At 36.2% G+C, this 144,179-nt stretch overlaps 2 protein-coding genes across 5 annotated transcripts; one reads left to right on the top strand and one right to left on the bottom strand.

Moving 5' to 3' along the window:
- The first annotated feature begins 28,914 nt into the window (after positions 1–28,914).
- On the top strand, positions 28,915–91,171 carry SRFBP1 (serum response factor binding protein 1). Of its 4 annotated transcripts, none has more exons than XM_010369160.2 (8): positions 28,915–29,017; positions 41,033–41,121; positions 42,156–42,228; positions 62,262–62,333; positions 82,677–82,758; positions 83,504–84,218; positions 85,747–85,784; positions 90,170–91,171. In XM_010369160.2, exons 1-8 carry the CDS (start codon positions 28,982–28,984, stop codon positions 90,352–90,354), a joined length of 1,290 nt encoding a protein of 429 aa, XP_010367462.1. In that variant the 5' UTR covers positions 28,915–28,981; the 3' UTR covers positions 90,355–91,171. The 4 variants fall into 4 exon arrangements, with proteins under 4 accessions (XP_010367462.1, XP_030783183.1, XP_010367463.1 ...); XM_010369161.2 differs by lacking the exon at positions 28,915–29,017 and adding an exon at positions 29,029–29,170; XM_030927324.1 differs by lacking the exon at positions 28,915–29,017 and adding an exon at positions 56,409–56,475 and having other exon boundaries at positions 41,064–41,121.
- A 33,066-nt stretch (positions 91,172–124,237) lies between these two features.
- Positions 124,238–139,593, bottom strand: LOX (lysyl oxidase). The gene is made up of 7 exons (XM_010369159.2): positions 138,518–139,593; positions 138,055–138,163; positions 136,536–136,673; positions 135,123–135,279; positions 131,551–131,646; positions 131,073–131,188; positions 124,238–127,781 (listed from the first exon to the last, which is right to left on the bottom strand). The coding sequence occupies exons 1-7, from the start codon at positions 139,146–139,148 to the stop codon at positions 127,775–127,777; spliced, it is 1,254 nt and encodes a 417-aa protein (XP_010367461.1). The 5' UTR covers positions 139,149–139,593; the 3' UTR covers positions 124,238–127,774.
- Between the last annotated feature and the right edge of the window lie 4,586 nt (positions 139,594–144,179).

Here is a 144,179-nt window from a genome sequence, read left to right as displayed (position 1 = left end):
GATAGTTAATGTTCTTTACAGAAATGCTTATTAAAACAAGTCTGTTGTTCAAAAACCCTGGATTTCTAGGGCATATATTTATTGAGACTGTGTCATATGAGTTTTCAAAAATTTCCTTAGAAATAGTATTAAGTTCCTTTTCAAAAATATAATAGCAAATACAGCATTTAGCTGGGCATGGTGGCACGCACCTGTGGTCCCAGCTACTCAGGAGGCTAAGGAGGCTCACCTGAGCCTGGGAAGTCGCGGTTGCAGAGAGTCATGATCATACAACTGCACTCCAGCATGAGCGACAGAGTGAGACTCTGTCTCAAAAAAAATTTTTTCAGTTATATGTATATAATATATATTATATATTTATAATAGCAGTTAACAATGATTCCAGCCAAATACAAGAGTGCTCATGTAATCATACTTGTCAAATTTGAGTAAGTGCAATAAAGAAATTATTAACCAAAATCTTACTTTCTCCTACCCATAAATATGACACTATTTTACAGTTTGAAAGAATGTTTAAAACAGAATTATATATTCATAAATGTGGAAATGAAATTCAATGCTAAGTAGCCTAAATGATGCAGTACTTTGAAACTATTAATATATTTGTTGTCTCAGCAAAAACATATATCAACAATAACTAGTTAATACATTGCCAATTGCATTTAATATTCAGTAACCTGGCTCTCTCCCTCTAACTCTGCATAATCTGAGTTTTGGCCCTTTTTTAAATAGCTATTCTCTTTCACTTGTGTCTTTACCAGTACTGTTTATATTTTCAGTTGTTCAATACCTAACTTTTGGCTGTATTTATCATCTGTACTTCTTGTTTGCTTCCTGTTACATTAGTTTCTGCATTTCTCTTTAACATTTTCTTCCTTCTACTTATTTTGGCTTTATTACATGAGTCTTTTTTCACTTTTTAAGATACTGAGCTATGAATGTTAAATCTTTTACCCCAATGTGGGTATTTAAGACTGTAGACACTCTCCTAAATATGACATTAATAGCAACCTACAAAATTTTAATGATAAATACTACTAAAAACACACTGTATTACATTATAGACTGGGGGCTATTAATGCTCAGAAATTTAATGAGGTTTATTTTATACTCTATATGAAACATGAGCTATTTTAATAAATTTTCTGCATAGGCTTGAAAATAGTACATTCTCTAATTCTTAAATTTAATATTATGCATGTCAGTTTGAACAAGTTTAGCAAGTATGCTGTTCAAATAATCTGCAGTTTTATTGGTTTTATTATACACCTAGTTGAGCAGTTACTGAGTTGTTTTAAAATATTATAATAGGATCGTAGATAGTCCTTGTGAGTTTACAAATATCGGCTTTATGTATTATTAGACTAAGTTATTTAGTGTACACCAGGTTAGGACTGTTGCATCTTCCTGGATTATGTAACTTTTTACTATTTTCTAATGATTTTTGTCATATATACATATACATGTATATATTATCTGTGTCTGTGTGTGTGTATAAATAGAGAGAAAAACGTAGATCCCTCTTAGAAAAAAATATAATTGTATTCTTAATCCTACTTGACAAACCTTGTATGTTACTTTCATCCTTTCACATTTATTGTAACTAACAACATATTTTAGCGTAGTGTTGCCATTCATATTGCACTGTTTGCCTTCCTATTTCAATTTATTTTTCTATGTTTCTGACTACTTATAGATTGATAGAGAGGTTATATCCTTTCTTTTATTCCACTCCTACAAATTAATAACATCTACTCTCTAAACTTTTTTTGTGTTCACCTTAGATATCTTAAAAGGCACACTTGGCCAGGCGCGGTGGCTCAAGCCTGTAATCCCAGCACTTTGGGAGGCCGAGACGGGCGGATCACGAGGTCAGGAGATCAAGACCATCCTGGCTAACCCGGTGAAACCCCGTCTCTACTAAAAAATACAAAAAACTAGCCGGGCGAGGTGGCGGCGCCTGTAGTCCCAGCTACTTGGGAGGCTGAGGCAGGAGAATGGCCTGAACCCGGGAGGCGGAGCTTGCAGTGAGCTGAGATCCGGCCACTGCACTCCAACCTGCGGGACAGAGCTAGACTCCGTCTAAAAAAAAAAAAAAAAAAAAAAAAAGGCACACTTAATATATAAATTTAATGATCTTTACCTTTCCTTCAAGCAACAGATGGATCTTTAATGATTTAACTCTGTTCATTCTTTGCCAATTTATGTTATTTTTTCCAGTATTTTAGTTTCATCTTTTACTTAAACTCCATAAGTCAGATATTATTTTATGATTTCATAAGGTCATTGCTAATTTAGGTGTACCTATATATTTTTCAACATCTTTGCTCATCATTTTTTCCCTTATTTTTAGCATCTTTAGATTACTTTCTTTTGTATCAGGCCAGTGATGTATTTTTAAAACTTATTTTTATGTTTTATCTAGCATTTTTTAATTAATGGATCTCCCAGAGTAATTAGACTCTTGTTTTATCTGAAATTATTTATATTCTTTACTTTTTTACATTATTCAGATAAGTTTTACTTGAAAACCAGACACTAATTTTTAAATACACTATTTGATTCAATTAGCTAATATATTATTGAAGACTATTGCATCTATGTTCATAAGTGAAATTGGCCTATAATTTTGTACAACCATATCTAGTTTTGCTACCAAATTCTACTATCCTGAAAAAACACTTCCTGCTTGTTTTTCGCTGAGCCTGTTATTTAATTGAACTGTGAGGAAACATGCAAACCTAAAATATGAAGCCAAGTGAGGGATAGATAGGAATTCAAGGGGCTTTAGAAGTTTAAACAATGCTTGACCAAAAAAATAAAATGAGCCAACATTTGCAAAAACAAATTTTACTGACATTCCCAATATACTATTCTTCATTATGAAATGTGACTCTACTATACACCAACCTTTTAGGATTATCAAATACTCAATAGGAGACAAACTTGTCTGAAACTTGTACTGTTTTATAACCTAGGAAAGATTAGCAAAATGTATATGTTCATATAAATATAAACATAAATGTATACATTTAGTATGTTAAATATTAATAAAATGTTTTGTATTATAAGCATAAATTATAAGATGTATATATTTAGATGAATGCTTGACCACATTCATCTAAATAGAATTATAAATTTGGGAAAATAGATACTGCAGAGTATGGCTTTTTCAGTTCTTAAAAACAAAGTATTGAACTCACTCTTAGAAGAGTTTTACAATTTCCAGCTGATATTCACAAAGGCATGATTTAGCACAGTATTCTCTTTTCCTGTGTTGGCATAGTATCTGGCATATGGAAGTTACTATGTATTCATATACTTTTATTGTGATAACATCCCTCACTTTTTCCCTAGCCTTAGAATAACGGTCACGAAACTATCGTATTTTTCCTATCATTGAACTATTCCAGAGATACCGGTACTTGTTCAATCTCTATCTCTTTCACTCACAAAGCATGAAAATGTCTTCTTAACCTCAGTTTTTCTTCTTGACAATAAAAAAGCTATTTACAGTATGACATAATATACTGACTCACTAATTAGCCTTAATTGATCACAATTGGTTAGTTTGACAAGCAAGTGACTTAATAGAAACAATTCTATAAGCAGTGATAAATAGAACTAAAAGTACAAAATTATGAATGTGATTAAAAATACTTTCACCATGATCAAAAAAAAATCAAATGAGAATACAGTAGGTGTTTCATTTTAAGCTCTCTATGTAATAAGTGGATTTAAAATATTTTATTTCTTTCTTCGTTTTGTTTCTGATGCCAGGCCTGGAGTGCAATGGCGGAATCACAGCTTATTGCATCCTCAAATTCCTGGGCTCAAGTGTTCTTCTTCTCAAGCCTTCTTCCTCAGCCTCCTGAGTAGCTGGGACTACAAATGTGCACCACCATGCCCAGCTGATTTTTAAAATTTTTGGTAGATACCAGGTCTCACTATAGTGCCCAGGCTGGTCTCAATTTCCTGGACCCAAGCAATTCTCTCTCTCCACTTCCCAAAGTGCTAGGATTACAAGCATGAGCCACCATGCCCAGTAAAATATATTTTATTATTGTTCTGCAACAGGTAGGTGGACCATTAAATTTTGTGATTAATTTTATGAGCAGCAAAGTAAAACTACAGCAAATAGTTATTTGCTGAAGTAGTAAATAGAAAACTCATACTCACTTGAAAGAGAATTCTGGAAACTAACTGATAGCTTTAACTCTGATTTCTTTCCCTAGATAACTTTTATTCAATACATGGAAAATAAAACAACTCAGGTGGAAATAGATCAAAACATTTGAAGAAAGTAATGTCATGGAATTTATGAGAAAGGAGCACTGACTAGTGAGAGGGAAAAGAAGAAGAAAACAGTCAAGAATTATGTGCCTAAATACTCCACCCTGAATACTATTCATGTTATACAATGAAAAACTGTGGATGAATCTTGACATTATTTATCTGGCTTGATATCTCTCTCAATACAACAGATTTTGAAAGCCAACTTCTATTTGAGGATATAAATACATATTCTTCCTTTTTGTCCAAATCAAGGAAGCATCCAGCACTTAAATAAGAGACACTAAAAATTGTCACTGAACATATCACACAATATAAGCAGCAACTCTGATAAACTAAATTGTCATTTTTTTAAATTTTTTTAAGTTACAGGTAGAAGCATGGATCCAAAGTAACACCAATGTATTACAGATGTCAGTTGTTCTAAGTATAGTATAAAGAATATCCCATCATTATCATCATCTTCTATTCTCTAGGTACCATAGAAAACCAGAATTAAGCAATCTTTTACATTCCATATGTATTTGTGTTGGAATTATTTTGATATGATAGAATTTGGTGGTTAAGGATATGGCTTGACCCAGATTATCCCTGTTCAAATACTGGCTTCGACATTTCCTCACTGTGTGACATGCTCTGGTGAATTAATTTGCTTACTGTGCTTTGGTTGTTGAAACTGTTGGGAAACTTTTTTTCTTAATAATGGTACCACCCTTAAAGGATGGTACCCTCATTTTGAGGGTAAAATAAAGCATATCAAGTACTTAAAGACATACGGCACTTAGAAAACAAATTTTGCCGTTTTATTATTGTGAATACTAGAATACATTATTTTTTTATTACTATTAACATTGTTCTTAATCCTTAACTTTTCCCCCTTTTTGTCCTTCCTGGGAGATAGAAATATTAACAATTTGAGGTTGTTATGACTGTGGTGTAACTATACAACTTGCTGATTGTGAAATAATTTATTCTTTTTCACTCTCTACCTACCCCTGGAGTCTATATCAAGTTGAAGTCTCTTGTTTCTGAAAATAAAAAAAAAAAGATATACATAATGAATAAATAAAGCATATAGTTAATATTTCACAACTAACCTTTAGCAGAAAAAGATTGTCAAATTATCTTCCATGTAATTCATCACTGTCCTTTATTTTCTGAAAAAGTAGAGAGATGTCCTTGATCCACACAGCTTCACAGGACATATTTGATTAGTTCCTAAGGATACACATGAAATGTCAAGGAAATATTACTACTAGGCATTTTAATACCTTAATGAGATCCTTTTATTCTCCCTTCCTCTGCTCTGTTACCTTTCCTTATGGATCCCAGTTGCTTATTACTTTGGCAACAATAGATGATGTTACTGATGTGACTACAGAGTCTCTAGACTAAAATTTAAGTTCTTTAGCTGATGATAAAATTGTCAGAAATTCATTGTAACAAAGATGTTCGTTTTTTCTCCCACTTATTTGCTCTTAGGACATTTACAAAGGCTTGCTCTACAACCTCAAAGTCCCAACCAGAAACTTGAATTCAGAATTTATGAGAAAAGAGTATGCACTTGGGAACCATATAGGCTGAGCAAACTTAATGCTGTGGTGGATAAACAAAACATATTTGAATAGTTCCCAGTATAATTTTCAGTTAAAAAAAAGTACTCAATTAACCTTAATTTCTTTTTCTGCTTCTTTTCTTTTGAAGTGCCACTTTTTTGCCCTTAATCGTGCTCTGTATTTTAGATGTCTTCCAGTTGTCAAAAGTCTTATCTATCCTTCTTACCCAACTCACCTTTCACCTTCTTAACTAAGCCTCCTAATATCACTATTAAAGAATTTGAATTTTTTAGTTCTTTGAGAGTATTAACAATATCTCCTGTCAGAGTTTCTAAAAGAGTGACTTGAACACAATGAAAAAGTAAATTCCTTTGAATGAACTATTTGAAACTGGAATGTGAGTTTGGGTGTGAGGTCAAGAATACTGGCATGCATAAGGATCCAACTTGTGCTGCGCAGAAATCAAATAGGCTGTATATCAAAAGTAAACCAAGATGCAGCTGGAAACCATTATCCTAAGCAAATTAACACAGGAATAGAAAATCAAATACCACATGCTCTCACTGATAAGCAGGAGCTAAGCATTGAGTACACATGGACATAAAGATGGGGATGATAGAAATTGGGACTACAGGGGAGAGATAAAAAGGGGAAATGGCTGGAAAACTACTTATTAGCTAATTGAGTACTATGCTCACTACCAGTGTACGGGGATCATCTGTATTCCAAATTTCAGCATCACAAAATATTCCCATGTAACAAACCTGCACATATGCCCTTAATCTAAAAGAAAAGTTGAAATTTTTTTTATTTTACTTTAAGTTGTGGAAGACATGTGTAGAATGTGCAGGCTTGTTACATAGGTATACGTGTGCCATGGTGGTTTGCTGCACCTATTGTTCTGTACTTTAAGTTCCCTCCCCTCGCCCCCCACCCCCACCCCGCAACAGGCCCTGGCGTTTGTTGTTCTCCTCCCTGTGTCCATGTGTTCTCATTGCTCAAATTCCACTTAAGCAAGCATGTAGTGTTTGCTTTTCTGTTCCCGTGTTAGTTTGCTGAGGATGATGGCTTCCAGCTTCATTCATATCCTGGCAAAGAGCATATTCTCACTCCTTTTAAGGCTTCATAGTATTCCATGGTATACTATGGCATGTACCACATTTTCTTTATCCAGTCTATCACTGATGGGCATTTGGGTTTTTCTTTTTTAAAGTAAACCAAGGTTCTAATATTGCGGGGCAAGCACATAATAAAAGCACAAACTTTTAACTATTAAGTGGGAGTCTCAACATGAACCTTTAGCCTTAGAGAGCAAAACCAGTGCAGGGAAATTTTCTTAAACATGAATAGCACATGGTTCATATACTATGACTCTGCTTTTTCTACTAAACCTTTCTATTGCTCTGCAGCTAGAAGGTACTTATTTAGACTTTATGTAAATAATATTATTTCTACCTACTGAACTCCTGCTAGAATGGCCTGCTAGCATTTGTAGTTCTATATTCACATAATTATGGTACTCATACATTCCAGTTTGCATGACAAATAAATTCTACACTTTTCTTAGCAGGGACTTCTATGATAAGGGGGGAAAAACGCCTAAGGATGTGACTGAAATAACTACATTGCAGAAATAACTAAAAACAAGACCACCAAAACTATGAACATTGATTCTATAAAGGAAATAAATTATTCTGGAACAAAAATAAATTTTCAGAAATATGTACAATGAATATCAGGGTAATAATAAATACCAGAAAAATCAAAATGCAATTATGTAAAATGTTATTTTGGGGCTGAAAAGATTAAGTAACAGCTATATTATGAGAAGGATTGGATTTGCAAAGAGTGAAATGTAGGGAAGATTTCAAAAGTAGTAGGATATTCAAAAGTTAACAATTGTTGGATGTAGGAGTAAGGGAGATGAATAAATTAAAATCATTTCATGTATCCATGCAACCACTGAATTGATTCATTTTATTATTCGTCAATTTACAAGAATGTTGGTTGTAGAATACATAAGCAAGCCAAAAATAAAAAAAAAATCAAATTTTTGAAAGCATATAGACCCATTGTTAACAGTGTTTTGAGATTTTCTGTGTTTGTTTTTCTTTGTTTTGTTTGGTTTTAGGCAGTTATAACCATTTGATAGTTTCAGGTTCCTTTCAACAAAAAAGATAAGCATAAATGGGACCTTTTTTCAACTTTTCTTTATGGTGCAATAATTATTTTATTTTCCATTTTTCACAATTTGCAAACAAGATTAGAGTACAATAAATAACTTGGAACATATATGACTATATATATATGTCTGTATACATTTGCAAAGTTTACCTGCAGTTTTAGAATTAAAATTACTGAAATAAAAGGTAAAAACATTTTACATATTAATATATTTTACAAAATTTCTCTAAAAATTATTAGAATATGAGAGTATTACACACCTACTAGAGCAGTGGCCTTCTGCTCATATTTTCAATAACCCAATCAATATTTTTTAAATGTTAATTTTAAGTGTTGTTAAATGGTCCTAGGCTACTCACTGGGAATGCAGATATATGTAGATCATGTTCCAATGGAAACACAAGTTCCAATGGAAGCACTTTTTCCTCTCTCCAGTACAGCAAAAGTGAAAGGATTATTTCTATAACAAGGTCAACAAGAGAGAAGACATACATGCAAATATAAATCCCAACTAAGAAAACAGCTCAAACTCTCACAGAAGGGTTATAGTGAAAAACGTAGTCCACATAATAATTAAAATAATATCCTTTTATGCATAAATTCTTTGTAGGTTTTCTCCAACTAGTCCAAAGATGAACTTTTCCTCACTTTAGAGAAAAATTGTGCTGAATCAGAAAATAATTTCCAACTCAAATATTAGTCTTATTAAAAATATAACAAATTAGCCGAGCGCGGTGGCTCAAGCCTGTAATCCCAGCACTTTGGGAGGCTGAGACGGGCGGATCACGAGGTCAGGAGATCGAAACCATCCTGGCTAACACAGTGAAACCCCGTCTCTACTAAAAAAATACAAAAAACTAGCCAGGCGAGGTGGCGGCGCCTATAGTCCCAGCTACTCGGGAGGCTGAGGCAGGAGAATGGCGTAAACCCGGGAGGCGGAGCTTGCAATGAGCTGAGATCCCGCCACTGCACTCCAGCCTGGGCGACAGAGCCAGACTACTCCGTCTCAAAAAAAATAAATAAATAAATAAATAACAAATTATCTGATGTTTGTGATAGTAAAAATTAAGACTGTCTTCTGAGTTAGACTAAGTTTTTGTGTGCCTTTCTTAATATGTTTAAATTTAGAATCCACTGACTACTGTACATTAATTTGCCAATTTAAACTTTCTAGTTTTTTCAAACAAAATATCAATTGTATGATATCAGGATTGAAGTAAGGACTCTAGGGATGTTGTATTTTCTTTAAATTTAATATAAAGGAGTGATTAACTAGAAATAAAATTATATTCAACTTACAAAATTAAATTTCCACCGCTTACCTGAGTCCTTCGAACACTCATTTAATCAATATGTGTTTTTAATGCTAACAGTTACATCCTTACTCAGAGAGTTTAATTAAGAAATACAATGGTGAAATTAGCAAAGGTACTAAAAGAGGCCATCTGGACATTTAGTCTTTCAGCCCATAGACTATCTGTATTTATTTTATGTTTTTAAAATTCATCTAGGAACAATTTAGAGAACCAATATAGCAATGCCAGATGTACTTTGCAAGATGATTAGGAAGCAGATGGTTTTATGATCACATTTGTGTTTTAAAAGGTGTTATTCTATTATATAAGGTTCACATTCATGACACATGCTTCTTGTTTAATATCGTGGATGGTGTCATCCCATCAGAGCTTCTCACACATTTCTCTTCCTTGCATCTGTTCAGTAGGTTGTATAAATTATCTTAGCAGGTTGTATAAATTATCTCATTACATTGTTGGAAGAATGGTATATTATGCAGTCCTAATTTTCTTATTAACATGATAACATTAGTAAAACTTATACTATAGGCAACCATGGAAAATCAACACAGATGCCTAAAAGCCAACTTGAGTTGTGTCCAGTTAGATTTGATGTGACACTTCACTTTTATTTAACTAAGCTCAAAGGTACAACATACTCTGAAAGTAAGTCTGTATTAAGAGACTATAACTGTGATTGTTCTTGGCATAGTCAATTAATAATAAAAATATTAGGCTTTAGTTAACCATGATAGAGAATAAATGTGATTATAGTAACAGAGATGCCCTAGAGAAGAAAGCAATTAAGCATTATGCCTTTTGCTCATGTAGTAAATTTTGATTTTCTCACTTTTTTAAGATATAGTTAAATGTAAGAAAAGCATTTCAGAAAAAGCTTGCATTGTCTATAAACTCAGTCTGTGTCCTGATATCCTGTCACTGTTTCCTGCCTGACTTGTGTAGGTAACCTAATTTTGGATCTGAATGATCCAGTGGGAATGATCCTATTACCTAAACTGACTAGATTAGTGCTACTGTGAGAAGATAACCTCATTCATTTAATTAGCATTTATTTACCACCTGCTAAATGGTCCTAGGCTACTCACTGGGAATGCAGATATACGTAGATCATTACACATGCCCTCAAGGGGATCATAGTCCAGTGGTAAAGTAGGCATGCAAGCAATCACATGTATATATATGTATTCAGAAACATGTATTTCAGAGAGGATAACATATTGCACATATATATTCTATAATTACACAAGTATTATATACAATAATTGTTTTAATATAATAATCATATTTAAAATATACAAATAATTATATATATATCAGAGAATTACTATTATTGTAATATTGCGTTATTGTAATTATATTACAATAATAGTAATTATATTATTATTTATAAAAACTTCAGTTAATGACATTCGTTCTGAAGTATTAAAGGGGAAGTTTATGGACATCTGAGATGTACTTTAAAATGTACCTAAAGTAAGATGGATTAATGGTGGAGAGATAAATAGATAGATGATAGATAGATAGATAGACAGATAGATAAATAGATAATGTTGTAAAGCAAATATAGTAAAATGTTAATGATAGAATCCAGGTGGTGGGTTACACGTATTTACTCTCAACTTTTCGGTATGTTTGAAAATTATTTTCATCATAAAATGCTAGAAAGGAAAAGAAAGTAGGATGGCTGATAGTGATCAGATGTTTGAGAGTTAAAAATATGGTAAATGGAATCAAGAAAAAGTTTGCTGAATGTATTAGTCCATTTTCACGCTGCTGATAAAGACATACCGAAGACTGGGAAGAAACAGAAGTTTAATGGACTTACAGTTCCACATGCGGGAGGCCTCACAATCATGGCAGAAGGCAAGGAGGATCAAGTCATGTCTTACATGGATGGCAGCAGGCAAAGAGAGAGAGCTTGTGCAAAGAAACTCCCATTTTTAAAACCATGAGATCTCATGAGACCCATTCACTGTTATGAGAATAGCATGGGAAAGACCCACCCCCATGATTCAAACATCTCCCAGTGTGTCCCTCCCACAACACATGGGAATTATGGGATTTACAAGATGAGATTTGGGTGGGGACACACAGCCAAATCATATCACTGAAGCTTTGGCAAAGTCTCTTAGTTTCTTTAGTGCATTTGCCCTTGCCTCATGGTACTCTAAATTCCTGTATCTGGTCCCTAAAATTCTTTTATCTGGTCCTGCACTCTATTTATACGGTTTGTCCAAGCAAGAAGATTAATATTTCCGTGTGTATTCTAGGACTTCTTAATTCTGCTTTGACCAGCGGCCTTTTTTTTTTTTTTTTCTTTCCGTGTGTGTGCATGTGTATGGGTGGGTGTGTGTTTAATACTTTCTGTAACCTTTATCCGTGTTCTTTGATTTTTGGCCTTTAGGCTAGGGAAAGGAAGACACTCTCAGCGTCCAGGTGTAAGTGCTACATAGGATGTGAAAAGGAGGCAGATATTCCTTTTATTTTTATGTAAATTTGATGCTTCATAATATTATCTCACCAAACTGCATTGAGTGCTTTTGAGTAGATAGGTAATTGTCTGGGAAGAAAAATGACAAGTTGGTAGGCAAATCAGCAGAAACTTTTTAAAAAGATGGTTACCATCATCATTATATCAGAGAAAATTAGGTTGACCCAACTGTTACAGAAAATCAAAATCAACAGTGGCTTAAACACATAATTTTTTTTTGTTTATTTGGTTGGTTGTTTATTGTTTTCTTCAAGGAAAAACCAAAACTTGGTATGATAGTTTGACAAAGTAATCAGGGTCCCAAGATCCTTCGAAACTTTACTTTGCAGTTTTTATAAGTGGCCTCATCTTTATGTTTGCAAATATTACTGAAGTTCATACTATTTTATCAACAGTCCTGTCAGCAGGAAGGAGGAAGACCTGGAGGCACATTCACTTCAAAGTAAGTTGTACCTACCAATTCACTTATATTCATCTAAAGGATTCAAAATGAGTAAGCATGCCAACCTTTCTGTACAGGAGGCTAACCTGTAGTCTATACTCTGGACAGGAGAATATATGTTTAGTTGTCCCAGTTTTTTAAAAAAATCAATAATTCTCTTAATATATCACATAAGGAGAACAGGTAGTAGAAAAAACTATCAATCACAGTTACAGAATTATCAGTCTAGAATAATATATAATAAAATAGAGAACTTGAGAGTCCTGCAATCAATATTTCAAAGGATTAAAAAAATGAAACCAACTAGAAGTAAAATATAGAAGGAGACAATAGAGTTTAGTGGCCCAGGAGAAAATTCAATGTGTGCTGAATCCTCAAGGACATATTGGTGTTTCATTGTACTAGATTTGGTCTCAAACAGAATAAGCAGAAATGGAAAGTAGGAAATATCTTGAATTAACCTTGACTAATATTTCTTTTTGATTAATTAGAAGATAATGATGGTAAGTAGTAATTTGCCATTTCCTCACATTGGGAATTGGACAGAGAAAGCATATCTTCAATTTGTCAAAAAAAAAAAAAATCAGAAGTAAATTTATGAAACCTTTGGGGCAGGGAGTGCTGCTATCCCTTTTGTCTTGTGGAATTAAGGTAGTCGATGTAGAGATCTATCTACTACCCTAGTTTTACAGGTGATGATCCTGAAGTTCAAGATGAAGTGACTCTCCCAGGGCCACAGCAGTAATAAATTTTCATATTGGCACTAGACACAGAAGCATTCTGATTCATAGTCCGTGGCTCTTAAATCTCTAAAAGTTTTCTTGGCAGCATCTAGCTATTCATCAAATTTTAGCCTCCTCAATCTTGGAAAGGTATCAGCACGTCCATGTAGAATTATTTTCAGATCTTTGTAACATTGAGTCAAAAAACCAGTTTAACTCAGAGTCCCTTTATAATAATCTAAATTCTGCATCTTTATGAGGATTCATTTAATCCATTGCTCAGCCTGCTTTTGTGTACATACTGACGTAGCTTTTTATTCATCTTAGTGACGATTAATAGTAGTTTTGTATATTAAGAAAATCTGACTTTGCTATTTTTTATTAATAATATTCTCAATTTAACCAAGTACTCAATGCCAGCATGCACAAAATACACGTTCCTGTTAATAGCATAAATATTCAGCTAGATGCTGGGAATAAGATGGTGAGCAAAATCAGACACGGTTCCAACTAATACTGGGCTTAGAGTTTAGTGGGGAAACAGACATTTAACAAGCACAGTAGTGGTCACATAATTTTAAAAATTACAGAAAACACATGCCCAATAAAAGCACATGATAAAGACCTTCAACAAATATTTATTGAATGAATTATGGACACTGACCATATATGGGAAATGGTAGACTGATTTGAAGTGAGATGGTAATGTTAAGATGCATCAAATTGTTAAGGGCTTTGAAAGGCAGGATAGGACTTTAGACCTTGTACATTAAAATGTATGGATAAAGAGAGTCATTGAAGGTTATAAATGAAGAAACAAAATGATCCTCTTATGTTTTGGGAAGAAAGGTTTTGATATTAGTGAGAGAATGGCATTGAGGGTGTAAAACAAGAAACAAGCAGATCAGTTTGCTGGCAAGTTTAACAGTTTCGGTAAGAGATAATGAGAGACTGAACAAAGGTAGTGAGATAGAGAATGAGGAATGAATTTAAAAGACATTTCATGGATACTTATGACAGAAATTGGTGACAAATAATCCTTTAAGATGTCAGGGATAAGATAAATGAGATATTAAAATTCATCCAATATTTCTGGTTTAAATGACTAAGATTACATCAATAAATAAGACAGAACAAAGAATAAGTTTTGTAAATAGAGCTGAGGAAGAAAAACAGCCACTCCTGGTATTGGAGAACTGATCTAAAACTCACAGCCAGGCTTCAGTGTCGTTACAAGTTGGTTTGATGCTCAAAACTAGGCCATAGTGTTCTGCTCTTGAACATAAACAGTCTCACAGAATATCAACATCAAATGAGGTTACTCTGAGACCATGACTAAGTGAAACTAAAAAATGATCATTGTTCAACCACAAAATACCAAATATTCCTTTCCCCAGCTAAAATGAGTGACTGTTTTTATAAACCAATTTCAACTTTATCTTCACTGTAGTCAGCCCTTCTCTATACATAAGATTTATTGAGATATTCATGGACTTTCCTTCTGCTTTCTGAAAGCACCCAATTCAGATCTAACCCCTGCTTCATCAGATCCTCTCCAAAATTACTCAAGCAAACCCATAATTCTATAAATGCTTTCAAACATCTTCTTACTGAGACCCTGTGTTTCCCTATAGTGTGCATTCTCCCTCATTGAAACAAGTAATAAATCTAACTCATTTAACTACAGCTGTGCTTCTGGTGGTCTTTGGCTGAAGGTCATTGCATGGCAATAGGCCTAATATTAGACAATGTCATCTTGAAGTGTTTCTTGGGATATAAGATACTACTGGAAATACAGTTGCTATATTGTGTCATTCATTTTCTTTTGGTTCATTAAGTTCTTAGAGATACACGTTTCTGAGGAAAATCATTCTGGAGGAACCTAAAAAGGGACCAAAAAATTCAGAATTGCTTAAGAATCTACTATCAGTGTCTTTTGACAAATTCTGTGTATCCAAAAAGAAAGCAATCATGTAAAAGTTTAACTTAGATAAAAGTAATGTAAATGTCTTTGTGTATTAACATGCTATAAAAGGTGCCACTCAAGGCAAAAAATAAATATGAGAAGAGGTAATTTTTATAAAAAATTGGAGCAGTGAGGTCTGCTTTTTGTTAAAAAGATTTTCTAAGGTTTGTCATAAATATTGCCATTTGTGCAACTACAGTATGACATTATATGGTAACTGGTCATACGTAACAATCTACTGCATAAATAGAATGACTTGGATTAATCCGGTATGTTTTGTAGCATATATACAGTTAAAACCCAGCATGAAAGTTTAAATAGGAAATGTTGCCCAATATTGCTTAAAAGTAAAATGCTCCATTGTGATGAGATTGTTTGGTTTAATATCACATTACTCTCTGATGCCTTTTAAACTTTTTGGGAACAGGTATAATTTGTAGAAAAATCTTGATTTAGTTTAAATGTAGGTTTTTAAAACTATTAATGTCTTTTTTATATTTTTATAAAAATGTACAAGGAAATTACTTTTGAAGAAATTAGCTTCTATTTAAATGTTGAAATATTTGTATGCTGTGAGTTTAAGAAGCCTTTAATTACCTGTCAGTTTTAGAGAACCATCTGCTTTCCATGATTGTAAAAAAGAAAAAAACTATGAAAACATCATTTTAAAGGCTCCCTACAGATTATGTTGGTTGTCAAGTATATTTAACAAAGTATTAATCAAACGCAAAAAGTAGAGACATTCCTACATATTGGTGTGTCACAGCATCCCCTAACAACATTATTGTCTTTCTTTATAAGCACAGACTTCTGCAGGTATTATCCTGTCCCACAGCCCAGCCCTTGCTATTTCATTGCACTATACAGTTGGTTGTTATACACATAAACATAGATCAGGGGTTTTCAACCTTAGTACTATTGACATTTGGGCTGGATAATTTTTTGTCGAATTAATAGTGTCCATGTGGCTAGGTCAGGTACAAAAAAGTCTGATGTGAAGCAACCACTACCTGATGAGGCTTACAGCTTAGACAGTGATACATGTTGGGAGGCAAGAGAGGAAGCGGTAACTGACTCAGCCAACGCAGTCAAGTCTTGTCAATCAATGGCAAAGGATTGGGATGATGATCTCATATTAAAGCGCTCTGAAACCCAGCTTAGTGCCTAAGAGGTCACTGGTGACATTAACAAGTAGACTTTCAGTAGAGTGGTAACAAGTAGTTACCAAAGTTCAGTGAGCACACTGAGGAATCTCTGTAAAATAATGAAGCAGAGATAACATGCTTGACTATGAATTGGGCAAAATAACAGAGCTTCTCTCTCTTACTCTTCTTCTTGAGAAACAGCATTTGATTTCTTCAAGCAGAGGCTAGGTGACCTGCTAATGTTACCTCTCCAGGCTATATATCTTGCCTCTCTCTTGGTCTTGATGGAGAAGTGGCCCAACAAATTTGTTACAAATCCTTTATTCCTTAATGGACAGATTAAAAATGTTTTCTCTGAACAGGCTTACGTTGTAAACCTTAAGTAAAACTATTTATAGTTGAATTTCCAAATAAACAAGTTATTTGGGAATAATATATGAGGATTAAAATTGCAATTCAATGCACACAATCCAGAGGAGCTCTTAGATGTGTCTGAAAAATGAAAAGAAAAGGCTGGAATTTTATTGAGGAAAAGAGAAAAGTTATGTACATTGTTTTGAAAGAAAGTTCATTGGCACTGGCAGTGTTGAGCTGAGTGAGCATAGGAACTTCTGAGCTCTGAGTAGTAAGTGGCAGCAGTTACTATGTAAGATGTAATCTTCAGGTGATGATGTTTTCTGTTGAATTGCAAAAATACTTCCTGGAACAGGGACTTGGGTGTCCTTCCCCATGGTTTCCCAATTCCATTTTAGTTGGGTATGACATGAACGTCTCCATTTTGAATAAACAACTTTCACAATATCATTCACTTTACTCTCGTTCAAACTTCTATCTTTATGTTTAAGTATAATGCAGCAAAATTTCCTTTAGAGACTACTCAATAATTTACAGATCCATAAATTTCCAGGTATTCTGAAACCTACTTCTATCAGTCTACTAAGATTCATGTATTTTGTTTTTTGCCTTAAAACACCTTACTTCAGTTTTTCAAATGTTTAATAACTTAAGGAAACTATCATTTTTTAGGAGGGATGTGTGTAGAAAATATATTTAAGAAATTAAAAAGGTTTTCATTTCTAGGCATAACAATGTTTTTGGAGACTTTAGGGGTTTATGAAAGATCATTTGGAAGCTTTATTCTATTTGTGAAATAGTGTGTCTTCTACTACCTTACTTTTATCTAATTCATTTCCTCCAGTGGAAACTTTTTCTTCCTATTCTTCAGCTTCCTATTAAAGTGCCTTCCTTCCTTGAAAATGAAACTCAAATTCCACCTCTTGTAGGAAGCATCTCGTCAAACTGCTTACTCACTGCCCTGTTATACTCCAATAGTGCCTCACACTCTTACTACAGTACTTAATGTAGTCTATCTTGGTATTAGAATACATTGAGTTACTACTCTAAGTCCACGGTGGACATGGACAATGTCTTCATCATTTTTGTATCTCCTACTGAACCTAGTACAATGCTTTGTAAAACAGATACTAAAAAATGCTTATTAAAATGAATCAAAGCCAATCACTATGTTGAAAAGAATGTGAACTGGGTTTTAATAAGGTTTTCTTAACTTTAAATTATTACAGGCTTTGTTACAATAATCTTGAGCCTATCTTGGGCTAATTGGCAAACAATTAAAAGAAGTAAATTGCACATGTGAAGGAAAGTATAGTTTATAAATTGTATTACCTCATAATTATTGATATTAATAAGTAATTAGATGAATGGGAATTAATGACATGGTGGCTACCAACTATTAATGTAATGTATACATTCATATCACAGAGCTGTTATAAAACCGCTACCAGTGATTTTATGTCAAAAGACTTGAACTGTCTCCTTATTACCTCTATGACCTCAGGTATATTTTTATTCATAAAATATGAATCTCTCATATGTACCATGCCTGTCTCACAAAGTTACTGTTAAGATCAAATGAAATAATAAAAATAACAGTAAGTTATTTAGAGGTAAATATTCATCAAGAACTCTATATTGTGCTTTCATTTAAATATCACAACAATCCTGTGAGATAGGTTTTCACTCCTATTTTCACAAATAAAGCCTTGGCACAGAGAGCTTACATAGTTTCCCCAAGATCATATGGTTATTAAGAGGTAGAATTAGAATTTAATATCAGATAGTCTGATTCCAGAGCCAAAGCTCTTAGCCCAAATGTTAAATTGCTAAGTAAGTATTAGCTCTATCACTTTGAATTTTATAAAACTTGGCTTCATGACATTAACGACCTACTGAAAATTTTTAAGATATAAAATTTCTAGAATAAAACTTTCTTAGATTTCCTAGAGACATAAAGTAACAAATCTAATCAAAATGCTCCTTAAAAATTAAAATGCAATTTATGCCAGAAATATGTTAGAAGATTGATTTAGTAAAGCTATTAACTTAGTGACTTGTCAATTATCTGCCTCTTATACAGTAGCTGGTTACACTCTTTAGTTTGTTCTATATTTTTTTAAAAACAGAATCTTAAATGAATCCATTAGTGTTTCACTTAGACACTTTATTGTTTAGTGACTTAAAATCAAAATTTGAAATCTTAAGGTGTTAATCCTAAGCATTAAATAAATATAAGACCTGGTATATCCATCTATTTTCTTTCTAATTCAGAAAATGCTATGCATATCATATTTAGATTGCTTTCCTCAACATCTGCAATTTGGATTACAATGTGCAATTTGGAGAACAACATTGCCACCCAGGGGATAGAGGATTGAAAGTGCAAAGTCAAAATAAAATTTGAGAGCAGTGGTAGTGGATTGTGGATGAAACACTCAGTTGTGTTGCAATCTGTTGTGAGGTGAATTACTAACAATAGTTCAAATACCAAAGATTGTAAACAACATGCTATAAAAAACATAAGATCCTAAATAATAACTTCTCTTTTTTCTATTCATTTAAGTAAAAGAGAAAAATATAGAGTTACATCTACTTTCTTAATAATGGCCCATAACTTTCTAACAGCTGCGATACAATTAGAACACATATGGGAAAAATGCCTTAAAAAGAAAAACAACATATCAAAGCAATTGAGGCATCTAGTAAAATAGAAAAAAAAAAAAACTGGATTTGACTAAATTATTCACCATGAAAAACATCAAATATCATTCTAAGTTGTGAAATTTTAAAGCTCTTCCTATTAAAGTCAGGAAAAAGTAAAGGATACTCATTATCACTGTTATTACTTACACTGTTATTACATTTGTTTGGAAATTCTAATAAATATAATCATTCAAAACAAAATAATTGCTATAAATACTGAAAGAGGTAATTATCTTTCTAATAATATGACTGCAAACTTAAAAATCCTTCTCACTTCCAAAAAAATACTTGAAAAAGTGACTGGAAAACATACACAAAAAAATTCATGATTTATAGTTTGTATCTATATTGGTAACCAGCTAAAGTATATGGAAATGAGAGAACATATTCCTTTCACAATTGCAACAACAACTATGAGACTACATTTTAAATTTTATTTGGTTTAAGAGTTAATAACACATGGTACAAAATTTATAAGGTACAAAAGGAAACATGGTAGAAAGATTTTACCTATGTTTATCCAGCTCCTTACTTCCCCTGTAAAGATACTATACAAACAAGTAATTGTGGTTTGTATGTGTATGTGTACACATATCTTTCCTTCTAAAACACACAAACAATAGCATACTATTGTGTAGTGATACTTGATTTATTCATTGCACAATATATCATGAAAAGCCTTTCATTCCAATAAAGAGCTGATTATTCTTTTTAATGGATTATTAATCAGTTACATGTTGGACAAGTTCCCTCCAATCTTCTATTATTACAAACACTTATATACTGAATAGCTTTTTACATGCATCAGTAATTTGTACCAGTGTAATGTTACCATATTTTTCTAGAAGTATAATTGCTAGTCCAAGGGTAAACATATTTATTTAACAGTTTTATTGAACTTTAATTGACACACAACTGCATATATATATATATATATATATAAAGTATACACTTTGATAACTTTTGACATATGTATCTACTGTGATACCATCACCAAAATCAAGATAATGAACATATCAATTACCCTCCAAAACTTCCTCATGACCATTTTAATTTTTTTTCTGGCATCCTTCTATCCCTCCTCTCTCACTTCTGTAGGCAACCATTGATCTATTTTTGTAACTATACATTAGTTTGCATTTCCTAGAATTTTATATAAAAGAAATAATATAGTATGTACTCTTTTTGTCTTGATTCTGCCACCCAGCATAATTATTTTGAAATTCATCCATGTTGTAGTGTGTGTCATTGCTTTCTTTTACTGAATGATGTTAGTGTGTGTGTGTGTGCGTGTGTGTGTGTGTGTGTGTGTGTGTGTGTGTGTGTATCAGAGTTTATTCATTTGCCTGTTGAAAAAAGTTTTGTATTGTTTTTATCATTTGGCTATTAAAAGTATAACTTCCTGAATATTCAAGCACAAGACTCTGTATAGACACATAGTGCCATTTCTCTATTAATCTAGATGAGAAGACCTAGATCATATACTAGAAACTTCTTTAAAAACTCTGTCTATAAATTGTACTACGTTACATTTCCACTAATGATGTTTGAGAGTTCCAGGTACTCCGCATCCTACTTGGTATAATCAGACTTTTTATTTTAGCCATTCTAGTAGGTAGGTAATGAAATCACATTGTGGTTTTAATTCGCATTTCCCTGATGTCTAATGATGCTGAACATATTTTCATGTGCTTATTTGCTATTCACATATCTTTTAAGAGTGAAATATCTGTTCAAATATTCTGCCTGTTTTCTTAACTTTTGTGTTTGGAGAGTTCTTTACATAGTCAAGGTTAAAGTCCTTTATAAAATACTTAATTTTCAAAACTTTTCTCTCCACGTGTGGCTTCTCTTTTGACTATCTTCCCAGGGTCTTTTGAAGAGTAGAAGTTCTATTGTTGATTCAGTCCAATTTTTAAATGTATTTTTATATGGATTCTGCTTTTTGTCTAATATCCTGGAAATTTTTGCCCAACCCAAGGTCACAATATTTTTTCAATTGAAAATATTTTTTTCTTAATTTTTTGTATTGTTAATTTTTATGGATACATAGTAGGTGTATATATTTATGGGTTACATGAGATATCTTGATGCAGGTATACAATGTGTAATAATCACATCAGGGTAAATGGGGTATTCATCACCTCCAGCATTTATTATTTCTCTGTTTTATGAATGTTCCAATTATACTCTTTTAGTTATTTTTAAATGCACAATAAATTATTCTTGACTGTAGTCATATACTAGATCATATTCATTCTATATATCTATATTTTTGTACCCATTAACCACCCCACATCCCCCATCCACTACATTTCTCAGCCTTTGGTAACCATCATTCTATTCTCTATCTTCATGAGTTCAAATGTTTTCATTTTTAGCTCCCACAAATAAGTGAGGACATGTGAAGTTTGTTTTTTCTATGCCTGGCTTATTTCACTTAACATCATGTCCTACAGTTCCTTCCATGTTACTGCAAATAACAGGATCTCATTTTTATGACTGAATGTATTTCATTGCATGTATGCATCACATTTTCTTTATCCATTTATCTGTTGATGAACATTAGGTTGATTCCAAATCTTGGCTATTGTGAATAGTGCTGCAATAAATATGGAAGTGCAGGCATCTCTCTGATAGTCTGATTTCCTTTATTTTGGGTATATACCTAGCAGTGGGATTGCTGTAACATATGGTAGTTCTATTGTTAGTTTTTTGAGGAATCTCCACACTATTCTCCATAGTGGATGTACTAATTTACATTCCCACCAATAGTGTAACAGGGGTTTCCTTTTCTTCACATTCTCACTAGCATTTGTTATTGTCTGTCTTCTGGATAAAAGTCATTGTAACTGGAATGAGAAGACATCTCATTGTAGTTTTCATTTGCTTTTCTCTGACGATCAAGATATTGAGCATCTTCTTATACCTGTTTGCCCTTTTTATGTCTTTGAGAAATATCTATTAGATATTTTGCTCATTTTTAAATCAGATTATTAGATTTTTTTCTACTAAGTTGTCGGGACTCCTTATATAGTCTGGTTATTAACCCTTTGTCAGATGAATAGTTCCCAAATATTTTCTCCCATTCTGTGAGTTTTCTCTTCACTGTGTTGATTGTTCCCTTTGTTGTGTGGAAGCGTTTTAACTTGATGTGATCCCATTTGTCCACTTTTGCTTTGGTTGACTGTGCTTGTAGCCTATTACTCAATAAATCTTTGTTCAGACCAACGTCCTGGAGAGCTTCCCCAAAGTTTTCTTTTAATAGCTTCATAGATTCAGGTCTTAGATTTAAGTCTTTAATCCATTTTTATTTGATTTTTATATATGGTGAGAGATGGGGGTCTAGTTTCATTCTTCTGCATATGAATATCCAGTTTCCTAGCAGCACTTATTCAAGAAAATGTCCTTTTCCCAATGCATGTGCTTGGCACCTTTGTAAAAATTGAGTTCACTGTAAATGTGTGGATTTATTTCTGGGTTCTCTACTCTGTTCCATTGGTCTGTGTGTCTGTTTCTGTGCCAGTACCATGTTATTTCGGTTTCTATCGCTCTGTAGAATAATTTGAAGCCAGATAATATGATTCCTCCAGTTTTAGTCTTTCTGCTTAGGCTAGCTATGGCTATTCTGGGTCTTTTGTGGTTCCGTATAAATTTTAGGATGTTTTGTCTATATCTGTGAAAAATGTCATTGATATTTTGGTAGGATTGCATTGGATCTGTAGGTTGCTTTGGGTAGTACGGACATTTAAAAAACATTGATACTTCCAATTCATAAACATGAAATATCTTTCCATTTGTGTGTGTGTCCTCTTCAATTTCTTGCATCATAGTTTTTCTTGCATTATAGTTTTCATTGTAGAGATCTTTCACTTCTTTAAGTTTATACCTAGGTATTTAATTTTATTTGTAAATATTATACGTGGGATTACTTTCTTGATTTTTCAAATGGTTCACTGAACACAGAAATGTTACTGATTTTTGTATGCTGATTTTGTATCCTGCAACTTTAGTCAATTTATCAGTTCTAATCGCTTTTTGGTGGAGATGTTGTTTTTCCAAATATAAAATCATATAATCTGCAAAACTAGGATAATTTTACTTTCTTTCCAATTTAGATGCTCTTTATTTCTTTCTCTTGTCTGATTGCTCTAGCTAAGACTTTCAGTACTATGTTTAATAACAGTGGGTAAAGTGAGCATTCTTGTCTTGTTCTAGATCTTAGCAGAAAAACTTTCAGGTTTTCACTAATCATTATGATATTGGCTGTTTCTGTCACGTGGCTTTTATTATGTTCAGATATGTTCTTTGTATACTCTGTTAAGTTTTTATTGTGAAGGAATGCTAAACTTATCAAATGTTTTCTCAGCATCGGTTAAAATTATCATACCTTTGTCATTTATTCTGTTGATATGATGTGTCATATCAATTGATTTGCATATGATGAACCATCCTTGCACCCCTGGCACAAATCTCGCTTTGTCATGATGAATGATTTTTTAATGTGTTGTTGAATTCCGTTTGCTAGTATTTTGTTGAGAATTTTTGCATCAATGTTCATAGAGATGTTCTGTAGTTTTCTTTTCTAGATGTGTCTTTAGCTTTGGTATTAGGGTAATACTGGCTTCACAGAATGATTTTGGAAGTATTATCTTCTTTGTTTTTCAGGATAGTTTGAGTAGGGCTGTTCTTAGTTCTTCTTTAAGTGCACAGTAAAATTCAGCAGTGAAGCCATCAAGCCCCAGGCTTTTCTTTGCTGGAAAACTTTTCATTAAGGCTTCTATCTTATCACTCGTTATTGGTTTATTCAGGTTTTGGATTTCTTCATGGTTCAATCTTAGTACATTGTATGTGTCTAGGAATTTATCCTTTCTTCTAAGTTTTCCAATTTGTTAGCATGTAGCTGCTTACAGTACAAAGTTTTTGTCCTATGATTTCTTGAAGTTCTATAGGTTTTACATTTAGACATAAACTCAACCATTTTCAGTTGTTTTTCTAGGTGGTGTTACATGTGGGTGAAAGTGGTGTGTGTGCACGTGTGTGTGTTCCATATAGATATCCAATTATTCAGGCACAATTTGTTGAGGAAACTAACTTTTCCTCACAGAATTGCCTTTGAAACTCTCAAATATCATGTGTTCATATATGTGTGAGTAAACTTTTTAATTTTATTCTGTTTAGTAAACATCCATGTTTAGTTGTAATCTATAATAGTATGACTAAAACTTTAAAAAAGTGCAAAATGAGAACAATGGTAGTAATCCAGCTTGTTAGATAAGAAAGAGATTACTTTGATGTAGTCATGGAAGAATTCTCAAGGAAAGTGGGTGTTGAGAACTGAATTGTTTCCCCCGCCCTTCAAATTCATATGTTGAAGACCTAACCCTGAGTATGATGCTATTCAGAGATCAAATTTTTAGGGATGTAATAAGTTTAAATAAGGTCATAATGCTAGGACTCCAATAGGATTGGTGCCACTATAAGAAGAGGAAAACACCAGAGAGCTCTCTCTCCACATGTGCACAGCAAAAAGGTCATATGGGGTTGTGGCCACAAAAAGGTGGCTATTTGCAAGCAAAGAAGAGAGCTTGTACCAGAAACTAATCCTGATGGTACCTTGATCTTGGACTTCAAGCATCCTAAATAAATCTGTGTTGTGTAAGCTATCCAGATTGTGGTATTTTATTATGGCACCCCAAACCAACTAACACAGTGGGATCTAAGGAACTCTTGAGGAAGTTGACACTGAAAAATTTGAGCCTCTATGGAATGTGTTTGTGGACCCTTAGTTCCACTAATTGGAACACTGTAGTAAAAAGAAAAAAAGGTCGCAAACTAGTTACTTTTAATTATAATAGCTTTGTCATTTCATACATCTGACAGCATTGAATTGATCCAGGTCAGCCCTCCATGAATAAAACAGTGAGACAGTTTGCTTTCTAGAGAAACTTTCAACCTAATTAACACAAATACATTATTATTACTGGAGAAACTGGGCATTGCTTAATGAAAGCCAGTTAGTAGAACTACCTTTGTTATCAAACAAAATAATTTTTGAGACTGTAGGAAGTCTCAAAAAAGAGGTAGGAAGATTGAGTTGGAGGTGATATACCTGGAACAAATGATTTCACATTAAAATGTGAAAATGGAACAATACTAGTCTCTTTAAAAACAAGAGTATCTAAGGTTGTTGAGAGCTTTTAATATAAAAGAATAACCAGTACACAAATAATTTCAAATTAAAGTAGACTGTCATAAATAGTATAGTATGCTCCACTGATAGAATATCATAAATACTATAAATATGACCCACTGGTGAGCAAAATTAAACTTATCTTTGGGGCTGTGGAAATAATTCTTAAAAGAGATGGATGGAATTTGACCTGGTCTTGAGAAGTAGCACTTGAGAAAGCAGATGTAGCAGAGGAAGCCTCATAGCTAATGGAGACAGCATGGGCTAAGGAGGAAAACAACTAAGCAATTGCTGATCCTGAGGAGACTGGTGGTTTAAGAACTGAGATTTTAGGGATCAAAAGTAGTGGTCAAGAGAAAAGGCTGCAAAGCTTTTTAGAGTTACAGGAAAATTTTGTATTAATAATACATTTTCTGAAGCATTATGGGATCATCATAACTCCTTTCTCCCAAATTTAAACACAGATTTTCCATAAAGCTCTCTATTTTTCTTGATTATTTGACATTCCTTCCTATGTATTTATATGCAAGGTACACTACCCACCTGGAGATGAAAAAGCTCCTACACTGCAGGAGTTTAGCTTTAATGACAGAAGATAGACAAAGGAAACAATTACAATTCAGTGTACGATTTAGTAATGGCAAAACTACCTTCACGTAACACTGGTCAAACAAGAAGTCAGCTGTTAAATCCATTTGTGTCCAAATAATGTACCAAACTAAAGGAACATCTATTTCGTTTACCAAGTCAGAGCTATTCTAAGTGGAGTTCAGTTTTATGAGTTAACAGCATGGGTTCCGGACAAGGCTGGTTTCTTGGGCAAAGGCTCAGAAGTGGGCCTTGGTTAACTGTGCTTTGGGAACATCTTGAAACTATTAGTAATTTCATTTTGGAATTTGAGTTTTGTAAGTGAAGTCCAGCGGGATAATGGAATATGTGCCAAGGCCTTGTTGTCTCAGGTCATGTGTGGTCCTGTCTCCCACAGCCTCCCCAGGTGGACTCTCTGGTTTCCTGCTCTCCTGTCTCCACTCAGCAACTGCTGCCACCTTGTTCCAGTGCATACACTTCTACCTGAGTCTTGGGGCAGGGGTCTCAGGCACCTTTGAGGGTCTGCTCTGACAACCTAATGTCTCTGTGCTTTAGGGAGCATCGCATTAAATAGTAAATTAAAAAACACCAAGAAGAGTCAAGAGATACTATAGAAGAAACTAGTTATTCTGTTTGTTTTGTTTTGAGATGAAGTTTCACTCTTGTTGTCCAGTCTGGAATGGTCTTGGCTCACTGTGACCTCCGCCTCCTGAGTTCAAGTGATTCTCCTGCCTCAGTCTCCCAAGTAGCTGGATCACAAGCATGCGTCACCACGCTCAGCTAATTTTGCATTTTTAGTAGAGACGGGGTTTTGTTTCTGGAATTGGTTCCTTCCGGTGGGTTCTTGGTCTCACCAACTTCAAGAATGAAGCCGCGGACACTCACAGTGAGTGTTACAGTTCTTAAAGATGGTGTGTCTGGAGTTTGTTCCTTCAGTTGTTCAAATGTGTCCGGAGTTTCTTCCTTCTGGTGGGTTGGTGGTCTTGCTGACTTCAGGAGTGAAGCTACAGACCTTTGCAGCGAGTGTTACAGCTCTTAAAGGTGGTACATCCAGAGCTGTTCATTCCTCCCGGTGGGTTCGTGGTCTCACTGGCTTTCACGAATGAAGCTGCAGACCTTCGCCGTGAATGTTAACAGCTCATAAAGGCAGTGTGGAACCAAAGAGTGACCAGCAGCAAGATTTATTGTGAAGAGCAAAACATCAAAGCCTCACCAGAACAGGTTATCCCACTGGTGGCTGGGGTGGCCTGCTTTTATTCCCTTATTTGGCCCCACCCACATTCTGCTGATTGGTCCATTTTACTTAGTGCTGACTGGTGTTTACAATCCCTTAGCTAGACACAGAGTGCTGACTGGTGCATTTACAATCCTTTAACTAGACACAAAATTTCTCCAAGTCCCTACCCAATTAGCTAGACACAGAGGGCTGATTGGTTTGTTTACAGACCTTTAGCTAGACACAGAGTGCTGATTGGTGTGTTTACAATCCTTCAGCTAGACACAAAAGTTCTCCAAGTCCCCACCCAATTAGCTAGACACAGAGCACTGACTGGTGTGTTTATAAACCTTTAGCTAGACAGAGTGCTGACTGGTGTGTTCACAAACCTTTGGCCAGACTCAGAGCACTGACTGGTGCATTTACAATCCTTTAGCTAGACAGAAAAGTTCTCCAAGTCCCCAACCGACCCAGAAGCCCAGCTAGCTTCACCTCTCAGTTTCTCCATGTTAGTCAGGCTGGTCTCCAATGCCCGACCTCAGGTGATCCGCCGGCCTCGGCCTACCAAAGTGCTGCGATTACAGGCATGAGCCACTGTCCCCTGCCGGAAGAAACGTTTTTCCTGCATTTTGAACGAAGGGGCCTGGATTTTCATTTTGCACTGCACCCCACATATTATGTAGCTGGACTTGAAGTCCTATAGCAGTGGACAGTCCCAGGCAAGTGACTCTGGGCAAGGCACTGGGTGCCTCTTAAGTCACTTTACACATGTGTAAAATAATAGTTCAAAGCAGAGTTGGATTGCTCACTCCTGTAGTACTAGCTATTTGGAAGACTGAGGTGACAGGATGGCTTGGGTCCAGGAGTTTGAGGCTGCAGTGAGCTATAAATGTGCCACTGCACACCAGCCTGGATAACAGACCAGGTCTCTAACAAAATAATAATAATTATAATAGAATAATAATTTCTATCTTGTTGGATTTCTGTGGAGATTTTGAGCTAATTTATGTAAATCTCTTGGACCAGCATTTGACACATTTTAATGGTCAATACTAGAAAGTGTTGGCAATTATACATTACCTAATTCAAACACATTCCCTTACGTATCCTATGCCCGCCGGCTAATATTTCTAAACAGCCATTCCCACAGGCAGTACCAAATGTGTATCCTGGTTTTGCTTCAAACGTTCATTCCTTAAATTTAAACCCTTCTATAGTGTGCAGGAAAAAAATATTCGCACCTCAGCTATAATGTGAGGTTGGGACAAAAAGCTGCGAGGATCTAAAAAGGCGTGCTTGTTAGAAAAGCAAAAAACCTGCACAAACACTAGATTAAAAAAATGGAAGCAAAAAATCGTTCATTCAAGTGCTTGACCATTTCACAAGAGCTCTTTCACAGCCGTTCAGCGACCCCCTCGCCATTACGAGAGAAAAACCAAGGCCAGTACAATGCGGGCGCAGTGTACTAAAGGGACACACACACACAGTGTACTAAGGGGACACACACACACAAACACACACACACCCCGCATCTTGAAAACCTGGACGTTCCACAGCTACCATCCCCCGTCTGGTTTCCATAGGAACGCGCAATTCCGTTGCGTCGCCCTCTGCGCCGGAAGTTGCTTATATCAGTTCCGGTTCTCCCCTCCAAGCGTCAACGTTTCCTTTTCCCAGGCGGCAGCTAGAGCAGACGGCGGATGAATTGTGGACAGAAGAGGCTTCCGTTGAGGGGCGTGGCGACGCAGCCGCAGTCTGAGAGACCCAGTTCACGTGCAGGCACTGGCGGATCATATTCCTTCATCTACTATGGCTCAGCCGGGAACTCTGAACCTCAATAACGAGGTGAGCGCCGAGGAACCTATGGGGCTGACTTTGAGGGTCCTCAAAACCGGGTCTTTTGAGACGCGTGGTCGGAGGCGGGCATAGAGGGTGCGGCTGGAGGAACTTTCGTGGTGGGCCCAGGCGAGTTTCCCGCAGCTTGGAGTTTGGCAACCGGTAATTTCCCTTTTCGGTCTCTAGGTGACTAAAGTGAGAGACATGTGTCAGGCCCCACGAATTTATGTGTGTGGGACTTTGGGAAGACCCTTTAGCCTGGATATTCAATATTTTCGTCTGTAAAGCGGAACTCAAAGATAGTTCGTCCCAGGGTGGTTGTGAGATTAACTGAGATATGTGAAGTATTTGCAAGTGCCTGACCCTTTAACTTTCAGTACACATTACCAGCTCCTTATTGCCTGTAGAAAATGAAAGCGAGAAATTAAGAGCTGTAGCTTCTAAGAAATTGCTGATCTTGAATGAGACTGTATGCTCAGTACTTCGTTTCCTCTTCCAGTTAGTGTCTTATTCCTTTGCTTCCATTTACAGCAGAACTTCAATAAAGAACTGTTCATACTTGCTATCCCCAATTCTTTTTTCTGCTTCTTCAGTCCATTCTCATCAGACATTTGTTCTCACCACCGTCTCTTCCATAATGTGCTAATGTCAACAAAATACTATTCCTACCACTTACCCGCCTCTGGTTTCTGCTTCTGTTCAACGAAGTAATGTCATCCGAAGTCTTAAAGTAAGCTGGAAACGTAAGGATCGAGTAAGGAACTCACAGTGACATACAGAAAGGAAATCTTTATTCCGTGTATGAGCAGGTCACTGTTTAGTGTACACACAGTAGTGTAAGAGATATTTCATATTTTCTAGTAACAAGACGGGAAAATGAAGTGGGTAATATTTGTACTTGGTCTTTAAGGATCTTCCCCAGGAATCACTTAGTCAGTGATTCAGGAAAGGGGAAGAAGTCATTCCAGGCAGAGGGACTGGTATAAGCAGGAAAGGGTTAGTAGCAGAAGAACCCGTGGGTAATACAGGGATAGGTAACTCTTCATTGATGGGAACTTGTGAGATGAAGAAGGAAATAAAACTGAAATATATTCCCTACTGCCAGATTAACGAGTCTGGATTTCAGTTGACAGTGGAGTACAAGGTATGCTGAAGAGAGAAGCTGCAAGCAGTTACTGTTTACTCATAAACATACATTAAGCTTATGCTTTGTGCCAGAAAGCATTTGGTGGGCTATTTTCCATTAGGTTACCTGTGATGTATGAAAGATCAGAGTAATGTCCTTGGAATTTCAACCCCAGGGAGCTTCATATCAAATTTTGTAATGACTTTGATGATGGAAATGACGGGGGATAAGTCATTTAAGACTGTTTTTCCACTTAGCTAACTTCTGTTCTTCTTCAAAACAGTTAAAATTTGACCTTTAGGAAACCTTCATTAACTCACCTCGGTCTGGGTTAGGTGTCTATTCTTTGTGCAGCCAGATTGCTTTCTTCTCTGGGAACACTTATGTAACTGTTTCTGTCTTCCTGTGTTTATGTGTCACGTGTAACACATATGTTTACTAGGTAATTAAATGAATTTATGAAAGCAGGAACTACACACGTCCACCACTGAAGTCTAGTGTGTTCTAATGTGAAGGGGATAAAAAGGTCAGAAAAAAGTGAAGATGATGGAGGATATTATAATTTAAAATTAGTGGGGGACAAAAACCACAAAAGGAAATACAGTTATAGATTTATCTACATAAAAAAATTGAATAACATACCAAAGAAAAGAAAAAGGACAACCAACTAGAAAAAAATATATACAGCAAATATGACAAAGGACTAATGCCTTTAATAGGAAATACCTCATAGAAATTAAAAGAAACCATCTCAGAAAATAGGCAGAAGAAGTGAATTAACAACTTCTTGAGGAGGAAATGTTTCTGAAAAATAATTTGAATTTGCTTTCAATCTTTTCACTTCTTTTCCATCACCACTAGATTCCTAGTACAGCTACTGTACTAGCTTCCCAAGTACTTACATTGACTCTTCTCAAACTTTAATCTTATATATATATACTTTAGGTTCTGGGGTACATGTGCAGAACGTGCAGGTTTGTTACATAGGTATACATGTGCCATGGTGGTTTACTGCACCCATCAACCTGTCATCTACATTAGGTGTTTATCCTAATGCTATCCTTCCCCCGCCCCACCGCCCAGTGCCAGGGCCCTGTTGTGTGATGTTCCCTTCCCTGTGTCCATGTGTTCTCATTGTTCAACTCCAACTTATGAGTGAGAACATGCCGTGTTTGGTTTTCTTTTCTTGTGTTGCTTTGCAGAGAATGATGGTTTCCAGCTTCATCCATGTCCCTACAAAGGACGTGAACTCATACTTTTTTATGGCTGCATTGTATTCCATGGTGTATATGTGCCACATTTTCATTATCCAGTCTATCATTAATAGCCATTTGGGTTGGTTCAAAGTCTTTACTATTGTAAACAGTGCCACAAAAAACATATGTGCACACGTGCCTTTAGAGCAGAATGATTTATAATCCTTTGGGTATATAGCCAGTAATGGGATTGCTGGGTCAAATGGTGTTTCTATTGCTAGATTCTTGAGGAATCATTACACTGCCTTCCACTATGGTTGAATTAATTTACACTTTCACCAACAGTGTAAAAGTGTTCCTATTTCTTCACATCCTCTCCAGCATCTGTTGTTTCCTGACTTTTCAATGATTGCCGTTCTAACTGGCATGAGATGGTATCTCATTGTGGTTTGGATTTGTATTTCTCTAATGACCAGTGATGATGAGCATTTTTTCATATATTCGTTGGCTGCGTAAATGACTTATTTTGAGAAATGTCTGTTCATATCCTTCGTCCACTTTTTGATGGGGTTGTTTGTTTTTTTCTTGTATATTTGTTTAAGTTCTTTGTAGATTCTGGATATTAGCCCTTTGTCAGATGGGTAGATGGCAAGAATTTTCTCCCATTCTGTAGGTTGCCTGTTCACTCTGATGGTAATTTCTTTTGCTGTGCAGAAGCTCTTTAGTTTACTTAGATCCCATTTGTCATTTTTGGCTTTTGTTGCCGTTGCTTTTGGTGTTTTAGTCATGAAGTCTTTGTCCATGCCTGTGTCCTGAATAGTATTGCCTAGGTTTTCTTCTAGGGTTTTTATGGTTTTAGGTCTGACGTTTAAGTCTTTAATCCATTTTTAGTTAATTTTTGTAGAAGGTGTAAGGAAGGGGTCCAGTTTCAGTTTTCTGCATATGGCTAGCCAGTTTTCCCAACACCGTTTATTAAATAGGGAATCCTTTCCCCATTGCTTGTTTTTGTCAGGTTTGTCAAAGATCAGGTGTTTGTAGATGTGTGGTGTTGTTTCTGAGGCCTCTGTTCTGTTCCATTGGTCTGTGTATCTGTTTTGGTACCAGTACCATGCTGTTTTGGTTACTGTAGCCTTGTATTATAGTTTGATGTCAGGTAGCACGATGCCTCCAGCTTTGTCCCTTGTGCTTAGGATTGCCTTGGCTATGCAGGCTCTTTTTTTATTACATATGAAATTTAAATTAGTTTTTTCCAATTCTGTGAAGAAAGTCAATGGTAGCTTGATGGGAATAGCGTTGAATCTGTAAATTACTTTGGGCAGTATGGCCGTTTTCACAATATTGATTCTTCCTATGAACATGGAATGTTTTTCCATTTGTTTGTGTCCTCTCCTATTTCCCTGAGCAGTGGTTTGTAGTTCTTGAAGAGGTCCTTCACATCCCTTTAAGTTGTATTTCTAGGTATTTTTTTCTCTTTGTAGCAATTGTGAATGGGAGTTCACTCACGATTTGGCTCCCCGTTTGTTATTGGTGTATAGGAATGCTTGTGATTTTTGCACATTGATTTCGTATCCTGAGACTTTGCTGAAGTTGCTTATAAGCGTAAGGAGATTTTAGGCTGAGATGATGGAGTTTTCTAAATATAGAATCATGTCATCTGCAAACAGGGACAATTTGACTTCCTCTCTTCCTATTTGAATACCCTTTATTTCTTTCTCTTGCCTGATTGCCCTGGCCAGAACTTCCAATACAATGTTGTAAAGAGATTAAAATTAAAGTTTGTTGTTATTCTTGCGAAGTAAAGTAAAAATTTATCTTTACTCTTCTAAAAAATAAACCATCACTTTTTACTCTATCTTGGTGATTATTTGTTGCATATTCTCGGTACTTAGAAGAGAGAATTTTTAATTGCTTTTTATAGCAGCTTCCCTCATCTCCAGCACAGTACCTTGTCTACAGGTAAATATAAGAAGTAAATATATATTGGGCAGATGAAAGCATGGATAGCGTAACTGTCAACTAATGTTCAAATGAGAGGGAAAATCTCCTAAATGCTGACTTTTTTTCTCCCTTTCCATTAGAACTAGAGGAGAAATGCACAGTTGAAAACTACAGTGCCATAGCATTTAGTGAGTAAATAATTTGCAAAACTAGAGCTAGATTTTCTCAAGTCATCTGTTTTCTAAAATTTAGGCAGCAATGATATGTAAAAATCAGAATTAGGAGGCGTAGCAATCTGATGGAGTGCTTTAATTTCATAGGAAGGCCAAATCCTGTGTCTACAACTGACATTATTTTATTTTATTTTATTTTATTTTATTTTATTTTATTTTTTTTGAGCTGGAGTCTCCCTCTGTCCCCCTGGCTGGAGTGCAGTGGCGCGATCTCGGCTCACTGCAAGTTCTGCCTCCCAGGTTCACGCCATTCTCCTGCCTCAGCCTCCTGAGTAGATGGGACTACAGGTGCCTGCCGTCACTCCTGGCTAATTTTTTTTTTTTTTTTCGTATTTTTAGTAGAGACAGGGTCATGTTAGCCAGGATGGCCTGAATCTTCTGACCTCGGCCTCGCAAATTGCTGAGATTACAGGCGTGAGCCACCGCACCTGGCCTATTTTATTCACTGATAGCAAATTACCAATAGGCCCATTAGAAAATTGCTTTTCATTTCTTGTAAGACAGTGAAGGTAGAAACTAAAATGCCAAAGAACAAAATGAGTTGCTTCCACATATTGTAAAACATAAGAATGTCAAGAACCATGTTTGTATGTGCTTATGAAGTTACAAAACTCCTATGTCATGATTAGGTGCAGTGTACTTTTTAACAATTTTTTTCTGAAATATTAAATTAGGGCCTATCTGTAAGAAAAGAACCAATTTGTGTTTAGTTATTAAACTATTCTGGGAAGTTTTGCTAGGTGGCAGCATACGCCCAATAATGGTTAAATTGTAGATATTCACTAAACGTTCTAGATATTTTTAAAAATTGTTGCTCATCAGAAATAAAAAGTAAAATCAGCAATAAGTTATCATCCATATGACAAAATTAGGATCCTTTTTATAAAACAATAATTTTGGCCAGGTGCAGTGCCTCACTCTGTAATCCCAGCACTTTGGGAGGCTGAGGCTGGCGGATCACTTGAGCTCACAAGTTTGAGACCAGCCTGGGCGACAGGGTGAAACCTTGTCTCTACAAAAAATACAGAAAAATTAGCCAAACATCGTAGTACATACCTGTAGTCCCAGCTACTTGGGAAGCTGATGTAGGAGGATGGCTTGAGCCCGGGATGGGGCGGAGGTTGCGATGAGCCGAGATCACACAACTGTTCTCCAGCCTGGGCAATAGAGCCAGACCTTGTCTCGAAAAAAGACAAGAAACCCAATAGTTTTGTTAACTATGAATTACTTCAAACGTATGGGAAATAATGTAAAGAGTCTTATAATCTGCTTCCTCTGTTTAGGAAATGTCAATGTTTTGCTATATCTTAATGTTTAATTCCACCAATCTTCTTTTCTACCTCAGCGGTAATTATTCTTCTTGGTGTGTGTTTTTCTCTTCTATATTTTTTACAATTTTAGTAACATAAGTATCTATACCCAGTGTATAGTATTGTGTTGTGTACTTTTAAACTGCATATTGTTCTACAAATTATAAATTATAGTAGTCTCCCCTTATCCATGGGGGTTATGTTCCAAGACTCCCAGTGTATGCTTAAAACCTCAGATAGTACCAAACTGTCTTCATTATTATTATTATTATTTTCTGTACTATAATGGGCAGGTAACAGATACAGCAGGAATACACTGGATGTATGATTTACATCCCTTGTGGGATGGAGTAGTACAGTGAGAGATTTCATCATGCTGTTCAGAGTGGTACACAGTTTAAAATTTATGAGTTATTTATATTGGAATTTTGGCTAACCGCAGGTGATTGAAACTGCTGACAACAAAATTGTTGGTAAGGGGGGACTACTGTATTTTATTCACCAAATGTTACTTTTCAAGTTTTATTCATGTAATACCTAGAGATCTTTTGCATTGATTTAAAATACTACATTGCTATATGCTTTATTTAATACATTATCTTCTCTCTCATGCTACATTTTGTTAAAGTGCTGCAATGAATAATCTTGTGTGTAGCCTTTTCCTGTTGTTGAGGTATCTTCAGAATAGATTCCTAGAAGTAGGACTTTTGTTTTAAAGTACAGCAAGGTTTCCTCCAAAGGAGTAAACCAGTTTGCATTTCTACCAGCAGTGCATTTGTCTGTTTCCTCACAACCTCATACACAGAATGTGTTGTCATAGTTTTTTTGTATTTACTAACTTGATAGGTAATTAATGAATAACAGAAGTTTTAATGTATTCTTAGAAACACAGATATACTTAGATTTTTCTGAACACCACAAGTTCCCCTGGAACAATACTAGCTCTTGGAATAACTATTTTCTAATAACTATAGATTTTGATTACAGGCTAACTCAAAAACATGGTAAAGTTGGTGAATTATCAGAGGCTAACTAGTTGGCCAGCTAACACATAGCCAGCCAAAAGTCAATTCAAGTAGCATTTAATTTTGTCTTTGGACCAAAGTCTGCTATCTGCTTTGTATATCAGAAACTTGCTGTCATTGTCACCACAGAAATAGAGCTCATTCTCTAAAAAGCAAATTCATATTAAACATAAGTGTATAAGAGATTGTGTGAATGAGAAAGCTAGTTTATTAAAAAAAATCTAATATACATCGTAATGCTCACATTGTAAAACACATTCTTTTCCTGTATATACTGACCATCAGCGGCTTGGTATGTAGAAATGCAGAAAGGGGTTTTAGTTGCATGATTCATGTTGAGCTGTGATGCATCTGTTCCCATAATTGAGTTATTCCAGAACAGATTAGATTTCTCAAGTCTCTGAGCTGGGGAACCCTTTCTTTGGAATTTCCTTGAGTTGGACACTGCCAACTTTTGCCTCTCTGTGGTTTCCTTTCCTGTGTTTATGTTGACTGTTCTGAGTCATCTCACATGGTCTTTTCCCAAATAGCTATATTAGACTTCCATTGTATTTATAGTATTTTTATATTGTCTATGCAAGAGATGCCCTATGTTTAGATTTTGCCAGGTTACCTTTAAAGGCCTCTGTATGCCTAATTTATAGGTAGTACTTCACTGTCAGTACATATATATTCACTGTGTATGTAAGTCTTAACTCTTTTTCTTTAGATCTTATAGATTGTCTTAAATGCATTCTCTTGCTGTTTGGAAGCCCCTCGGCTTGGCTTCATCAGTCTTGTTGGTGATGGCCTCAGATTTTCCCTTCAATTTCTGTCTTCAGACCCCTTCCTTCTACTTCTCTTTCATTTGCTTTCTTCTGTGTCAGCATATTTTATTTACATTTCTAAGCCTCTGTTTTCTCTGTGCTCACACTATTGCTCTGTTCTTTCCCTCCTAAACAATAATCATACTGTTTTTACAATTCTAACAATGACAGTTCTTGCTTTTGGTTAGAGGTTTGCCAAAGTGTACTGCCATTAGGCAGTGCACTTAGACTTCTGGCAGTATTGGTGTACTAGGTCTGTTCGTTGCCTTCTGGGTTGTCTGTCAACCAACTTTATAACTCCTCGGTGACACATGAATTGGCAGCCTTTTAAATCCTAACTTAAAGGCTGTATTTGTCATCAGTTTTGCAAAAATCTAAGTGTTTGGGAAAACCTAAGTCTTAAATATATGAGGTATTCTTTTTGGTTTTAGAGTTCCCTTATCCATTAATACAAACATAGTATTTCTTAAATTGGAATTTTAAAATTGGAGACAAGCTTTCTTACGATTGGACTGTAACCAAGGACCAACTCTGTCCACTGCAGTTTATTAGTTAAGTTTGGTTAACAGTAGTTAGCAAATGGTATATTATCATCTCATGTACCTGCAAAGTTAAGCAATTAGAAACATTTGTTAATATATTTTAATGTATAGTTCATCACTTGCTATTAGTTTATTTTATGAATAACTTTAAAAAATGTATCATGACACCATATAATTCTGTTTATGCAACGTGGCAGTTCTTTTTTTTTTCCTTAAACTTTGTCTGTGTGCCTTTTCATTTATGCAAAGTATGGTTTTTTTTCTAAATGGGTCTAACTTTGAAACAAATTCCTAAGAGGTTAACTCATCTAGGGGAAAAGAAGCCTGATTACTGTGCATTTTTAAAATATATTATGCATTTGAAACAGTGAATAGACAGTGTGTATTTTTACATTTCTGTTCATTTATTTAACCAATATTTATTGCACATATATTGTGTGCCATGCACTATGTTAGGTGTTAAGATGCAGTGTTGGGTAAAACCAGATACTTGACCTTCACAGAATTTATAACCTACTGGGGAAAGACACATTAAAAATAATCAGATTAAAAGTAAAGTATTAAGTTACCAAGTAAAGGTACTTGTGACCCTCTCAGGGAGGCCAGAAAAGACTCTTCACAGAAATGACAGTTGGTCCAAAATCAGGATGAATAGATATTAACAAGCTGACATGGGAAGAAAGAACATTCTGACCAGTGGAAATGGTAGGTGTAAAGGCTTTGTAGTAGAAGTGAGCATGGTGAGGACAGGGGACTGAAAGGCCAACATGGTTCTTCTGAGAACAGTTGGAGACCGTTAAAAAGAGTTACGTAAAGGTGTGACATTGAATATATATACTTTAAAAATTTTTATTCTGACGGCATTGTGGATAACTGGTTGGAGAGAGGCAAGAATAGGTGTGGAGAAACCAGTTAACAGTATCTCAGCCACGATTGCAAAAAGGTCAAGATAGGGGAAAAAGTGGTACAATTTGAAAGATAATTAGGATTTAAGATTAATAGGACTCGGAGATTCATTGTGAAGGATTAAGAGAGCTACCTCTAATGACCCTTAGGTTTATAACTAAAAGAATTGTTCCATTCCCTGAAATATGAAACTCCCCTCCCCCACAAAAGAAGGGAAAGGTCTTATTGGAGGTGAAGAACATGAGTTTAAGTGTGAATTTGAGGTGATTTTGAGCGCACTCAGAAAGAAATGTCAAGCAGAAAGTTGCACATTTGGGCTTGAAGCTAAAAGGAGTGATCTCAGCTGAAGGTAAAATTTTTGACTCCTCTTTGTTTATGTGGCAAATTGAATATGCACACATAAGATCTCCTAAAGCTAAACAATGTATTGTGAAAAGAAACACTGGCTTGGGACTGCCCCTTCAACTCTTAACATTTTATGAGTGGATAGAAGTGGATGAATTTTCAAAAAAGATCAAAATAGAGTGAGTAGAAAGGAAGGAAGAAAACTGTCTTGGAAAACCAAGGGAAGAATGTTTGAAGAAAGAGAAAGTGGTCAAAAATGTCGAATTTCTGTTGGATTTCAGGGGATTTTTTGGAAATCATTGATGTCCTTAGTGACATATTTTAGTAGACTTGATGAGGATGATAATCAAACTGGATTTGTGTGGCATGCAGAAATAGAGATACTGAGTTTGGATGTCTCTTTCTGAAAGCTTAATTCTCCACATAACTAAAGAGGGGGTGGTCCTAGTGACCTACGTAATGAGGATGTTTATTTAGTCTCTAATGAAAATGACTCAAGCATGTTTAAAAATCAGTGAGAAACAAATGCATTAAAAGGAAGAGAATGACAATGCTATGGTAAAGGGATAAACCATAGTAGAGATTCTAGGAAGGCAGAAGAGAATGGGCTCTAAAAGACAGTTGAAAGATTAACTTCAGATATGTGTAGTGGTATATCTTATATTGTAACTTTTTTCATAAAGGAAGATGGGTCATGGAAGTACCTTTACATTCATGGTAGTAGAAAAATGATGGTCCCCGACTGATAATTATTTTCTCCACACGATTGAAAGAAAGAAGGGAGGACGGAGACTAGAGGATTCAGGAGAGTAGGCAAAAGTTTAAAACAGGCATTGTAGAGTGAATTGAACAGAAAAATATAGGATGGCTAGGAAGAATGGGGGTCCACTTGAGGTTAATTATGATGAATTTATAGTAGACAGAATGTTACAAGTATTTGCTATTGACATACAACAATGAAGAGCTCAGTGTTTTTTTCATTCAAGACTATGGTTTCTTAACCAGGGGGATAGGAGTTTAAGAAATTGGCAAGTGTTTATCATGTATCTAAACTGCGTAAAAAGAGGAACATGTAAAAAGAGGAAGTGTAGGAGTCAGTGGATTGGTGGTCCTAATGAAGTCAAAGATGGTTGTGGTGGGTGGAGTTAAGCAAGCAAGCTGATAGAGGTTGTGATCACAGTGTGGAATATTTGAATTAATGGTTTTAGAAATTGAATATTATGAATGATGACGAGGTTGACAGTGTAGCCATGGAAGTGGATGGCTGAAATAGAATAGATTAGGTCTTTAGAAAATAAGTAAAGAAGATATAACTATCAAATGGGCTATTCAACTGGACATGTAAGTTACACAGAATGATGGCAGAACTTAGGGTATAAAGAAGTTGTAAGTTGGTTGCTAATATCTTCAGTGAATAAGGGAGTGAATGATGTGAAGGGTGAGAGAAGATATTATTAATTTAATGGAAGAGCCTTAAAGAAACAGGATGATGTTGATAATGTTATTTTGGCAAGAAGAATTTGAGGAATTTTGTGTGCCAGGTACTCTTGCAGGACAAAGAAAACACTATGTAAATATTACAAGACTCCTGTTTTCTAGGAGCTTGCTGTCTATAGAAAAAGACAGCCACATGAGCCATTAGTAACAATGCAGTGAGGTAGATGCTTTAATGACAGAATCTGTATAGTGGGGGCCCCAGGGATGGAGTGGTTATCTCTAACTGAAGAAGTCATTGAAGGTTTCACTGGAAGGACTATATTGGAACTGAATTTTATGTAGTCCCTAAAGTGAAGAAGGGGAAGAAGGACATTCCAGGAGTAATTTTTAAGATGTATGCCTCCTAACTGTGATAGACAAAACATAAACTCCGTGATTACATGCCATTGCACTGAAAGCTGTTATGATGTGTATTTTTTTTTTATAACTAGAATTTCCGTTTCTTGGCCTATAGCTCTGCTTTTTATTCTTAGAGTTAAACATTGTTCTCTGGTAGGATGATTTAAAGTATGTATTTGTATGTGTGTGGCGGGGGGAGCATTTATGTTGACATGCACATATGCTTGCACACAATGCCCTTGTGTTTGTGGAGCTGCTTTTAAAATTATACTTGAAATAATTTATTACTAAAAATAATGAAAGTTTTGTTTTATAAATAAATAAAATAAATTGCTAATTAAAAGCTAATTTGCTAATTAAAATATTCAACAAATTAAATTCCTACCATTATGAGTGAGGCTTTGTTTTAAACAGTGAGAATACAAAGATGAATATGACAGGTTCTGATTTCAGGGAACTCACTGTTTATTGTGTTCCAAACCCAGCAAGATATAAGTGTAACATTAAAATACTTATCTCGGGTAATACCATGACTTTTTAAAAAATTATAGCTTGTTTTTTTAAGCCCTTAGACACATTTTTAGACTGTTGATTTATTCCTTCACTATTTATGGAAGAGGTTTGATTACATCAAGCTATGAATATAGTTAGACAAAAAAGGTTAAGTTGTAGACTAAGTCTATAATATTAAGACTCAAAATAAAGTGTGTTTGTTCCTGAAGTAAGTGTGTTTCTTCTAATTATGACTTTATTCTTCAAAGGTTGTGAAGATGAGAAAAGAAGTGAAGAGAATACGAGTTTTGGTTATCCGAAAACTTGTCAGGAGTGTTGGCAGACTGAAGTCAAAAAAGTTAGTCATTTAAAGTCATGAACTTGTGACTAATAAAATGTCAAAAGTTGTTTTTATTTGATGCTTTAAAATGTTTAGGGTGGGATATAGAGAAGTAATCAAATATCTTACTCCTACAGCATTTTTGTTTTGTATGTGGAGATGATGCGAGATAGAATGTGCTGTGTCAGCATGCCCTTCTATGGTTTGGACATCATTGCTCAAGATACAGGATGAATTTTTCTGCTGCTTTTGCAAAACTCTCTTTTGGTCTTTTCAGAATAAAATTCCCTTGGGCTTATCTGTTTTATGTTATTAGAAGTTATTTTAAGGTACTGATATAGCTTAACAAATCTAGTAATACCTTAAGAATCAGTTTTGAAGATTTTATATCACATTTTTTCTTGAATTGCTAAGTAATTTGAAATCTTCAGTATCTTGTGAAAGTGTTTATTAGAACATTGTGTTCCATGTAATTTTTTGGAAAAATATAATATTTTGTATTTTTAGTATCACTAGTGTTAGTGAAAAAGTATTTTATTTTTATTTATAGTTCTTCTTATAATGTAAGCATGAATACTTAACCTTCAAATATGTTTTGTTCCTGATTAATTTCCTGCTTTTTCATAAATATGTCAGAATATTGCCCTTCTTTATTTTTTCCTTAAATTCCAGAGAGCAAATTTTCATTTGATAAAATTGTAGCCAAACTCTAATTGTAACTTATGAAATTTATATTACATTAAATGTACTATTGATTGATTGATTTAAAAAGTGTTTTTAAGGAACTAGAGAAGGCAAACTATCAGCAATGATAGTCATTAATACAATGCCAAGACAGTACTTATTTTTGCCAGTTACTGACATATGGGTTTGTTTAGTAAATTGAGGTTTCTTTTGGGAGTGGGGAAAATGGGCAGTGTAGGATAGTGGCATGTTTGTTATCTAGAGATTTATTACACTTTTCTGAAAAGAAATGAAGTGATTATCCATTACAGTATGAGTCTAAAAATTAATGCTTTGCCTGGCTACATATTGTAATGTATTTTTTGCAGGGGTACTGAAGATGCACTGTTAAAAAACCAAAGACGGGCGCAACGATTGCTTGAAGAGATCCATGCCATGAAAGTAAGGACTTCTGTGGGTGTGTATGTGCGTATGTTTCTGCGTATCCTGTTATCCTGCGTTTTGTTTGTGTGTGGTATTGCTTACTTGATATGCCTGAGAGTTGCCTAAGATATCTTGTATCAGTCTATTTGGTGAAAATGTAGTACATTTAGAAAATTGTAGTGTTTAAGCTTGCATTTTTCTATGTTTTTGACTGAATTTGTTAAAGTGCTAGGCTAATTTGAGTCAAAATTGTGCCAAACTAAATTCGTCTATGTTTAATAATGCCTCATGCCTCAGGTTTTTAATTTTTACTATAACTTTAGCATGAAGTCAGTTCAAGAATTAAAGTCTTCACTCTATTTGGGAATGTGAATGGTGATGTTGGTGGCTGACATCATGCTTTCCTTGTTGCCAACTCAATAAATTTTATGTATTGGTATCAGCATTTTATTCAGTTCTGTAGTTCTAAATTAGTGTTAGACCAACATGATCCCATATTTTTGTTTTTTTTCAGTCAGACTCTTCACTAGCATAATTTTTAGGTCTTCTCGCTCTCTTACTTTGAGGAAACTTTCATTTACCAAATGACATGACATTAAATGTCTGGGAGACTGTTTTACTGTAGAACTTAAAAACAACATTTGGTCCCAGCAATTTTCTTAATTGCAGGGTCATTTTGCATGCATGTTTGCCTATTATATTTTGGTATAACTTTCAAGTTTTGAATTAGTTAAAAGAGAAAGAAAACTCTCTAACAATATTTTAATTGAGTTAGGTTATCAAAGCTTCTCACCCTTTCTTCCTTTTAAAGAGATGGATAGTAAAGTGTTTAATAGGACAAAGTTATCCCAGTTAATCTGAATAAAAACATCTAGGAAACGACTCTTTGATATGAAGTATATTTGTTTCTTGTGTTCTTCCCTCCCCCCGCTGCACACTGTTGTAAAATTCATGGAATCCATCTGATAAAACTTTTCTTTCTCAAAGTTATAATCCCCTTTGTATCCAGTCATTCAGGAAGAAAAAGTATTCTGTGTTTGACTGTCAGTGATGATTTGTGTCTCTGTGGTTTGCAGATTATTTAGTCTTTTTCATATACCTTTTTTTAATGATATCCTATGAGAAATAAAATCTTTAGAGATTTTGCCTTGAGAATAGCAATAAAATAGGAAGTTACAATTTATCTCTTTCACTTTCTCTTAACCAAGGTTCTTACTAAATTACATTGCCTACCTAAATTTTCCCTGTAATTTCTTCTGAATAGTCATTTTTGTAGTCTTAAATTATTCAGAGGCTTTGAGCTACTATATAATTGCTGATTTTATTTTACCATGGAAAGAATGTAGTGTGTGTGTGCATATGCATGTATATATATACACACACACACACAATGTATAGTTGGCTATTCTGACTTTAACTTCATTTGTAATGCTGTTTAAAAACTGGAATAAACTGGAATTTAAATATTTATATATATGTAATATATATACACACACACGCTACATTCTTTCCATGGTTTATTATATATAATAACTTGTATGCAGTGTACGAAGAGTTTGAGAACAAAAGATACTCAATCTTTAGAATACTTCCCTGTTGTAAATTTCAGTGATACATTTGGTTAAGTTAATTAGAAAGAGAAGTTGTCCTTTTTGATCTAAATGTAAAGCCTGTTTTCTTTTTTGTTGTTGTTTTGAATCTCATGAGCAAAGGGAAATCGGATTCAGTGATAAAGTTTGTAGGTTTACAAGATTACCACATCACTACCGTGGTTTGGTTTGGTTTGGTTTGGTTTGTGTTCTATTTTTCACTGTGATTATGCAATGGAATGGTTGCATCATAGAAAGCCAAATTCATAGCCTATGTATTCCTTGAATTCATAAAATTCATAGTATGTATATCTGTGGCAGGAGTTAGGGCATGCTGGGTTGGCTACTCTGACTTCAACTTCTTTTGTAATGCTTTTTAAAAACTGGAATAAATTTAAATATAAAGTGAATACTAGAAAGACTATATGTTTATGTTTGCTGTTTTTTTTTTTTTTTTTTGGAGATAGAGTCTTGCTCTGTCGCCCAGGCTGGAGTGCAGTGGCTGGATCTCAGCTCACTGCAAGCTCCGCCTCCCGGGTTCACACCATTCTCCTGCCTCAGCCTCCCAAGTAGCTGGGACTACAGGCGCCCGCCACCTCGCCCGGCTAGTTTTTTGTATTTTTTAGTAGAGACGGGGTTTCACTGGGTTAGCCAGGATGGTCTCGATCTCCTGACCTCGTGATCCGCCCGTCTTGGCCTCCCAAAGTGCTGGGATTACAGGCTTGAGCCACCGCGCCCGGCCTGCTGTTCTTACATGTCAAATTTTATTCCTTATTTATGGTTCTTTTACAAATTTTTTTGTCTTTTCTAAACAAAGCAAATACATACAACATTTTTCTTAATTAGTAGGTCATTTGTAATTTTCTTAGGAAGTGGTTATTACTTACTTGAGAGTATCAAATAAATGGTGACAAAACAAACTCTCAGTCTTAATTAAATTTGGAGAAAAGACCTCTGCTTGTTTATTTTTCCAGAGAAATTTTTTCCTTGGCTCAGATACTGCTTCATTTTTATCGTCTTATTGATGACATACTGTCCTATTCTTGCTTTCTGTAATAATAGGGTATTTAGTTGCAGGATGACTTCTTTGTGAAGAAATCCTGAGTATTTTTAGAAATGAGCGTTTGCTTTTTCTGGCCAACCAAGAAAAAAATTGACTTGATCTTTATCCTTTAAAATCATAGGTTCTAATTTTATAGACTATGGTGTATGAAACCCAAGTCTTTGCTGCCTTTTCTAATAGTGTCTATACTTTTAACTTTGATATTAGTAGAAATATTGGCTTCTAAAACAGTTTCTTTTTCTTTGAAAGTTAGTTAAATTAGCCTGTCAACATTTACACATCAGTAAGTTACTTAGCTGGAAAAGGAGATGGTAAAATTCAAACATATACTGAAATTACTCAAAATGTGCAACAAATCTCTTACTCGATAATGAAAGTAACAACTAGCTTTTACTGAGCATTTACTATGCGCCAGGCAGTATATTATGTGTTTTATATTTACTGTCTCACTAGGTAGATACCATTTTTATCCCTGTCTTACAGAATAAGAAACTCAAGCTTAGAGAAATTAAGCAATTTATAACTGATTATAAAGCTAATTATGTTATCCACTGTAGTATACTGCTTCAGTAAGATGACAACATCCTATGATATAGCTAGACACTTTCCTAGATATTGGAGGAGATAATTTAATAAACATGAAACTTGCCATCTAGGAAAAAAAAGACCCAAAGATGTACAATGTGTTTTCAGATCCTTTAATTCCTCACAGGTAAATATACACAGTAGCCTATATCTGTATTTCTTTTTTTTTTTATTTGAGACAAAGTCTCTCTCTGTTGCCCAGGCTGGAGTGCGGTGGCCCCATCTTTGCTCACTGCAGCCTCCGCTTTCCGGGTTCAAATGATTCTCCTGCCACAGCCTCCTGAGTAGATGGGACTACAGGTACCTGCCACCACACCTGGCTAACTTGTATTTTTAGTAGAGACGAGGTTTTGCCATGTTGACCAGGCTGGTCTCAAACACCTGACCTCGGGTGATCCGCCTGCCTCAGCCTCCCAAAGTGCTGGGATTACAGGCAACCACTACTGGCCTATCTGTATTCTTTTTCAACCTCTTCCTCTCTAAGGCTGTTACTTCTTCCTATCCTGAATATTCTTTAAGATGAGAATTTATGTGTTCTTCTTTGAGACCTTGTTCTGCCTGCTACCTCTTACTTTTCTCCTCTAGTTTAAAACTCTCTCCTTTTGTTTTGTTCTTCCCCTAGTTTTACATTCTGAAATCTATTATTAAAACCAACCTTTGAGCTTGTAATCAGGAGTTAGGATCACTTTGTCTCAGGCTTCTGCACAGCTTGATCCTAAGTGGTTGTCATTAGGAGATCACAAATCGAAAAAAATAGTATAGATTATAATCTGTAAAGGCATAAAAGTTAAGTAAAATGGTATATCATCAAAATAATATAATTATCATATCATTTAAACCTCACCACAACTCTAGGGAGAATCCCATTTCAGAGGACATGTTCAGAAGTATTCTAGGCTGCGTATACCCCTTAGATTGGATGTTTATCGTTGTATGTATTCATATACTCTTTAAAATTTTGTGATATTTCTGGTTATATGTGCTTTTTCAAAAGTTATTGGGTTTTTTTCTATAGTTTCACATACTGTGGTTTTGGTAATTTTTTTTCCTATGAATGCTTAAACAAGTTCCTTCATAGGGTAAAAGATACCTTATTGAAGCCTGTAAGTACACTGTACTGTGCTAATTAGCTATGTCAACTTGACATTTTGTTCGTTTATTCTATGAAAGTAATTGTATTAAAAGTATCATTAGTCTTACACTATAATTATTTCTGACAATTTTATTTGTGAGCCAATATGTTACCAAATCAGACTCAACGTGTTAGAGCTCTTACCTAGAATCAGCTTTACTAATAATTGTAAGGATGCAAATAGTCAAAGGGGACAGGTGAAGCAAGGAGAGAGATCTGGGACTCTATGTAATTCCACAGGCCCTTCCTTTCCACATCAGACGTGTACTTTCCAGCGCAGAGTCTCCAAATGAGGAAGTCTGGTTATTACCTCATATCAGAGCGCGTTTACATTTTGAAACTTCTCCATGTAATATCCTCAGGTTATATAGCTTACATGATATTCTCCAGTGTGCCAGGCTTCATAAACCCGTAAATTCTGGGTTTGTTTATTTTAAGCATCCTTAACAAGGGACAGCCTACTAAGATCATTCTTCAGATAAGGACCCTCCAGCTAACAAAAACTCATTATCCTATCTACCAGAGGGACTGCTTACCAGCATGTTAACACAAAGACTAAACTGCATCACCTCCCTTTCCTAGAGTTTCCTGCTGTTAAAGGAAATGAATAGATCCCAAGATAGCTACTTTAATTCTCCCCTCCGTGATATGTAATAATCTTCCTTTTAGCTTTTCTTTTGTGTTTCATAATGTATAATACTGTGTTTATACTTTAACTTCCAACTTTTTGGAAAATACTTCAAGCCTATAGAAAATTGTAATACTGCAATATGATAATAATAGTGCATTGTATCACATGCATGTTTGTACCTTTACTATCAGTGCTGAGTTTTCTAGCACTTGATTTAAGTGCCATATGCCAGATTTCCCCATTGTAAAGGTATCTTTTCGGTTTGATGTTGCTAAGTCATCTGTGAAATGATACTGTGAGACTATGTGAATATCTTGTAGTCTTTCACCCAGCGATTAATGTTCTATGGCAACATCTGTTAAAATGTTTTTATTGTTTCTGTTTCTCTGCTGCAGTAATTTATTTCTCTGATAATATTTTCATTCTTTGAGGGGAATTTTTTTTGAACACCATCAAGGATAGTGATAATAGCCATTTTTGTTTATGCAGAAGAAAAATGTTCTTTTTCCTTTCCCGTTCATATGCTGGGTAATTTTGGACTGTACCCTGGCCATTATGAAGTTGCAGAGATTCTGGATTTGGTTATTTTTCTCGAATAAGTGGCTGTTTTAATGAAGTTTCTTGGCTAGGTTTTAACTTTAAACTACGTTTCTTAGACAGCAGTTCCAGTCTCAGTCTAGATCTTTTGTCTTTCAGGAAGATGCTTTAAATCTGCTACTTACCTGAACGCTTAAGATATTTAGAGATTTCTTCTCTCTCTCCCTTCTGGGCTTACCCTGCTCTCTCAGCAGATAAAGTATCCTGGATTCATTTTTTCAGGGGTAGCTCTGCCACTGTTTCTAAACCCTGCTGATTGCAGTTGGCTTTAGGCTAAACCTTGAAGAAATGGTAACTACTTGTGCTGTACAACTTTCCATCTTCTTTCCTCCAAGTAGGTTTGGTGGACGCTCCATTAGAGTCTGTCTGTTTCCATTTACTCTAATATCTTCAGATAGGCAGATAGGGCTTTTGGGTAGCATGTCCAGGTGTTATGGTTGTTTTCAGGATTGGGGGTATGGGGATGATTAATCATGTTATCTTATTCTGAGGGCCTCAAGACACACTACAATTTTGATTTTAGGAAGATGAAGAAGGATAAGTAAAAGAGACTGAAAAAAAATGTAGCCGGTGAAGGAGAAAAAGAACCAAGAGTATCTAGGAAACTTTGTGAAGAAACTCTTTCAAGAAGGGAATGATGAATTAGGTGTTTTTGAAATGAGCACATTTCAAAACACATTCAAATCGTATAGACTTCCTGCCTCTGGTCTCGCCTTCAGATCATGTTCTGCACTCTAACTAGTGACCTTTCTAAAATGCATATCTAATTGGACTTCTTCCCTGCATGATATACAAGACTCTTTGTGGTCTGTACTCTAGCTACCCCTCTGTTGCTTCTCTATCTTCCACTTACCCTGTAACTGTTCTTTTTTACCAGCTAAACTGAATCCCAAACTTAGCAGTTTCATGACCCATTGCCTACATCAGAGTTTTTAAACATAGCACATCTCTCCCACCTGAACAAACACTTTCTCTTCCTTTAACACCAAATTCTTATGTTATTAGCTCTAGGAAACTTTCCCTGGTGCTTCTGGAACTCTAAGCCCAGAAGAATTACTTACCTACTCTATATAGGCCCTTTTACTTTGTGTATTTGTGCTATCATATGGTATAGCAGTCTGCTTTCATGCCATTCCTGCTGCTTAGAGAGAACTTCTTAAGAAAATGGGTTATTTTACTCAATTAATTATTCCTAACACCTAGTAATGTGTCTGATACATAGTGAGTGCTGCTTGACTAGCTGACAGAGTGATTTCTACTGCAAATTTTTTTTTTTTTACATGTTGGCACATTTACAATGTTGAGGTTGTTCTGAGTCTCTAAAGATAAATGGAATACTATGGAATTGTTATTAAGAAGAATCTGTAATCAGAGGCTTTTCTTTTTGCTTGTTAAGTATCAGAAACAGGAGGAAAAAGGTTCTTCATTTTATACGGTCACCTTAGCTAATACCCTAAGACCATATAACTTCCAATTTAATTTTTTAAAAAGTAGAACTTTTCTTTCTAAAAGGAGAGCGAGAAAGATGTCCTGGTTTGTTAGGCTTCTGTACTTAACTGTGACCTTTGAAATTATAAACAGGAAATCATAGCACTATTTTAAAAGATCAGTATATAATGCTCTCTTCACACTCATGAAACAGCATTCAGTGACAGATCATCATACTGAAATCCCAGTTTGCTTTCTGACGTGTGGTTTCTACAGCTTTAAGTTACTATTTTGTGTAGGTCATATTCCTGAAATTCTTACTGTTGCATTTTTAATATATAGGGGTCATGATTTTCATTGTAGACCATGTTTATATAAAGTCTGTGATTGCCTTAAAAATATTCTTTTCTTTTAAATAAGAACATATGTGAAAAATAGCAGTAGTATATATCATCTGTTTTTGAACTTGCTTGCTTCTGTTTGAACACAAAAAACAAGTTGCAGGCCTTTGTTGGCAAAAGAGATGAAAATGCTGTTACCATTTACGGAGTCATAGTGTACACCTAAGTTTTAAATAAGGAACTGATTCTGGAATTCTTCACCTAGATAAGCCTACTTCAGAGGCTACTGAGTGTATAAACAAGATTCAGCAGTATGAAGGAAGAAAGCAGTATAACATGGCTTTTTTAAAAAAAATGTTTCCCATTTATTTTTGTTTTGTTTTGATTTGATTTTTTGTTTTGTAATTCTGGAAATTTGAACCTAAACCTTAGCCAAACATTTCCTAATAACTGTGAAAGTATCCAAAGCATTTTTAAATTATTAATTCAAAAATTTTGGACAACCAATACTACTATCATGATTCCAGTCTGAAATAATATGGTGCTTGAGAAAAGAGTTAAATATTACAACATATTTTATTGGAAACACATAATAGGAGACAAAGGGCCCTAGAGAAAAGCAGCAATAAGATCAGTAAGTAACTGGTCTTACAAAATGGGATGTTCTTTTTGTTTTTTTAACTGGATATCACCTCAGTTTGGGGTTAAATGGAGACAAATTATATGCAAACAGTAAGCTTTTCTTCACAAGGCCATCCATTTTGATAGAAGGGAATGTCCAGAAGGAAAAACTTTGTTTGACTTATTTCTTAGAATACAGAAGTGTTCTATGTAGAATCTTCAGACTGATGTAATTGCTGGGTGTCATTTTCTGTCTGCCTCTTTGAACCTGACAGAAGTGAGTCATTTTATATGCCAAGAACAATTTTGATGTTTTTATTTGGCATAAAAAATGTGATCATGTTTAATCACTTACATTAAACAAGCTGTTTTGCCTGATTTTCTAAAAAGTATTTTACTGTGAGAGATAGGACTGTATGGTAAAACAGAAGTTTTGGGAGCTTCATTTGACTGTGTTATTTGCTAATGTTTATGTTTCATATTTTTTGATAAGATGCAGATCATTCTACAATTGAATTATACAAGTCTTTTAAGCTTTTGTTGACTGAAACAATTATTTTTATATATTGATGAAAATAATTTATAGGTGAAAAATGCATTAAGGTTAGTTTTTAGAATATGAAGATTCAACTTTTGACATGAAATTCAACTTGGAATTAAAGTGAGACAGTACTATTTGTAGACATTTAGTAATTCTTTAACTGGCTGCCAGCAGAAACCTGACACTAGTAAAATTTCTTAGTAGTAAACTTACTTTGTTTTATTATATTGTTCTCCTGTTCAAGACCCTAGATTAGCTTCCTATTGTCTGCCAGATGGGATCTAATTTTTCATGAGTATTAAAAGCATTTTCATCAGTTGACCCCGGTCATCGTGCACAACTGTATTAACCTCATTTCTGTGTACATACCACAGTCAACATTATATTCCCTATATGTTACGCATTCTTGTTTTTTAAGTTTCTACAGTTTTGCCTGATAACAAGGCAGGATTTTCCACCACATCACACATACTTCTGCAAAATCAGACTATCATTTTCACAGCTTTCACCAACTTCTAAAGTAGTGATTTTATTGGGAAAGATGGAAGATGTATGCATAAGGCTTCATGCCTTAGGGCATATGTCATAATGGATGGGGGTTTTGTGTGATTGGAGAAAGCTCCTCTAGTAATTTGGTTGTATTTTTATTGTTCCCACCAACTGCGCTAAACAGAAATTACCCCACTTACTTAAAATTACCCTGCTTACTTCATCCTCATGCACACAGTGCTTAGGTAATCAGTTTTTAGAAATCAATTATTAACACATCTTTCTTTTTGTTACTATGACAGGTTATTGGCATGTTATTTCAAACATGAAACTCTTTGTTTGGATTGCCTTTTTACACAGTCTTCTGCACACAGAAGGCTTTCTGTGAAGTTTCCGTGACATGTTTCAAATATAAATGGGCACATCTATAAAAAGATGTGTAAGAGGTTATAGCAGTATATAATTTTTGTTTCACTTATTTGCTGTAGTGAGTAAATAAAATATACAACATCAACATTCCTAGCCATGGTACACTTTAATTTTTAAGAATTTGAATTTCTATAGTCTTTTAATCCATATAAATGGCATAAATGAAATGTTATTTAAGATGACTATTGCCTTCAACACGATTGTGAAAAGTTACACTAAAACTTTTCATAATGACGGAGGGATCCAGAACAGAGATATTTTCCAGACTAGCTATACCACACAATCCATTATCATTGTACAGATTGCATTGTGACTTTAGACTAGAAGCTAAAGTGACTCTCTTTATTTCAGTTAGCACTGTAGGATTCAAAACACAAAAGTTTTACCTGATATTTTTTAGTCTGGTACTTTGCCAGAAAAGTTCAAATACTTACTTATAATCTCATCTCAGAACCATCCTCATGACCAAAACATTTTATTTTGGCTCAACAAAAATAATATTATGTCTATACTTTGTGTGCGCCATGTTTGGCTAGTTTACAAAAATGTAGAAATTAATATGGTGCCTGCCTTTGAGAAGCTTAAAGTCTAATTAGAAAAATGGAGAGAGCTTCACTGTGATGTGTTGAAAGACGCTGATAGACATATTTGAGGAGGGACATTTAGCACTGCTTGAAGATTCAAGGAAGTCTTTCTGTAACAGGAAGCTGAGTCTTAAAACTTGAGTGAAACTTTACAAATTATAGGGTGAAAAACTTAAATTTGTATTGCTTCATTATTTTGTTTTGGTATTGGGTTTTGTTTTTCTTTTTTACATTGTAAAGGAAGTATCTGTAGAATCAAGAAATACAAAGCTTTTAGATTATTAGTTTCTATTCATGAAGTCTGTGTAAGGGAAGATAGTGATTTAAACTCATCTCAACATGATCAAGAGTAAAGATTAACTGCTGTATTTTTTTAATCTAGGTAATAGAAAATAATAAACCTGAATGAAAGACATAGTTATTAAATACACTCTGCCATGGTTCCTGCACAGTGGCAGTGTTTACTGACATGTCTGGTTTATGTTATATCTAACACTGCGATAACTGAGATATTTAGTGTAACAATTTATAATACCTAACAAGTAAAAATAACTTCAGTATCCATTCTTTCAACAAGCACTTATTGAGCATTTGCCAAATGCCGTGTACTTTTCTAGACACTTATGGTATACCTGAGAAGAGTAGACAAAGGTTTCTGATCTTTTGTAATTTATTTTTGTGGGGAGTTGGGGGATTAGGGTAGACAACATAATAAGTAAGTTAATTGTATAGCATGTTCGTTGATTATATACTGTGGAAGAAATAGAGCGGAGTGGGAAGGATTAGGAATGATGATGTGAAGTAGATACTTGGTTATGTAAGTCTGGAGTTCAGAGAAATTATCTTGGCTACAAATGGAGATTTTGGGGAGATGTTCACTTATATATGATATTTAAAATAATGAAACTGGATGAAATCACTGAGGTATTATTAGATAATAGTAAAAGGTAGAGTACCAAGGACAGAGTCCTGGTCCATTCTTAAGTTAGAGAGAAGAGAAAGAACTAGCAGAGGAGACAAAGAAAAAATAACCAAGAATATGGGTCTGATGTAAGTCAAATGAAGACAGAGTATCAAGAAGAAAGGAAGAATTAACAAAAATTGGTAGACCAAGAAGGGGACAGTGCTGCTGATACATTGAGTAAGAGGAGTACTGAGACTTATTCATTAGATTTAGCAGCGTGGAGATCATCACAGGCTTAAAATAACGGGATTAATGTAACTGGGACAAAAGCCAATGAAGTGAGTTGGAGAGAAAATAAAGAGCATTTGGATATGGCAAGTGTTGACAAGTGTTATAATTAGGGTGATCATATGACCAAATTTCCCTGGGATTGTCCTAGTGTTCATTCAGCATGTGGCCCAGCATGTTTATTAATGGTGCCTTATTTTATTCTCAAATGGGCTGTAGTCTGAACAACAAATATATGATCAATGTGGTTGTGATTCATTGCTGTCGGTATTCTTTTTGACGCCCAAATTTAGCCAGTGGTAGCCCCTTTAAGCCAGCCTACATAACTTGTTTGAGACCCTAATTTGAACTCCTTTTGTCCTTTTCCGGCATAAGAAATTATCACAGGGTTTATACTTTTTCTGCCTCATATCTGTAATCAGCCATTTCTCTAAGAAGTCCTGCTTCATTATTAGTGGTATTTAAAAACCAAAACCCGAAACATGGATAGTTTTTGATTGGAAGGAAAGGGAGTGAGAAAGTTAGGTAGCCAGTTAGAAGGCATTCTAAAGAAAAAATTTTAAAAAGCAAAAATCTTACAAAGATATTGAGGTAGAAAATGTATTCAGGTGATTCTATGTAGAATTGAATGTTAAACATGGAAGTGTGTTATAAAATTAGAGCAGTTAGATCAGAAAGATACATTGAGACCAAGTACTGAAAGGATTTAAATACCAAACTGAAAGTTTGACTTCATTCTGTATTCCGGATGGTGATGTAATGGCCCTTGGAGTTACTCATCCTGGAGTCTGGAAGAACAATTAGGCTATTATAATCCACACAATCCATAAAGAAGTCTTGAACCTAGGAGTGAGATAATGGTAATACAATGGAGGGAACAGATACAACTGACAGTACCAAAGAGAAAGCAGAAACGGTGATAGGAGCATAACAGAAGCATAGTAAAGGGACTCTCAGTATCTCATGACACTGAGCTGTCTAATCCTAGCGGCAGAAGATTGAGATGCAGTTTGTTTCCATAGAGAACAAAGGAATAGGTGTAGGAAGAAGATAGTGATATTTTATTTGGAAAAAAATCTATTGGCTATATGATGATAGAATATAACTTTATTGAAGTTTCATCTAGAACTGTATGTAAAAAGCAGAACAGTATTTAGGAAATAAAGTTTTTGTTGTCACTGAAAGGTAATCATAATGAAATTCTCAACTATAGAAAAGTATGAAGATTTTGGTTGTCTCTCACTCTCTCACAAGTTATTTCAGATTCTTTATTTCAGAGAAATGACTCATTTTCAAATAGACCAAAAATCTAGAACCCAGACTTTTCTTGGCACCTTCTAATTTTTTGTATTGAGGATTAATCCCTTATAACCTAAATATACTATTCCAATTTTGATCACACTTTGGAAAATACAAACGTGTTTTGTATTTTATTAAGTAAAAAGCCTGACTCTGATAAGATTCTCTTGAAATTAAAAATGTCAACATGGTTATTGCCTCCAAGTTGCTTTTTGTGTTTACCCAATCTCCCTTCCCACAGCACAATACAGAATAGTTTGGTTACAAATGTTTACTTTCCCTACTTAACCAGAGGCAACACTACACTGCTTATATGGTTATGAGTCACTATATTAGATTGTTCAAACAAAGTTCCTGGAAAGAAGAAAGACAAGGTTGTAGCCAAATAACCAAAATTGGGATTACCTAATTTTGATTTAGTTTGATATTTTATGTAAAAGCAAAATGTGGCATCTAGCACTGTGTGGAATAAGAGAACTGGAATAATTCTGATGGATCTAGTTATTACGGGATGACGTCTTTAATGTTGAAAACATGAATAATATTAGTTTAACATAATTAGGAAGGAATTAAAACAATTTTTAATTGATCATCACTGACAACAGAATATAGCCAAAAAGCCGAAGAGTATTTGCAGTTATATTCAATTTACAGAAAAATCTAAATTCAAGAGAACTATATTTATCTGAAAAAAAAAAAAGACATTGGAATTTGTTTGTTTGCTTGTTTGTTTGTTTGAGACGGAGTATAGCTCTGTTACCAGGCTGGGTTGCAGTGGCACGATCTCGGCTCACTGCAACCTCCGCCTCCTGGGTTCAAGCGATTCTCCTGCCTCAGCCTCCTGAGTAGCTGGGATTACAGGCACACGCCGCCACACCCAGCTAATTTTTGTATTTTTTTTTAGTAGAGACAAGGTTTCACCATGTTGTCCAGGATGGTCTCGATCTCCTGACCTCATGATCTGCCCACCTCGGCCTCCCAGAGTTCTGGGGTTACAGGTGTGAGCCACTGCACCCTGCCTGGAATTAGTGTTAGATGAAGGAAAGCTAAGTGTTGCTGTCTGGTTAATCATCTTACTTAGCATTAACAATATGCACTAGGAAGAACATGGTGTAACAGTATCATATAAGCACAAACTAGTTTATTTCACAATTTTAAGTGCTATTAACCAGGATTAAGTGTGGTGCATGAGGGACTAGGTGATCTTTAAACACTGAGTACATATAAAATGTCCTTGGAATAGGTATATAACTCCTGTCTAAAATGTCTATTACTGGGTCTAGAAATGGATCTTAGTTTTCCATTTGGCATGAAACCTTTCCTCAGAAAGAACAAGATTGTATCTGCCATCTGCCTGGCTTATTACCTAATGTAGTTTCTCAACCATTCACAATTATAAATCTGTATATTTCAGTGAGTCTTTAAGTAGTGCTTTACTTTCTCCAATTATAAGTAAAACAGAGTAATGTAGAAATGAGCAGTAAGTACTCTTCTTTGCAACACTCTAGTAGTCCTCTTGGCTGATTTTTTTTTTCCCTAGTATTTGTATTCTTTCAACTTTGTTTCTCTAAAGAAAAAGCCTAGATTGGCAACTGAAAATTTTTTGGCAAATCTTGGATTTGACTTTTTGCTAATAAGAGATTTAACTGATTTTTTTTTTTTTTTTTTCTCACTAAGAAATAGACTTAAAACGGAGCTGCCATTCAACCCAGGAATACCACTACTGGGTGTATACCCAAAAAAAGTAAGTCATTCTACCAAAGACGCATGGACATCTATGTTCGCAGCTGCACTACTTAAAATAGCAAAGACATGGAATCAGTGCAGGTGCCCATCAGTGGTAGATTGAATAAAGAAAATGGTCCATGTATACTATGGAATACTGTGCAGCCATTAAAAAAAAAAAACAAAGTGAAATTGTGTCCTTTGCAGCAACATGAATGGAGCTGCAGGCTGTATTCTTAAGCAAATTAACAGAGGAAGAGAAAAGCAAATACTGCATGTTCTCACTTATAAGTGGGAGCTAATCATTGAGTACCCATGGGCTTAAATATGGGAACAATAGACACTTTGGACTACACAGTGAGGAGAAAGCTGGATTTAAAAACTACCAATGGGGTACTGTCCTCACTACCAGCATGACGGGATCTGCACTCCAAACCTCAGCATCACACAATATTCCCATGTAACAAATCTGTACATGTACCCCTGTATCTAAAATAAAAGTTGGGGGAAAAAGGAAATAGACATTTAAAATGTTTCTACGCTGGTCCAGTTCTGTTCAACATGTGTCATGGTACTTGAGTCTGACAGTCAAAGCGAATAAGACATCATTCTTACTCTTGAAGAACTTACACTTTAGGCTTTTTGTTCCATTTTTCTGTCAAGAATATGGAGAACAAAGGTTATTATAAGCATAAGTTGTTTGTTTTATGTATGTCCTCAATGCATTTTTTTTTACTATATGTCTTATTGCCTGACCATGTTCTCACGTGAAGCAGAATTGTTCTCAATAAGTTGGTTAGAATATATGTACCCTTCTAAATAGTTAACCAGAAAGCTGTAGTGATTCTTTAGTACCTAAGCCTCTACATACCATTTGTCTTTCAGAGTTTGCTACTTTTTTGCCAAATTAGGGCTTACTTGCTTTCCAGTGCACATGTAGAAAACAATTTATAATGAAGAGAATTGATGTATTGTCAGGTAAGGGACCCCAGCCTCAATTCCAGGGACGTTGTCCGTCTTCCCAGGCATTGTTTGTAAATAATTACTTCAGATCTTGAAAACTCAATTCTTCATGTCTCCTCCAGTTTTAATTACTGATCTTCTAGATTCTACTGAGTATTGCTATGACTGGCTTCCATAATCAATTTGATAAGTAATTTATATGTTCTTAAAACATAAGTATTTTGTGACCAAATTATAATGTATTATTGACACTGTTAAATTCAGTCCTACAGTGATTTAAAAAAAAAGTTTTTTAAAATTCTCCCTTAAAAAATAGATATTCTGAGTTAAAATATATGTAAATCTAGGTTTCAGAGCAGTTAGAGAAATAATTTGCGATTCCTCACAATTTAGTATGAACTTCCCAAGCAGACTTCACAGCAGACTCTTAGGAGGATTCAGAAAAGCTGTGTGTGAAGTTTTCTCTAATCTTTTGATAGGAACACTGATATTTAAGGTGCTATCTGTGCAATTGTAATAGTACATCAAAAGGAGCCTTACTCTGAAAGTCAGTACCTGATTTCTTCTGAATAAGAATAACTTCATAATATATCATTTATTGCAGTTTTTATGTGTCTAAAAAAAGTCTTAGTTTCTCATTGTTTACTTATAAGAGTACCTGACAATTCCAGTTATAGCACAGCTTTCCTATCCATCCATATTTGCTAAACACAATTTTTACATTTTATATGAACCATGTTTTAGGAGATAATATTCCCTTTTAATGACACTTGTAGCTATATTTGAAACTAAAGTAATAAACGAGTTGATCCAAAATACTGAAGTATAAATGGTATAAGACAAAAAGTTTAAGCCATCCAAATGCATCTATATTTTACTTAGTTTTAAGGTAAATATTTAATTATTATTTATGGCATATAGTGTTTGTCCAAATAATATGATATAATGAATTTTTTTATAATACAAAGATTGGTAGGAGATAGAAAATACCTTAGTTTCCTAGTGCTTCTGTATCAAATTATGACAAATTTAGTGGCATAAAACAACACAAATGTATTGTCTTACAGTGCTGAAGGTTAGAAGTCCTAACAGTAACAGGACTGTATTATTTCTGTCGGCTTTCAGTGGGGCTATATTCTCTCTGTAGTCTCTAGGGGAGAAATTTTCCTGCCTTTTCAGCTTCTATAGGCCACCTGCATTCCTTGACTCATGGCGTCTTTCTCCATCTTCAAGGCAAGCAGCATAGCATCTTCTCTTCCCTCTCTCTCTTCTCCCCGCTCCACCCCCCCCCCATTTCCCACACTTATGTTTTTGTTTGTTTGTTTGTTTTCTCTGCATCTCCTTCTCTTTGACCTTTTCTGCGACCTTCTTGTAAGGAAGATTGTGATTACATTTGGCTTACCTGGATAATCCAGGATAATAACCCCATCTTAAAAATTCTTAATTACATCAGCAAAGTCCCTTCTGCCATGTAAAATAACGTATTCATAGGCTCTGGGGATTAGGACATGGACGTCTTCCAGGAGCTATTCAGCCTAGCACACGGTGTGTAATTAATCGCCACTTAGGTTCTAAAAAGTATAGGTTATTGTAATCATGCTTTGTGTTTGTGTATCATACTACTAGAGCTACAGATGGTTTTCCCTTTCTCAATCAAATAATATGTTTTCCACTTATTACCCCTTTTTAGGGGTATTGTATTCCTAAATTACTCCCTGTAGTTTTTATTACATGGATTTTTTAATGTCTTAAGTTTAATATCTACCATGTATCTGGGGCTTTGGGTTTCTGGGGAAAAAAAGTAAAACAGTGAATGAGCTTTTTAAAAATTTTGATACTCTGGCTCCTGCTATTGCTATGAGTAATAAACTGCCCTTTGTCTCTGACCCAGGAGACATGTCTTCTGCCAACATCTGTGATACAGTATGTATTTGGCTAACTTGTTAGCTTGCAAATCTTGACATTGGGTATTGCTAATAATTACTCCAACAAATTAACAGCCTTAGTGGCAAACGTATTTCTTTAAATATACCCAACCTGAGTAAATTCATATCAACTTCACTTTCTGTATGTCTTTTAAATATATTTTGTTTATTTTGAACCTTCACATCATTCTCCCTGAAATATTTCTGAAAGACCACAAAAGTTGCCAAAATTACCTGCCTGGGTTGCTCAGTGCCTCACATTTATTAAAAAACATATGTATATATTCCCTTCTGCTGAAAGGGTTATAATAACACTTAGCTCATATAAATCACGCTTCATTTTAAAACCTGTGTTTCTCGTACCTAGAAGATTCTGATGGTCTTGGTTAAAGGGTCATATGACATCACCACAAACCATGAAATATAAATTCGTTTTGTGTTAGCTTTTCATGAATGCTTTTAAACATGGTAGAGATTTTTTAAATTTATCATAGAGGCAGTAGGCCAGAAAGATGATGATCTAATAAAGGTACTAGTTAAGATCAGTCTTTCTACCACCTAGTTATAGGACCTTGGACAAATCACATGATTTGAGTCTTACTTTTCACTTGTTAAATGAGGAATTGACAGAGGTAATTTCGGTTACTTTTAGTTGAGTAATTTAATTCACTTACTTTCATTATTTTTATTTACTAATGCAGTTGTTTTAAGGCTAATAACCACTTTTAAATGCTTTTCATGAGGCCGGGCGCTGTGGCTCAAGCCTGTAATCCCAGCATTTTGGAAGGCCGAGGTGGGCGGATCACGAGGTCAGGAGATCAAGACCATCCTGCCAAACACGGTGAAACCCCATCTCTACTAAAAAAAATACAAAAAACTAGCCGGGCGAGGTGGCGGCGCCTGTAGTCCCAGCTACTTGGGAGGCTGAGGCAGGAGAATGGCGGGAACCCGGGAGGCGGAGCTTGCAGTGAGCCGAGATCGCGCCACTGCACTCCAGCCTGGGCGACAGAGCGAGACTCCGTCTAAAAAAATAAAAATAAATAAATAAATGCTTTTCATAAATTTTGGTACGTAGTATTTTCTTATTGTTACAAATTCTGATGTATCTGTTTATATTTCCCCTTTCTCAAGACTTATTTAGCTGGGCGCGGTGGCTCAAGCCTGTAATCCCAGCACTTTGGGAGGCCGAGACGGGCGGATCACGAGGTCAGGAGATCGAGACCATCCTGGCTAACACGGTGAAACCCCGTCTTTACTAAAAAATACGAAAAACTAGCCGGGCGAGGTGGCGGCGCCTGTAGTCCCAGCTACTCGGGAGGCTGAGGCAGGAGAATGGCGTGAACCCGGGAGGCGGAGCTTACAGTGAGCTGAGATCCGGCCACTGCACTCCAGCCTGGGCGACAGAGCGAGACTCCGTCTCAAAAAAAAAAAAAAAAAAAAAGACTTGTTTAGTTGAAGTGGTTTTGTTTATTTATTGTTTTAATTCCAGATGGAAAGGCCTTTTTAAATTTTTCCTTTATTGATTAGTTGATTTTCTTTCATTTCTACTTTTTCATTGTGATCAGAGAATGTTGCTTGTAGTATTTTACTTGATGGAGCTTACTGTTGCTATGCTCTCTTTGACTTAATGATAATTTTTATCAATATTCCATGTGTACTTGAGAAGAAGATACAATTGTTTTTAAGGTCTTGTAATTTTATTTCCCTATTTTCTTTCTTGACTGGAAGTTGAGTGTCAGAGTCTTGAGCTAATAAATAGTATTTCTGTTTCCTTTATTTCGTGAAATTTCTGCTTTATGTAATAGTTGTGTTTTATTTGACGCATAGTCATAAATGTTACCTTCTTTGTCTTAATTTTGTTTTCGTTGCCTCAGCTTTGTCTGAAACACAGTCTCAGCACCTGCTTTCTAATTTTTCCTGTTTGCCTGCTATATCTTTGAGCCTTTTTAAATAACTGTGTTCTTTGTCTTTATTATATATAGTATAGAGTTAGGTTTTGCTTTGTGATTCAGTTTGAAAATATTTTTCTTCTAATAGGTGCATTACACTAATTCACACCCCGTTATATTCCTGATGTTTCCTTTCAACTCTGTCATATTTTATATTCTAATTACTGAATATTCTATGTTGTATTTACTGTTTCTCTGCTTAATGTGTCTTCTTTGTCAAAGATTTTTAAAAAATTATTTTGGTATTTAGAAAAGTCTGTATTTTCTTTCCATGGATGACGTTGTATTTATATCTCATATTGCCTATACTTTTCCATTTTCTTATGTATCTTTTATTTCCTACTCTGTTCATTTTGAACAGTATCCTTCAACTCCTGTTTACCTGACCTAGATAGTAGTCAGTAATCTTATTCTTTCCCCATCTCCTCTACTTTTTCTAGTTGTAGTTTTTCTTGCTTAATCAAAACATATGAAGCCTACCTACTGTTCTTTCTCCTGTACCCCCACACTTATTTTAATCATAGCTCTACAAATAGATACAGTACTCAACATCAATTATTTTATCAAAGTTAACTTTTGTTGACTTCTAGAAGATTCCTCAGGAGAGGCACATATGTATAATATTTCCTGAATTCTTGCAGTTCAAAACTTTTTTCTATATATTAGATATTTGAAGAGCTGCTTGACTGGTTATAAAATCCTAAGGTTAGAGTTGTTTGTATGGAGTTCCTTGAAAATACTGCTTCTTACTTGCCCTGTATGTTGTTCTCAGAAGGATTTGCTCTTAAAGTCATTTTGCTGTGGCTATTTTAGTAGCATGATAATATCTTACTGTGGTGGGAGTTAATTCCTTTCTCAAAATCAAGATGTTATTTAATATTAACTTTCTTAAGACATGGAAAGGAACTTAATAATAGTGATAATTTAAAGATAGACACGTAACTAAAATTTGTTTTATTTTTTCGCAGGAATTGAAACCTGATATGGTAACTAAATCTGCTCTTGGTGATGATATCAACTTTGAAAAAATCTGCAAAAAGGTATATCTTTTGTGGATTATATTTGTCTTATGAATTTTCTCATTTATATTTCTTACTTTGTTCTTGAAGAGAAAACTTACTAAGAAGCCATGCTATTAGTTTGTAATTACTTTTCCTAAATGAACTCCATTACTGCCACCAAAAAAAAAAATTTTAAGGCTAATTTATAAATTTTGTTTTGCTGTAATATCATACCTTTGAGGTCCTTAAAGGTATGTCGAACTTAATATGACATTTCATGCATTATATTAAAAATTAGTCTGTTGATCATACTACTTAGAACTAAGATTCTTTATTATTTTTCCAAGTATTTTTTATGAATATCTCATTTAATCTGTACATTCGCCCTTTGAAAGATGTTTTTTCACCCTCTTTTTACAAATGAGGAAACTGGAACCCAAAAAGAATTAAATGAGGTGATTAAGAACACACCACTCTTAGGTGATATCATCATTACATTTTTCTACATCTTCCACTCTTTGGATTTTCCACTCCTGCTTCTTCCTTAGTAATTCCCTTTTATAATTTGTACCCACGTTGTTCCACTTGAGAACAGATTTTGTATTAATTGATTTTTCTGTATTGTGTTTGTTTTTACTTTCATTGATTTTTGTTCCACTCTACATTCTTTCCATCTTCTTGATTTATGTTTTTTTTTTCTGGTTTCTTAATGTGGAAGCTTAAATTACTGGTTTTAGACCTTTTCTAATAAAAGCATTTAATACTATTCATTTATCTGTAAGCAATACTTTAGCCGCATCTCATAAATTTTGATATGCTGTGTTTTTTTGTCTTAGTTTAAAATGTTTTAAATTTCTCTTGAACCCTCTTTGACTCATGGTTTAATTTGAAATGTGTTGCCTAATTTCCAAATGGGTTTTCCGGTATCTTTTTGCTGTTTTTTGTTTATTTAATTCTTTTATGATCCATGAACATACATTTTGTGATTTCTATTCCTTTGAATGTTGTACTTTTGTTAAATAGTCCAGAGCATAGCATATCTTGGTAAATATTTCATGTGCACTTGAAGACAGCATATATTCTGTTGGGGTATCTGTAAATGTTAAGTCAAATTGGCTGATGGTATTCAGATTATCCATATTTTTGCTGTTTCTTTCTGCCTACTTTGTTAAGAGATGTGTTGGAACCTCCAACTATGAATGTCAGTTTGCCTATTTGACCTTTCAATCTTGTCACTTTTTGCCTTAAGCATTTTGAAACATGTATGGTAGGTATGTAAACTTTTAGGATTTATGCTCTTGGGGCACTGATCCTTTATCATTACGTAATGGCCCTCCTTAACCCCGATAATGTTTATTGTGCTAAAGTCCATCTTGTCCGAAGTTTATGTCACTGCTTTAGCTTTCTTTTGGTTAGTGTTTACATTCAGTATCTTTCTCCATCATTTTACTTTTAAGCTGCATATGTCCATGTACTTAAGGTGATTTTTTAAAAAATCAATAGCATATGTTTGGATCATGCTTTTTATCCAATCTGATAATCTCTCTTTTAAGTGGTATGTTTAGGCCATTTCTCTTCAATGTGATTATTGATGTGGTTGGATTAAAATCTACCAGTTAGCAGTTGTTTTCTACTTGCTTCATATCTTTTTGCTTTGTTTTTCTTCTTTTTTTGGTCTCCTGTGAGTTAATTGAGCATCTTATCTCTTCTGTTGACCTATTTATTACATGTACATATTTTATTATTGTTTTTTAGTGTTCACTCTACAGTTTATAATATACACCTTTAATTAACCAAAATCTGCTTTCACATAATTTTATGCTGCTTTATATGCAGCATAATGATCTAAGAACAGTAAATGCCAATTACTTTATGCCTTCTATTGTGCCATTGTTGTTAAACATTTTACATATGCTATAAGCATATAATAGATTTTCCTATTTTTGCTTTGAACGTTTGAAACATTCAGTTTAGAAATAATTAAACATAAGAATAAATCATTTTTTTACTTTCATTTATTCAGTTTTGATTGCTCTTTATTTTCTTGTTTAAATCCAACTTTTCTGCTGGTGTATTTGTTTTTCCTGAAGACTCTTAAAATATCTTGAAGAGTAGGTCTGCTGGCAGTAGTTTCTACAATTTTTTGGCAAAAAAGTTTCTGTTTGTCCTTTATTTTAAAAAATATATTTACTAAGTGCAGAATTCTGTGTTGATAGTTCTTTTCTTTCTGCACTTTGTCATCTAGCTTCTTTAATTTTGTAAAAGTCTGCCATAATTCTTATCTTTGATCCTCTGTATATAATGCCCCACCTCATCTCACTCCAAACTGATTATAAGATGTTCACTCTAACTGGTTCAGTGTGAATTTGCTATTTGTCCAACCCCCCCCCCCTTTTTTTTTTTTTTTTTTGGTTCTTTCTGGTTCTCTAACTCTCCATATAGAAACCAGAAATTCACAAGTCTCAATATCTGAATTTTAGAAGGAAAGAAACCAGAAATCTAAATTTTGCATTAATTTTTATGATAAATTATAAGACTACCAAATTTTGGATTGTCTAGAGTGTAACCTTGAGCTGTATGTTCCCAGAGGATACATTATCATTCTTTCTGCCTTCAGGGAACTTGAATAGAAAAAATTGACATACACTGACTCTGGATGTCATGTTTTTCATCAATAAAATACTTTAGTGTGATCACCATTAAAGGTCCCTCCTCCAAGCTCTTAAGTTTTTCTCTTATTTATAAACCTCCATAAAGTTTTGCTTTTGAGAATCACTATTCTCAAAAAGTGATGGGATAATTCAAATGTAATAAATCAGAGCATACTTTATAATATACTATGATAATTATGTAAAAGTTTCTAATCATACCTACTTGAGTAAAATGAATAAAAGTTTGTGTAATGTTAAGATCTCTCAAACTGTTGGAAATTTTGCTGTAACAGGTTGGTATCTAAATACTCATTCAGTAGATGTTTATGTGCAAATCAGCATGCTAGATGATTTAGGGCCATGATTTCAAAAATTTTATTTCTCTCAGAACCTTTTGTTAAAAATTTTACCCCACAGTAAGTGTTGTATATTAAATACATGAAAACAGCTGCTGTGGGGATTGGGGCTGGCAGTTAAGAAGCCAAGTCATCCTTTTGTATCTTAAAAACATTGCTAAGGACACTACAAGAAAAGATAAGAGATAATCTTAACCACAGACTTTATTTCTAAAGGAGAGTTTGTACTTGTAACTAACTATAAGATGTGTGTAAGAAAAAGATTTGAAAATACTCATTCTTATATTACATATTGATTTGTCTTTAAATTTGAATTATTCGTTAAATACAACATATATTCAGTGCTATAGTTTTCACTAAAGTATGTTAGATACAATCACATTTAATTTTTAATATTTGCAACTCTAGTGGAGGAGTTTTGATCAGGAGACAATTACAACCCCATTGTATAAAGTAGAAACTAGAGCTCATGGAGATTAGTTTGTCCAGATTAGTACAATCAGCAAGTTAACTGAACAAGAATGTAAATCCGTGTCTTCTGAAGGTTTCATTAACATAACAAGCTTTTGATCTGGATTTCATTTAATTCGTTCTTCTGTGTAATCTGATTTTTCATCATTAATTATGACAAATACTGGATTTTCCTATGTTTACTTTTCTTCAGGATTGCTGTGGAATCCATGTAATGGGCTTACTCTTTGAATTTTTAAATATAGTACAACTTCAGAAACTAAATTCTTACCAATGACTTTTATTTGAGGTCCTGGTTAGATTTAGATTTACCATTATGTATTGTGAAAGGATATTTGGAACAGATACTGCGTAGTTTTTACTTTTCTTCCTCTCCATCATACCTAAGGAAGAATCATCAATCCACTGGCATCATTAATAGTTCATGGCAGTAATTATTAATAGTACTCATAGAGATGTGAGAAATTGTTGAATATTAGAGCCTCAAAGTGTTGAGAATATTTTTCAGGGAAAATCCAAAGATTAAAAAGTTATTTGAACTGGATGATGTTAAGGTTTTTTCCCAGCCTTAAGAAAAAAAGCACTGATGCTGCATTTATGTAGCATCATTTCTCTATAATTAATTGATATTAGTCATTTTAAAGTTTAAGGCATTTTATGGCAAGAAAAGCTGTCCTTGTCAGAAAAGCAACACAAAAGTTACAAGTGCAATTTTGCAGTAAGTATTTTTATTCCATGTAATTCATTCATAAAGAGAAGAAAGGCTTAGCAGGGCGGCTCAGCCTGTAGTCCCAGTGCTTTGCTCCCAAAGGAGGCCAAGACAGGTGGATCACTTAAGCCCAGGAGTTCAAGACTAGCCTGGGCAACTTGATGAAACCCCATCTCTACAAAAAAAATCCAAAAAGTAAGCTGGGCATGGTGACACACAGCTGTAGTCTTAACTACTCAGGAGGCTACATTGGGAGAATCACGTGAGCCTGGGAGGTCGAGGCTGTAGTGAGCTGTGGTCATGCCACTGCACTCCAGCATAGGTAAAAGAGTGAGACTGTGTCTGAGAAAAAAAAAAGAGAGAGAGAGAGAGAAGAAAAATGTTATCCCTAAAATGGTTTTAAATTTGTGCTCAGGTCTTACTGAGACAAACTAATGACATGTTGAGCAGAATAGTGCTAATTAAATCAAAATACGGCACAATATATTTGTTTTTAATTTTGTTGAGATGTCAAAATATGTAATTTTTTTGCCATATATGTCTTTAGCATACTGATTTCCTTTCCTTTGGATATATACCCATACCCAGTAATGGGATTGCTGAATCTTATGGTAGCTCTATTTTTTATTTTGTTTTAGAACCTCCATACTGTTCCTCATAATGGTGGTATTAATTTACATTGCCATCCAACAACGTACAAGGGTTCCCTTTTCTCCACATCCTCTCTCCATCACTTGTTATCTTCAGGCTTTTTTGTAATAGCCATTCTTGTGAGTTAGAGGTGATATCTCATTACGCTTTTAATTTGCATTTCCTTAATGATTAGTGATATGAACATTTTTTATGTATCTATTGGCCATTTGAATGTGTCCTTTTGGGAAATGTTTGTTTAGGTCCTTTGCCCATTTTTAATTGGGTTATTTACTTGCTAGTGAGTTTCTTTTTGTTTGTTTGTTTTTATTTTTATGTTTTATTTGAGACAGGGTCTTGCTGTGTCACCCACACTGGAGTGCAGTGGCAGGATCTCAGCTCACTGCCACCTCTACTCCCGAGTTCAAGCCATCCTCCCACCTCAGCCTCCCAAGGTGGGAGGTGCCAGCCTAGAGGCTGGTGTTCTAGTGCTGGTGTAGCAAGTGTAGCTGGGACTACAGTCATGTGCCACCATTCCCGGCTAATTTGCTAGTGAGTTTCTTGGGTTCCTTTAATATTATGGATATTAGACTCTTACCAGATGTATAGTTTGCATATATCTTTTGTTTTCATCTAGCAGTTTTACAATTTCCAGCCTTACGTTTTAGCCTTTAATCCATTTTGAGTTGAGGCTTGTGTATGGTGTGACATAGTGGTCTAATTTTTTTTTTTTTTTTTTATGTGGATATCCAGTTGTCCCAATACTGTTTATTGAAGAGACTGTCTTTTCCTTATTGTGTGTTCTTGGAAGCTTTGACGAAAATCAGTTGGCCGTAAATGCGTGGATTTATTTCTGGTGTCTCTATTCTGTTCTTTTGGTCAGTATCATTGGTGTTTCTGTGATTATCAGTTGTAATATTTCCTCTTTCATTTCTCATTTTATTTATTTGAGTCTTCTCATTTTTTTAGTCTAGCTATATAGATTTGTAGTTTTACATCTTCAAAAAACCAACTCTTGGTTTTGTTGATCTCTCTTGTTTTTCTTATGTCTCTTTCATCTGTTTCTGCTCTAATCTTTATTATTTATTTTCTTCTGCTCACTTTGGGTTTAGTTTGTTCTTATTTTTCTAATTCTTTGAGGTGTAACTTTAAGTTATTTATTTGAGATCTTTTTTGATGTAGGCATTTATTGTTATGAACTTCTCTCTTAGAACTGTTTTTGCTGTGTAAGTTTTGGTGTGTTGTGTTTGCATTTTCATTTGTCTCAAGATACTTTTTAATTTTCCCTTCAATTTCTTCTTTGACTCATTAGTTGTGCAGGAACATGTTGTTTAATTTTCATGTACGAATGAATTTTTCAAAAATTCCTTCTGTTACTGATTTTTAGTTTTATATCATTGTGGTCAGAAAAGATACCTGATATGTTTTCTGTTTTCTTAAATGTGTTGGGCCTAATTTTGTGGCCCAGCATATCATCTGTTTGGGAGAATGTTCCTTGTGTTCTTGAGAAGAAGTTTTCTGTTGCTGTTGGATGAAATGTTCTGTAGATGTCTATTAGGTCTATACAGTCGAAAGTATGCTATTAGCTTGATGTTTCCTTATTGATTTTCTGCCTCGATGACCTGTGCATTGCTGAAAGTGGAGTATTAAAATCCTCTGTTATTATTGTATTACAGTCTGTCTCTCCCTTCAGCTCTGTTAATATTTGCTTTATATATCTGGGTCCTGATACGGGGTGCTTATATATTTACAACTGTTACATCTGTCTGATGAATTGACCCCTTTGTTTATGTAATGACCCTTGTCTCATCATACAGTTTTTGATTTTGTCTTTTTTAACTAAGTATAGTTACTCCTACTTTTTGCATGGAATATCCTTGCTTCATTTCTTCACTTTTAGTCTATGTGTCCTTACAGATAAAATAAGTCTGTTATAGGCAGCATATGGTTGGGTCTTATTTTTGTTTGTTTGTTTTTTGTTTGTTTAATTCATTCAGCCACTATGTGTTATGATTGGAGAATTTAATCTGTTGACATTCAAAGTAATTATTTCTGCATATGGATTTACTACTGCCATTTTGCTCATTGTTTTCTGGCTGTTTCGTAGCTCCTTTGTTCCTTTCTTTCTCTCTTGCTGTGTTTCTCATTAAATGATTTTCACTAGTGGCTACTTTGATCATATTTAAAAACTCTATACTTTTATTCCTCCTTCCCCTGCATTTTGGTGTTATAATTTACATGTGTATTCTTTAACAAACTGTTGTAGCTAACAATATTTTAATAGTTTGTCCTCTCATCTTTGTATTAAAGATACAAGTGATTTGCACACCCCCATTTAGAGTATTAGTAGATTCTAAATTTGACTGTGTACTTATTTTAGCAGTGAGTTTTATCATATATTTTAGTGTTAAAAGTAGTATTATTTTCTTTCAACTCAAAAAACTCCCTTTATCAATTCTTCTTGTAAGACAGGTCTGGTGGTAATGAGCTCTCTCAGCTTTCGTCTGGGAAAGTTTTTATTTCTCTTCTTTTCTGAAAGACAACTTTGCCAAGTACAGTATTCTTCATTGGCAGTATTTTTTTTTTTTTTTTTTCCATCAACACTTTGAATAAATCATCCCACTCTCTCCTGGCTTATCAGGTAGGCCTTCACTGAGAAATTTGCTGCTAGTCTTATTCGAACTCTCTTATGTGTTATTTGCTTCTTTTCTCTTGCTACTTTCAAGAGGCTTTCTTTGTCCTTGATTTTTGACAGTTTGATTATGTGCCTGAGTGTAGTCTTCTTTGGATTGAATCTGATTGGAGACCTTTGACCTTCGTGTACCTGGATGTTTGTGTCTTCTTTCCTCACATTTGAAATTTTTTCTGATATTATTTCCTTATGTAAGCATTCTACGCCTTTGTTTTTCTCTTCCCCTTCACAAACTCCTGTAATTCAAACATTTGTTCTTTTGATGCTGTTCCATAAATCTCATAAATTTAATTCATTCATTTTCATTCTTTTTTTCTAATTTCTCCTCTGACTATATATTTTCACATAACGTATCTTCAGGTTCACAGATTCTTCTGTTTGATCAGTTCTGCTGTTGATGTTCTCCATTAAATTTTTATTTCAGTGTATTTTTCACCTCCAGAATTTAAATTTTTCAAATATGTAATTTTAGTTGTTCTGTTAATTTTCTCATTTTGGTATTTTATTGTTTTCTTTATATTATTAATTTGTATATATTTTGAAGTTCTGTAAGCTTTCTGAAAATAATAATTTGAATTATTTGTCATTCTGTTCTAGATCTTCATTTATTTGGGGTCAGCTACTGGGATATTATTCTGTTATTTTTGTAGTGTTGTATCTCTTAGGTTCTTTCTGTCTCTTGTTGCCTTATGTTGATTTTTACATATTTACTAGAAGTAGGGACTTATTCTAGTGTTTGCATACTTGCTTTGTCTGGGAGAACCCTTCTCCAGTCAGCACATCCAGAGATTTTGGGCAGGGTGTCTGGTGTGATTTGAGGGCAGGTTTGCTGCAGGAATCGTTGGGCAAGCCGGCCTGGTGACCAGGTCACCATATGGGCTGGCTTGGCATCTGGGTTCATGTGATAGGGCCTGAAGACTGGATCAATAAGGGCTGGGCTGGAGACACAGTCTACACGGGTGGTCTTGGGGCCTCAGTCCTTGGCATTCATCCTGGAACTGTGAATGCTGAGGTGGACCTGGACCCTGGGTCTACTGGAGTAGGCCTGGACTCTGGATCCTCTGGAGCCTGGAACCATGGGGGCTGGCTGGGTATCAAGGCCAGCATGGAGCATAGGTCCACAGTGCTAGTCTAAACTTAATATTGCTGGTGCTGGCATGGTGCCTGGAACCACTGGGACTGGTCTGGATCCTGGGGCCATGGGGACCAGCCTGGATCCTCTGTCTGTTGGTGCCAGCCTAGAAGCTGGTGTGCAAGTGCTGGTTTAGAGTCTAGGTAGACAAAAGCTGGCCTGTATCCTACAGCCTCAGGGGCAGGCCTGGGACCTGTGTAGACAGGCGGGGTCCTGCACCCTGGGTCTGTGTTAGCTGGTCCAGTGGGAGTCTTCTGGGACAGACCTGGACCCTGGGTCTGCTGGAGAATGGGGCATCAGAGGCCAACCTGTAGAGTGGGGCCTTGGGACTCAGCCTGGCACTGGGCAGGTCTGGAGCCTCTGTCTGCACGTGCCTGCCTGGTGTTTGTGTCCAAGGGTGCCAACCTGGTCATGGGGCAGGTCTGAAACCTGGGGCCACAGGGGCAGACTTAGTGCTGCATACGTCTGTATCCTCAGTCACAGGGCCTGGCCTGGTGCTTGAGTGGGCTTGAAGCCTGGAGTTATAAGAATCACCTCGATACTAAGGTCAGTATATATCCTGAAGCAACTGAGGCAGACCTGGACCCTGGGGTTTGTAGGATCCTGCCTGGTGCCAAGGCAGGTGTGGAGGCTTTGTCTGAATGTACCAGCCTGCAGCCTGGGATCTGACAGGTCTGACAGAGGTTGACCTAAATGCCGAGACCACAAGTGCTGGCCTGATACTGGGCTGCCCTGAAACCTAGGGCTGGCCCAAAGCCTAGGGCTATGGGGATCATCCTCTGCTGAGGGCAGTTCTGAACCTGGGGCCGCTGATATTGGCCTGTCTTGGGACAACCGAGAGACACAATTTGCTGTGTAGGCCTGGAGCCTGGGACTGCGGCATTCAGCCTAGCACTGGGGTCAGCCTGGAGTCTCAGTCCTTATTTACCAGCGTGGAGTGTGGGCCGGTGACGGCCTTCCTGGTGCTGGTTTTACTGGAGTAGGTTGTGTTTTGGGTTCCCAGGCAAAGTATAGTGCTCACCTCTCCCTCCCATCACCACATGGAAAGTATTTCTCACCATGGTTTGCTGCCCGGGGTTGGGGAAGGGGTGATTTGAGTAGTGTAAAACTGTTCTTCCTACTCTTTCCAGTGTGTTTTCGTTGTTGTTGTTGTTTTTCTTCTTTTCTTACTTCTGTGCTATATCTAGGTGCTGTAATCTCTCATCTGTTTTCGTTAGCTCTTATAAAGGTATTTTTTTTGTAGATAGTCATTCAAATTGATGTTTCTGTGCAGGTATGAGCCCTAGAAAGTCCTGTTCTGCCATCTTGCTGACATCCATCCCTATGAACATTGTTACACATTTCTTTTGGGGCATATACCTGGAAGTGGAGTTACTTGGTTATAGAACATGGCATATTTCAGAAACTAGAACCAAAAATAAAATATTATAACAAAATATGTGCTCCTTTCACCTTTATTTTCTTATTGCTTATGAAATGACATGAGTTTTGGGAGCTCTGGCCAGGAACCAAGATAAACACCAAATATATATTTCTTATTCTATAACAGTATCACACGTATGTTCAATTTAGGAGATACGCTGGTTTTCCAAAGTAAATGTACTAATGTATACTCCCACCTTCAGTATAGGAGAGTTCTAGTTAAAATTGTATTGCTAGTCTTTTTCATTTTAGACATCCTAGTGCATGTATAATACCTAAATTTAATTTGCATTTTTCCATTGATATGTCATCATTTTGTTTGGTCATATGCATATCCACTTTTGTATAGTGCCTGGTTTTATCTTTTTTTTTAAATATTCAATTGGTTTGTTTTCTTAATGATTTATACGAGTTCTTTAGATATTTTGGAGTGAACTCTTTGTCAGGTTGGAAATAGCTGCCTTTATTATTTGGCTTCCTTTTACTTTGTTAATAGTGTCTTTTGAGGGATACAATTTCCTATTTTAATTAGTCTCTTCCATTATAATAATATTTTCTCTTTCACCCCTTTTCATGTTTTCTGCCTACTTTTATTTGTATAGTATTTATTTTATATATTTTATATCTATGATCTTTTAAGTTCTTTTTGAAACTGGGAGGTGGAAAATAAACAGATGAAGATGTGATATTTTAAAACTCACAGGAAGTATTCCATTCTTCAGATGGGTGGAAGGATAGATTCGTGCGTAGTTCTTGGTAAGTTTTCTGAGTAGGGTGGCCAGAAATGGTTAAAATGACTGTCCTGTGTACGTGCATCTTTTTGTAGTATGTAGATGAGCATGGTCCTGAAAGGATTACCTTACCTATTTCTTGCCTATCTACTATTCTTGCGAGCAAGTCGAGTTGAGGAAAGTGGTTCATGTTCTGCGATAATGGCAAGGATAATTCCCATAATCTCTCAAGGGAAAATATTCTGGGCCATGTTTGGCTTTGGAATTTTTGCTTTCTGTATGTCCTCAATCTTTTCCATTTTTCTTTTAGAAACTAGTGCCATAGTGGAACATCCCATCCTGGTCTGTTCAGTTGTTTTGCGCTGCTTTTCTGGCACTCAACTCCATCCTCCCCTTTAACCTTCCCTTCCCAGTAACTCTGCCACCAGTACCAAACTGTAAGATCCAAAGACCCATAAAATAGTGATAAGTATAAGCACTGTTTGATTCAGTTGTGTCCCATCACTACTGAAAATTCGTTTTATTTTTTTGATTAATTTCTACACTTTTAATTTTCTCAAGCATTCATTTCCTTCTGTCGCATTATTAACTCCCTATGGCTTTCCAGTGTTCAAAGGGCAAATTAGAGAGAGGTTCATTTTTGGCCTCTGCTTGCCTAGAATTTGTTATAATTACATGGAGTTCTGCATAGTTTTCCTTTTTGTTCTTGTTGTTTTGTCCTATTTTTATGTGTTCGTTCTTCCTTAGTTGAGTATAGGACATATACGTATGGTGCTTTGGGACCAAATACCTTTAGAAATTGATCCACTCCTGGAAAGAGGAACCAAAGAAGGGTGTAATTGGTATTTAATGTAAGTTTTAACTGAAGATAAACATCACTATCACTTAGAAAGCAGACCCAGTGGCTTAGGAGAAGTAGAACAGTGATTATGTCCTCTCCCTTTTCATGCAGAAAAGAAATAATAGCTGCGGATACCCCTACTACAAAGCTATTACTTCCTCCAATTGATTAATAAATGATTAGCTTGAATGATTAAATGACTGGCTTTATCACTTACGCTTATGTTCCTTCCCTCACAGTAATGTTCATATATAACATTTTGTCTGTATGTATGTGTATGTATCAAATTAAATTCCCATAAAACTTTAATTTTCACAAAAAATCTATTTATATATGACCAGTTTTCAGTGTTTTTATTAAATGTCCTCAAACACAGGAACATACAGTAGACAGAATATTGGAGAGTATTTTTTTCATCACCACCTAAATATCCATGTTTAGTTAGCCACATTACTCGTGATCCAGCCAAATGGACTGTTTGCTATTATTTTTCTAAATGTTTTTGATAAATGCAAATATTAATATGTGGGTTTACATCATCAGATAAAAATCTATAATTGAAATTAAGTCCATCTGATATTCAAAGTACTGCTACTAGCATTCTACCTCGACCAGTTTATTTATAGTCAGTTTATTTTAGGTAGTATTTCAAAGAAGAGATCTTTTTCATTTTGGGATTGTTTACATTCTGAGATACATCCAAATGCTTTTCTGTTTACAATAAATACCCATATACCCAAATAAAAAATTTCCATTAAAAGGTAAGGTGTTTTCCCTTTTTTATTTAATTTATTTGAAATGGAAGAAACTGGGGGTATGTTTCTGAAAACCACAGTTTCCGGAGAATTTTCCATGGCAAACATTATGTCAGCTTTAGATAAGGAAAGCTGTGGTTTCCTTCATACCTCCCGATATTGAGAAGACTTTTTCATGCAGGTGTAAAAACTGTTTTTTCATTGAGATTACTTAGTAGCCTTTTAAGCTTCAAAATAAATTTATTTAAGATATATCAATGTATTTCTATTCCCTCTATAAATCTCCGTTTTCTATCTCATCTATGAAGCCTGTCACATTCTGCTTTGTATTATTTATTTGTGCATTTGTCTTAGCCTTTTAAATTAGAGCAACGTTGTGAGCTTCAAAAGATGATCTCTGTGTCCTCATGTGTAAGATAGTGTCTTCACATAATAGTAAGAGTTCAGTAAATATAAAGAGGGAAGAAGTTAAGTGAGGAAGGAAGATGGGCAAGAGAGAAATGAGGAGGGAAAGAGTCTGTTCTACTCATTCTTGTGAGTTTCTGCACTTAACCCAGTGCAATAAGCAAGATGCAAATATTATCCCAGTGCAATAAGCAAGATGCAAACATTATCCCAGTGCAATAAGCAAGATGCATATATTATCTCAGTGCAACAGAGACCCAAAACACTGCCAAAGTAATAAACCTGAGCCCATCTGCTTCATCAGCTTTTTGTTTTAATGCTTATATTTCATTTCTTTTCAAAAACACATGAAGGGAGCTTTACGCAATTTATAGTGTAAAAAACATCCGGAGTTGGGTCACGAAACGTGAAAGTTATCTCAGAGTTGAGAAGAAAATTTGTTGAGAATACTAGACTGAATTCCGAAAACAGATTTTGAGTTCTAGCTTGTTCCTAATTGGGTAGGTAATCTTGAAATCAAGCCTAGAAGGTTAGTCTCATTGATTGATAAAATCTTTGGTCCATTTCTCCTTTAGATCTTGTTGAAATTTGAACTTTTAAAGTTAAATGTGGTATTTTCTAAGAATAAAATTCTTAAGAATAAAATTAAAGATTTAAAATGAAAAGCTAAAAATATTAAATTTGACTTTCTCTTAGGAAGAATAAAAATACTTAAATAATTGCCATAATTTACTAAATTGGTATGTCAAAGACTTTCTTTAAAACCAACATTTTTAAGTACATGTGTAATTTTATTTGTCTTTTAAGAGTGGAAAACTTAGTATTTATAAAACATATAACTAATGTGTATGTTATTAAGATTTTCATTTGCAGTTTTTTCACATTTTTGCACATTAGAATATTTTTTCTACTCCCATAATTGCAAGCAACTGAGATTTGCAGATTACATGTCATCAAGACGAAATACAAATTAGTTAAAAATAGCTGGCAGCTAAATATAAGGAATATTGAAGGACCAGATATGTACTACGGAGATATATGTCTCTCCTACAATACACTCTGATGTTTAGGAATGCCTTGATTGAATAATTTTTAATTCAATGAAAGCCTCAATTCTAATTATTATGATTTCTTATAGTGTTACAATAACAGTATTCTAATTAGTACTTGAGCATAACTTGTGCCTTTTTCTTTGAGACTGACAATTCAGATACACTTCTGGGAAGTGATTGGTAATATCCTCATTATAAGTTGTGAACTCACACTCTGCAAAGATTCTTGTTTAGCAAAAGTTAGAGGTTTCTAGGAGTTTCTGCATTTCAACTAGTGTTGCCTTCTCCCTAGCTTTGTGACCTTAGGTTACTTACCACCTCTGACTCTTGTTGCTTCTCATTTCTGTAATAAAGAGCTCTTCCAGATCAAACGTCCTGATACTGCATTTTAGTCCCTCTTCAAAGTTGTTATGGCATCCAATAAAAATGACAAAGCTCATCCTCCCAGTGTTCAGATTTTTTTTTGCCTCAAAACTTCACTGTGTCATGCACTCACTATGTCTGTATTATAATTTTTAAATATGTTTTGTTAAGTATTATTAACTCTAACATTTTACATATTTCAATATAACAAGTAGTTCATTCTCTAAGATGTTTGGCCATGGTATTGGATAGGCAACTTTATCAAAATTTCATTTATAAAAATTAGAAACACTGAGTACATTTTGAAATGTATATACACCATACAATTATGGTAGAGAGTAGGTACAACGCATACTTCACAGACATTTTTGTTAAAAAATTCCCAATAAAATAAACAAGAACTTGAGAAACCATTTATTTTCAACCCATTGTTCTTAAACAGAATGGTATTTCTACCTGTGAAGCAGTGTTTCTCTTAGCCATTGTTGAGGACATGGATACTTCCACATAGTATAAACTGGATTTTGTATTTATGGTTATTCAGAACTTTCCCAGAAGCAAAAAATGTATTCTCTGGTATGGTGCGATTATAGGAAATCAAATGCCCACATGTCATCCTTTTCATGAATAAGCCACATTCTCATCAAATATTAGCTGAAGCATAAAGCATTAGAATATGTTTTATATTTTCCTTAAAAATAACTACCCTTGTCAACAAAGTACTTATTAATAGAAAAATATATTTGGTGTAGAGGTTATTTTCATAATCTAAAACTCAGAAGTCATGAAAGTTTGACTCATGAAAATTTTAAATTTCTCACCCAGAAAATTTTCCAAAAAAAAGATTTTAAAAAATACTAACATTGCAAATACGTGTGAAAGGACACAGCGAATTTTCTAAATCTGTGAAGCTGACTTATGATGAACAAACCAGCAGAAAAAGAGCAAAGCAAGATTTATGAGCAGATGTTTATAGAAAAGTAGATACTAGTAGTCTACTAACATAATGAATAAAAAATAACGTTATAATGACTTACTGTTTTTAGTTTACATTACAGAGTTTTTAGATTACAGAGAACAAAAAGTCTGCTAACATTCTGCATGGGAAAACCGCGTAGAAAAACATACTTTAATATATTGCTAATGGAAGTGAAATTTGGTAGAGCTCACTTGTATGTGGAATCTAAAAATGTCAAACTCATGGAAATAGAGAGTAGAATGGTCGTTACCAGAGGCTGGGGGCAGGAGTAGTACAAACTGGAAAAGGGAGAATTGGTCAACAGATAGAAGGTTACAGTTAGAAAGAAGAACCAAGTTCTGGTGCTCTGTAGCACAGCAAGGTGACTACACTTAAGAATATATTTCAAAAGAGCCAAAAGAGAGGATTTTAAATGTTCTCATCACAAAGAAATTATAAATGTTTAAAGTGATAGATATACTAATTAATCTGATTTGATCATTCTACAATGTATACATATGTCAGTATCACTTTGTACCCCATAAGTATATAAAATTATTGTCAATTAAAACAAAAAACACATCCTAGAGTTTTATAGCAATATTTATATATTTATAACATTTTATCAGCTGAGAGCATTAACTGTTATTCTTCAAAAACACAAATTGCATATAATTACAGAACCTAAAGCTGTAGTATACATAATTGTACATAACTACTCATTTTATATCCCTACATGCCCTGTAGACCCAGACTTTTATGTTCTCCTTTGGCTAACTGCTGTTATATATGGCTGCAGAGCTCCAATTTGACAACTACAATGGGAGTGACTCTCCTGGGATTATGCAACACTGTGGCCTTTTTCGAATCAGTCTCATTTTTTATTAACTTGATATTCTTCCACAAATAAGTGCTCCACAAAGATTGCAACATAAAAACACAGTTATAGAAGAAGACATTAGAAAAAAAAAATCTAAAAAAATCTTCATTCATGAGATTTGTACATAATTATATAATTGTAAATCTTTTTCTAGAGTCTTTCAGAAAAAAATGAAATTCACTGAAATCAGATTACTAAATCAGAGTTAGTCTGGGATATCGTCCAGGGCAGAGAAACAGCTTTGCTAAATAAAATTAATGATAAAATGATTCTTAACAAAATAGCATTTACCCCCAGAGTCAACACTAGATATGCAAGTATTACACCACTGCTCTTCTAAAACTTGTTATAACTAAGATGGGAAGGTATAGCTAACTCTGGAAAGAAATACCCAGTTCAGCAAAGATTTTAGCAAGTTGTCAAAGCAGGGATTTGGAAACAGCAGTATACTACACTGTTTTTCTTTCTTCCTGATTTTTTAGTTCTGCCCCACCAAGGATTGTATTTGCATGTAATTTAGAGCAGGCATCACACTTTTTCTGTAAAGAACCTGAAATGAATGCCTTTGTAAGACACACAGCTTCTGTCACAACTACTTCGCTTTGCCATTGTGTCATGAGTGTAGACATAGGCAGTATACAAATGAATGTGATTGACTTTGTTCCCCTAAAACTTTATTAAATAAAAGAAGTTCCAGCAGCAGGCTGGAACAGCCCCCATGGACCAGTTTGCCAATTCCTGGTTTTGAAAATCGAATACTTCTACAAGAATTTTTTGATAAAAATGGCAGTACTCTGTTATTCCTTTCCTGCTTCAATTGCAGTTAGTTCATACAGAGTTTACCCCTACAGCAAGATGTTTATGTACTGTATTAGCTTTTTCATTTTAAGCACTAGCTGTTAACTTTATGTTGTGATAGGTAAGGATTTAGATCTCTTTTCTCTTTCAGGCTCTAAGTCATATATCCCCTCCAACCTCCTCATATACTTATCTCCTGATATCCCTCCTTATCCCCTCCATCCTCCTTATATACTTGAATCAGATTAGATGAACATTTAGTGATTATGTTGTTACTGTGAGTCATGTACTGAGTTATTATTACTTTTCTTTTTCTGCATAATATTTCTGTTTTCTACCATTTGTGATAGGTTTATTTTGTTAGTTTTCTGTCTTATCTCTAGTGTAACACCAGTCTCTCCATCTGCTATTGACATGTCCTCTCCAGATATTCAACACACCAAGTATCCCTAATCTAAGTCTCCTGTCACCATCATACTGGAAAATTCCTTTTGCCTGGTCTTCTGTTTCTTGTCTCCTATGCCGTTCTTATTACTTGTATCCTTCCTTATTTTAGGGGAGCCAGTAGCTTCTTGGGCAGAAGTGTACAAGGGATATAAATTTTTTTGAAAAAACTTTGCCTGTGTGGAAGTATTTTTCTTCTTCCCTAGGTTGGAAATTCTTTTCCTTCATCATTTTAGAAGCATTAGCTGCTCTATAGTTTGACTTCGAGAATTAAAGTCTGAAACCATTGTGATCTGTACATCTTTTCTTTTTAGTTTATTATTTGGTGACTTGTTTTATTATCTGAAATCTTCTAGGACCCAATATACTGACGTGACTATTTTCATATATTGTTTTCAGTCTTCTTAGCCTGAAAATCATGTTTTCCATTGGAGTTTCTATATTCTAGCTTTTAATACTCAAGTAAGCATGTTTGACCTATGCCTTCAGCAGCCCAGCTTGTCACTAAGTGACTCAGGATACTAGCAATAGGCTTCCTTCCTAAATTCTCTTCTGTCTGTCTTTCCTGTATCAGGAAACTCAGCAGCAGGTTGAAGAAACGGGTTCACTTTGTGCTGTACTTAAATGAATGGTCCATAAGTAGACGACATTTCTTGGAAAAGGTTGAACAGAAGCTGTGTCTAATAGTCGGAATAGAGGTGTATCAGTTTCCTAAGGCTCCCATAAGAAAGTATCACAAATTGAGTGGTTTAAAACTACGTAAATTGGCCAGATGTGGTGGCTCACGCCTGTAATCCCAGCACTTTGAGGGGCTGAGGCGGGGGCGGATCACAAGGTCAGGAGTCCAACACCAGCCTGGCCAACGTGGTGAAACCCCGTCTCTACTAAAAATACAAAAATTAGCTGAGCGGGTGTTAGTGGGTGCCTGTAATCCCAGCTACTTGGGAGGCTGAGACAGGAGAATAGCTTGAACCTGGGAGGCGGAGGTTGCAGCGAGCCAAGATCATGCTACTGTGCACCTCCAGCCTGGGCAACAGAGTGAGACTCCATCTCAACAACAAAAAAAGGTAAATTTATTTTCTCACAGTTGATGAGGGTGAAAGCTTGAAATTAAGGTGTCAGTGAGGCCACACTTTCTCTGAAAGCTCCAGAGGGGAAACCTTCCTGCTGCTTTTAGTTACTGGTGGCTGATGCCAGGATAACTCCAATCTTTGCCTTAGTGTTCACGTAGTCTTTACTGTGTCTCTCTGTGCCCCTATATCTAAATATTCTTCTCCTTATAAGGAAACCAGACATACTGGGCTTAGGACCACCCTGAACCACTGTGATTCCATCATAATTTAATCTGCAAAGACTTTGTTTCCAAATAAGTTCACATTCTGAGTTTCCTGGTGGATGTGAATTTTGAGGGGACACTATTCAACCTAGTACACAAGATAATTAAATAGCAGGTGGTCCTGGCCCATGATTTGCACCAGGTGTAATTTAAATATTCTTTGAGTGACATTACTCAGATAAATCCTCCAAACAGAATAGCTTGCATACTGCTGTCATCTTGTTTTTATTTTGGTATTGGTACATTTATAATTCTGGGTTGGAAACGCCTTATATTTGACTATTCACAATGAAGGGTAAATTTAGGATAAAGACATTTGAAACTGGTTGTTTTACTTTCACATACTAGTAAAATTTATTCACTAGCTTTATTAAATATATATTGGGTGCCTACCAGTCACTATTCTAGGCATTGAATCTTTAGCAATGAGGCAAACAAAGTCTCTGCCTCATAGATATGAAAACATCTACACTGCAATGCAGTGGTAAGTGATGTGAAGTAAATAGTGATGGGAAGTGTTGTGCTAGTTGAGATGACATTTAAGCAGAGACCTGAATACAGTGAGATGATCAGCCGTGTATATATTTGGGAGTAGAGTATTCCAGGTAGAGAAGAGATTGCAATGGTATGGCCTAAGCATCAGAAGGCAATAAAGCTTAAAGAAGAACAGATATGGAAATAGCATGATTTGATTACATTTTTAAAAACTGCCGTGGCTGCTATGTGGAAAACTGACTGTTTAGAGAGCAAATTGCAAAGGAGAGTGCCCAGGTATAAGTTTAATTATGTTGGTCCAGGTGAAGGTGTTGGTGATTTAGGCAAAGGTAGTAAGAATAGAAATGATGAGAAGCGACTGGTTTTGGATGTATTTTACATTTGGAACCACAGAGTGTCTTGTGAGTTTTGAGGGAAAGAGAAATATTGGGAAAGAATCCTTACAGTTTTAGGCCTGAGCAACCAGAAGAATGGAAATTACATACAATCAGATGGAAAAGCTACAGGAGAAGCAGATTAGTGAGGAAAAAACAGAATTCTGTTTTGACGATGTCAAATAGATGTCAAGTTAGGTGGTTTGATGTATCAGCTTAGAGCTCAGTGGGAGCTGGAGGTCGAAAGGTAGATGTTGTCAGCCTTCATATGGCATCTCAAGTCATTAGCCGGTGTTGTGATTTTTCCAAATTTATAAATGTATTGAATATTGTATATAATGTCCCTATTCAGTCATCACCAAATATTTATAACGTGTTTTCTATGATCCGGTTATTGTTCTAGGCCCTGAGAACGTGTCAGTGATAGTAGACATTTAAAATAGAAATATAGAGCATTAGATAATTTCTGGGTCTCTGTTAAATGGAACTTCAAGTATTACAGTAGTCTCACCCAGTTTAGCACTAATATGTTATTTGATTCTTTGATATTAATTTAGTCTTCTTAATTAGATCGTTTAAGCTCATTGATAGTTGGTTTTTTTAATGTTACACATGATGCTTATCACAATTCTGGGAACATTCAGTGTCCAAAGAATATTTATTAATGATTAAGTGACAATTTTAATTATTCAAAGGCAGTAATATTTTTGTCAGGATGATGTTTGTCTTTAGCATGGCTTGATTATACAGATAACTAAGGAGAATATTAACTAGTTCTATTCTCCAACTCTAATTTTTAAAGACTATGATAGATTTTATTTTATTCACTTTCAATGGTGTCATTTTTATTTTATTTCCATACATGTATTATATTTTTAAATTTGCAGCCAGATTCTACTGCAACTGAAAGAGCAATTGCCAGACTAGCAGTACATCCTCTTCTGAAGAAAAAGATAGATGTGCTAAAAGGTATGAATTAAATGACTTTTAAGCCATGTACTTAATGCCTTTGTAGACTTTGCATAATGGTGATTCACTTATTTTAACTCTTGAGGTTCTATTATAAATGCAAGTTTCTTTCAAATATTTACCAATGTGGAAAGTGTCTGAAAATACAGAAAGTGTGATCTCTGAAGAAAAACCAAATCTGTATTGTTTAATAAATTCTAATATATGAACATATGCAATATATATCTTTCTATATATAATATATACAAGATAAAGTTGAATAGTTTTTTAAAAATATTGACATAACTCATTACTTTTGGTTTTCCCACTTAGGAACATAATTTTTTATATGTTTATTATAAAATATATTTATAAAATGAAATGTTTTTGTCACATGATACTGATTTTTATGTATGAAAGCACAATTTATAATACTCAATGCATTATTATTATATAAATTAAAGTTGCCATTTCCTTTTATTTGTATAATGTGATGTTTTTACTGTTCTTCATAACTCCAAGACATGAAGAAAAGATTTTCTTTTCATTTTCACAATTTAAAATGAATGCATCTGAGCATATCATGTGTTTGGTTTTTAAGAAGTCAAAAGATTTCTTTGTGAATTCAGACCCATTATATGTATTTAATATCAATTCCAACTGCCCTCTTAAATCTTTTCAAATAATTTTTTTAAATATTGTTCTAAAACAGTCATGTTTTATATGTTTCAGTGCTAAAATGAGTCATGCACTGTTTCTCTTGCAGCTGCTGTCCAAGCCTTTAAAGAAGCAAGACAAAATGTTGCTGAAGTTGAGTCATCAAAGAATGCTTCAGAGGACAATCATTCTAAGAATACTTTGTATTCAAATGATAATGGAAGTAATTTACAGCATGAAGGAACTATTATCAGTGAGCAAAAAGGCAAAGAAACCAAAATACTGGGGAAGAAACCAACACATAATTCAAAGGAAAAAGTAGCCAAGATGGAACATGGACCTAAAGCAGTGACTATTACAAATTCTCCATCAAAGCCTTCAGGAAAGGATTCTGTAGTTTCCCTTGAGTCCCACAAGACACCTGCTGACCCAAAGCTGAAAACACTAAGTCAAACTAAAAAAAACAAAGAATCTGATAGCTCACTCTCTAGTAACAGTGATGGCAGAGAAGAAATATGTGAAGAGGAGAAGGAGTATTTTGATGATAGCACAGAAGAAAGGTTTTACAAGCAGTCTTCCATGTCTGAAGATAGTGACAGTGGTGACGACTTCTTCATTGGGAAAGTCAGACAGACCAGAAAGAAGGAAAGTAGTTGTCATTCTTCAGTTAAGGAACAAAAACCACTCGAAAAAGTGTTTCTTAAAGAAGATACAGGTGAAACTCATGGGGATACAAGAAATGACAAAACCAAGCCAAGTACAGAAACCAGAAAGTTAGAATCAGTGTTTTTCCACTCTTTATCTGGATCTAAAAGCTCTAGAAGGTAGGATTCTTTTTCTGTTCTGAAATAATCATTAGTTCTTTTTTAAAAAGCTAGAAATATCTACGTGTCCATACATGAAGAAACTATAATTCTAGTTTGTACAACCCATCCAGTTTTTAGACATGGCCCTCTCCAAGGTTATAGTGGGATATTAGGTACAGATACACATATGGCAATGCCACATTTGTCCAGTTTCATCAGAAAATGAGATGTTATAGCCAAATAATATGCCAGCTGATTTAAATTTTATTCCTTCATTTATCAAAGCTTTTAAACTTTGAAATCGTTTTGGATGAAAAACTTTTGAAAATGTTTCATGTGTCTTTTTAAATGGAACTTTCTGAAAAGAATATGGTATTTTTTCTTGATGACCCAGGACCATTATTTTAAACATCAGTCATTTTACTGTCTAGTACCATTTCAGGATGTAAGGCTGCTTGCCCTTAAACTGAGTTTCTCCAGACTGCTTTTTACGTGGTGATGTTGCTATCTCCATCTCTGTTGCTCACTACTTTTCATAGTTGTTCTGTTATAAACCAGTAAGTTTAACTTTATTTGCAATTCCAATTTGATAAAGGATGTCTTCACATTTTAGAGTAAAGGTTATGTTTAGCTGATTTCTTCAGTAACAGCTATAAACTGTTCTTGCATATATTTACAAGTCAGGGATAGTTTTTAATGAAATAGAAAAATGTGATGTAAAAATTTTTCAAAAATGTCACAGTATGCATGGCAAAGACATAAAAACACGTGGACTGTTGAAATAATTAAAATATTTACTTCTGTTTTCCAAACTTGCCTCAAAAAGCTACATTTTTTTCCTCATCTGAAAATGGCATACCACTATCTCTTTACCACAAAATATAAATCTTTTTTCTTCCTTTTTTTTTTTTTTTTTTTTTTTGGGACGGAGTCTCACTCTGTCACCCAGGCTGGAGTGCAGTGGAGCAATCTTGGCTAGGCTAACTGTAACCTCTGCCTCTCAGGTTCAAGTGATTCTCCTGCCTCAGCCTGCCGAGTAGCTGGGATTATAGGAGCATGGTGCCACACCTGGCTACTTTTTTTTTTTTTTTTTTTTTTTTAAGTAGAGATGGGTGTCACCATATTGGCCAGGCTAGTGTTGAACTCCTGACCTTGTGAGCCACTGTGTCCCGCCAAAATGTAAATCTTAATTTTTGTTGTATGAGAGTCATTCTTCCTGTGAGAAGGCTTTAGAAATTCTTTATCTAGATAATCCCCAAGAGTAAAGGCAAGGTAACCAAGACAAGACATTTTCCATTACAAACAAAATTCTCTTTAAAGGTGGTGAGGGAAGTAGGTCCTCATGTGTCTGTAGTAACACTGGATTCTAACAAACCTTTGTTTGATACACAACCTGGGACTTGCATAATTATCTTATTGTTTGCTGGTGTGACTAAGGAGGATAGTAGCCCTTTGATTTCATTTTATCATCAATTTTGTTATGTTATTTTCTTAAGATCAGAGGATTTATCTTCAAAAAGTCATAATGGTGTTTTTCTTCTTTTAGAAATTACAAAGAACAGGCTCCAAAAACAAGATCACTAGGTATGTATTCACAGTTGCCTAACCTTCATATGCAATTAAGCTATGTTTTACCAAAGTAAAAGAATGAAAAATCCTTGTTGCTTAGTATAATCTGAATGAATTATGTACCCACAGAAATATTAACAGAGCATCTTATAATTATCAATATAATTTTTTGTTGTTGATTTTCTTTTTTTCTGTGTCCTGCCAGAGGGAAATATAGATAAAATTTATCAGGAAATATTATGTCTATTTAACTTATCTCAAATTAAATCAACACATTTTTAAGTAAATTCTGTAAGTTATATCTTAATTATTAGTGATCCTAAACACTAATGCCATGCCATTAAATATTGAATAACAAGTATATTACTTTCTTAGGCAAGAGTATAATCAGAATATTTTCAGATTAATTCATAACAAATCTAAGTTTAATGTATTTGCGGAGAGTGACTTCTCACACAATCCTAGACTTTCACTAACTTAACATAGCAAAAATTCATTTCTCATTCACATCACAGTCCACTGTGATGAGTTAGCAGAGAGGCTGTGTTCCACATAGTAATTCAAGGATCAGGCTTCTTCCATCTTTTGGCGTTTTCCTCCTCCAGGTTCCAAATATTCTCCATTTGCCAATAGAAGGGAATTAAGTACATGGAGAATTTTGCAGATTTTTGTGAGCCAGGCCTGAAAGTAGCAGAACCAGTTTTGCTCACATATCATTAGCCAGAATTCAGTCACATGACCCCATCTAGCCACAAAGGAGCTAAAAATGCAGTCTTAGTATATATCTAGGAGAAAAGAGGAAGTGGAATTTTGTGAACACATAACTTTTTCTGCCAGTGACCATACTTTCTATCACCAGATGCCCATTTCGTTTGTCCTCCTACACAGAGCACATTTACCTCCTTCCCAAGGAAGCCAACCCAAAGTCACAGCCAGTCACTGCATCTAGCTCAAAGTTCAGAATCACTGGTCACGCAGTACTTTCCATCAAATGTCATGGATGAGATTCCTCAAAGTTTGGTGACCTTCATACTAAAAAGAAATTCATACCATGATATACCATGTATCGAGTAGCAGAACAGGGACCAAGTAATGAAAATAAAAACTCTTAATTGCTTAAGGGAAAAATGGAAGCCACACAACAAGTCTACTGCTTGAAATTCTGCTGAGCAAAGATTATGAAGGCTCTGAGAGAAACTTCCTCATCCATTGTTTTTCATGGTCCCTGTCTAGGAAGGGTCTTTGCTTCATGGCCACATCTGAGGTGGGTAGTTAACATCTCTTTGGAGTTTGCCCCAAGTCACTGGTACAAATATAAAGTGATGAAGATTGTACAAAGTTCCGCAGAGGTTTTTTCCATCCCAGGCTTGTGATTTCTTTCACTATACACTTCCTCAAAAACTCAGTGGATTTCTGACCTGTGTTTCCTTCAGTCCATCTGTGGGCTAGTTACTGTACTGAAAATTCTTTCTTAGAGCTAGTTCTCAAACTTGTCTTATTTATGTTTGTTTGTGTTTTGTTTTGTTTTTCCTGATTCCCACTCTCATTCAGCATCTACTGCATTGAGAATTAATCAGGTTTGGATGGGAAAGCCATACATTTAGTCTTATCTCTGCTCTAGGGCTGAGTTGCTGTGGGCCTTTTATTGCTTAAAACTTTTCTTAGACTTGCAGGTTACTGTTTGGGAGTCAAAAGCTTTTCTAAACCTTAAGTTCCCAAATATCTAGATTCTTTCTGTTCTCTGTTCTCTTTTGTGTAGTGCATTGTCAAGGACAGCCAGTAATACATTGATCTTTTTATTCTTTCCAACTGGTTACCTTTGTACAGCAAACACCCTAGGCTTGTGGCCTGCTTGCCAAGTTATCACAGACAACAGTTTTATCTATTTCTTTGGCACATAGGTTACTTACTTCTCATTGTCAGTTATCTGTTTCCTTGCTACCCACCACCGAACTGCTAAGCCAATGCCAAATTTTTATGTTAGTGTAATGGTACTTCAGAGTACCAATTTTAGTATTATTCATAGTAGACTACCTGCTATAACAAGTAACTACTAAATCTCAGTGATTTGTCATCCATCAGTCTGTCTGCTCCTTGGAGTTTTATTCTATCTTGTGCCTCTTGCCTCCTGTGGATCCTAGGAGTTCTCTTCATTCATCAGCAATAGAGAAGTAATGGAAGATGGAATGTGAGGTTTTTATGGTCCAGGCCTTTTACTCACATTTTATTGGCCATCACTCAATTAGCCATATGACCTCACCTAACTGCAGCAGGAATGGAAAATATTCTGACTGTATGCCTAAAAGGAAGATAATACAGGATTTGGCAGAAACGTGTCAGTATGCCCCATTTATACCATATATTCACAAACATAGGATAACTGTAAATATAAGACATACCTACATTTTCACAATGAGGATATCCAAATAAAGGGTTTTTTGTGCTTAGCTTGTATGCTTCAAATATTTACCAGTTTATTTACATATACAACTGTATGTAATATATAAAATAATACATTCATTTAGAAATACTGCCTTATTCAAATCTCAGTTTTTATGAAACAGGTTCTTTTTAAACTTTTCATCACTACAGCCACTCTTTGAATATTATAACAGATTTCTAGAGCACATGTGATTTGTATAAGATAAGGTTGTTTTGATTTCTGTCTAGATAATGTTTTGTAAATATTATCCCAAACTATGCACTGGTTTATATAACATAATTGCATTTGTTTTCTTAAAGAGGTCTTTAAAAGACTTCTGACAGGCCAGGCACGGTGGCTCACGCCTGTAATCCCAGCACTTCGGGAGGCTGAGGCGGGTGGATCATCTGAGGTCAGGAGTTTGAGATCAGCCTGACCAATATGTCTCTACTAAAAATACAAAAATTAGCCAGGCGTAGTGGCACACGCCTGTAATCCCAGCTACTCAGGAGGCTGAGGCAGGAGAATTGCTTGAACCTGGGAAGCGGAGGTTGCAGTGAGCCAAGATCGCGCCACTGCACTCCAGCTTGGGCAACAGAGCAAGACTCCATCTTAAAAAAAAAAAGGGGGGGTTCTGACAATGATTTCTAACTTGCCGTGGAGAAATTACATAGTCATAGGACTGATTAGTAAGTCTACATTAAGTTTCTTGTCTCTCTTTTTCTTTCTGATTCCGTCTTCTAAGTTCTGTAAGCACCTAAAATGTGCATTGATTCTTGTCTTTTCATGCTAGTATATCTTCCCCAAATAAGACTTGATTCAAAATCATATAAAGTGATAAGACACTATATGGACTAGAATACAAGTTGCCACCTTCATACCTGGAGACTAAGGTTACAACTGAAAAAGAACTTTGTCTTATATTCTTCAGCAGACTTCGTAGTGTACCTTGTAATAACCATTTTTGGTTCAATAACAGACGGAAGTGGAATCAATTTATAGCCCTTTAAAAATAGGTAAACGCTATCAGTATTGTCAGACCCAGTGGAGTGTCTTAGCTAAGATGTGAATTTTCTGGCTACATCTGCTTCATGTACACAGATATCATAAGCTAATGATGTTCCTTTGAAAATACAAGATGCCCTTCTTTTTTGCCTTCTATGCTAGTACAACAGGGTGATTCCTTTCTTAATGTTATTATAAATAAGACAGCACAGCATAAATTAAGAGGCACTAACATCTACTTATAAGGGTTAGAAAGCATGTGTATCCGGTGAAACCCCGTCTCTACTAAAAAATACAAAAATCTAGCCGGGCGAGGTGGCGGCGCCTGTGGTCCCAGCTACGTGGGAGGCTGAGGCAGGAGAATGGCGTAAACCCGGGAGGCGGAGCTTGCAGTGAGCTGAGATCCGGCCACTGCACTCCAGCCCGGGCGACAGAGCGAGACTCCGTCTCAAAAAAAGGAAGGAAGCATGTGTATCAAAATTGACTACTCGTATGTAAATTTTCAGCTTCAAACTATTCCCTGTTGGACTTTTTTTTTTTTTTTTTTGGAGACGGAGTCTCGCTCTGTCGCCCGGCTGGACTGCAGTGGCCGGATCTCAGCTCACTGCAAGCTCCGCCTCCCGGGTTGACGCCATTCTCCTGCCTCAGCCTCCCGAGTAGCTGGGACTACAGGCGCCAGCCACCTCGCCCGGCTAGCTTTTTGTATTTTTTAGTAGAGATGGGGTTTCACCGTGTTAGCCAGGATAGTCTCGAACTCCTGACCTCGTGATCCGCCCGTCTCGGCCTCCCAAAGTGCTGGGATTACAGGCTTGAGCCACCGCGCCCGGCCTGGACTTCAGTTTTAAATTGTGAAATATTCCATTAAGAAAACAAAACTTCTTTTTTTAATATTGGTTTGAAAAAGATGAAATTTACGTCTCCTATATGCTCTTTAGGTATATAGTTAGTTGTTATTATTTTTGCTTTCTCCTAGATTTTCCACAGAATGAGCCTCAGATCAAGAATCAGTTTAATAAGAAGCTACCAAGAAGACTTGAAAATACAAAACAGCAATTGCAGCTGCCTCTTCATCCTTCGTGGGAAGCAAGCAGAAGGCGAAAAGAACAGCAATCTAATATTGCTGTGTTTCAAGGGAAAAAAATTACATTTGATGATTGATTAGTGCCTCTTTCTGCGAACTTTTCCATCTAAAAAAAAAAAAAAATTTTTTTTTTTTAAGACAGGGTCTCACTCTGTTGCCCAGGCTAGAGTGCAGTAGTGCAATCACAGCTCACTGCAGCCTCGAACTCCTGGGCTCAAGTGATCTGCCTCCCAAAGGGCTGGTACTGCAGGTGCATGCACTACCATGCCCTGCTTTCTCACCCCAGGCCCTGCAGCTATTACTTAAACTTGTATTTAAATAAATCTCTTCTGGGGGGAATTATAGAATGTTTGTTTTTGTATTTCTTTTTTTTTTTTTTTAAGTAAATTCAAGTTATGTTTACATAAGCCTTTCACAAATCCAATATGTACTTAAATTGATTTTTAGTATCCCTCAACTGTTTCCCTTATGAAGTAATTTGGGGATTTTAGTGATCTCATATTTTCTCTTTAGTGCTTATCATGAAATGTGCTTCACTTGTTCAGCTCTGTTGTTTCCTTAAAAAGTCAATGTATATTTAAAATAATAATGGAAACATAGGAAATCATAGCTATTTAAACCAGATCACCCTTGTTAAAAAGCATTCTTGTTAGCAAATTAAAATAGTAACTTTTCTTATGGATGTACAGATAAATAAATACTGATTTTATTATTGTTTTACGTACTTGGGATCATGTACTTTTTGATTCTAAAATAGTTGTCTAGGACACTTTTGGGATTTTTAATTATATTTTAGTTACTTAAGAAAATTGTTTAAATGTAGCAATACAACCAATAATTGGTTTTATGTTTCACTGCATATAAATATTTCCATTAAATCAAGAATGTGTATTATCTAGTTTTGACTATATATTCTTATTTTAAAATTTTTGAAGAATTGTAGATTCTAATTTTTAAGAACAAATTCTGAAGGCAATTGGATTAAAAGAGCATTTCCGCTGATAGCTAAGCAAAGAAGTTGTAAGATGACTCACTGAGGAAAGGACTGCTTTATACATTACAGTACTGCTATTTAAAAGGAAAACAGAATTTTTTAAATCCCTTCAAATGTTTCACTTTTGCTATGCTGGGAAAAATGTTGAAGTTCTTGGTAAACTGAATAATGCTAATCCATGTTTCCTGCACATTAGTTCCTTTAATAGCAGAGAAGGCCATCTGGTTAACCTGTATTCACAAACTCTCAAGAGTTTCTACTTATTTCAAGAACTTAAGAATTTAGATAACTCAGCTGGGCGTGGTGACTTATACCTATAATCCCAGCACTTTGGGAGGCTGAGGCGGGTAGATCTCTAGAGGCAAGGAGTTCAAGACCAGCCTGGCCAACATAGTGAAACACTGTCTCTACTAAAAATACAAAAAATTTTCCAGGCATGGTGGCCAGCGCCTGTAATTCCAACTACTCGGAAGGCTGAGGCATGAGAATTGCTTGAACCTGGGAGAGGTGAACATTGCAGTGAGCTGAGATCACACCACTGCACTCCAGCCTGGGTGACAGAGTAAGACTGTCTCAAAAAAAAAAAAAAAAACTTAGATAAATAGAATAATGAAATTCAAGAGATTATGCAGAGAGAAAATTATTTTTGCTGTGTCAAATGAAAACATTGTTTTTGTACTTCTTTCTTTTAAATTTTATTTTGACATAATTTCAGACTGACAAAAAAGGAAAAGGAAAATGTCTCCGTACCTCCCCAGAGTCTGCCAGACTGTGAAGCTGGGGTCACTGTCCTCCACACTGTGTGAAGCTGGGGTCACTATCCTCCACACTGCTAAGTCTGTCCAAGACTTTTTACCTCAACTGGAAGGAGTTAGTTAGAGTCCAGGTAAAAAGTTAAGAGGGAAGAGTTTTGTTAGCTGTTAGCAATTAGATTTTGTTTTAAGTTCTGTTGGACTTTGTTCTGGGATGCAGTGAAGTTACTTAGAATCAGATTGGTCATTTCAAGGTTTGTGCTTTGTTAGAATGGGTCTACAAGAGCCATTAGTCTAGGGCCTTGGTTCTCAACTTGGAGTGATTTTCCCCCCAGGGAATATTTGTCTACATCATCTGGAGATATTTTGAATAGTCAAGGGTGGGGAGTGGGAGGGGGCTACATCTAGCAGATGTAGGCCTGGGATGCTGCTAAGTTGTCCATAATATATACACACACACACAAAGAATTTTAGAGCCCCAAATGTTAACAGTGCTAAGGTTGAGAAACCCTAGTTTAGGGTGTGTCTGACTCCACTACGAGACATTACCATTTTAGAAACTCTACCTGATACTGTATCTATCAGGAAAGCTTTCTGCAATGGCTGGTCAGAATACAAACTATACCTGGGCTTGTGTAAGGCTTAGTTCCAGTTACTCCTTTCTAGTGTTTAGTTTTTTTCCTGGCCTTAGTATATTCTTTGTGCACCTCACGCAGGTTGATCTTCTACTAAAGACTTGAAAGAACCCTTCTACAGATCTTTGGAGCACTTGTTCTCTTTCTGTGTATTTCCTTCCTCTAGTATTTTGCCTCACAAATTCTAATCACACTGACTTTTCTGAACTCTGAAGTCTGTCTGTAATTTCATTAAGGCCACTTAGCTCTTTTGGGGTTCTCTCTGCACTGTAGTTTGGAAACTTCAGGCAGTGAGCTGGTATACTTGTAGCACTCAAACTCATTTGTTTTTCTTCTGTCAGGTATGGTTATCCTTTGCCACCTCTTCTCCATTGTCTGAAAACTGTTTGGTGTACTTTGTGCAGTTTCCTAGTTGTCTAATGTAGAAGGGCAAATCCAGTCCCTGTTATTCTATAACGGTCAAAAATTGAAGTCCTTCTTAATTTTAATGCTCAAATTCTACTTAATTTGGCCAATGGGAGACTCCACAAGCTGTCTCCTGTGTCCTTTTAACATGTAAGTTCTTTGTCTAATCGTGAGAAAATTGATTACCATTATTGAGGATATATTTACATATTTGAAAGTTCAACCCTAAAATACATACACAAGTTAGTTTCAGAATTGCTAAGTCATAGCTCTGCAAAACAGAAACCTACTAGCCAGAGGGTTCAATATTTGTTTAGAGCTCTTTAAAAGTTACCTGGGGTAATAACAGCTAAAATGGCGGAATAAGAACATCCAAATTTTTTTCTCTCTATGAAGGCAATAAGAAAACTGTCCAAACTATCAGAATCAACCTTTTTAGAACTCTAGAATTAACCAAAGACTTGCAGCAATCCAAGAAGTATTTACTAAAGAAAAATATCTAAATCTTGAACCTTGAATCTAAATCTTGATAAGAGCAGAGATCACTGTGAAACCTTGCCCTATGCTAATCTCCTGCTTCCGAGATTCATGGTAGCTGTGAAAACCAACAGCCCATGATCATAGTGCAGACCATCAGCCTGGCAGCCACTGGAGGGAGTTCAGAACAGGGTTGGAGTTTGTCTTCAGACACCTTCCCTGAGAACTGTCATCATTTGACCTGATCGATGGTTCACTGGAAGACTTAACTTGCAATGCCATATTTGTTTCATCTGAGTTAGAGCTTGCCCAATGAGATAAGCTTTTTCCCAGAGATTGTTCTTCAAAAACAATTAGAGACATTTTTTTTTTTTTTTAAACATCAAGACTACCCTAGGCAGTGAGTAACAGTTGGGGTAAACAGTAACTTAACCAAAAAGTAAGTTAAAATAGCGTCTTTAATGTCTTTTTTTGAGTAAGTCTGAAGTCTGGGCTTCCTCAGGGAATTTCTATTGCTTTTTTTCTATTACTCTTTTTAACCAAAATAACCACACTACTAAGCTTAATGAATCAGAGATTTCAATGACCATACACAACAAAGAATGTAGACCTTACACACAAATAGTTAGAAAGGTTAAACAACTAAAAGATAGGGACTTTGATAAGTTATGACTTATCTTTTGGAATCAAGGAGATTATGTACATGCATAAAACTGTGTACATACTCAGGAAAAAGCTGAGAAGGCCCTAAACTCCCACCAGTGGCTGACCTTGAGGCACTGCATAAGTAGGTGAAGACTGAGGAGAAGCTGTTAACTGTGGCTAAGTATTAAAGGTGTGCCCCAACACACAGAGTCCCCAATACAAAGAGAAGTATTGATTTCAGGCATTGAAGGAAATCTGTCCAATTATTAACACACTACTAAGCATATGAATCAGATATTTCATACACAACAAAGAATATAGACTTTACACATACATAGTTCAGAAAGGTCACTAAACAGCAAAATACAGCAACAACAGCAAAACCTGGTAAGGAAAGGGAATCTGATTTATAGAGTTGTAACATTATGTTATTTAAAATGTCCAATTTTCAACAAAAACTTATGAGGCATGCACAAAAACAAGCAAGAACGGTCCATGCACTGATGGGGGGAGAAAAAGCAATAGAAATTCCCTGAGGAAGCCCAGACTTCAGACTTACTCAAAAAAGACATTGAAGACACTATTTTAAATGTGTTCAAAGAGCCAAGGTAAACTGCCTAAAGAGCTAGAAGAAGTCTGAGAACAACGTCTCACCAAATAAGAGAATATCAATAATGAGATAGAAATTATGAAGAAAAGCCAAAAAGGAATAAACAGATTCTCAGAGACCTGTGGGACACTATCAGATGTACCAACATAGGCATGATGAAACTCTCATGTTACCCAGAATTTTCACCCATAGCCGTACATGCCCAAGAGAATTGAAAACATGTTCACATAAAAACTTGAATGTGAGTGTTCATAGTGGCATAATAGCTAAAGAAACAACCCAAACATCCGTCATCTGATGATGAGTAAACAGTGTGGTTTATACATACAGTGGACTATGAATCGGGCATAAAAAGGAATGAAGTATTGATACAGACTACAACGTGAATGGATGATCCTTAAGAATACCACGCTAACAAAGAAGCCAAACACACAATATGGTTCCACTTACATGCAATGTCCAAAATAAGTAAATCCATAGAGACTGAAAATAGATTAGTGATTGCTAGGAGCTGGGAGAGGGAAGAATAGTGAGTGCATGCTAATGAGTCTGACATTTATTTTTAGAAAGATGAATGTATTCTGGAATTGGATAGCGCTGATTATACATACAACCTTGTGAATATACAAGATCCAATGAACTGCACTTTAAAAGGGTGAATATTGTGTTAATCATATCTCAATTTAAAAAATAATATAAAGTTCCCTGGGTGAATACTGGTTTCCCTCCTCACTTCAGTATATGTACTACTTCATTTGAAATGTAGTGAAGTTTATATGGTTCTGACAGTATTTTATTTTAATGATTTTTTCCTCCATCCTTGCTAGTTTTGTTTTTTTTGTTGTTGCTGTTGTTGTTGTTGTTTTCTGCTTTATGTGAAACGGCAACACTGTTCCTGAAGTCAGAGCTACACAAAATACTATAATCAGAGGAGTGGAAACTCTCCCCTTTCCCATTGTTTGTTCTTTCCACCCCATTCCCATCCATCCCCTGTAGACAGTAAGTCTCACTAATCCCTGGTAAATGCTTCCTGTGTTCCTGTTTGCACAGATGAACAAATATATGTCTATTTTCTTACCTCATGTTATTTCTTATGCAAAAATTAGCAGTCTCTAGATGATTACGTGAACCTTTTTCATTTAAAATAAATCCTGGCAATCACTGCAAATTTGTTCATAGAGATCTTCCTCATTTAAAAAATTGTCATATAATACTCCACTGGGTACATGTATAAGAACTTACTAAGCCACTCTTCTATCTATGGGTATATGGATTATTTTCATATTTTGCAATTACAAACAATGTTGCAAAGGAAATATATGAAAAAACTATGTATTTCATGTTGTTGCAGATCTATCTTCAGGGTAAATTTCTGGAAGTGGGAATGTTGTGTCAGAATGTAAACGCGTATGTGATCTTGTTGAAAATTGCTAAGATCCCCTCCATGAAGGTTGTACCAATGTGTATACCCACTGCAGTCAGTGTATGACAGAGGCCTATTTTCCCATGACCTTTTTGTGACAGTAAGATGGGTAAGAAATGTTACCTCTGTGTAATTTGGCTATGCATTACTCACTCTTTAGCAGGATAGTTGAATACTTTTTAATGTTTAAGGACCACTTTTGTATCAATTTTTTGAATTTTTTAGATTTTTTTGCCCATTTTTCCACTGGCGAGGGTTTTTTTTTTCTTTTTCCCCCTAATTTTTAAGATGTATTTATTATATATTAGGGATAGTAGCCTTTTACCTGTTTTATGTATTGCAAATATTTTTACCAATTTGTCAATTATCTTTATTTTATGTTGTTTTTCTATCATGTTATTTTTTTCTGCCATTTATTTCTGCCATGTAATCAGATGCATGAGTTTCTCTTTTTATATCCTTTTATTCCATTTTTACAAATGGATTGAGAAAAATAGTTCAAAAATCTTTCCTTACAATGGTTTCCTTGCTTTGCTTGCTGCTTCATCCAATATCAGTATTGTATCAGTATTGTGCTCCTGCTTTCTTTTTTTTGAGATTAAAGTCTCACTGGAGTGCAGTGGTGCCATCTTGGCTCACTGCAACCTCCACCTCTCAGGTTCAAGCAGTTCTCCCTGCCTCAGCCTCCCCATTAGCTGGAATTACAGGCGCCTGTCACCATGCCTGTTCTTTTTTTATTGTTTTAGTAGAGATGGTGTTCCACCATATTGGCCAGGCTGGTCTCAAAATCTGACCTCTGGTAATCCACCCGCCTCAGCCTCCCAAAGTGCTGAGATTACAGGTGTGAGCCCCCACGCCCAGCCAGTGCTTCTGCTTTTTTGTTTCCATTTGCATGGAAATGGAACTATAAGTCTTTATTTTTTTTTTTTTTTTTTTTTTCTGAGACTGAGTCTTGCTTCATTGTCCAGGCTAGAGTGCAGTGGCACGATCTTGGCTCACTGCAGCCTCTGTCTCCCAGGTTCCAGCGATTCTCCTACCTCAGCCTCCTGGGTAGCTGGGATTACAGGCACACGCCACCATGCCCAGCTAATTTTTATATTTTTAGTAGAGACGGAGTTTCAACATGTGGGCCAGGCTGGTCTCGAATTCCTGACCTCAGGTCATCCACCCGCCTCGGCCTCCCATGGTGCTGGGATTACAGGCGTGAGCCACCGCGCCCAGCCTATTTTTAGCCTTTCTAAATAATTGTTTTAGGTGTTTCTCTTGAATAGAGCATGTAGTTGGTTCTTGATGAACCAAAATGAATATCTTTTCCATTTAATAAGTGAAGTAAGCCCTTTCACATGTGTTAAGATGAATATGTTTGCTGTCAACCCTGCCAGATTATTTTATGCTGTAATTATTATATTTATTACATTTAGTCTGTTTCTCGTTATAATATGTTTACTGTGCTCTCCTTTAAAAACAAATCTTAAATTTGGTATTTAGGAAGGTTTATGTTTCTGTTATCCTTTTGCTTATGCTTTTTTTAATGCCCTTAGCGGCACCCCCACCCCCATTTTTTATTTGGAATCTGTATTGTCCATCTTGAATGACATTCTTTAACTTTCACTTGTTACTTAAATACCAGTTATTGAGTTTCTCCTACTTTCCTCTTTTCATCTACCTTCTCTTCCCGTTTTCAGTTGCATCATTTTTTATTCATCAGAACATACAGCATGTAACAAATAGCATTATCATATAACCTGTTATTATTCTACCCCGTTCTCACCTTAATTTTGATCTTAGATTTGCAATTAAGTATATTTAATGCTAAATTGGTTTCTCTAGTCATTTTTTTGTTTGAATAAAGTTTATTTTCTAGCAGATTTCTTAAAATTAAAAAAAAAAATTCTTTCATGGAAAGAATTTTTTGAGCTCTTGATGTTTAAAAGTTTTTCTGTCGTTTTGATACTTAAAGAACCATGGCTAAATCTTGAGATTGTAACTCTCAGTGATCCTGCCACTCTTCCTTGTGACAGCAAAACTCTTCACTATATCTTTGATAAATCTTTTCCGGGAATGTCTCTTGCCCCTTTCCCAATTAGGAGATCTATCTATTAGTATGGGCGCAGGATAGCTTTCTGCTCCTTTCCAGGGATACAGGGTTTTTGTTGTTGTTGTTGTTGTTGTTGTTTGTTGTTTCTTTTACCCTTTCACAAGTCATAGTGAGTCTTCACCTGTGTGCTGAGTGACAGTGTTTGATGTCCTTCCTTCCGGTGGCTTAAGTTTTTGTTTGTTTGTTTGCTTCCAGTAGGGAAAAAGGGTCTTAGTGGAGATTTGTATCTTTCCTACAGCAGCAGCCCCTCCTCTTTCAGGCCTACATCCTCAACAGTTTTATCTGCCCTGTCTCCCATCTTTCTCCTGAGTGTCCAGTGTAGGCTCATATCCATGAGCCTAAGATTAGATGAAAATTCCCCTTATGTCAGCAGCTCTCAGAGCTTCATAGTCTCAAGTTAGCCCACGTTCAGCTGCAGCAATTCATCAGAAACTTTAATCAAATACTTCTTACCTTTATGGCAACCCCATTTTCCTTCTGTGCTCTGTCACAAGTGAGCCAGTGCTCTTAAATCTTGCTCCTAGGAGGTGCTTGTACTTCCCTAGATCTCTGGCTGCTGGGTTTTCCGACCACCTCATCTCTTTGTTGGATTCAAGAAAAGTTATGATTTTGTAACTTTCTCTGTTAGAATTTTTTAGAGTGGAAATAATGATCATTCCGGCTTACTATATTCTATGCCCCAGTTTCATTTTTATGGTATCTTCTGTGCTGTGTAAGTGTTTTTATGTAACCAAATTTATCAATCACTTCAATTTGCCATCTGTGTTTGATCTTATTTAAGAGATCCTACCCTTGTTGGACAATGCAATGTGCCATAAGCCTTGAGCCTCCCTGAAGGTTCTCGCTAAGTCTACCAAGAGGGCAAAGCCCTGTTCACCTTTTACCTGGGTAATTTTTCAGGATTTTATTTGCACTGAGCAAGCTTGAGGAATGAGTAACATCTCCTACAGGACAAAAATCAGTCAAGTTCAATACTCCTCTCCTACAGTGAATCTATAGGTATCAAACAATGTTCCTTTGTGTTTCCTCCATAGGACTTGGGAGAATACAAGTATACAGGAAGGGGTTAATTCAACTGGCCAGGGTTGCTCAAACTCTGCACATTCCCAAGATATGCTTGTCTTCCAGATTGTTTCTTGGTCAGCTCCTGGGAGATGAGCTTTGAACTAACAATTCTTCCTGATAAGAGCATTTTTGTATGCATAAGGCCTTGGACCTTCTAATACCAGCTTGATCAGCTAGTTTTATCTAAGTGATGGATGGTGAGTACCAATCCGTGCTCTGGGAGACTGGAGTCTGAGTAACTGAGGTCAATCATACAGGTGATTTATATCTATGTGACGGCCCACCCACCCCCCACCCCACCCCATTAAAACCATAGACACCAAGGATCAGGTAAGCATCCTAGTTGGCAACACTTAGCACAAGTTGTCACACATTGTGCTGTGAGAAATAAGTACATCCTGAGAAAGGCCTGTTTTAGTGACTGGCTCTTGGACAGCTCCTGGGAGATGACCTCTGAGCCTCTTGCAAACGTGGTACTGATTTGATCAAAGAGTTTATGTTAACAATGCAATTTATGGTGAACATTTCTTTCTCTGGGAGGGTAGAGACGGAGTAGCTGAGTTCAGTCCTGTAAGTGATTTACGCCTATGTGACTGACCCTCTATGAAAACCTTCAGGAACAAGGCTCATGTGAGCTTCCCTGGTTGACACATTAGTACATGTTTTCACACATCATTTCTAGGAGTGTGTCCATACGACCCAGCTGGGAGAGGACACCTGGAAGCTTGCCCCTGTTTTGTCCCAGATTTTGCCCCATGTACCTTTTCCCTTTGCTGATTATAATTTATATCATTTAATCTGTGATCAACTATGACTATGAGTATAGCAGCATTTTCTGACTCCTGTGAGTCTTTTTTCTTTTTTTTTTTTTTTAAGAGATGGAGTTTCACTCGTGTTGCCCAGGCTGGAGTGGCAATGGCGTGATCTCATCTCACCGCAACCTCTGCCTCTCTCCCAGGTTCAGACGATTCTCCTGTCTCAGCCTCCTGAGTAGCTGAGATTACAGGCATGCACCACCGTGCCTGGCTAATTTTGTATTTTTAGTAGAAATGGGGTTTTTCCGTGTTGGTCAGGCTGGTCTCGAACTCCCGACCTCAGGTGATCTGCCCGCCTCGGCCTCCCAAAATGCTGGTATTACAGGTGTGAGCCACTGTGCCCAGCCTCCTGTAAGTCTTTCTAGTGAATCGTTGAGCCTCAGGGGGGTCTTAGGGACCCCCAACCCAACGGGGAAACTGACACAAGCATCATACTCACACTCTGCCTATTGTTTTTGCCATGACTAATAAAATTATTTGTTTCTAATCCAGGAAATCACATGTCTTCTGCCAGCATCCCTAAAATTGTTGCAGGCTAACTTAGTAACTTGCAGATAGGGTAAACTCCCATTCCCCATACAATTCTTGCCATCTTCAACTTATTCTGTGTTTTCCTCTAGTATTTTTATAGGTATATGTTTAAATGTAGCTCTTCTCTTTTTATGTTTAGAGTCTCACTTTGTCGCTCCGTTGAAAGGCAGTGGTGTAATCAGAGCTCACTGCAGCCTTGGACTCCTGGGCACAAGGAATCCTCCTAGTAGCCGGGATTACAGCCACATGCTAACACACCTGGCTATCCAGTTTTTATTTTGTATCCTTTTTTTTTTTTTTTTTTTTTTTGGTAGAGATGGAGCCTCACCACGTTGCCCTGGCTGATCTCAAATGCCTGGCCTCAAGTTATCCTTCCACTTTTGATTTCCCAAGGTACTGGGATTATAGGCATGAGCCACAGTTCTTGGCCTGAATGTAGCTCTTAATCCATCTGGATTTACCCCCATGTGTTCTGGCAGAGATTCGCAAACTGCTTGATCAAACCAATTAGTATACAGCTAATCTACCTTTTCCAACCCCTCTTGAAGTTAGGTTTGGGTCATGTGACTTAGGAATTGCTTAATCCTTAAGTGGAACGTGGGTGAAGACTATGTGAGCCATTTCCAGGTGTGGCCCATACAATCTCTTATTTCCCACTCATTTTTTATGTCTCAGATGGATGCCTGCCTTTTTAAGATGAAGGGATAATTATCACAATCATCAACCTAAATAACTAAGAATCTCCTCCACTTAAGCCATTTAGCCTTAAGTGATCATCAAATAAACATCCGTTTTGTTAAACCAATGAGAGTTTGGAATTTTTTGTTATAGTACAAGTAGCACTATTCTGATACAGAAATTGGTGCTAGAAAAATGATACTCCTTATGGGGTTGGGGGATAGGGAAGAAGCCCAAAAGTCCAAAATACAGGGTCTGGCACAGGGTCAGGAGGAAAATGACTACCCAGGGCTAAAAAACTGGAGATTCATGTCATGCAGTGACAGAACAGTTATTAAAATGGTCATCTGCAATTTTTTGGAAGGTGGGCCACGTGGTTCCTAACCCTGTAGGCTCTAGGAAAAAAGACTGGAAAATGGAATGTTATTAGTGAGTATTGGGCTGTGGGAATCATTTACTAGTTTGCAAGCAAAACAAGAATGAAAAGCAAAGGATGGAAAATCACTGCTTCCAGTCCCAAGTGATAGGAGATTGTGTACAAACATCCGCTGAGACTCCTGGCTCCAGCACAGACCTGAGTAAAGGTGTGCAATTTCCTTCCAAACATGATAGTCTTTAAGGCGTAAGGAAAAGGAAAAAAAATGCAAGGCAGGCTTGAAAACTTTATTTAGGAAAGAACTTTAAGACATGCTACCAATATATGTAATAGAATAAACACCCTCCTCTCAAAAACTAGAGCCATTTGCCTATTTTTGGTGCCAAAGTAATTGCGAGACTGGACTCCATCACCCTTTGAATGTTCTATCATTAAACGTACTCTGGGACTCCCAAACTTGTTCAGGGAAGAGGTGGGATGCAAAAACCTTAAACACCCCCAAGGAGGGTACACTCTCCATCGTTTATTTCAAATGTGGCATATGGTAATCATGAAAAAAAAAAGAATCTCCAAGAGGATGGCTCTAGTGCTTTGAAAAACAATGAACAAGTACTTCCTTCCAGATAGCAAAATTAAAATCAAGGAAATGCCCTCACTCCTGGATCAGAGGACTTCAGAATGTTTGCTAGTGAGATATCGTAACTGTAACAGAACTGTGTGTCCTCTGTATCTCTCACATTCCCTAATGGGAATGGCAGCTTCTATTATAAATTTGTCCTTGCTCACCCTAGTATGTCGGGCCTGGTGGCAGGGGAGAAATTTCTATAACTGGTGTTTAAGAAGATGTATCCAGAACTGATGGAAAGAACCATGGCTTCATTCCGAGATCTTGGACTTTGAGCTGGTTACAATAACTGGATGGAACTTTGAATTGCCTCCGTTGAGGAAGGAGGGAGTACGTTCTAGGTGTGGTAGGATATTTGGTAACCAGAAGGACATAGTAGGTTAAAAACTTGCTAAGTGTTCACTGAATCTATTTCTTCTTTCCTTGGTCACCGGGGCAAATAATATTTGCCAGCCTCCATAAAGTTAGGCAAATTCTGGCCAGTGGAACATAGGTAAAATGATTACATGATTTTGACAAAACTTTCCAGGTAATCCTCCACACTTCTTCCATTATTTCCCAGCTAGGCGTTGCATACTGGGCAATTTTCAAGATTGAATTTTCAAGATGGTGAAGTTTCTATTTGCCAGGTTCTCTGAATAATTGCATGCAGCAGATTCTCCCAAGTTCATCCAGTCTTTACATGAGCAAAGAATGAATGAGTATTGAAGTGACTGAGATTTAGGGAGTTTATCTGTTACTGTAGTTAGGATTATCCTAACATGTATATGATATATGGTTGGGATCTCACTATTCTATTTTGTCCAAAATGAATAATGTTCTAATGCTATATTTGAGTAATTGGGTTATCCTTATTTGAACTGTCACCTTATAATCATGTGAATGTTCCTGGATACTCTTTTTGCTTATCTCTTTATCTGATCCAGTACTACATTTTAAACTATTATACCTTTATATTTACCAGATAACCAGTAGCTTGGTTTATCCATAAATCTTTCCTTCCAAATTTTCTTAGCTATTCTTGTACCTTTTCTTTACAAATAATTTTTAATCAATTTGTGAAATTTTATTTTTTAAATTATGTTGGGTCATTACTTTTATTACTTTTAGGAATTATTTGTAACCTGGGAAGTATTTGTATTTCAAACATCTCTGTTTGTTATTCTCTAATTAGTTGCATAAAATCATGGATTTGCCTCTGTGAATTGGGTCTATACTATAGAATTGTAGAACAAATTACATGTACAGGAACATGTTCAGTAGCCTAAGTATGATATCATCCTTCAAAAATTAAGTAGCCTTAAGCTGAATACTGGAATGTTGTTTGTACTTTGAACATGTGTTTCTCTTCAAGGGAAAACTTGTTTTGAAAGAAAGTCATTCTCCATGTTGTTTTCAGGATAAAATTAAAAGGGTGTTTTTCAGTAAAGACAGCCAAAGCTTAGAGGGTCAATAAAGGGAGGAGGGTATTTGTGTTTATTTTTCAACTGACCATGGAATGAATACTCAATGCTTAGCTTTGCTCTCTCTATCTGGACAGAAGTTCACAGCCTTCACATACACCAACAAGCAAGCAATTTAGCTCATATTTGAAATAGATGTGGATTAGTTGATATCATAGGTATACCAGCTGTGATAAAGGAAAGGTTGTCAGGCCCTATAAAATTTTTAAAGATTTACAAGCACTAAAATTGCACAATTAATATACCTAAAGTGAATGTTCTTGAGTGCTTGAATTTATGTTCTGCACTTTAATACCTGCAAGCCTCCTTCCCTCAATTTTTCAGATCTCTGTTCAAAGGTCATCTTGTTAGAACTTCTCTGACTTCACTTAGAAAGTATCAACTGGTTATTTCCTCCTCTTTGCTTTTTGTTCTATGACAATCATCACCTGACATATATGTTTATATAGTTTTCAGCCTCCCCCATCTAGGACATAAGATTTGTGGGTTTAGGGACTTATTTTCTTTTCTGCCATGTCCCAATTTTGAACAGTGGTTGATACATAGTAAGTGCTCAGTTAAATATTTGCTTTTCTAAAATATGTATAAGTTTTTCAGTTTGTCAATGACTCACATGTTTGAATAGCTATAGTCACCAGTTAGGAGGCTATTAGAATAATCTCAATGAGAGATAGGGTGGCTTGGACTTGAGTAGTAGCAGTGGGGAATGACAATGGGAGGGAGAGTGATGGCTATTTGATTATAGAGAAAGAAATGACTCAATCCCCTAAGGAAAGTATGATAGAGTAATTGAAATAAGAAACAGTATGATTACTGGGCAGTATGTGGGGCCCATTTGAACTTTACTGTCATTGATTTAAAGTGAAAGCAATCAGTATAGGCATTTGTATTTTTATTTCTGTGATACGTGGTTTTTTTTAACCATATCTATTTTGGGCTCTTGATCTTTTTCATTACTGGTTTGTGGGAGCTCGTCATATGTTAAAGGAATTAGCCCTTTGCCTACCATGACTTGCAAAGAATTTTCATTTTGTCATTTGCCTTTTAGCTTTAATTTTTTTCCAAGCAGAATATTTTATTTTATTCATGTTATAAATGTGATCTGATCTTTTACATTCTAATTGGTTGTTGTTGGTATATGTGAAGATTATGAACTGCTATATACTGATAATTTCTCAGTCACCTTACAAAACTCTCACTATTTTTAATAGTTTCTCTGTTGTTTCTCTTGTATTTTTCCAGGTTCAGAATTATATCGTCTAAATGTATTAATAGTTTTACTTATTCCTTTCTAATTTTCATAACTCTTTCTCTTGCCTAATTAGAATTGCTAGGACCTCCAGTAAAACATACAATAATAGCAATGATAATGGACCACCTTGTTTATTTCTGACTTTAATGGGAATAATTCTAGTGTTTGCTTTTAGCATGAAGTTCACTTTTAAATTTAGATAGATATGGTGTTCAGATCTATTCCTCTTACTGAAATGTATTTTTTTTTTTCAATTCAAGAATAGGCATTGAGCTTTATCAGCTACCTTTTAAACATTTATGAAAATGAAGATGTGATTTTTTGTTGTTCTTTAAACATTTCCTGGAATAACTCTGAAAGAGCATTTGTGCCTGGTGCATTTTGACAACTATTTTTTCTATATTAAGTTATCTGTTTCTATTTTAATCTGAACTCAATTTAAATTTTTCTTTAAAAGTAACAATTTTATCCCTGTTTTATATGTTATTTGCAGAGCTAAACAATGTAACCTCTTGATTTTTTAAATTTTATTTTTTATTTTTTGAGACAGGGTCTCACTGTGTCACCCAGGTGAGTGCTATAGCACAATCATGGCTCACTGCAACCTTGAGCTCCATGACACAAGTGATCCTCCTACCTCAGCCTCCTAAGTAGCTGTGACTACAGATACATGCCACCACACCTGGCTTTGTAGAGACAACGTCTTGCTGTGTTCCCCAGGCTAGTCTTGAACTCCTGACCTTAAGTGGTCCTCCTGCCTTGGCTTCCTGAAGTGCTGGGAACACAGGCATGAACCACCTCTTGACTTTTAAAATAACTTCTGCCAGTTTGAACTACTTTGCCCTTTTTCTTTTTTTGCATATTTGTGTTTTATACTTCTTTTCTAGATTAGTTAGATAACAATTTTCCTAAGGAAGATATACTTTTTTACTTTGTGTTCTCTTTTAGCCATATCCCATAGGTTCCAATGCATTGTGATTTTTAGGATACTGTTTTTCTCTTTTCTACCTTTTCAAAATTTCATTTCAACTGTTTTCTCAATTTCCCTTCTCTGCTACTTTAGAATTTCTTTTGGTATTAACATTTAAAGTTAAAAGTATGTATTTTCTTAAAATCTAAGTGAATCTCAGTTACTCTGTAGGCCTACCAAATAATATATAGGCCTCAGAAGTCTTTCGCTGCTCTTTTATCTTGCATGCGTTTGTGTCAACTATTTTAATTACTAGATATTATTGCTTAAAACAGTCAATGTTCATGTAGATTTACCCACGTTTAGCAGTTTCTGTGTTCATCAATTTTTCTTTGTCTCCATCCTTCTTTCTAATATTATTTTTCTACTTTCTTAAGTACATATTTTTCAGCATTGTATAGTGATAGTCTCATTCTTAAATAATAGTCTAATAGGGTAATAATAATTATTTTCTTCCATTACTATGAAAATATCTTACTGTTTTCTTTTCTTTATTTATTTTTTTTCTTTTTTCAAGATGGAGTCTCCCTCTATAGCCCAAGCTGGAGTGCAGTGGCGTGATTTTGGCTCATTGCAACCTCTGCTTCCTGGGTTCAAGCGATTCTCCTGCCTCAGCCTCCTGAGTAGCTTGGGATCGCAAGCATGCACTGCCATACCCGGCTAAGTTTTGTATTTTTAGTAAACATGGGGTTTCACTCTGTTGGCCAGACTGACCTCAAGTGATCCGCCCACCTCAGCCTCCCAAAGTGCTAGGGTTACAGGCGTGAGCCACCAGGCCCAGTCTGTCACTGTTTTCTGACTTTCTTTTGTTTCTGTTAAGTCAGCTCTTGGTCACATTGTCATTTTATAGGCAACTTTCTTGTGTGGCACTGATTCTTTTACAATATGAAACAATTATATTTCTTTACAGAGGCTCTCTTTACAGTTGTAATTTTGTATACTAGTAATACTCCATGGCTTTAGAACAAGGGTCAGCAAACTTTTTTTGTAACAGATGAGGTTGTAAATATTCTAGACTTTGCAGGCCATAAGGTCTTCGTGGCAGCTACTCAACTCTGGTATTGTAGCACAAAAGCAGCTATGGATAATATAGAAACAAATTATTCATTAATTTTTTTCTTTAACTTTTAAGTTTTAGGGGTGGATGTGCAGGTTTGTTATATAGGTAATCTCCTTATCACAGGAGGTTGGTGTACAGATAGTTTTGTCTCCCTGATAATGAGCATGGTACCTTATAGGTAGTTTTTCTGATCCTCTCCCTCCACCTACCCTCTACCCTTAAGTAGGACCCAGTGTCTGCTGTTCCTCTCCTAGTATCCACATGTTCACATTGTTTAGCTCCCACTTGCAGGTGAGAACGTGCAGTATTTGATTATCTGTTCCTGTGTTAGTTTGCTTAGGATAATGGCCTCCAGCTCTATCCACATTGCTGCAAAAGATATGATCTCATTTTCTCTTTAATGGCATCGTAGTATTCTATGGGGCATATGTACCACATCTTCTTTATCCAGTCTAACGTTGATGATCATTTAGGTTGATTCTATGTCTTTGCTATTGTGAATAGGGCTGCAGTGAACATACATGTGCATGAGTCTTTAAGGTAGAACAATTAATATTCCTTTGGATATATACCCAATAATGAGATTGCTGAGTCGAATAATAATTCTCTTTCAAGTTCTTTGAGGAATTGTCACAACTACTTCCCACAATGGCTGAACTAATTTACACTTCAGCCAGCAGGTGTATAAATATTCCCTTTTCTCCATAACCTTGCCAGCATCTATTTTTTTTTTTTTTTTTTTTTTTTACTTTTTAATAATAGCCATTCTCACTGGTGTAAGATGGTATCACATTGTGGTTTTGATTGACATTTCTCAAATGATTAGTGATGTTGAGCATTTTTTCATACACTTGGCTGCATTTATGTCTTCTTTTGAAAAGTGTCTGTTCATGTCTCTTACCCATTTTCTTTTTTTTTTTCTTTTTTTTTTTGAGACGGAGTCTCGCTCTTTCGCCCGGGCTGGAGTGCAGTGGCCGGATCTCAGCTCACTGCAAGCTCCGCCTCCCGGGTTTTACGCCATTCTCCTGCCTCAGCCTCCCGAGTAGCTGGGACTACAGGTGCCCGCCACCTCGCCCGGCTAGTTTTTTGTATTTTTAGTAGAGACGGGGTTTCACCGTGTTAGCCAGGATGGTCTCGATCTCCTGACCTCGTGATCCGCCCGTCTCGGCCTCCCAAAGTGCTGGGATTACAGGCTTGAGCCACCGCGCCCGGCTGTCTCTTACCCATTTTCTAATGGAGGTTTTTTTTTTTTTTTTTGTAACTTTGTTTAAGTTCCTTATAGATTCTGGATATTAGATCTTTGTTGGATGCATAGTTTGTAAATATTTTCTCCCATTCCATAGGTTTTCTCTTTATTCTGTTGATAGTTTCTTTTGCTGTGCAAAAGCTCTTTAATTTAACTAGGTCCCACTTGTCAATTTTTGTTTTTCTTGTAATTGCTTTCAGTGTCTTCGTCATGAAACCTTTGCCAAGTCCTATGTTCAGAATGGTATTTCCTGGGTTGTCTTTCAGGGTTTTTATAGTTTTAGTTTTTACATTTAGGTCTTTAATCCATCTTGAGTTGATTTTTGTATCTGGTGTAAGGTAGGGGTCCAATTTCAATCTTCTGCATATGGCTAGCCTGTTATCCCAGCACCATTTATTGAACAGAGAGTCCTATCCGCATTGCTTGTTTTTTTCAACTTTGTCAAAGACCAGGTGGTTGTACATGTGTGACAATATTTCTGAACTCTATTCTGTTCTGGTCTTTGTGTCTGTTTTTGCACCAGTACCATGCTGTTTTGGTTACTATAGATCTGTAGTATAGCTTGAAGTCAGGTAGTGTGATGCCTCCAGCTTTGTTCTTTTTAAGATTGCCTTGGCTATTTGGGCTCTTTTTAGGTTTCATATGAATTTTAAAATAGATTTTTCTAATCCTGCAAAAAATGTCGTTGGTAGTTTCGTAAGAATAGCATTGAATCTGTAAATTGCTTCAGGCAGTATGGCCATTTTAACAATATTGTTTCTTTCTATCCATGAGCATGGAATGTTCTTCCGTTTGTGTCATCTCTGATTTCATTGAGTAATGTTTTATAGTTCTCATTGTAGAGATCTTTCACCTCAATAGTTAACTATATTCCTGATATTTTATTCTTTTTGTGGTAATTGTGATTTGGACTGTGATCCTGATTTGGCTTTTGGCTTGTATGTCGCTGGTGTATAGGAATGCTACTGATTTTTATACATTGATTTTGTATATTGAAACTTTCCTTATCATATTGAGGTGCTTTTGGGCAGAGATGATGGGGTTTTCTAGATATAGATTCATGTCGTCTGCAAACGGAAATATTTTAACTTTCTCTCTTCCTATTTGGAGGACTTTTATTTCTTATTCTTGCCTGATTATACTGGCTACAGCTTCCAATACTATGTTGAATAGGAGTGGTGAGAGAGGACATCCTTGTCTTTGCCTGCTTTCAAGGGGAATGCTTCCAGCTTTTGCTCATTTAGTATGATGTTGGCTGTGGGTTTTTCATAGATGGCTCTTATTATTTAAAAATAAGTTCCTTCGATGCCTAGTTTATTGAGAGTTTTTAACATGAAGGAATGTTGAATTTAGTTGAAAGTCTTTTCTGCATCTATTTAGATAATCACGTGGTTATTATTTGTAGTTCTGCTTATGTGATTAATCACATTTATTGATTTGCATATGTTGAGCCAATCTTGCATCCCAGGGATGAAACCCACTTCACTGTGCTGGATTAGCTTTTTGCTGTGCTGCTGGATTCAGTTTGCTAGTATTTTCTTGAGGATTTTTCCATCTATGTTCATCAAGGATATTGGCCTGAAGTTTTCTTTCTTTGTTGTTTCTCTGCCACATTTTTATATCAGGATGATCTTGGCCTCATATAATAAGCTGGAGAGGAGTTCTTCGTGCTCAATTTTTTGGAATAGTTTCAGCAGGAATGCACCAGCTCTTCTTTATACATCTGTTAGAATTTGGTTGTGGATCCATCTGGTCTTGGGATTTATTTGGTTGGTTGGTTTTTATTACTGATTTAATTTCAGAAATTACTATTGGTCTATTCAGGGATTCAGCTTCTCCTGATACAATTTCAGGAAGTTGTATGTGTCCAGGAATTTATCCATTTCTTCTAAGTTTTCTAGTTTGGGTGTATAGAGGTGCTCATAGTAGTCTCTGTTGGGTTTTATTTGTTTGTTTGTTTGTTTTCGTTTGTATTTCTGTGGGGTCAGTGGTAAAGTCCTCTTTGTTGTTTCTAATTGTGTTTATTTGGATCTTCTCTTTTTTCTTTATTAGTCTAACCAGTGGTTTATTTCTCTTCTTAATTTTGTCAAAGAACCAAAACATGGATTCATTGATCTTTCTGTATGATTTTTTAATATCTCAATTTCCTTCAGCTCACCTCTGATTTTGGTTATTTCTTATCTTACGTTAGCTTTGGAATTGGCATATTCTTATTTCTCTAGTTCTTCAAGTTGTCATGTTAGGTTGTTAATTTGAGATCTTTCTTACTTTTTGATGTGGGCATTTAGTACTATAAAATTCCCTGTTAACGCTGTCTTAACTGTGTCCTAGAGATTCTAGTATGTTGTATCTTTGTTCACATCAGTTTCTAAGAATTTCTTGATTGCTGCCTTAATTTCATTGTTTCCCCAAACATTATTCAGGAGTAGGTTATTTAATTTCCAGGTAATTGTTTGATTTTGAGTGGTTTTCTTAGTATTGATTCCTATTTTTATTGCACTATTATTCTAAGAGTGTGGTTACTATGATTCTAGTTTTTTTAAAAAAAATTTGCTGAGTATTGTGTTTTGTGTTTGATTGTACGATTGATTTCAGAATGAGAAGAATGTGCCATTTGGCAATGAAAAGAATGTATATTCTGTTGTTTTGGACAGAGTTCTGTCTGTTAGGTCCATTTGGTCAAGTGTTAAGTTCAGGCCCTGAGTATCTTTGTTATTTTTCTGCCTCGATAATCTGTCTAATACTGTCAGTGGAGTGTTGAAGTCTCCCACTACTATTGTGTGGGAATCTAAGTCTTTGTAGAGGTCTCTAAGAACTTGCTTTATGAGTCTGGGTGGTCCTGTTTTGGCTCCCTGTATATTTAGGATAGTTAGGTCTTCCTGTTGAATTGAACTCTTTATCATTATGCAATGACCTTCTTTATCTTTTTTTTTTTTTTAAGCATTGTTGATTTAAAGTCTGTTTTGTCTGAAATTAGGATTGCAACTCCTGCTTTTTTCTGTTTTCCATTTACTTGGTAGATTTTTTTTCTGTCTGTTCGTTTTGAGCCTATGGATATCATTGCATGTGAGATTGGTTTCTTGAAAACCCTTCTTGGGTCTTGCTTCATTATCTAGCTTGCCACTCCATGCCTTTTAATTGGGGCATTTAGCCCTTTTACATTCAAGGTGAATATTGATATGTGTGGATTTGATCCTGTCATCATGTTGTTAGCTGGTTATTATGCAGACTTTTTGTGTGGTTGCTTTATAGTGTCACTGGTCTGTATACTTAAGTGTGATTTTGTAGTAGCTGGTAACAGTCTTTTCCATGTGGAGCACTCCTTTTTTAAGCTCTTGTAAGGCAGGTCTGGTGATAATGAATTCCCTCAGCATTTGGTTGTCTGAAAAGGATCTTATTTCTCCTCCACTTGTGAAACGTAGTTTGGCCACATATGAAATTCTTGGTTGGAAATTTTTTTCTTTAAGAACGCTGAATTAGACTACCAATCTCTTCTGACTTGTAGGGTTTCTGCTGAAAGGCCCACTGTTAGCTTGACGGGGTTCCCCGTATAGATGACCTGCCTCTTCTCTCTAGTTGGCTTTAACACTTTTTCTTTCATTTGGACCTTGTAGAATCTGATTATAATGATGTCTTGGAGATGGTCTTGTGTTCTCTGCATTTTCTGGATTTGAATGTTTCTCTCTCTAGTGAGGTGGGGGAAGTTTTCATGCATGATATTCTGAAATATGTTTTTCAGGTTGCCTGCATTCTCCCCATCTCTTTCAGGGATGCCAATGAGTTGTCAATTATGTGTCTTTACAAAATCCTATAGTTCTTGGAGGTTTTGCTTTTTACTTTTTTATACCTTTTTCTTTATTTTTGTCTGACTGAATTATTTCAGAGTGCCAGTCTTCAAGCCCTGAGATTCCTCCCTTAGCTTGGTCTATTTTGCTGTTAATACTTGTGTTGGCATCATGCAATTCTTGCAGTGTGTTTTCAGCTCTATCAGGTCAGTTTAATTCTTTTTTACAGTGGCAATTTCATCTGTCAGATGCTCCTGTATCATTTTACTGTGATTCTTAGCTTCCTTGGATTGAGTTTCGATGTTCTCCTCAATCTTGATGATCTTCATTACTATCCATATTCTGAATTCAATTTCTGCCATTTCAGTAATTTCGTGTCAGTTAAGAAACTCGCTGGGCAAATAGTGCACTCATTGGGAGGAAAGAGACTTTTTGAGTGACCGGAGGTCTTATGCTGGTTATTTCTCATTTGTGCTGGCGCATTTCTTTAGTCTTTGAAGTTGCTGTCCTTTAGATGGATTTTTGGCTTTTCTTTCTTCTTCGATTCCCTTGGGGATTTGATTATGGTATAAGGTGGGTTTGACTGACTTGCTTTGATTCTAGTCAGCTCATGGGTCTTGGAGGAGCCCCCTCTAATTACTGTCTCCATACCCATGTTTCTTTTGTTGGGTGTCCTGGTCCATGGGGCTGCCTCAGGCCGGGGCCACTGTTGGCAGACAAGCCATGTCCTTGCCCAGTCAGCCCTCATCTGTTATCCATGTGCTTCCTGGCAAAACACAGGGTTGCACCTAGTCACAGAGTTCTGGTGGAAGCCGGACCATTGGGTTGGAAGATTTAGCAGGTGTGTCCTGTTTGGCTATAGGAGGCGGGTGTGGATGGAGTTGTCTGCCTTGCCCTCTGGATGTTTCCAGGGTAAGAAGAGGCTTCACCCCTTGGCAAACTCATGCAGAGGTAGGACTTCTGAGACAGAAGCATTAGCAGGTGTTGCCTGCCTGGCTTCCAGTGGTGGGAGTCAGTGGGTTCCTGTGCCCTGCCATTGGGGTGTCTGCCAGGACAACAGGAAGCTGCACCCTCCAGCTGAGTTCATGCATAAGTGGGGCCAGTGGGCCAGAAGCTCTAGCAGGTATTGCCTACCTGGCTATCAGTGGTAGGGCTGGGTGGGCTGGCCTGCCCTGCCATGTGTGTGCTTCCTGGGACAACAGGAGGCTGCACCCACCAGCTGAATTCACACAGAAGTGTGGCCGCTGGCCTGGAAGCTCTAGCAGGTGTTGCCCACCTGACTACCAGTGGTGGGGACAGGTGGAGTGTCATGCACCCTGCTGTACAAATGTTTCCAGGACAACAGGAAACTATACCCTCCAGATGAGTTCACACAAGAAGCAGGACTCCTGGGCCAGAAACTCTAGCAAGCATTGTCCTCCTGGCTATCAGTGGCGGGAGAGGTGGAGTCACATGCCCTGCCACCCAAGTGTTTTCTGGTACATCGGAAAGCTGTACCCTCCAGCTGAGTTCACACAAAAACAGTGCCACTGGGCTGGAAGCTCTAGCAAGCATTGCCTACTTCACTACCAGTGGCAGGGTAGGTGGAGTGGCCAGTCAAGTTCAGGCTGAATCAGAACTGCTGGGCCAGAAGCTGGCAGCAAGCCCCATCCAGCAGTGTGAAATGGAGCAATCTTTCTGCTCTCAGGCACCACAACTGCAGCCTCTGTTGGGACTGTTACACTGATGCTGGTCTGCTCCAGGGCCCAAAGCTTGTAGAAGTCCCTTTGGACTTGATTGTCGCCCCCACAAAACATCTGAGTGGCTCCCTGCCTCAGTCTAGAAGTGTGTTAGGGGTGTCTGGGAGGTCCAGGGGGATTCTCCTGTTCCATCTTGCACAGTTCCTGTGGAGAACATGAATTCTCCTAGGGGCTCTCATTCTCTCACCTTTCCCATGTTGGAGAGGTTCTCCCGACTCTGAGCTAAGCCCAGACAGTCTGGTTCCCAGCTTCACTCCTCTGCTGTTTGTGTTCCCCTGCTGCCTTCCTGGGTCCCCAGTGTGGTTTCTCAGATCATCAGCCTGCAGGGTCCGTGTTCACTACCCCTTTTGTTTTCTGTCCATGAGTGTGGCATACATGAGCTGTTTCTAGTTTGCCATCTTGGCTTAAAACACACTGTAACTGTGTTTCAATGAACTTTATCTACAAACTCAGGCGGTATGCCTGATTTGGCCATGGTTCGTATTTATTGACACCTGCTGTAGATGGTATCTTTCACTGCTTTTTCTGAGCAATGATTAAATTAATATATTTCTCTCTCAGCTTCCTTTCCTCCACTACTGTTAGTTGGCAGCATTATCTTTCTTAGATTTTTACTTTATAAACTATAAAATGGATGTATTTATTTGCTTTAAATTGCATATCTTGACCCCAGCTATAAAAATATGAAGAAATAGAACACACCTTTTCATTTTGTTACCCTCAAATTTCTTAGTTTTGTCATTTCTACCTTACGAAGGCTTATGACATTTACATTCTGTAACAGCACCCCATCGTTGTGGGTCAGGTGGCATATTGAAGATCACACAGCCAGTAAGTGATGAAGCTAGGATATGAGCTTGAGTAAACTTTGCTGTTGACAACTGTTATTGTCTTAGCCTGTTCAGGCTGCTGTAACAAAATACCATAGATTGAGTGGCTTGTAAATGACATACCTTTCTTTTTCATAGTTCTGGAGGCTGGGAAGTACAAGATTAAGTTTCTGGCAGATTTCGTGTCTGGTAAGGGCCCATCCCTCACTCATCATGCCTTCTTGCTGAGTCCTCACATGGTGGAAGGGACAAACAGGCTCCCTTGGCCCTCATGTCTATAAGGCACTTATCCCACTGATGAACACTCCACCCTTGTCATCTAATCACCTCCCAACGATCTCTTAATATCATCACCTTGGGAGTTAGGATTTCAGCGTATAAGCTTGAGGAGAGAAACACATTCAGACTGTATAGCAGCCACACTTTTCTGAAGCTAGGAAAATCCCGATACTAAAACCTAACAAAGATTGTGAAGCTGGGAGGAGCCCAATCATTTATAAATGTAGATGTGAACATGACAAATGAATAATACAGCAAACCAAATTCTATACAATTTTAAAAGTTGTCCAGCATTATCGTGTTAGTTAAATTTTAGAAAGTAAATTTGATTAAATATATCATTCCAGTAAAACCAGTAAAAGATATTTTTTCATCCCGATAAAAAACCAAGACATAGTTAGTAAAATCTGTTTATTTCTAAGAAAAGCATTAAAAATCTAGGGAAAGAAGGATGATTTCTCAACATGAAAACTGTGTCTTAGACAAATAGCAAATATTGTATTTTAATGGTGACATGTTGGAAATTAAAAACACAATGAGGATGGTTGCTATTACCATTTCACTTAATGGTGTTGTGAAAGTTGAAACCAGTGAAAGGAAGAAATAAAATTAACATTGAAGCTACTTCTCTTTATTTGTAGGGGAACTTGCCACTAATCTTATTTGTTTCCTGTTTGGTCAAGGAGTAAGAGTTTTGTTTTGTATATGCCTTCATCTTTATTTAAGGTGTCTGAATTCCCTAACCACTTTCTTCAGGACTCAAACTGCCCAAGATTGTTGAATAACAGGTTTCTCATAGGTGAAAAAATTAGAGAACTTTTCACTCTGCTCCCCAAACCTCTGAAAGTTCTTGTCCATTTTGTTTCTGTCCATTCTCCCTCTCTCGTTTGACTGCCCATTCTATCTTCTCTCTCTCTTTTTCCCAGTTTTAGTTTTAGAGGCAGAAAAAATAGCCCTACAAGTATGTCATAAGAACTTGTCTGGCAATTTAGGGCTGATCTTTTTTGAATCTTTGTTCTTGAGTGGTTATGAACTTAGGGTAGAACAATGACCAGCTGAATATAAATAAGGAAGAAAAGAGGATGGGAAACAGCTAGAAATCAATCAAATAAATGCTAAAACGTAGCCCTGCTACACTTGCAAGTAGGATTTTACGGTTAGAGCAATTTGGCAAGCACTCAGTAAATATCAGCCACTAATTCTTGAGAAACTCGTCTGGCTGCCAATAAACATTCCTAACCATTATCAATCTTTTAGTCATTTACATAGAATTAAAATTTTAGAGAGAAAGCACTAATTCAATTTATCTAGCTTTGAACGTGGAGCTATTTATTGCTTGGTGTGGAACATCATGATTAACAATTCTATGTATGGGATGTGTCTTCCCAAAAGGAAATTAAGGTGCTAATTTTGTTTAAAAAGTAAGAAGACACGGTGTTAGCCAAGAAACATTTTGTCTTGTTGGACTTGTAGCTGTCCCTTACAAGTTGAATAAGAGAAGATGCATCCATGTGGATCTACAAAAAGTAATCAAGCACCTTCACAGACAGAAAGGTAAAGTCCCTCTGTGTCCACAGGGCATGTACTTTACTCCTGGGGAAATAAGAGGTCTAAGGGAAATAGTCAGTTGTCTAGAATGGCCAGAGGAAAGAATACATGAAAAACAATGGGATATGAAACCAGTGAAGAGGGCAATTGGGACCAGATAAAGGAAGGCCTTAAATGTCAGTTAGGGTGCTTGAAATTTAGTTACAGGAAATTGAGAAACCAAATGTAAAATTGAAAAATCTGAGGAAGAAGAATGTTATGTAAAGCATGTAATATAACCACCTTGCCAAATGTCCTTAACTTTCTTGTCTTTCCAGTAACTAACCTCTTTGAAAATGTTCTAGGTCAAAGTTTTCCCATGATATTTCAAGTCAACAGATCATTTGTATAAGGTTAAAATTACACTTGACCATAATGGGAGAAAAATACACATGCACATGACAAAAACAGCTCCAAAAACAATGTTTTGGCTTTTCTCATGAAAGAGCACAGCACCTTGAATATCTTTCATGAGATTCCAAAACTATTTCAAATTACTATCAGAAGAAAAGGAAAGGTTTATTATCAAGTTTTCAGGTTGTTATTTAATGAAGCTCATTAATGAAAGAAACAAATAGTCCAGCTCAAATGAAAAAAAATATATGTCATTTGGATTGCTCTCAGTTCTTTGTGTGTGTTTGTGTGTGTGTGGGTATGTGTGTTTGTGTGTGTGTGTAGAAATGAGGATCTTGCTATTTTGCCCAGGCTGGTCTCAAATTCCTGTCCTCAAGTGATCCTCCCTCCTCAGTCTCCCAAAGTGTTGAGATTGCTGGTGTGTGCCACCACTCCTGGCCTTTTCTCAGTTCTTAAAAAACAACAACAACAAAATACTGATTTTGATAATGAATCTAGCGATGTTCACTAATGGCTGCTAAAATGGTTAAGTGAAACTCTGATGGGGAATTTTATAGTAGATGGATCAGACTGACAACATTGAACCCACTGATCATTCTTAACATCACAAAAAGATAGCCAGAGACATCATGGGCTTCCTCATGTGATATAATTATGAGGGCACAACACCATAGTACCAAGTCTCATTGCTTCCTAAAATCAAACCTAACCTACATCTGGTTAAACCTCTAAATATGACTTTTTAAACTAGTAAACACAGAGAATAGAAGAATGTGTTAAATGACATCACAGGATATAACAGCAAAATCCAGAATGTGGAGAACTCTATAAGACATAATGCCTATTTTTTTCCCCACAGATCAATAGCAAGACAAGGAAAAAATCATAAAAGGAAAACATCCATTTATATGTTTTAAAGAGACTTAATATACATAAAAACCAAATTCAGTGTGTAGAACTTGTTTGAGCCTGATTCAAGCAAACTAACTTTTTTAAAAAAGAAAACAATTTTGAGACAATTAGTGAAATTTAAATACTAACCAGAAATTCGATGATATCAAGGAACTATGACTTTTTTTAGGTGAGATAAGGATATGGTGATTCTGTTAGAAAGATTCCTATTCTTTTAGACATACTGACTGAGGAATTTAGATAAAATTACATGGCATCTTGGACTTGCTTTAAAATAACAGAATGAGCATGGGGCTTTAGAACTAGTGGATAAAGGAATAATCAGTTGATAACTACTGATAATAACTGCTGATGCTGAGTGATGTGTACATGAAGTTTCAACAGATTATTATAATGTTTGTATGTCTGATAATTTCCATTGGAAAATAATGCATGCTATCCAGAGAAAATTCATAATATGCAAAAAAAGATGAAGGAGAAAATAAAATCTTTCATTATCCAAGGTTTCAAACTTAACCACTACTAAACTTTCGTTGCATTGTCTGTGAGTCTCTTTTTTGATATAAATGCATTCAAAACACACATATAGAAAAATGTAAACCAATACTACTATTTTTATATTACAGCAGAGCGTTTCCTCCTACCCCCAAATTTAAAACAGAGTCTATAGAGGCTGCACTATAATTTTTTTGGTAGGATTGAAAGTAAACAGTTATTTACATGGGTTATTTCTAATGATTAAACTGTTTGATTATGCTTCATAAATCTTTATCTGTGTAGAGATAAAGATTATCTGTGTATTTGATTATATTATACAATTTTATGTATCTATAAAAAAATTTTTTTTGAGACAGGATCTTGCTCTGTCACCCAGGCTGGAGTGAAGTGGTACAATCACAGTTCACTGCAGCCTCCAACTCCTGGACTCAAGCAATCCTCCTACCTCAGCCTCCTGAGCAGCTGGGACTACAGGCATGTACCACTACTCCTGGCTAATTTTTAAATTTTTTGTAGAGACAGAGTCTTTTCAAAATTGCCCAGGCTGGTCTCAAACTCTCAACTCAAGCAATTCTCCCTCCTCAGCCTCTCAAAGTGCTAAGATTATAGGTATGAGCCCCTATGTCTGCTGGCCTTGATTATATTCTTAAGAGAAGTTCCTCGAAGTATAATTATTGCCCAAGAGGAATTCCTTGAGGTTCGTGATACATATTGTCAAATTATTTACATAACAAATGATGTCCATTTAACCTCAAGCAGTTTATCAAAGTGTTATTCTCTCACTTCCTTGATAGCATTATAGGGTAATATTATTTAAATCATGATTTATTTGCAATGTTCAGTCTTCCTATAGAATGACATAGTGCACTTCTTTATTTGTTCAACAAATATTTGGGGTTTTCTTCACGAGCATCATGTCAAGATTATTTCTAGTTATAAACAAAATATTTTGAAAAGTACAGTTTTTAATTGGCTATTACTGCCTTAAGAAAATTTTTGTATCTTTTTACCTAATTAGTTTTTTGGATTTATATACATTCTAAGATATTTGATTGATTTCCTTGGATTTTCTTTGGAATTGTCATAACTTGGGCAATGGCTTAGCTTCTTGAAGCCTCCCAGTCATCTGTAGAATGAAGAAAATGATAGATCCTACTTCATAGCTGTGAGAAGACAATGAGATAGTGTGTGTGTGTGTGTGTGTGTGTGTGTGTGTGTGTGTAAAGGCCTATGTCTAGAACCTAGTAACAACTCATTAAATATTTAATATCTATCATCATATATCTGGGCTCTCTCACAAAAGCTAACACACTTCTCCTTAACTAGCTTCTAAAAATATTGTCCATTGTTATTTTATATGGGACTACATTGTAAAAACTAGGCCTTTCATGTTTGTAGGGGCATTTGATTTAATATTTTTTAGATAAGCCCCAAAACAGTGATAAATTTGTGATTCTGTGAACTGATGGTGTTTGTGAAGCACTGGTAGCATGGTACCTCAGTGAAATGAGCATTATTTTTTATGCTAACCAACTAAAATTATTTCAGTGAAACCAGGATGAAGATCTATAACATACTGATGGGCAAAATCCAATTCTTAGATTTTTCTGGAAAATTCAAATGAGACCAACTTTGAGGTTAAAGCACTCCCACTAGCCTCGTGTTGCCAGGTCATTGACATAGAAAGAATGCCAGAGGGTCCCCTGTAGTTAAATTGTGAAACCCTATACATGAGGACAGAGAAAAGAAGACTATGTAGTTTTTTTCCAAGTCTCTTTTACTCAGAAGTATTCCCCCAGAGAAAATGGTAGGGGATGGGGCAACAAGGCTTTGTGAGACTCACTCCTGACAAGCCTTCTCAAACTCTCAAAGAATAACAGGGTAACTCCCTGTGGACTAAAAGGCATCTCTGGTCAGTCTAGACCTTGGAGAAAGTTATTTTCTTGAGGTTGGAGGTCTGTTATTTCCCAGAGAGCAGGTTGCCTAAATTAGTGAGGAAACTGTACCATGTATGTGTTTTTTATCCCATCCCTCTGACCTCATCCCCTTACATCTCTGATCTGCAATACAAATTTAATGCAGTCACAGATATTCTCGGACTCAGGTTTAGGAACGTCTGGAATGAGTCTCCCACTTTACCCCAGCAAAAAACTACATGTAAATTTTTCTATACCCCTAATTAAAAGGAATGGTAAGAGTAGCAAGAGATAATATTGAGAGAGGGATGGATATAGCTGACTACTTGTTACTCTTATGACCCCTGCAGTTCTTGAAGAACATGGGTATTTTGCTGCACTATTCTCTGAAGTTTTCCTTCCCCTCTACCCAGCCATTGGACTGTACTCATTCTATAGTGTCTGCCAATGTGTTAAGAGTACACTATAACTAACAGAAGTAAAGAGTGCAATGTACCCTAATGTGCTCCTTCCAGAGGGAGACTCTCACTAATGGTCAAAGACAAAGAACAGGATAGAGGGATGGTGAAGGTGGTCAATGGGAAAGAGTCGCAATTGTAGAAGCAAAAGTTTGAAAGACTGGTTCTCTCTTGCTCTTATTCTTTTTCTGTTTGCCTTGACCCTCCTTTTTGGAACTCCAGTGTGACTTGTTGAATAAGAAGGAACTTGGATCTTCTCTCACTTGTAAGAATGGGTTTTCCTCCTAAAATGCCCTACTAAGACATCATGAAACACGGAAGATGAGGTGGGAATGAGCAGGCTAGTTAGACCTGCCAATGGGGAGGGAAGTAACATGGAAGTGGAGAAGATGGTGGCATTAGTTCTTTCTGGAGAGAGAGTCAGGCCTTAGATACTATGAGTAAGGGGGTTCTTAACAGAAATCAGGTAGGTGAGCAGCCTGGAAGAAAAGAGTTTGAGTTGGATGATGTAGATGTTAATTTTATTAATCTTTTTTCTGGACATAAACATGATGGCTTGATGGTCCTGGTAATTTTCTCCTTGGCAATATCCATAATAACTCACCCCCGTCTGGGGCATCATTTTCCTTTTATACCCACACATACGCCATACCCACATACCGACACATACGCCTTACATCATACCCACACATACGCCAAAATGCAGTCATGTGATTTGGATTGAAGCATCCTCTTACTTGGCCTCACATTTTTGACTTCAGTGATTAATAAAATAAGACCAATTGACTCGATTTGTATCAGCTATAGTATCTACAACTGGATCAAGGATTGGTAAATGACACAAACTGAGCCTATGAAATTCCTTCCCCTGAGCTTTTCAAATTGGAGCACAGGTTCATGCCACTTTTTTTCTGGTCAATAAGCTGTGTACACATGTACCCCAGTCTGCAGGCAACCAGGGTTGCATCCTCATGAAACCTCAATGAAACCAAGAAAATAAAGTTGATTCACAAAGAAACAGAGAACAGGCAGCAAGAATGTGATCTTGCTGGTGTTTGATTTTCTGGTTCCATCTGCTCCTACAGCAAACTCCACCCTTGTCCTTTGGTTACATGAACCCAAAATTCCTCTTTTGACCAGGCAAGCTTAAGATATATGCCTGTCAGCAGAAACTAGAATCCTAACACAAACATGAAGTGATCACAGCTACCAGGTTGTTTTTTATTCAAGAATCTTAGCCCCAGCACTAACCCAACTGTAAATCAGTTTAAAAGGTTTTTTTCTAATACCATCATTCTAAAAAATAATGTCAAAAATAATCATTGAAAATTCTTGACTCCAATATTAGCTGTATGGCAAAGGTTTAGCTCATCAGTTTGCAAATGACTAGCTGGTAATATTGGCTCCAAATTGTCAGACTCAAGATTCATGCATTAATTCACTAAAGACATATATAATGAAGACCCAATATTATTTGATTCATTTTTTAAAAACGAATGATCTCTTATCAGGCTCTATCATTAAATTTGTCTTTAGCCCCTACTTACACAATTGTGTCAGGAGCTCTGGTTTGATTTGGTATATAAATTGAGAACTGGCGATATTGTTTCTAACAGTGACACAGACATATTCTTGGTAATTGTTTTAACGGTTCTCTTTTTGGTTGTATAGCTCTATTTTTTTTCTCTCTCCAAAGTTTGTGCCTACTTCCCATCATTAAGAAACAAACAAGTTATTGGTAGTAGCAAATTATAAATATATGAATACATCCTTCCAAGCCATTTATTTCCAATCCCATTTTTCTCTGCCCACAATGGGAAGTACAAAACTTTAATTGAAAATTAAGTTATGCAGTTATGCATAATATAGTTTTAAGTATACAAACTGAATGAACCATGAAGAAAATGATTGTTTCACTCTAATGTTATAAACAACTAAGATTTGTGAGGGAAGAGATTTTAATAAGGGCTACCTAAAAGCATTCAAGTTATCTAACAAATAGGAAAAACCTATATTTTTTTCTAAAATAGAACATGATTTAGAGAGTTAAATAATCCTTTCTACTGAAAAGGTCTTATTTAACCATGTTCTATAGTTTTTAGAAAGTGAGGCAGGCAGTAAATTAGTGAGTTTTGGATATCCAGTATCCTTGTGTCCTATAGCTCAAATGCTGCCACATTTATTTTAAATACTTTGCAAATGATCTCATTTCTACAAATTTCAAATTACTTAAGTTGGTGTATCCCAGAGTTTTCCAACAAAAATTGTATACTAGGATAGTGAGTGCTATTTTAAAAAAAGACTTGTGACAAAACAAATTTAAGAAACACTAGATAACGAAGTGGTTTCTTTGCCGCAGGATTTCTCCGACACTTATATACGCTAAAAAGTATTGTGAATCTCCCAAAATATGGGAAAGGTAACATTTCCCATACTTACTTAATATTGGATCCTTTTTGAGTATCTTGTGAAACTGGAACTCTTTAGTACATGTTTTAGGAAATCAATATTCTCCTAATTCTATATAAATACTATTTACTCTTCAAATTAAAAAGAAGTATGGGGAAAGGGCTCTGATTTTAAGCTACAATTTGCTATGATTCGTGATGTATTCAACCTGTGTGTTAATCCTCTAGTAACATCTGTGGTAAGGAGTAGAAATATTAACAAATGAGTCATATAAAGGCAGATGAGTTTTCAGACAAAAAGGAAAGATCTACACACCTCTGTCTTTGGTTACTGAGCTAATTAATGAACACTGCTTGAAACACTGTACACTGATGAGACAAAGGAAATCATCTTTGCAATGATGATGCTTTGCCTTGAGCAGGAGATAGAAACAGGAAATTTGTGGTTTTAAGTATCACTGTTATTCTGCAACTTGAATCTGCAAATTGCCAGCCACAAGTCTACATCTGTTTTACCTGCAAGACTCCTTAAGAATGAATTGTTTTTGTGGGTTAATTTTGTGAGTTGTTCCCCAAAAACACTTGCCCAAAGTTTGGGTCTGTTTGCCCTCTCAGGTTGCGAGATTTCTGGCTAATCTAGTGCATGTTTAAATAAGGATTACTATGACAGCAACGTATCTCTTTACGTAAACAGTTTATAGCTAGAGTTAGATGTATTTCCTAAACAAATATGTACATATGTGTATGTTTACATCTATAGTCAGATATATTTCTTGTAAACCCTAATTAAAGCAGTGTGATTGTTCTTGCAATGCCTGCTGTGTGCCCTTGTAAGTAGCTGGTAATGGTGATAAAAGTTTATGTATGACCACAGTGTCTACTCAAAATATCAGCTAAATTTTTATCCATCATAGACAAATTTCCAGTCATGTGATCTTATTAAACAATTTGTGAATACAAAAGGCAATTAAGAAAAACTACCAACCATATCCATGGCTTATAACATTTTAGCCTAAAATGAACATCAGATGATTTATTTATATAACAACAAATGACTACTATATACACTTGAAATCATTTATTCAAGGCATTTTTATAAAATCTTGCAATCATAGTATAGATGTATAATAAAAGAATATCAGAATGCAAAGAAGAATATAAAGCCAATGTCTGAGCATTTAAAATAAGAGTTCTTCAAAAAAGTTACACATGTCTTACAAATAACATTCCTGAAAACTTTGGGGGAAGCTAAAACTTCATTAAAAACATAACACCAAATGACATGTTACTTAGTTTATAGCAAGCAGTTTTATATTAATTAAATGTTTATATACCATCAGCTAAGATTTAATGCATCTTACATTCAGATTTAAATAACTCAGCACCATTTCAGGTTAGAGGATAAATGAAATGTTTAGTGTTTAAAAGTGGCCCAGGAATTTTGGTAGCTAGGAATGAGACTTAACTCACTGATTGAATATATTGATTGTGAATATGAGCTCAAAAGAAAAAATATATATAGAAAAAAGGGTACTTTTTAGTTAGCAGTTAATACACTGACTGGTATCAAAACACATTATTTTAAAAACAAAGTATCTCCTTACCAGGAATTCAGTATTTTCATGCAATCTGCTAAAGATTAACTCTCAGTGCCAGGAAAATTTTAGTGAATTGCATTGCTTCTAGAATCTGAATATTCCGAAAAAAGTTACTACAGATAATGCCTAGTGAGTAATTGGATGATAGAAATTGTAAATAAAGTTATTCTATAAAAATATACAGATTTTCTGGAAATAGGCAAGTTGTATACTCATATATGTTATGCTACTGTTGGAAGACTGAGTGCTAGCCTCAGAGCTCAAGACATCTTTAACCCAGACTGTGGTCTGAATCATTATGAGATTACTAATATGGCATATTGTAAACTGACTCATAAACTCCGAAATTATGATCCTATTTAGTCCATTTTCTGTTTTTTTAGTGTAAAAGCCAATCTCCTGTCAGTACTCAACATTCTTTTTATCATTGCCAGTTCCTATTTTTTTAAATGTATTTAGAGTTTGGTAAGACTGGTCTGTGTTCTTTATTTTATTAATTGATAACCTTCATCAACTAATCATTATCTTTGAGTTTTGGCAGTTATTCAGAGAAGAGATTCAAAGTTCAAAATAATTCAAAGAAGTTCAAAAATACTGAGTGTTAAATCAGTACTTGTGAGTTACTTGGGTGTGTTTAGAGGCGCCGGGAGGGGAATGAAAGTTCACTTAAGGAATAAAGTAGTATTTTTAGCTTCCTAATTGAAAAAAAAATTGTCAAAATTAACCAAATAGTAGGTGTTATATTTAAAAGGCAGACATTTCAGGGATTGAACACATTTTTAATTATTAGAAATACACACATGCATATAATTAACCTTTAATTTATTTTTAAAAATAAATTATGGTCATGAAAAACAATAGTGCTTAAAATTGAAATTTTATAGACATGTAATTTTATTTCCTAAAAATGAAATAAGATGAACCTTCTGGGTAATAATGGGATTTTTAATACTTGTTGAGGTTATAGACAGTCTTTTTTATGTCTCAATGCATAGCATGTGAGTACCTGGCATATATTAGGCCTTCAAATGATGATGAATGGATAGACAGATAAAAGGCCCAATGAATGATTGTAAATGTGTCTTCTCCTATATATCCATGATGATATTGCCTAGTTTTTAATACAAGCTTAAGAATCAATAAAATGATAGATCTGAAATCTGTAGATGCCAGTCTGGCTCAGTATTAATACTGACAGTAGTTTTTTTTGTTTTTTAAGAAAGCAAGTATATTAAAATATCTCTATTAGAAAAGATTACAATTTGAAAGGATCATTCTACAATCTTGGAACTAAAAAGCAATTTAAGGCAAAGAGGTACATCAAAGAAGCTATTCCATAGCTCAGTTACTAGCTCAACAAAAGCTCTGTCTGTACTGTCTACTGGTAAGCATGTGCCCTGGTGGATAAGGATCATATGTACCGCTATATCCGCCAGTTGATGACTGTCCATCTCTAGACCCTCTAACCATGCTATGCACCCAGTGAGTGCAGAATGATTACTAGTAATTGATGTTGACTTTACAATTCTATGACATGTAATACAGGATGCCGATGCACTTTTAAAATTCCACCTAACGTGTTCTGGCACTGGAAAGTCTTACTTGAGATTTTAATACTGGTTAATGTAGGAAAAATTCTGCTTAAGCACTACTAACTTAAAAGTGTAATTTCATTTTCTTGAATTTAGGAAAAAGCGAAAATCTCAAAATTCTATTATGGCACATGGTTTCACAGTTTAAAATGCAATCACACCTGTCTCATTACGCAGCATGATCCTCGGTTTTGCAGAAAGTATATTTTTCCTTTGTTCACCAACCCCTCAAGTATGTAATACTATGAGCTTTGCTAATTTAGACTACATCTCAGACACACACACGTGTGACTGATTCCTGAATAAGCCTGAATAGAACACAGGATGATATTCCTGTGTTCTAAATAATGTAAAATTTTTAGCATTCCTCTCTTTAATAGCTGAACATCTTTTTAAAATCTAGAAAAGTTGAAAAATCCTAAAATGTTTTTCAATTTTTTTAAGTTATTTGAGAGACAGTTATGGTTTGGTGGGGACTTGTTTATATGATTTTATGTCAGCAAGAAAATTGTATCTTTGGCAAATATTTTAATATGTTTAAATGCATATTATCTCTGGATGTATCACATCAGTCATCAAAATGACTTCCCAGTTTCATGGCTGCCTTACGTATACCAGTCCCAAGAATGGTGATATTAAGAATCCCACTTACAACCTCTCTGCTCATGGGAAAGATGAAATGATAGAGGGCAGCCTCAAGAAATATCAGACAGGAATTGGGCAGCTCCCTTACTTATTTGTTCCAAAACAAAAGTTGACTCAAGTCAAAATGAAATTGTGCATTTGAAAGAAAGAAAGTTATCTACTTATTTTTAAAATGTAAACATAATTTTTATATAGGGATGTAACTATCTGAATACATGTATTGCCATGTCTCTGCTATATAGTAATATTTCTTGACACCAATGGTAATGTGTTTGTTTCTTTCTCAGCACCAGATGTGTCCATATGTATATAAACAGTAGGAGCATTGTTTCTCAATTCATCTATGCTATGACATATATAAACCCATTATTATTATGTTTCACTAAAGTTCCAGCACATTAGAAAAGTTTCAGTTCAAAGTCATTTTGGCTCATTCACTTAAATAATACTGATCCTTTTGCACTATAATTTCAAAAGGAACATGAGAAATTTGGATTTCTTTGAAAGAGTCAAATATGTAATTACAGAATTGAAACACTGTGATAATTCACAAAGTGACGTAAATAATAAACATTAAAAATTTCCCAAGTAATGATGACTTAAGTGTTCAAAATCCAGTTATGTGCTTTGTTATTGAAAACAGTCCAAACAAAATTTCTTTTGTTGTTTTCTGTTCTCTTTTTCAAAATACATGAATCCTACTGAAGTTAATCTATTTTTTTCCCACTTCAGAACACCAGGCACTGATTTATCCATTGGGAGTTTTGCCTTGTTTTCTAATACCTAGATTAAGAAGACAAAATAAGACAAATTATTAACCTTATAATATAATGAACAAGTACAATAGACAAATTTAAAGTCAACCTTTTAAAAACTTTATGCAACAGTTTCCCTCCATCTAAGCAGCAATCATGTTGTGAAATTATGCAGTAGTATATCATTTTAATAATGGTTTGAAGAAAGTGACTATATCAACAGCAGAGATGCCCAATGCCTACACTCTTCACATTTAGAAGCAAAGAAACCACTTCTGAAACACTCAAGAGTACAGCAGGACTTCTGGCACCAGCAACCCTGACCAGGGGAATTCATTCCATGGAACAAGGTGGCACATCCACCAAGAAGCAGAGTCAAGGCCTCTGCTCCATCTTGAATTAGTCCTTCTCCAGCATGACTTTGGATATAGAATAATACATTAATAGGCAGAAACTAGACCAAAAGATCAATCAAATATTACTGTATTTAAATGCGATCATAGATCTTCACGTAAGGAAGTAAAAATTCACTTATGCCAAATCATAAACTATCAATTTCCAAACAGTAAATTCTGTGATGAGAAAAAAAAAAAAAAAAAAAAACACAGTATTTTATAACTGAAAGGAGCCTCAGAGTCACCTTGTCCATACATTTTGTTTCAATGAGGAAAATGAAGGAGAGAGGGTACATTAACAGCACACACCTATTTACTGGGTGGCTTTTACACATCAACAGAATGCTCTTAAATATCTGGCAGGAAAAGAAATCGGTGAACTGATAAACGATATGTCTTCAGAGTGACACTCACTGCTGCTTACGCAGCCACCAGAATGACCTGAGGGCCTTAGGCAAGTTACACTTCCTGCTCAAAAAGCTTCAGCCTCCCACTGCCTCCAGAATAAATTTTAGCCTGCTCTTCAGGGCTTTCTTCCATCTGGCCCCAACTTACTTTTCCATCCTTTTTGTCCAACTCCTAACTCCACGAAATTTATGCTTTAGCCAAACTAGAAGACTTGTTTTTCCAAACATGCCCTGCAGTTTCCTCCTGCCATGCAAGTTGCCTGTGATGCTGACTTGCCCTGGATTTCCTTTCCTTAATGCTCCCCAGTGCATTCCTCAGACTTCAAGACCCAATTCAAATGTATTCTAAAGTCACTCCTGAAACTCAGCCCAAAGACACCTCTCCTCTCTCTGAACTCTGATTCCTAGGAAGGAAGGCCTGATGTGAAAGTCAGAATATAAGAAGCGAGCATTATTATCCTCAAGGTGTGGGGTTTTTTCTCAAATATTCTATACTTTCCCCAATATTTCCACTCAGAATAAGTATGATATTTTATTATGATCACTAATTATGAGTAATTTCACTTTTTCATATTTTCATCTTATCTATATTGGTTATAAACATTCCAACTTCAACCACTCTTGAAGTTTGTTACAGTCAGTAATAACTAGTGAAAAAAAAAATCAACTCTATACGAGTGACCACATCAGGAATCCCTCTTGTACAATCATATTGCTGGAAAAATACAACAATTTTTATTTCTTCTAAATATCTGGCAATATCCAATTCAATGGAATCTACTGATTAAAAGCAAGAGACATTCTATGGAACAGACCTCTCCAGACCTATTTCTAGTGGGAAGTCAGTAAGACATACTTGGGAGTTACCAAACTTATAAAAAAGGTCCTTCTGATCCCACCACATTTTATTTTACCCCTCATGAAACTTTTCATATTGTTATCTCTATTACAGTTATATGTGTAATTCTCTCACTTCCCCTACTCAAAATGCCTTTACTCAAATTATTTGAGAAAGAAATTAATTAAGCAGTGAGTGAGAGGCTGCAAGGTGGCAGACCTGTACCTGACAATGGGTATACAACAGTGGACAAAAGACTAGATCCCAGCCATCACTGACTGGAGCAGGAGACAGACATTAAACAAAGAAATTCCTAAGTAATTAACTGAAAAGAGTGTAATAAGGCTACTGCAGTATAGAGATTAGTAGTCCTATTTATGTTTGCATTATTCAGTAATATCTGGTTCAGGGCATCAACAAACAGTACAAAAATGAGAGTGCAAATGAATAAATACATGGAGAATGGATGAATAAATTAAGGAATTATAAAAATTAAGAAAATTAACTAATCTGTTTATTTAAGTGCAAATTATTTTAGCTTAAATTATACTGGTGTTCTGGCGGTGGGGGGCAGGGGTTAGTTATACTATAACCAACTCCACACAATATGGGCCATAAAATCTGCCAGGTTTTCTGTGCTGTGGGCATGTTCACAAGAATGTATGTGACTATTTGTTCAGTGCTATCCTTTTGCTATCATAGGCTTCATCTATCTCTAATGTTGTGACAACACTTGTAAAGCACAGTCTCTGCTTCTTTATGTATAAAGTCCTGGGTTTTGTATCAGGCAGAAATTTCTATTAATTATGAGTTTCTAGTAGAGCTCTGCTATACCTGTCTGTATGATCCAGTGGCACTGGTGGTTCCCCAGTGACAAAGCAAAGCTGTTGAGTGTTGAGTATCATTCCAATGGAAATAGTATTCTCATTGTTGGGAAGCCATAACTCAAGTGGCATATGTAATTATAATCTAGCACCCAGCAACACTTGGGGAGGTAGTGCTTAAGGAGATGGGGCAGGACAGACAGGCGCACAGGCAAACCTACCCAACTTTCTTTCATTATTTTCATCAAAGCACCTCCCTGTGAATAGATACCTTTCAAGATTCCATTCGAAGAAGAGTCTCAGGAGAAGGAATATTATAAAGAAACCTCCACATACCTCAATCTTTTTCAGAGTATTTTCCTAGTATCCATGGTTCTAGAACTCAAATATATGACATCTTGATTTGTACAGACCAGGGGGGTTGATCTCTTCAGTTGCTTACTTTATGGCAGTGGTTTTCAAAATGTACTTTGAAGAATCCTAGCAATTTTTTCAGGGACTGTGAGGAACGGGCAGGAAGCAATTCCTGGGCCTTCTATAAGCTCACCCACTCTACATATTGAGCAATTTGATATATTGGGCCTTCACAAATGCCTTCTGGGTAAACACTGTGGTCTGTTTATGTCTTCTCCTGAAAAGTAAGCTTCTCTTGAAAACTAAAAACCTTAGTACATTCTCCTTTGCCTTCCATTATTAAAAAAAAAAAAAAAAATCAGACTGCATACTATTTTCTGCCTTTGGTCTGCTTACAAGAAAGCTGCTGTAGTAGTAGAAACAGATACATTCCATGTATAATGTTTGAGCATGAACAAAAATTATTTGTGACAATTACTTAGCTAAGCAAATAACACTTACGGTGAAATTGTGCAGCCTGAGGCATACGCATGATGTCCTGTGTAGCGAATGTCACAGCGCACAACGTTGTTGGTATAGTCAGATTCAGGAACCAGGTAGCTGGGGTTTACACTGACCTGGACAATACAAACAGCATTTGTGTTAGAGTTCCTCAGTATTTCTTTTTCCACAGGGCTACAATAAGGAAATTGTTAATGAGGGACTCAGCTAAATCAAGCAGGGAAGGGATTTTTAAGTTAAGTGGTTAAACTCCGGAGATATTATGGAAGGAGACTGCATATTTCCCCCTGAAGTTCTTTAAAATAAGACAGATTAGATTAGATTAGATTAGATTAGATTAGATTAGATTAGATTGTTTAGAAAAAGTTTGAGGATGTATAATTGCTTCCAATACCATGATTATTTAACATTTGAATCCAGAAAGGAGGGCCTATTGATCTGCAATATAAATGCATGGTATATTTTCAAAGGTCTTTACCTTTAGGATATAGTTTCCAGGTTTTACATCTGTAATATCAATCCACTGGCAGTCTATGTCTGCACCATAGGTATCGTAACAGCCAGGACTCAATCCCTAAAATAAACAACATAAAAAATGTTAAATGATGGTATATGGTTAGGCTATGCTAAATAATATGCTATTATTTGCAAATTAAATTTTAAGTTAGTACTTACAAGATTCTGACATAAAACTATACTTATATTTCATCTCCCTTGAGAAGTATTTATTACTCAGCCTTATAGCACCTCCAGCTAAAAAAGATATAGGACTAATATAAGTAGTAGTACATCTCACTTCTTAAAAGTGTCATATATCACCAGAGATAAATGCAATCTGAAGGAACAAAATAGGTCTCTACCAAAATTCTAGACTTTTAACAGTTCAGGAACAAAGGCCACATAATAATTAACTTAGCTCAAATATCCTCTTCTCAGTGAAATCCTCCTCAATTTCCCCTTTTAGAAATTACCTTCTTGTACTTTGAACGGCCATGATACTTTTTATTGTGGATAGCTTTTATAGTGTTTATCCCTTTTTGCTCTGAGTTATAATCATGCTATGTAAGAATATAGCTAACCAGAGGTTGCAAGTTACCTAAGGGTGGAGTCTATGTTGCATCTTTGAATAACTAACATTTATTAAATAGTATGTGGCAGGAGCAATTGTAAACATTTTAATATATATATATGTGTGTGTATATACATATATACACACACATATAAAAATTCAATTTTCACAACTACATGAGGTGCTATTACTATCTCCATTTTATAGATGAGAAAACTGAGGCACACTAAGATCAAATAACTTACCCAAGGGTTTTCAGCTAGTAAGGGGCTAAGCTGGTTTTGAGTTTCGGTAATCAAAGTCCAGAGTCCCTGTTCTTAACTACCACACTATACTCTTTCTCATACAGTCACTGAAACATGACATATCTTGTTGAAGGGGTAAATGCATGACTAAACTGATGAATGCCACATCACTCCACTTGCTAAAACTTTCACATCAATAAGTAAATGAGTGCCTTCTATAGGCTGGGAGGAGAAAAATACAACAAATACAATCCTTGCTTTTAAGAATGTTATAGTCTGGAGAAGTTTCCTCAGATTGGAGTCTGTAGGTATATTCTTGATTCCATTAGTTCTTCACAAAATGTTTTAACTTGTATTTTCATTCTAATAGTAATTTAAATTTAAAAGTACATGCTAGAATTACTTTAACTCAATACTGTCACTCAATTCTAGCAACCAATATTGCTTTGCTGTTTAAGATCACTTTGGTCACCCAAGAGAGAGTAAAATCACCTTAGCATGCTCTGCCAATGCTGGTTTAGCTATAGCTTGTTTTGGGAAGAGCAGGGGAGAATTGTGCTGTCATACAGCACAAATAGCACAGACAGGTCAAACTCAGAAGGATCAGTGTTGCAGCAGTGAGACTCATATTCTATTGTTATCGTCTAGATTCCTACCTTGATCTATACATCACTTAACAGTATGTTGAGTAGTAAATACAAAATGAAGAATTTTTGGTCTGATTCTAGCATACAATTCTGATTCTAGCATATAATACATACTCAATAAGTGTTAGCTATTACTTCTACTACTACCACAATGTTCATGACATTGTAAAGGGTTCGTTGGATTAGATATTCATTTAAGATGGGTTTAAATAATGCTTCAATGCTTATCTTGCCTTCAAATAGACAAAAGACCTTTAAAAATGCTGAAATTGGCACTCTAGAATTCATCAGCTGGCAGAATTTAAATATAAGCTTTGCTTATTTGCACAGGCAAACAAAAACTAGAGTTACTAAGGCAAACAGGCATTTCATGTAGGCAAAGTCAAAATATAAAAACAGATTAAATGTAGAATGTTAGCTGAGGCTCTCTAAATCAGCAATTTGAGTTTTAGCAATACATGCTATTTGTTACATGAAATTAATAGGGTGAATGCAGCTGTTTTAGTTTTGTACATATTTAATATGTAAATTTTTGTCTCAGAATGCAGGAGTTATTAATATATACAAGTATAAATCTAAAGAAGTTATACCTAGTTTTATGCTTGAATACATTTAAGCAGCATTACAGTAAAACTAATCTAAGTCATCACTGGGTGATTGAGAGATTATTTTTTCCTTTAAATGAAGCCATGTGAAAGAGAAATTGGTCTAATGAAAAAAAAATCAAATATATAAATCACTCAATGCAAGATTTGGTGAATAATGGTTAAGAAGAACATATATGGAAGATGATTAACAAGAAAGCTAGCATATAAAATGAAATGGGGTTACCCCAAAGAAGGGGGGAACGGGAAATGCTATAATGTCTACAATCCCAGCTTCAAATATTTCAGAGTGAGCTGTCCAGAGTGCCTCTTTTTATAAATGGGGCGAAAAAACTTTAGGTCCCTTGCACCCTTGCACAGGACTTGCAGATCACTGAAAAGGGAATCTCTACACACACACATGACTAATGTGTGGATAAGTTACATTTCTTCTTTCTTAAATAAATGCTGTCCCAAGTCATGTAGAAGTTAACTTTTCCCCCTCCAATTGCTATGATGTTCTAAGCTCAGAGAAAAAAGCAATGGTAACATTTAGGTCACCAAACAGCTTCCTGCCACAGCCCTGGAATTTGCTTCCCAAGATGCCAACTGCTGATCCCTTTGTACCCTGAGTTATGTACATTCACTACACTTTGCCAAGATCTGGGCAGGAGTCAAATTATAATGTCCTTTTACAAATTAGGGTTTCATATGGAAATACTGACATAGCTTTTAACTGACACACATTTTCCTATGATAAAACACACAAATTGCTGAGTTCAGCACTACTTTAAAAAAATCCATCCCAACAACATCTGACATCAATTATACTGTAGATTTAAATATATACGTGTGGAGAAAGAAATGGTGTCCTTCTGCTCTAATTTGCATTATTAAAAGAGACAACTTTTTAAAGTGTTTTTAAAGAAACGTATTTCTCCTCTATTTGCTAACCCCAATCACTATTCTATTTCCAGCATAAAACAGAAGGAAGGAATGGTTTCACAGGTGAAAAAACAGAGATATCTTTTTTTTTTTTTTTTTTTTTTTTTTTTTTACAGTTATTTACTAAGCCGGTTAAGGAATACAGAATGGGTGCATATGTTGTCGACTATTCAGACTTTTTCAGAGAGTAATTTTCTGTTCTTCATTGTGGAACATAACAAGGACCCACAGTGACCTGTGATCATGAATAGGGGCTACATGCATAACTGGAAATACTTCAAAAAGTAATTTGGATCATCAAGCCGTCATTTTCCTTTTCCCAATTATTTTCCATCTTGACAACGTGGACCTCAAATTGAATGCTTTACAAAAGAGAGGTGAGAGGAAAGAAAATACTAGACTCATGGGGTATATCATCTTCAGTTTTCTTTAAGAAAGGTCTCTGTATCCTTTTGATAAAAATGTGTGTTCTTTATGAAATGCTATTTAATGCTAACTAATGGTAGATGACCTGTTTCTCTCTGAGGCTTGAGGTTCCAGATTTCAGGGTGCCAGCATACCTGTGTGTGTGCAGTACATGCAAATCGCCTGTGGTAGCCATAGTCACAGGATGTGTCTTCAAGACAGAAACTTGCTTTGTGGCCTTCAGCCACTCTCCTCTGGGTGTTGGCATCAAGCAGGTCATAGTGGCTAAACTCATCCATACTGTGGTAATGTCTAACATCCCACAAAACAAAAAGATGGTGGGTGGTCAGTTACATACAGAGAAAGCAATGAAGTTATTAAATGACTTCCCCCATGGCTTCACAAATTTGTTTTCACATTAAAATTGAGACCAAATTTATCTTCTAAAAGAGAGATTCATGCTAGGGTTTTTTTACGCCCCCCCCCCCCCCGCCCCCAGGACATAAATCTATCAAAATTGCAAGGTTTAACTTTGCTACTAGGACAAAAGACTTAGTTCATTATTTTGCTTTCTTATTGCACCCCATTTTGTCTTTGAATATTACAGAGAAATGGACAATAAATTATGTGTTCTGAAGTGAAACTTGCCATGTGTTCTCTAGTGTATTCCTCTTGGCTGCCACTGCTGATGTTTCATTCCAAATAGCAGCACATTACTTTTTCAGGGTTTCTATGAGATTTTTAAAAAATTGAGTTCTCACATATTTAAAATCATTAGTGAAACGCAAAGGAGAAATCATGGCATGTTTTATCCACCATTATTATTTAAATAGCATACACTTTTATTTAGAAATAAAGTATTCCTATTTTATCAGGAAAGTGGGTGACTTATATCTACTTTTGTCATTTCATTAAACAGAAGGTGCTGAGCTGTTCATCTTCCCACATAAGGAAACACAAAGGGGACTGGCTTGGATTTCAGGAAGTAAGTTTAAGGCCACACATCAGGATTTCCTGACAATTAACTCCCAGGCAAGTTACTAAGGCAAATGATAGGATTACCTTATGTAAAACTCCTTAAATTTAGGATAGAACAGGCAACCACCTTGGGTTTGATACAGGTCTTTTGAAAGATGGAAGAAGGTCCTTCTGAGCTCAGGGGGTGTATCATCTACATCTTTCTTTGAGAATGGTTTCTGAATCCTTGTGATAAAAAACGTGTGGTCTTTATGAAAGGCTATTTAATGCTAACTAACTGTAGATGATCTCGGCTGTAATGGACTTTTAAAGAAATTCTATCTGTAATGCATTGGAGTAAATTTTATTGAAGTCAATTGCTGTATCCTATCAACAGCTTTAATAAGCTGGGCCTCAGATTTTCTATTTCAAAAGATAACAGAATGGTGTAGTAGATGGGTTATGTCAAATTACATAGAGAAAAATTCAAAATATAAATAATAGCAATTTTCTCCCTTTAGGTAAGAAATAAGACTTGCATTTGTGATGTCAAAAAATCACCCGAAAAATGAAAAGCAACTCAAAAGTACCCAGGAGGCCCATTTACTTACTGGTGACAACTGTGCCATTCCCAGGAATATCTTGGTCGGCTGGGTAAGAAATCTGATGTCCCTTGGTTTTTCACTCTTTGGGGAAATCTGAGCAGCACCCTGTGATCATAATCTCTGACATCTGCCCTGTATGCCGTACTGTGATTTTGAAAAAAGAAAAATTATTATATTCATAGAATATTAACTAAAGACAAAACTACAAATAAAACCTCCATTATATAGTAGTGACAATCCTCCTTCCCCAACTAGACTATCAGTTCCAAGAGGCCAGGGCATTTTGTTTATTTTGTTCATTGCTGGAAAGCTCCTAGAACAGTCTTGGAGCAGTCAGAGCTCAATGAATATTTGGTGAATAAGTGAATGAATAACAACTATGGAAATCCACAGATTTTAACAGTAAAAACATAATAAATAAGCATTAAAAATCTAAACGTCAGAAGTAAACTTTATGGCTAGAATCAATTCAAGTTTGATCATATGAACGAGTGAAACTGAAGTGGAAATAATCCCCCAATAAAAAATAATTCACAGATATTTATTACGAACTTCAAATTTAGCAAAACTTTTAAAAATAGTTAATAAGTTGCAAACTGAGGAAATAACTCTAAAAGAGCATACCCAGATTTAAATTAATAATTTTGTAACTTCACTACCCCAAAACAATGGCAGTACTGTAAAAACATCACAGGGAGTTCAATGGTGTGAGTGATGCAAGACTCAGGAATGAAAATGAGCGTGGATGTCTTCACTTCCTTTAGCCTGACAATTGTAAAGGGTCAAAGTAGAAGAAATGTACAAATAAACATTACTGTGTTCCTACTAATATATTTAGTGTGGCTATATGTTCAGATGGTATTGATGACCTTATTTTATACTTTACATTTTTGATTAAATTTTTATTAAAACATATTTTGCTCCCTTTGCTGTTTCCCAGCAGTAAACTCAGAGAACCCCAATCTCAGAGTTACTATTGTATTTTTAGAATAGTGGAAGAACAAAGTTCTTGCTCATGGTCTTATTCTGGCTGAAGTAATACCGAAACAACCAAGTTCATCGTGGTCTCAAACAAAAGAGGAAAACTTAGTCTTGACCAATGAGGCTACGATGGCAAATTTGCCCCCAATCTTTTAAGGGGGTATTAACACACCCTTCATTACAATAAATTTTTTGAATTACTGTATAGTTGTTTTATGAAAAGTGACTGGAAACAATCGACTCCCAAGTTTAAACTTTCCAAGTTTAAGTATCTTGGAAAAAGAGCATGAGACTTCAGTCTCCAGGATAAGGGTTTGCGCCACCTCTCTGATTCGTGCTGCAGTTTGAGACAGAACCCACAGAAATCTTCAAAATATTAACTCTCCGTCCAGGTCAGCATGCCCAGGAGGTCACGTCCCACTTCCCAGCTCTTGTCCCACTTCCTAACACTTGTCTGCGCGGAACAGTAGCAGTCAGAACCAGGCACCAGAGCGCCCCCTGAAGGAAGACCGGGGAGCGGGGCCTCAGACATCTCAGCCCGTACCTGGCCAGACAGTTTTCCTCCGCGGCGCATCTCAGGTTGTACATGGACATCTTCTGCACGTACGTGGACGCCTGGATGTAGTAGGGGTCGGCCACCAGGTCTGGGAGACCTAAACGTCAGCAGGCGACGGGCGCAGCAGTGAAACAACCCGGCGCCCCCCGCTCCAACTCCCTACCCCTCTAGGTCCCTTACTGCTCACCCTTCGCCCACCGGGACTGCAGAGTGGAGCGGAGGGCAGCAAGAGAACTGGGGACTCCCGGGGCTGCAAGGCAATGTGAAAAGGAAGCAGGAGGGGCCAGACGCGCGGTTTGCACTAGATTCCAGGGCTGCCACTGCAGGCGCGTTGGGGGAGGGATCGGATCTGCGAGGACCGGGGCCCGCCGCGCCCAGGCAGCCACGTCGAGAAGCCACATAGCTGGGGACCAGGTGCACGGGTGGTTCCAGCGGACTTGGGGGTACTTACCGTACTGGAAGTAGCCAGTGCCGTATCCGGGCCGGTACCTGCCCCCAGGTCTGGGCCTTTCATAAGTATCGTAGTAGTTGTAATAAGGGTTGTCGTCAGAGTACTTGTAGGGGTTGTACGGGTCGTCGCCCACCATGCCGTCCACGCGGCTGGGCAGCTGCAGGTTACTGAGCGCAGGGACATCTCCCGGCGCGGTCTGGTTCTCCGCGCTCGGGGCGCCAGCTTCGCGGGCTCCAGATGTCGAGTAGCCAGCTTGGAACCAGTGGCGGGCGGTGGGCCTGGGGCGGCCGCCGGTGACTCCAGATGAGCCGGCCGTCCGCGCTCGCGCCGCGGCGGTGCGGTTGTCGCGGATCAGCAGGATCGGAGTGCGGGGCTGCTGGGCGGAGGCGTTGGCGGCACCCGGGATGGCGGCGCCCGGGTCCCGGCGGCGCTGAGGCTGGTACTGTGAGCCCAGGCTCAGCAAGCTGAACACCTGCCCGTTGTTCTCCCATTGGATCTGCTGGCGCCAGGCTCCCGGAGCCGCCGGCGGCTCGCGCGGGGGCTGCTGTTGGCCGGCGGCGGGAGGGGCGCAGCGCACGACCGCGCAGAGCTGCAAAGGCCCGAGCAGGAGCACGGTCCAGGCGAAGCGCATCACTCCTTTTGCCAGATTGACCCAGCTCGAGGAGGACGTGGCTCAGAGAAAATAAAAACAGGGCTCAAATCACGTGAGGGAGGGAGAAATCTTCAACCAAGGAGCCGAGCGGAGCACGGGTATCTCAGTCTCCACCAAGCAATGCCAAGGGTGGGATTCAGACCTTTCCTCAGTCAAGGCGGCTGCTCTCGGACGTGGCACCCTTCCCTTTCCCCTTTCTCAGTCCTGGAAGGCAACGGGGAGCGGCGCGGCAGTCCCGGAGAGCGGGCAGTGTCTGGAGTGAAGGAAGGAGGAGTGATTTTAAACTTTCTGGCACGTTTGCAAAGTTACACAAGCCGTTCTGGCCCGGCCGCCCCTCAGCTATTTGTTCACGTAATGCGATTGGAAACGTGCAAGGCGGACAGCTCCTCGCCTCTGCCCCTCCCTTTCTCCCCTCCCTGCCCTCCTCCCCCCAGACACGTTGCACAGGGAGCGTTAAGGGGAAAGAACAAAACGGAACACACATCCTGAGACACACTGGCTTAATCTGGGGCGAACATGCAGGAATTTCAAAAAACTCAGACAGGCAAAGGCAGCCAGGCCATGGGGCGACGCCAAAATATGCACGAAGAAAAATGCTATTAGGTCACCAGCCCTTGAGAGGCGGGAAGTCGGGAGGTTGGGAGGGTGCTGGGGGCGAGAGGGGGGCGGGGGAGGATTGTGACTAAAGTTTATCCATAGAAGAGTTAACCAGACACATTTCCCAACGCACACTCACTCGCTTTTATGGGAAGCGCCCTCAGCAAATAAACCCCAGGATATCAAATTTTGTTTTTCTGTGTGTAGGTAATATGAGAAATGGGTTACAAATTTATTTCCTACAGTGAATATTTTAATAACCAAAAGTGAAATTTTACAGGGAACAAAGCCAGCTAACGCTGCAGCAATGAATAAACCTGTCTCTTTTTCAAAATGCCGGCCTGATTTGTACTTTGAGTGGAAGTGGAGAACAATCTTTCATCTCCACAGTGTCTATAAGGAAGATTCATTAAAGACTAGAACAAGTCTGCACGAGAAAGCACTCAGAAGGCATCTTCACATACGCATTTTATAAGACATCTTTCTCCTTCATCTTATTTATAAAGAGGTTTGACTTTGGTTTTAAAAAAAAATTAAATCATCTCTGTTAAATACTGAAAGTCAGTAAAATATCGCTTGCTGTTTGATTTATCTTCCAATCTAAACAAAGGAGTTGCTGAAGAAACAGCCTTAGAGTTCAGATTTTGGTAAAGAGAAGGAAGTAGGAGTGGTCAGAAGAGAATATAGGTGGGGGATAAATTATGCTGACTGGAGAGAAATACATAATGGACCAGTTATTCATATACCACTCAGGGTTTGGGCAGTGCTAGAAACCTTGCAACAAAAAAATGGTTACTAAATGGTCTGATTTAACACTACTACTCAAAACCAGATTTTGGTTACCATTTTATTGGTCTCATCATCGGGCTGTTGTCCAGACATATTTCAATATTCATATACCTCTGTTAGTCTCTGTCTCTCCATATTTAATCATTTGGTGATGTGGTGGAACTCTGCTGATTTGACTGCCTCACATCCGTTTCCCTTTTCTTTCTTTCTAGTGAGAACAACTGGATTTTCCTTTGAGGGGCTTCCCGCCCATCGCACTCAGTTGCAGAGTGGAAGGACTGAGCATTTATGAGACTTACCCACTTCAAGAAGAGGTCATGAGATCCAAGTTTGGCTAATCAAGCCATCTCTCTAGATGGTTTAATTTTATTTGGGAACTGAATCTCGAGCAAAAGGACACTGTCAAAAATGTTGCTCCACAAACTACTAAAGAAAAGTGCCCAGGCCGGGCACAGTGGCTCATGCCTGTAATCCTAGCACTTTGGGAGGCCGAGGCGGGCGGATCATTATCATTGGAGGTCAGGAGATCGAGACCAGGCTGGCCAACATGGCAAAACTCCGTCTCCACTAAAAATACAAACAAACAAAAAATTAGCCAGGCGTGGTGGTGCATGTCTGTAATCCCAGCTACTCTGGAGGCTGAGGCGGGAGAATTGCTTGAGCCTGGGAGGCAGAGGTTACAGTGAGCGGAGATCCGCCACTGCACTCCAACTTGGGCAACAGAATGAGACTCCATCTAAAAAACAAACAAAGAAACAAAAAAGTGCCCATTATGTCTTGCTACACGGATCCCCACCCCACCCTGCCCCTCAAGCTACTTTAGGTGAGTACATTCTGAGACCTGGTTCTTCAGCATTTCCTTCTTTCTTTCTTCCTCCCCATCCCCCCATACATTCCTTTGTGACTGAACATGGTCAGAGTCAATTTCTGTTGTTTTCCACCTAAGAACCCTGACTGACACTGAACAGGGTGTGGCTGCTTCTGTCAGCTAATTGGTTCACATGATTCTCAGTTCAGGGTGATGGGTTTGGTTCAATTTGAGTCAAGTTAGATTTCCCCCACCCATGACTGCACAGCATCCTTGGTCACAGGGAAATATCACATGGCAGCTTGCCAATGGGTTTGCAAATCTATTACGTACATGATAATTTGCACTTGAAGGTGAACATTCAAGTGCAATTCCCACTGATGGCAAGTCAACAGTGACGTCTCACTTGCCCTATAAGGGTCAGAGACATCCCTAGCTGTCATTTTACAGACTTGCTGCAGTGCTTAAAATTAAACTACTCAACTCCTCCAAACCCACTAACAAAGATGGAGTGAAAAAGAAGAAACAGGTGTATAGATTATAATTTCGATGGACAGGCCAAATTACAGGAGAAGCAGGAAGCAAAAGAGTGTAATTATCCCTCATCTGAAAAAGGCTATGCATGTGCCCATGAACAGCTTATTCCCCAGACGAGAGAAGCCTGAAACTGCTATTACTTGACCACAGGTTCCTGAGGGAAGACCTCTGCTATGCCAGACATAGTGTCAGAATGGCAGACCAAAGCAGCACCCCTAATGGGAGGGTAGAAAGTTTACATTGGATCCCAGATAAAATGCCCTTGTTTCCAATCCTAGTGCTCTAATAAAAAAAAAAAAAAAAAAAAAAAAAAAAAAACTGGCTGTGTATCTTTGGACAGTTTATTTACTTTCTCTGGCTTTTGTTATATTTAAGATTCAAAGATTAACCAAATTCTTTCTAAAATATGTTTCCTAGTTTTAAAATATCTGATTTTTGTGAAAATTCAGGTTATTCCAGTTACTTTCAATTCATTAATTATAATGTGTTCATGATGATTATTAATATTTAATCGAATAATTTTTTAGTTGGGCTTTAAAACATTGGATGTTAGAATCTGCAGACTGCAATTTTCTCATTCTACATATTTTCCATTAGTGAAATTCAATATATATTTATTTGTTTTATAAACATTTCTTGAACACATATATGTTCTGAAGTGTAGTATACCATAATAGTGACTTGCACACACGAGCACTCAAAATTTAGAGCTGAACGAATTTGATTCTTTTTTCAAATTTGTTCCAACAGACTTTAAAATTCTTATCAGAGTATAAATAACTGACTAGAGCAGTAATGATGTGCAATATTTATTATTTAAAACACGTAAACACTACCAAAAGAGAAAAACACACTGCCCTTTGTCACACATGCTAATGAAAAGTTTAGTTGATTTTCACTCTCCTTCATTTCCTCTAAAATCTCTCTGGCTTAGGACTCTGCCAGCTGAAAAACAAACATGTGGCTACCACATTTGGGGACAACACAGTATTTGCAAGCCCTGCGGGAGATAAACTAGCCACACACTGTGTTCCCTGTTCAATAGCAAAACTATTATTCAAAAAATTGGAGAAACCATAGTTCCTTTCCACCCAAAACGGTGATGATAATGATGATAAGAATAATAATAATAAACCACAGTTACATCAAGATACAAACAGCTTTTTTGCTTTGATAAGATCCACAGGTGATTGCACTTTTGACCATGAGATTTTCTTCTTGTGAACAATTCTGCAGTATGTGCCGTAAGAGAAAAGAAGGAATGTTGCCAATTCTTTTTTTGAGTTTCTTGTCCATCAATATCAAATCTTTAAACTGCAATGTCTGGCCCATTGGTCAAGAAGTGAAAGTTGTTGTAATGCCATGTTCCTGGTATTTGTTAAATGCATTTATTTTTGTGGGACATTTCATATAAATGGAAAACAGAAAGCCAAAACCATAAAGCAGGGCCCCTGAACTGCAAAAGCCAGAACAGTAATGCCACAGTCAAAGCAATCAGGTTCAAGTGTAAATTCTTTTGTTTAGGGCTCAAGAAGCTCATACGAATCTTGTTTTTTGGTAAAGACTAATAGTTGTATGTGCTTTGGTTCCATGTGGTTTGAAAACAAAACAGCATAGAGAATAAAATTTAAAAAGTGGAAAGTTGGAGATGTGTAAGGGGGAAGTGATTGAGAAAACAGAATACCATCTAACGCAAAGGAGAATACACTCTGAGTGTTGAATTAGGACATTGAGGATACTTAAAAAGTAATTAAGAAATGTAACAGAGTGAAACACAGAACTAGAAATCTTTTTACTTGGAGTGAAATGGAGGAGAGAAGTAAGTCAGCCTTAAAGTTAACAGTGTGCTTGTGTTCCCTTCTACTACTCATCCTTGCCTTCTGCCACATACCACTTCCAGGTATTCACCCAAATATAAAAAGTAGACGGTTGGGTACACACTTGTCTGTGTGTCAAGACCGAACTGAAAAAAAAAAAAAAAAAAAAAAAAAAAAACATGTATAAACAAACTGAGTAGAAGAATTCCAGAAATAATAACTTTTAAATATATCTGGCTTGGTTACCCATTCCTTTGGGCCACCTAAGGAATGGAAAAGCAGAATTTAACTCTAAGGAATAGAAAAGTATTTCATTCCGGTGTCCTTAATGCATGTTCATATGGGATGAAGTAAAGAATGTTAGTTACTGAAACAGAATGGGAAAATGAGAACAGGTGATATGATAGGAGAATGGGTCTTTGAAGTACAGAGAATCAGAGTTCAGAGTAATTTAATTTTATT

This window comes from Rhinopithecus roxellana, chromosome 3, assembly GCF_007565055.1.
Source record: "Rhinopithecus roxellana isolate Shanxi Qingling chromosome 3, ASM756505v1, whole genome shotgun sequence".
Taxonomy (NCBI): Eukaryota; Metazoa; Chordata; class Mammalia; order Primates; family Cercopithecidae; genus Rhinopithecus; species Rhinopithecus roxellana.
The sequence above is the reverse complement of the archived record's forward strand: the minus strand, read 5'-3'. Positions and strand labels throughout refer to the sequence as shown.

Coding starts and splice junctions, on each gene's coding strand:
- SRFBP1 (XM_010369160.2), top strand. CDS start 28,982: ATGGCTCAGCCGGGAACTCTGAACCTCAATAACGAG. Junction 41,122..42,155: donor GGCAGACTGAAGTCAAAAAA/GTTAGTCATTTA, acceptor TATTTTTTGCAG/GGGTACTGAAGATGCACTGT. Junction 82,759..83,503: donor AAAGATAGATGTGCTAAAAG/GTATGAATTAAA, acceptor TTTCTCTTGCAG/CTGCTGTCCAAGCCTTTAAA.
- LOX (XM_010369159.2), bottom strand. CDS start 139,148: ATGCGCTTCGCCTGGACCGTGCTCCTGCTCGGGCCTTTGCAGCTCTGC. Junction 136,674..138,054: donor GAGGAAAACTGTCTGGCCAG/GTACGGGCTGAG, acceptor TCAAAATCACAG/TACGGCATACAGGGCAGATG. Junction 135,280..136,535: donor GAATGGCACAGTTGTCACCA/GTAAGTAAATGG, acceptor GTGGGATGTTAG/ACATTACCACAGTATGGATG.